Here is a 144179-nt window from a genome sequence, read left to right as displayed (position 1 = left end):
GACACTTACCTATCATTCCTCGCATCCAACACATGTTTAAATGTAAGGGGGTTGCAAAACTCATGACATGGCATGCTACTCATCGCTCAACCGTGATGATATCATGAGGATCGTAGCTAATTCACCGGCATGGAAACATGTGGAGCATGAATGGCCAGAGCTTATAGATGAGCCCTATCACTTACGTCTTGGCTTAGGCATGGATGGTGTTAACCCATTTGGCTTCAAGTCCACATCATGGTCTACTTGGCCTATTGTATTGGTGAATTACAACCTCCCTCCATGGTGACAATCAAGAAAGGTCATATCATGCTTGCTCTCCTTGTACCAAGCAAGTATAAGGTGGCAGACATAGATGTGTACCTCGAGCCTTTGATTGAGGAGCTTGAGACACTATGGTGAGGTATTAAAGTACATGATGCTACAAGTCCACATCATGGTCTACTTGGCCTATTGTATTGGTGAATTACAACCTCCCTCCATGGTGACAATCAAGAAAGGTCATATCATGCTTGCTCTCCTTGTACCAAGCAAGTATAAGGTGGCAGACATAGATGTGTACCTTGAGCCTTTGATTGAGGAGCTTGAGACACTATGGTGAGGTATTAAAGTACATGATGTTTCAAGGCCAATAAATAAGCATGAGGCAAAGCTGAAAGGATTTTTGCTTTGGACGATGCATGACTATCCCAGGTTCTCGAAGTGCTCAGGTACCTACTTGAACCAGATAGCTTTAAACTTTAAGTTTATATCTCTACCTCTGAATCATTGCAATTTTAAAACAAGTTTGGCAACCTCCAGACATCATGCATGTCCAACTTGTGGACCATCACTTGTTTCGGAAAGACTCTCTACACTTAAGAAGGTGATGACAAACATCATCGATTTCTCCATCCTTCACATCCTAAGTATGTGCCACATGAGGTTTCACCACTTGTGATGAGAGGTAGAGATTAGATTGAGGTATGGAGAAGTACCCCCAATCCATCACCCGATGGGATATCTAGACACTCAATCTTATTTCGACTTCCATATTGGTGTGACATAAAGATCAATCATCTCTTAGATCCCATACATATCTTCAAGAATGTGGCAACAAATATTTGGGACCATTTAATTAGTAAAAGAGATACAAAGGTTGCAAGGGATGACTTACAAAAATATTGGATGCCTTCAAAGTGAATGGCCAATTGAAAGTGAGAGTGGCAACATGGTCCTACCAAAGGCACCATGGGTATTAACCAAGAAGGCAGACAATAAGGTGAAAAGTGCAATTGCCTCTTTTTGTACACCAACAAGAGTAATGCATTCATTGAAGGGTGCCTTCACAAAGACCAAAAAAAAAAAGGATAGGTACAATTATATGGCCTCAAGACACATGATTGGCACAAGATATTATGTGTATATAAATAATGTTCTCTTGTTCATTTTCTCTTTATGGTACATAATTTGTAGGCTCATATACTAACTTCCATTCGTTTCTATACATAGTTTACTCTTCCAATTTCTATAGTTGGTTGTGGAGATAAGAAGGTGAGAGAGGCTATTTACAAAATAGGAAGCTTGGTGAGGTAAGAATCTTCTCTTCAATTCACTAGGCTAAGTTATATTACATATTTGGTATTCTCATGTACTCACAAGTTATGTATTGGTAAATAGTACACATAATTGCTATGTATGTAGGTATATATCCTTAAAGAAGATATATCCTACATCCATTGAGATGGCTCATCTCAATGCTATTGAGGTAGTGTGTATGATCGAGGAAAAATTTCCTAGAATAATTTTCACTAGCCAATTACATCTTGTGGTGCATTTGGTTGATGAAGTGGCACTGTGTGGTGTTGTTCATGTTTGATGGATGTTTTTCATTAAAAGGTTCATGAAAACCTTAAAGGGCTTTGTGAGATAAAGACAAGGCCAAAAGCAAGCATGTTAGAGACATGGTTGATGCAAGAGTCTCTTGTGTATATCTCAAAACATCTATCTCACATAGATCCTTCCATACCATGATTGTGGAGAAATGAGGAGAATGATTGATTAATCACTAATGTGCCTTAGGAAAAAGGAAGGCAATGAAGACTGGATGAAGCATTATGCCACAAGGTGAATACACTATGCATTCTAAATAGTCCCATCATGGAGAAGTGGATTGGGAGATACAAGGATGCAATCAGTAGACAAAAGGATGAGCGAAGAGCTTTTAGAAGAGCAAATAGACGCTTGCCATTCCCTCCCACCTTGGAACCTCTACCAAATGTGATCAATCCCTCAAGTAAGTACATTCTTCATCTCTATCTCATGTATATACCTTGTTTAATGCACTATACTAAATGCCACTCTTTTGTGATTGTCTATTCTTTGACTATGAGGACTTCTCTAAAAGCGTGAAAGTGGATTTTTTTTCTACAAGACTGGTGCTAACATTGTAACTGTAAATCTTATCGTTAAGATGATTTTTAAGGTTGTATGCCGATTTACGTTTATTGATGTCTTTATTTGTCTTTATTTGTCTTTACGTTTATTGATGTCTTTATTTGTCTCACTTGGGAAAAACTTTTTTTATATCGTTTCCAACTGTAATGTCGTCTCGATCTTAGTGCCACTAGAGTTTTTACCGCATTCAATCATAGGGGCCTCAAGCTCCATCCATGCAGCATGATGGGTTTTTCAATGCAATGGTGAGGGGAAAGGAATCAAGATTGACAAATTGCAATCCCAGAATGGTCAAGGCTCTTTCCTTTCTAGTGGGAAGCCACCCACCCATGTGATGTCCATGTAAACACTTACACACATTTCTTTGTGGCAAAAGAAAATTGATTCCGAGCACATCACAAAAGACTTACAATTTTTCCACTAAAAAGAGCCAAGTAGTGCTTGTGAAAAAAATGATAGTGTGTATGTGCAAAGGTGTGTGCTAGTATTTGAGTGTGGTGAAAAGCAAAGAAAAATTGTGCAAAGGTGGTACCATATAAATGTTATGGCGGCTTTATACAATGGAAATCCATGAGAGTCAAGAGATCCCCTCTATGCACACTGAGTGTTTTCCCGAGCAATACAAATAAAGGCCGAGGTAAACATGAACTGAGATATTATCCTAAGAGCTCTAGAACTACTGGGATTTACAACTAGATGTCTAAAATAAAGAGATACAAATCTACACTAGAAATTATGTTATGAGCACCAATGTTAAAAAATACGTAGGTATAGTGTAAGTGAACTTTTTAAGTTTGGATTTTTTTTCTCCCTGGAGAGTGGGTCCTTCCCCCAAAATCGTTACAAACACAAATACCACAAGGGATTTTTGGATATAAAGGTAGAAACATTTGATGACTCTTTAAGGAGCTTTGAGTTATAAATGGGGTGATTTAAAGGGTAATATTATCATCGTGATATTACCAAATTACCTTCTTTTTTTTCAAAGTGAAGGTGTCAGACCCTTTGGAAATGAAATATTTTTACCATTCGTTCAATACTACAACATTGCCACCGTTCGACAGGATCACCAAGGGGAAAGGAGGTGAAGAGAGAGGTTGAGGTTATGTCGGAGGTCTTGAGGCCCGATGACATAATCATCCACAAGGTGAGAGCAGTCTTTGATGTAGCATCGCATGCCCTTTGCATTACATTCATTCCATGTGTTTGCTTTCAAAATTTATTACCAACAACATCTGAGTAGCAGCATATCATAGATTGGTGCAGTCGGCTTTTGAGCTTACAGGGTCTTCCATCAAGATGTGTCTGTTGTAAGTGATATCCAATGCTGATGTGTTTTTGCATACCCCATTGGTGGACAGAGACTCTTACAAGCTCTCCCTCCTCACGGTTTTCGAGTTACTCCATAGAAAACAAAAGGTAAACATTTTCTTCATTTGATTTTTTTTGCATTTTTTGGATATCTGAGAGAGAGAGAGAGAGAGAGAGAGAGAGCCTTTGTACTGAAGCGGTAGGTGCTTGGGTGGTTGTTGGGTGTGTGCAGGTGGGCAGGAGAGGTGGTCAATGGGCAACAGGCAAAAGGGAGAGAGAGAGATGCTAATGCACTACTAGATGGACGTAAACGAGAGAGAGAAAGAGCGAGTTAGTTGGTGAATTAAAAAAGTGATGAAACTTCTCAAGTTTATCCAACTGTTGTAGACAAAAAAAATTGGGTATGCTTTTTGAGTGAAGTTAAGTTCATTTTAAATCTTGGTATTTTTCAAAAGCCACAAAAGTGGCTGAAATGTTTTCAGGTTATGCAACTTTAAGGGTTTGAAAAATTTGTCAGCTTTTATCTTACCAATATCATATCTATATGAATGAGTCACATACATATAGAAGATTTTTTCATAAAATTTGTGGCCTGCTAAAAAATCTTTCAAAAACGTTATGGTATAAAAAACTCAAATTGAACAACATTCAAAAACACTCTCAGAAAATAGATTTCGAGCATATCACATAAGACTTGCAATTTTTCCACTAAAAAGAGATGATGGTGTGTATGTGTGCAAAGGAGTGTGCTAGTATTTGAGTGTGGTGAAAAGCAAAGGAAAGTTGTGCAAAGGTGGTGCCATATAAATGTTATGGCGGCTTTATACAATGCAAATCCATGAGAGTCAAGAGATCCCTTCTATGTGCACCCTATGTCTTTTTCCTGAGATGAGCAATTCAAATAAAGGGGCCGAGGTAAACATGAACTGAGATACAGTCCTAAGAGCTCTAGAAGTACCAGGATTTATAACTAGAAGTCTAAAATAAAGAGATACAAATGTACACTAGAAACTGTGTTGTGAGCACCGATGTTTGAAAAATACGTAGGTATAGTATAAGTGCATTTTTTAAGTTTGGACTTTTTTTCTCCCTGAAGAGTGGGTCCTTCCCCCAAAATCGTTACAAACACAAATACCACAAGGGAGTTTTGAATATGAAGGTAGAAAGTTTGATGAATTTAAGGAGATAGAGTTATAAATGGGGTGATTAAGGGTACTAATATTACCATCGTGATATCACCCAATTACCTTCTCTCTTTTTTTTTCCAAAAAGAAGGTGTGAGAGACCCTCTCCCTTTGGAAATAAAACAGTTTTACCATTTGTTCACAATGCCCACATGCACATGCGCGTTAACCGGGTGACAAGGATCGAAGAACTCTCCATCGGATCCTGTGGGGAAAAGTTTGCCTCAGCTTATATAACTTTAAGCCTGCCTGCCTGGCTGGCTGGCTATTCAAAATATTTTCACAGACAAGAAGGGAAGGGGTATTTTCTTCAAATAAATTAATAAAAAAACGTTTTCCCTACACTGCGTTCATCTAGGCGTGGTGTTTCGAAGAAACTGTGAAGATGGTACACGAGAGCTCTGCCTTGTTGACCGTCTAGGCTACTGGGCCAGTGGCTAGCGACGAATGAAGATTGGTCTTGAGCTTCTTGCCCGACATAATACGTGGTGTTAGTGTATACGCGTCCAGTTACCAGTACTCACCCCATTGGAGGCAACGACCTTGACCTAGCTTTGTCAGGAGCAGGAGAGAACATGATGGATACGCCCACAAAGGGTCACCAAAAACGGTCATCAGATGTCTCTCTATCCTTTGATATGGGGAAAAGGTAATCCTCCGCATCAGAGGATAGGGCAAGGGCAGTTGTAGCAGACGTCAGGAGCAATCTCCTTTAGTTCTTTCCAGATAAATGAGAGGTAGTTGTGCAGGGGGTCCGAGTGGCGAAGGATTTACCGACCCCAATGTCAAGGCTATTTCAACAGTTTTCCCGGAATTTGACAAGCGTTTGGCTTTTAATGTGGCTGCGGGCCTCTCTAAAACAGGGCAGGATTACAAAGAAGGTAACTGCTTTCTTTTTATTTTCTCACTCGTTTTTGGATATGGCATTAAGATGCATGCATGCAGGATGTGTGTGCGTGTATGTGTGTGTGTGTGTGTGTGTGTGTGTGTGTGTGTGTGTGAGAGAGAGAGAGAGAGAGAGAGAGAGAGAGATGCGTATGCTTCTCCCTGATCTCAGCTCTCATTGGAGTTTTAGGTGTAGCAACAGAGAAAGAAGAGCATTAATTTTTCTTATTGTGTATGTGTGCTAAAGGTGTGGTCAGGTGGTGTAAGGGGTTCTCAAAGATAGATTCAAGTAGCCTATCAGTTGAAGTCTCACATACATATCAAGCAAAAGGCAGACGTGGCAAAGCAAGCGAAGTTGATAGGACACTTCCTCAGCCGCTTATAGTAGCGAAGCACAGAAGTTATGGGGAGGGGAAAGCATGTGGACTTCTTGTATGCAGTTGAAGAGAATGGAGGATGCCATGCATACACTACAGCCGCTTATTTCCTCCTGTAGGAAATGTTTTTTTGATTACAAAGTGGTAGCTACCAAGAGAAGTGTTGCTAGAACTCTCAAGCCTGATGTTGTGATAAAGTTAAAGGGTAGTCCTGTGGAACACTCATCTGTAGGTGGAATTCTCAGCTTACATACTTTAGGCAAAGAATCACTCTTTGATAATGATTTTTCTGTGGGCCAGCTCATCACATATGGCCAAGAGTTTCTCAACGACATTCCCGAGCGACTTTCAGTTGTTCTGGGTATAACAGATTTGAAGCACATATGTTGGTTTCGTCTCACTCGCTGTGGAATTGACGATGCCGATGTGGCTTTGGGAGGGTTCAAAGTCGGTAGGAGCAACGTTACATCTGCTGTGAAAGAGAGCATTGGTGGCTTTTCAAGGGCTGAACCTGCCTCATTAGGTTTGCAAATGGAATGGAAGACAAATCTGCCAAAAGGTTGGACAATCATAGGGTACCTGGGAAGTGGAAAGACGAGCAATGTCTACAAAGTTGATTGTGGTGATGGCAGAGAGTGTGCATTAAAAGTTTTGAAAAGTGGATATGAAGAGCATAATGATGACATAAGATATTTAAACGAGTTGCAAGATGTTGATGGAGTACCCAGAGGATATAAATGCTTGGAGAAGTCAATGTTAGTAGTAGAACCTGTAGGTGTAGCATTTGAAGCAAGTCGAATTGGACAGCTAGATTTAGCATTGGGTAGTTTAGTTGAGGTACTTCAAAGTGCGCATGCTTTAAATATTGTACACAGGGATATACGCCTAGAAAATTTAATGATTGCACAGAGTTTGCAACAAATGGGAGGGCTTAGGCTTTTCATAATTGATTGGGGGTTTGCTGAGAAGATTGATTGCAAGTGCGGCAGTTTTCGTGGAAGCATTACAACTGCATCAGATAATGTGCTTAGACAGTATTTGGAGGGTACAAAATATCTGGAATATACACTGCAGATGACCTCATATCGCTTGTGCGCTGCATTTTTCTTGCTCTCAATCCTGTGACTGAAGCTAAACTTGACAAGAGAAAAGCATGAGTATGAAAGATAATGTGACCCTCAAGTAAGTACATTCTTCATCTCTGTCTCGTGTATATACCTTATTTAATGCACTAAACTAAATGTCATGCTTTTGTTTAATGTTAGTACAAACTATATAATGCAATATTGTTAGAGGGAAGGCACTTTCGTACGGACCATGTGGATTCTAGAAGAAACACATTTGATTTTGGTGTGATGGCAACTTTCGAGCAAGAAAGTCGAGCTAGTAGACATGATACTAATGTCATAGAGGACAATCTTAAGTATTGTAGAACTATTCAAGATATTCTTGAGGTTGGATTTTTAGAATTTAGTCTATTCATCTTTGATGTCAAGTGGTAACCCAACCAATCCCAAAATAAATCATGATATAGTATAATAAAAGTGTAACCCCTTTGCTTTGTGATATTAGGTTGTGTTTCACGTCGATCGAATTGATCCAATGTGTTGGTATTTTATACAAGTTTCTTCTCATTAAAAAAATAACTTTCAAGATCAAGATCTAGAGGTCAAATCTTTGGATGAGGTGCGATTACTCCCTGAAATCGGCTCATTGGAAGAAGACGATGAAGACAACATTTTGGAGGGGGATGATCAAGAGCATGAGAAACATCAATCCAATGAAGATGATGAGTCACCTATCAATCATGACAATGCTTCATTGGATCATGATAGTGATATTGATTTATGGAACCCCACCTTTTCATTGAGCTTCCATTTGATATAGACATCGATGAAGCAACACATATGGATTTATTACAAGATGGGATAGGTTCATGATATTGACATTGTTTCCCTTCTCAAAAGTTTTCATCGATCTTTTTTTTCTCTCTAAACATGGCTCCAAGGATTCTGATGGATTTTTTTTAAAACTATAATTATTTTCTATGGGTATGTGACATGTATAACTTAAATACAGCATCCAACAACTCTTTGGAATTTTATGCAACAAAAATAACAACGTAATTTTGCTGCTTTTTTCGTTGCGTAGGAGCATAAATTACAATATAGTAGTAAAATTTTGCTACTATAGGTGCTTCTGATGATGAGCAGCAAAATAGTGCTACAACAGCGCTATCTTGCTCTATGGGGTGCAAGAAGTGGAATCCCTGACATCCCGACAAAATAAATGCTGCTGAAATGCTTCTGGGAAATGATGATATGCTTCTGGGAAATGATGATATGCTTCCGATGTGTTGTAGTGTATATAAAAAATGCTTAAAAGCTTCTTGTGAAATAGGCAGTATAAGGGTCAATCACGATAAAGTGCTGCTTAAACCTCTCACAAATTTGGCCCACATTATATGCTTCGTGGCCAAATCACGCCACCAATTAAACACCATACCTCTTAAGTACAATTGGATAGTTTGCATCCGCCGATGATCATTAGCCTCGCCGATAAGGTCAAAGTATATCGGTAGTCCACCCTTGTGCCGGTCATCACACAATTGGGATGACCTTGTGCTTTGCACGACTTGTAAGCAACAGACTAGTCACACTGACATTCTTATATCTCATATGAGATTCCAAGATCTCCTTTTATAGGCCAAGGTTTCTTTTAGAACACCTTTGCTAGTGACTTACTGTAAGTCACATTTTAAGGATTGCTTATAGTTACACATGTAATTCCAAGATCTCCTTTTATAGGCCAAGGTTTCTTTTAGAACACCTTTGCTAGTGACTTACTGTAAGTCACATTTTAAGGATTGCTTATAGTTACACATGTAATTCCCTCATTAATCCCTTACCTAAGGGTTAGTCCCCACAACTAGGGTTTACAGACCTTGTATGTGACCTAGGGTTAGCAGGCATAATCTATGCCATACACTAACCAGCCAGTGATGTGGACGTAACAATCTTCACTAATAGAAGCATGGTTTAGGTAGAAGGCTTTGGTAGTTCTTCAGCGCGGCAGAGGAGAGAGAGCACAGTCCTCGTATTCTAAGGAGCACCTAATAATAGTTGTGCGTACAAAATAGGGCTTGCTTTTCCACTTTCACAAAAATAGCTCAAACACTAGAGCTTGTTTACACACTAAGTGTAAAATAACTGAAACTCTTCTAACATATGTGCTAGTAATATAGCAACGCCACACACAAGCATGCATAAATAGTTTGTACAATCTTTTGGCACGTGGCCAAAAATAACTCATAAAAATAACCTTGTACACACTCGCACATAAAATAACCTTGTGCACATTCACACATTCCATTAATTAAGCTGGTTTCTGTACACAATTAATAAAGCATATTTTTCTATGATTATTGTGCATCAAAATATAATAAAATATATACATGTAACATTAATGGCCACCTAGACTTGGCCTTCTCTCAAGCGTTGTGTTGGTGGTGGTGGCATTACATCCAAGTCTAGTAGCTCTTCATCCTCCTCTTCATTGCTTGTGCTTGCTTTGAGCAAGTCTAACCATGTAACAAAATTTGCTATGATGACCAGCCTAGGCAGGGATTTCATTGAATTGGTGTTTGTAATTCTCACCATGCTAGCAAAGGCGGCCATCATGATTTTTGGGCTCACTTTTACAGTACACTTGATGCCAAGCTTCCGAGTTGTTTTGCGTCATCCAGGGGTTTCTTGATTAAGATCTATTTGATGTTAAAGCACCCTCATCTTGATTATATTTATCATGAAGCTTAGCTGGATGCTGGGAGTTTTAACAATCTCAAGATAAGCATACACATCAGCTCCCAGGTACATAAGATTTTGCTATGTTTGTTTGACTTCTTCCTTCGTCTCTTGAAGCTCTTGGAGTTCTCCCTTGAGAAGCTTGGCTTATTTTTGTGACTCTATTACTTGTCTTATGTCTCCTATAGCATCATATGTAACATTTCCATGCCATTTTTTTCATGGCTAGCTCGTATTTCTTTTTCCATTCCACAACTATAGGTGTGGTGGTTTGCTTTATTGCCTCGAGCTTTGTCATTAGCTTGTCTTTGTAAGCCTCGAGCTTTGTCATTAGCTTGTCTTTGTAAGCCTCGAGCTTTTTAACAGATGCATGTAGTTTTTCTCTTTTGTCGAGCTCATTTAGGAGCATGTTTGTTGCTTCTCTATTGAGTTTTTCTAGACTTTTGTTATTCTCTTTTGCTTTTTGTTTGGACTTGTTGGAGGATTCCAGCTTATCTACTTTCTCTTTTAATTCACTTTCTAATCTCTTTGTTATTTGGAGATGGTCTGCTACTTGGGACTTGAGCAAGTGCAGGTTTGGATGTGGCAGTTTTCAAAGCTAAAATAATAATTGAAGAGTCTCCTATCCTAGAGGAGAATGTTTCAAAGTCATCATTTACCTTGTGAAGCCTCCCCTCCTTCCATATCAATGGGAAAAAGTTTATTTTACTTTCACATATCCAAAAACTTTACAACCTTATAGGGAAGAGTATTGTCTGTCAATTATAGGAGAGGGTTGTGATGTTGCCTCAAGCTTCATAGACATTGAGAATGAACATAACCTAAGGAGTTCATTACTTTGGATACAAAGACCTCCAATGAAAGATTTAGTGATGGATCAAATGCCTTGTCTTTGTGTATTAGAAGGGCATTAGAGGAACCTCCAACTCTTAAAGATGAAGATTTTGAGCAGAGGCTGAAGACCCTTGGAGTTGATGATTTTGGGAGAGAGAAGCAGCAGGTTTCTGAGGCAATAAAAGAGAAGTATGGCTCCATTAATTTATGGAGAGATAAAGTTCTTGAAGAAGATGAAAATTAAAAAGTGAGTCAACGTTTTGTTGGATTAATTAGGCATTCTTATCATTGTGCAGATTGAAATTACATATTGTTTTCCTATGTTTGTTAAATTGACTCTATTTGTTTATTGTACAGATTGAAATTACAGATGAAGACAACTTCTTGGATAGAGGAATGGGTTCAAGGGGAGCTATAGAGAAGGATGCCACCATAAAAGACTCAGCCCTTGCCCACTATTTGCCGTATATATGGACAAGGAGGTTTTTATTGTTTAGATCATAGTGTCTTCTCAGATAATCCAAATGTACCAATGTTAGCCCTTAAAGTTAATTCAAGGTTGATAGGATACTCCCATATCCAATTTAATGCAAACAAAGTAATGATGTTGGAGAAGACAGCTACAATCTGAATTTTTGAATATGGTCCTGGGTTTTGGGCCTCAAGGGCTGGTTATTTTTTGTGCTATTCATCTTATGCTATTGTAGATAACAAGACAGATGTCAACCTTCTTGGTGGACATAGTAGGAAGAAATTTCTAAGGTATAGAGGAGATATGCCTAAACAGAAAAATGTAAAAAAAATCAAGAAGTAATTTCTATTTAGAATTGTTTTTATGCAAGAGCTTGTACATATAACTTATTCTACCAATATATTTATGTTCAAAACTAGCATTGTTTCTCCTATTTAATTCGTGCTATCAGTCTTTGAAGTTATCTTCTAAAAAACCAATTGAATAGCTCTTTCAATGCATTTCTCCTTGTTTGTCCTCCTCCATGCCTTGTACTCCTAAAATGATGTGCGTGGTTGATAATGTGATAATGTGATTTGTTCATGCCTTGAGTACTCCATGTAGCAAGTGGTCTTTGGTTCTTAGCAAAGAATAGCCCATGAAATTGAGTACTCCATGTAGCAAGTGGTCTTTGGTTCTTAGCAAAGAATAGCCCATGAATATAAAGAATATGCTACATGTGCAAGAATATTGTATATTAGCCAAGTTTGTTTCATACAAAGAAAATGGTTGAAAGAAATAGCATGTAAAGGCTTTTTGTCTTACCAAATAATATGTGATATCTTTTTCTCCCCATGCTAACTTGATTGCCTGAATAAGATTTGTGATTTCTTCTTTGAAATCTTGTGCATATGTCACTATTCTTTTTTGTTTTCTTAGAAATTCATCAAGTCGCATCCACACTTACATTCTCTTGTTTGCTACCTATGGATTACTTACTACATTTTTGTTAATTGGCAAAGCTCTTTCCAACATTCCCAAATGGCATTTACCTAATTTTTTATCATGATTTCTCAAAATCTTCTAGCCTTTGATTCTTCCATTGATACATGTGTAAGAACATCACCTGTCTTACCAGAAAGATTAGGGTCTTTCCTCAGATGAACTTGACCACCATGGAAACCCATCTTTGAAAGAAATACCTCACATTTATCTATGCATTCATTTTCAATGTTTGAAGGCTTGATTGAATATGCATATTCTAGGTGAAGACGAAGAAGTTTATCTAGTATTCTTATTTCAACATGCAAAGTACAAATATGAACATTATGGAGTTGAATAGGGAGGATAGGATCCCAAATCATTTTTGTACTTTTTAATTTTGATAAATCTATCATACTCCTTGTGGGTGGCCTTCCAATAGCCCTTGTGTTACACCACTCATTTGTCCCCATACTTGCCATACAATAAAGACAAACATTGACTTTAAGGCCTTTAAGTCTGCACTCATATGCCACTCAATTGTAAAACTTCACACTATCAACATTGAGACATTCACATGCATTTTGAGATTTAGTAATGCTAGGAATTTAAGCATGAGAAAAAAGCCATTTCAATGTTTAATGGTTTTCTACCGTCGGTACCTAGGCACAACCAAACCACCAGAACTCCATTTTTTATTTCACACTATAACTAGGGGTATCTCTTATACCTTGGCTATAGTCTAATGCTCTATTCATAAGAGAAATTCTTACCCTCTCCATTTTTTGGCTCTTTTGAATTTGAGCTTCATCCAACTTTAAGACAAATTTCAAATTCCCATTACATTCATTATTACCACTAATTCCATACAGTTGCACCATAGAAATTTGCACTCGTCTTAGGTCCATCCATATGTTATTAAAAGTAGTATATTTAAGAATAGACTTTCTTTTCTGTTTTTCAAATGGCATAGAGTCCTAGGGCTATATGAAAATAATCTCCAAAGTAGTTAGCTATTTCTAGATTCAATTGATTTTGTGCTTTGACAACATTATGTGGCTTGGAAATCCAAAAGCTTTTATCTTATGATGTAGTAAATTTTTAAACCATAATCTAAATAAAGCCCGATATCCCCTCCAACTTACACCCACTATGTCACAAGTCTCTACAATTTGTGAAGCATCTACAAGAAAATTGATATCCTTAAGCAACTCTTTAAGAACATTTTTTCTTAACTAATGATGAATTTTCTTGTAGCTTAAGAACTTTAATGATGTCTATTTTATTCATTATCTCATTTAGAAGTTATACTCTATCTTCAGAATCATACATCTTTAGACCAAAAATTTGAGTGACATATTGTCTTGCAAATTTCATCCTTCTTTTTCTTACCCCAGAAGTCTCAGACAAATTATTTATATGATACATTGGACTTGTCCTTTCTCTTAACCCAATGGGTGTGTTTTTAAGATTTTATAATTTACCATTTAAATATTAAGTACTCATTTAAATATTCAAGATATTTGAGTTTTCTTTCAATCTTAGTAACATGTGTTTAAGAATTTATCAAAGCGGTGTTTAAGTTCAAAATATGACATGTTTGTTCATAGGCTAGATTGGCATAACCTTGTACATTATCCTAAAAGACCATTTACACCATCTCCTACAAACTAGATAAGATCATGAACAGCATAAAAAGAAGGACACCTTCCAGTTGAGGGATCTTTTGGTTAGAGATTACCATCAACCCATAAGTCGATGTGTTTCCTCCCTCCCATCCGAAGTCAGTTTGCTTCATTTGCATCTTTCAAAGACATCCTGTGCGAGGTTGCATATTCAAGATTGAGCTTAATATTCATATGAAACTTTCTTTGGGAGGGACTATCTGAATTAGACATATCCCAAGCTAAACTTCTAGAAGATGTAAATGAAAGTTGTAAAAGATTAGAATAGGTTGTTAACACAAAACTTGCAGGTTCTTAAAAGATTGGAAAAAATTATGCCATTAGCTGCTATGAAAGATTGTATTAGGGCTAGGTTATGAGCAAGAAAAGCTGGAAAAATTGCTTGGAGGGAAATCCATAGATGTCAATGAGTGATTCAAAATATTCAAATTAGAAGGGAGTTATGGCATAGAAAAGTGACTTTTGAGATATATTCAAAGATATGCTTTAAAGATAAAAAATATCCATGAATCTAGTCTAAACCGTCATATTTGAAGACATTTGATGTCTAAAACCTTTACTAAATTAACATTTTAATCACTTTCTTATAGGGCCAAAAAAAATCATTTTTGGCCCTAATGGGAGATCTAAAGGGGAGGGCTAGCTAGTGGGAGATCTAGCCAGAAGCATCTAGCAATATATTGTTCATAACCATCTTCCTAAGCCTTCACTAATTGAACATGTCTTGAGCATGGTGAAGCTAGCTTTTAATACCAGAGGCAATCATGTCTTGAGCTAGCTTTAATACCAAAGGCAGTCATGAATGACACCTACTAAAGATAAAGAAATTTCCAAAATAAGAAAAAACATAGCAAAACCAGTGGTAGCTTCTTTCATCCACACGAAGTTGACTACGTGAACATGCTTCATATATAATAACACTCCTCTGAGTTCCCTACATTTTTCTCTAAAAGCACTCCTCAAACACATTTTTAGTCTCTATATAATACTTTTGATGAGTAACACTCTCTAAAGATTGGAATCTAATCCCTTATACACATTTTTATTCTCGCAATAATACTTTTACTATAAGTACCACTCTCTAACAATTTTGTCCCATCAATATGTGCTCTATAATGCTTACAACTTGATTCAAAAGTTCCCTTGAAAAATGTTGAACAATCCAAGCATATGTCAAAATAGAGCAATGTAAAAGTGCACATCAATGTGCTCAATGCAATGCACATGCTTATATAAAGTATTTAAGAAAGGATTTTTTTAAAAATCTCATAATTTCAACAGATCAAATTTTGAAAACCTAGCAAAAGCACCAGTTCATGGGTGCAGTGGGTTGCATCCTTGCATAGGAAGTCATCATATAGAGAAAGAAAAGCTATGCATCCTCCTTATTAAAAAATTATCATGGAGAGGATCAAGCTTTCATACTTTGGGAAGTCTATTTCTAAGAAGATATATATGAACATGGGAAAGAAAGCAAAAGGGGGGAATCAAACTATATGTATATGGAGCACATGAAAGCAAATTGTCTAATAAGTTGATATTCAAATAAATTCATGATCATATATGCTCATGATTTCATGGGTACTATTCAAAAATAAATAAACACTCAAAACACAATGAAAATAAACCATAGAACATCAAACCTCAGACTTATTACAAAACCATAGGATATGAAGACCACAATCAAGGCTCATGGAAATCCTTGTTTCTTTTAGTTATGTTATAACATGCCTTGCAAATATGAAGAGCCTTTGAGTTATATGAATAAGATACAAATTGTCTCCCGCAACTCCAAGGCAATGTGGGATCGTGCTCAGGGTCTTCACAAGGTTTATCACCTCGTGGCCATTTTCCAAATTTTGAAGTACCTCTATACCCAAAGCATTTCCTCCCTCCCTTTGGACCTCTCTTTGTGCTAGGATTTCTAATTGTACTTCATCATATCTTCCATCATTCGTGTGCATTATCTAATGCAACCACATAGATGTGGGATGGTCCATCCATGTAGATCACTGACAAAGAGCTCCACATGCCTCCATGATGGCATATCATGCTCTGGATATACTCTCTTATGCTCATCCCAAAAGAAGGGCATGCAAAAAAGACTCTCTATGTAGTAACCATGTAGCCACAAATAGCAATGCTATAACTCTTTATATACACAACATGTGGCCATCTCGGAGGGATAAAAACCATAGAGCCTACCTTTACCACAAAAGAAATATGTGGTTTAGGCATTCATGAGCTCCCACTTGTCAAACATTCTTTCCATTCCCTCATTATTTATTTGTTATGTGGATTCCAAAAGTGCCATATCTTTGTCCTTGTATGTAGAAGAATCCAACCCATTTGACACATAGGGTCGATATGAGAAGCTGAATAAAAATGCATTTACTTGAAAACAAAATACCTAGTCTAGATTGCATTGGTGTTCTTCCAAGCGACTCCATCAATGAACGTAAAATAGTATCTTAAAACTTTAGGTATCCCTCTAGAAACTCAAGGATAGGATTTCCTATAGGTATCATTTGATCCCAAATGCATAAACATTCACCATTCTCTATCAAGTATTTGCTTGTAACTTCTTAAAACCCTTTCCCCACCATTATTCTTCACTGCAGTAACTTGCACTTCACCCAAGTGCTCTATCACAAGTGCATCAAGTGCTCCCTCTTTAAAAAAACATTCTGTGATGCCAAACACAATGGTACATTGAATTGCATTGAAGCCATGACTTCCTACATGTAGTCAATTACCAAAAAGTTCTAGTTTAAAAAAGGGTTCAAGTATACAACCAAGCACTATAACACTTCAACACATGAATTGCAATTCTATAATATACATACAAAAAAACAAATTTATGCATATTTGATAACAAATTGATTGCCACAAAAGTTTTAATTTGTTTTGAACAATAAAGGATTCAAGATAAAGGATCCACAAAGAACTTGTGATAATTGACATTATAAGAGTTAAACATACAACCATTCAAAAGTAATATATTTATGTTCAAAGTATGGCACCAAGCCAAGGAAACAAAGTTCAACGACAAGTAATGCACTAGAATGTTAAAATATACAAGTGAATAGGGTGTGTGTGGGAACAAGCTCTTGAATAGAGGCTGTAAAAGAGGAGATGTAATTGTGAAAGAACCTGTGTGGGAACAAGCTCTTGAATAGAGGCTGTAAAAGAGGATGTAAAAGAGGAGATGTAATTGTGAAAGAACCTATGAAAAGGTGAGAAGAATCTACTGGGAGAGAATAAAGGGTAGCATGAGGGAATTAGAAGTGTGGAGTTATTCTGGGAGATATTCAGGGAAAAGAGAAGAGGTGGAGAGAATCAGGCAAAAGGTGGAGATATTCTGGGAGTGAATCATGGAGAAACCAATGGAATTTGATGCTTGATGTAAACACTATAAATTGAGGCATAGCCCTAATGAGAATTTGCTAGTTTTTGAGTATCCATGCCTACATTAATCTATTTGCTAATTATTCATTAATTACATCTTAATCATTTGCTAATCACTTTGTTAATGATGTTGATTCTAGTGTATGATCCACCATAGCTCATCATTATGCTCAAATTTCAACATGGTATCAGAGCCATGCCTAGAATCAATTAGGTTTATGAGCCCATTAGTTAATTAATTAGGATTAGTAGAAAATTAGCCAAAAATCAAATTTTTAGTGAGTTTTTCACTTCCCCCTTCACCCCCAGCCAGTGGAGGACTCCATTCTCCTTGCACACATAACATTAGGCTAAGCTCTTTTAGGTACTCATAGTAAACTCATAGGGCTACACACACCTCAAATCTTGTGGGCCAATTCAGCACAGAACTGCCGATTTTTGTTGGGTGCCATTTTTCGGAGGAATTTTTGCCATTGCTACTTCATCAAGTCAAATATTTCTAATTCCTCCTAGCCCAAGGTGTAATCAAGCATGCTCTACAAGCTGGTGAAGATAGAATTCAATTTCATCAAGTCTACAGTGAGATCCAAGCTCTTCATCAAATCTGCAGGTGACTTTGGTAAAATAGAGATTAAGCTTTCAATATTTGGTCAAATCTTGTGTTTCTTGGCTTAATCCTCTACTAGACTCATTGCTATTGATGCCTTTGAAAGCATTTGAGCTCATTTGAAGTGGAAGGCACCAGATCTGGACTCCCCGCATACTCTGTTTTTTGCACACAAAACAAAGCATTGATTTGCTAATCAGTGATTAATGAGTGCTAATCACTATATTTTGGTACAATTGAGGTTCAAATTAACCATTAGGTATCTGATACAGATCCCTATAGCTTCAGATTGCAAATCGGAGTTGGTTTGATACTCCAACCATCCCATACAAATTGGTTACCCTTGATTTAATGTAATTTCTGGTAAAATTGTGCTGATAAATTTGTGAAAATCATCATTTTGCATTTAACCCTTGGTTAATGCCTGTAAATCTCACTCAAATTCAAGATTATTCATAGCCAGAGTTGCATTTGGGAATGTGCATAAGAATGAATGCTATACGCATTATGTATTGGGCACATTGCATCAGTGTAAATATGGGAACAGACACTGCCCTTGTCCAGAATAAGGCAAGAGGTAAGACCTCCCACATAAATTTGGGTTTGCATTGCATAATGATAAAAGATGAACATCAAAAGCCCAAAGGAACTGTCAGCAAAACATTGAAACATGTTGCTCACATGGAGCAAAATGACCTGACGGATGACCTCATGGCCCCAACCATGAAAGAAGAAGAATATCTCTTCCTAAGAAGAGGATCCACACCGAGAAGAAGATTTGAAGGAAGACATGGACACGAGAAGAGAAGCTGCCACAAGAAGAGAAGCTGCCCCAAGAAGACTGAAAGAAGAGATGAACACATGGAGAGAAGCTGCCACGACAAGAAGACTGAAGACAAGAGAAGATGTGAGGCTCCAAAGAGTGAGGAGCCATGTGAAAATCTCAGAGAGAGAGAGAGAGAGAGAGAGAGAGAGAGAGAGAGAGAGACTACAACCCAATGTAACCTGCCCCAATAAAGTAAAACCACCTCTGAGCCACCGATGATGTAGGCCACGTGGTAGATATATGTGTGAGCACTTTAGTCAAGGTCACGGGCACTTATAGTAGCCTTGAACACATAGAGAGAGAGTGTGTCAAGGACTATGGAGTTTAGGGACTTGAGGCACTGGTCGCGGACTGTCAAGTAAGAAAGAAACTTGATACAAGGTCCAAGTGTGCTGAGATAACTTGAGGGGAGGAGTAGACACTGGTCGCGGACTACCAAGTAAGTGGAGGCAAACTTGGTATAGGGTCTAGGTGTACTAGGAGTATTCACTTGAGGGGAGGTGTTGAAATATACAAGTGAATAGGGTGTGTGTGGGAACAAGCTCTTGGATAGAGGCTATAAAAGAGGAGATGTAATTGTGAAAGAACCTGTGAAAAGGTAAGAAGAATCTACTGGGAGAGAATAAAGGGTAGCATGAGGGAATTAGAAGTGTGGAGTTATTCTGGGAGATATTCAGGGAAAAGAGAAGAGGTGGAGAGAATCAGGCAAAAGGTGGAGATATTCTGGGAGTGAATCATGGAGAAACCAATGGAATTTGATGCTTGATGTAAACACTATAAATTGAGGCATAGCCCTAATGAGAATTTGCTGGTTTTTGAGTATCCATGCCTACATTAATCTATTTGCTAATTATTCACTAATTACATCTTAATCATTTGCTAATCACTTTGTTAATGATGTTGATTCTAGTGTATGATCCACCATAGCTCATCATTATGCTCAAATTTCAACATAGAACACTTCAACACATGATAATTCATTCTATAAAATGAACAACCAAATAAAAGTATGCATTTATGATGACAAATAATTTCGACAAAATCTTTAACTCATCTTGCATAATAAAGGGTTCAAATGTATAACCATTAAGTACTATAATGCTCAAAAGTTAACACCATGTGATGCACATGACACAAACCTAAAATACAATGCACAGAGGCAGCTTACACATTGGAACACTTCTATACATGAGAATCAATTCTAAAATACATGCGACATAACAAACTTACATATATTTGATAACAAATTAATTTCCATAAAGATGATATAGAAGAACAATGTATAAAGCAACAATGTTATTGTTATTAATCTAAAGAAAATGAAAATAGTTCAAAAGCTAAGTGTAATATCACATTATGTGCTCTTCTCAGCTTTTGAATCCAGATCTTCCTACATGGTTTTTTTGAGGCTTGATTGAGCTTTTTTAATTGTATTGCATTCACTTTGGAGGTGCTTGGAGGAGTTCTTTTCTTCGACACTTGACATTCAATAAAGGGTTGAGCACAAACAAGAGACGTGCCAAATCCATCATCCAAGCTAGCAAAGTGATCTGCATGGTCCAAGATAACATTATCTTCATTCTCAGCATTTATTTCCCTCAAGAAAGCAAGCATGTGTTGCAAATATGAGATCATATGTGGAAGCAATGTTTGATTTTGTGGTACCCAGAGCATGACATTGCTAATACAATTCATCTACAATGCCATCACTATATTGTGTATTTAAGAGTAGAGTGGTGTTTGTAGTCACCTCCCTAATCTCCTCATCATTTCTAATAAAGAATGGAGTGTGAATAGGAGCTTTAGTAGTATCCAAAGGTTCATGAATACACATTGTATCATCTCCGTCTTGACCTTCGTACATATCCATGCATTTGGTAACAATGGTTTGCACTGTGAATTCCTTCATGAGAAATACTTTGATTTGGTGCTTGCACAATTTTTCTTTTTGTGCCCAATCACAATCTACATATGTAAAAGAAGAGTTTGACATGCTTCTAACCTTTTCAATTTCACAACCATTGTCGACTTCAAAATGCACACTCTCATCCAAAATCCTTTGTGCTCTCTCCAAGGAATTTTTGAGTAGTGTCTCAATGATGTGGTTTCTCTTAAAACCACTCTTTTCATCTCATCTTGATACCAATAGTATGTTAAGGCATTGGACATGAGTTGATGTATGAACCAATCCACTCTTCAACCCACCAACCTTTTTCTTCCATATAAGAACTTGGATTTTAATATGGCATGATATGACTCAATAGAACCATTCGTGTCTTGGTTGGCATGTGGCAAATTCCTCAATGCCCTCCAAGGAATTTTTGAGTAGTGTCTCAATGATGTGGTTTCTCTTAAAACCACTCTTTTTCATCTCATCTTGATACCGATAGTATGTTAAGGCATTGAACATGAGTTGATGTATGAACCAATCCACTCTTCAACCCACCAACCTTTTTCTTCCATATAAGAACTTGGATTTTAATATGGCATGATAAGACTCAATAGAAGCATTGGTATCTTGGTTGGCATGTGGCAAATTCCTCAATGCCCGCACCCATGTTTCTTACCATATTTACAAATGACTTACAATATCCTATCAATTAATGAAGAAGACCAAGAACATACCATATTTACAAATGACTTACAATATCCTATCAATTAATGAAGAAGACCAAGAACATACCAATGCGTGCTTCCCAAAAGGTAGAAAAGTAATCCATAAATTTGTCTTCATGTGAAACATTAGACTAAGTCAACGACCATTTGTTGGCATTCTTCCATTGTTTTGGTGTACGATGTACCACCAATGCTTTGCATGTTCATAATAGCACCAAGGCGTCTAAACATGGAAGTTATCATGGGCCACCAATCCTTGACCTTTTTAACAAGATATTTGAGCCAGCTTCGTCTAACATGCCAAATACAAAGGTAAATTGATAGATAAAACACTTCTCCACAAAAGAGTCCAAGGAGTCATGTTTACCACAATTCATATACTATCTAATGGGTAAAAATAAAGTAACATGTTAAATTTGGTTCTAGAATAAATCTGATGGCTTGATGCTCAATTGATGCATCATCAACTAGGAATCCATTAGGCTCCCATGAGCCATTATAATCAAGAATACAATTATAGATTGCTTTCACCCACTGCGTACTTGTTTAGGTATCAGTTGTTGATGTGGTGACCTATGTGATAGGAACTCCATTGCAATGTGTATCAAAGACAATTAATGTAAATAAATGATACTAGAATAACACATCATAGATATCATCTTGCAAGATAAATAGCAATAATGAAAACATATATATAAGATTATGAAATATAAAAATAAGACAGTTTACCTTGTACATATTTATTCCAAAAGTGGAATCCATGGAGATCATACCATTGTTTCCATATCCATCCATCTTTTGAAGCTACCCCAATAGGTTTGAATACCCAATACAAATGGTTGAGTTCTCTCCTTATCATGCTCTTGGTACATGAAAACAGTGCCACTATTCTCAGTGTACCACATGTGTACACTCTGAGCATCATCTTTATGCACTTGATATTGGGTGGTGTCATACTTCCTTGAAATATTCATGATATCTCTCATTGTGAGAAAGTCATCACGAGTAAATGTAAAATTTTCATCTACCATACTTATAGTATGCACATTTCTAATGTGTTACTCTTGTACTTGAAGGGGTGTATACCCCTTCCCCATAACATTGTCCACACCCATGCCTTCTTTGAGAATGAAATCCATGGAGAAAAACAAGAATTCAGCATACTTGAGTTGTTGCTATCTTGTCCATGACACAAAATAACTGGTTGGTTAGTATGCTCCATGTGGGTGTACTTGATACGGGCCACAAAAGGAACTAAGTATAATTGTTCAATGTAGAAATGACATTAAAATCCAACTTGATGTACACCTCGTTACCTTCATGGCTTGCTACCCTTCCTATTCTTTGGTGTGGTAAAGCTTCGAGGAGTAGACTTAGGTTGACTTCACAAGTCTTTTGGTCCATAACATCATTGATAGGTACAAAAAAAGGTGACATTTTTTAAATAAAATATTAGAACACAAAAATACATTAAATTGTTGTTGGACTAAGAGGTTTACTATGTGCTTGACTTGAAGCTATCAATGCTTGGCGCCTTAAGAGGGTTCTTAGAAACTGTTTTATGATGCACTATCTTGAAGGATGTGGGGGTGTTTCAAATATCCATTCCTCTCCTTGTATAAATGCTTGGATACGATGCCATGGGATATAAGCATATCGAATACCACCATAGAGTGATTTCTTACAAAACTCAAGCTTCCAACTCAATTGTTTTGAATTAAAATTAGGACCTTCAAGATCTTGAACATTAAGGTATTTTTTCACTTCTATTTTCAAAGCATTACAAAAAGGATGCATCAATATATAGAGTTTCCGAATAAACTCTCTCTCTCTCTCTCTCTCTCTCTCTCTCTCTCTCTCTCTCTCTATCTATCTATCTATCTATCTATCTATCTATCTCTCTCTCTCTCTCTCTCTCTCTCTCTCTCTCTCTGTATCTCTCTCTCTTTCTTTGTATCTATTTGAATTTAGGTTCTTTAGCACTTACATTTTTTGACCATTATAGACGACTGGTTGTTAAACATTACATAAGAACTCTACCTCTTCTTCATAAGTCATCAATGTATAATCAGCTAAGCATGTTAAGATTTATGCATACTTTAGGATCATTTCACCATCTACATAATATAAAACATCTACACAAAGTGGACATTTGAAATATAATCTTTAATAGTATAAATTCTTGAAAAGCATGCATACTTTCGTGACAAGAATTCAAAAAATTACATACGATAAAACATATACATTACATATAAAATAACCACTTAAAAACATGTACATTTCTAGTAAAAATATATGAGGACTACCTTTACTCGTGCCTGGATGGGTCGAAATTGCATATCGTTTCTCTTAAGAAGACGATGATGATATAGGTCTCCTTGTATCATCTCCCGTGTAGGTCTCCTTGTATCCACTCCGTCTGGTAGGGGTGTGTGAGAGGAATTAATTTTTGCAATGGTATCACTTAATGAGAGGATCATTTGCTTTGTCAAGGGCTCGTCAAGGGTTATCGAAGAGCTTTCCATCTAGGTACATTAGATTAAATCATTTTCAAAGTTCAAAACGTTATCTTATCTCATCCAAAAATCAATTAATCCATTAATTAGTTTCTTGGATCAAAAATCATGTAATAAATTCGTTCATTGATTTTTACCCAAGAAAACAATTAATTGGAATATGATGGAGACCAGATTAACAAGTAATTGAGATCTCTTGAGCCTACAATATTCTATTTTTATATCTTATATCATGATCATACCATGTTTACTATAGGCTGCATTGACCACCGTGGGACACCAGAGCTGTCGGCGAGGGTTGCCATGTTGGAACGTGAGGAGGGGGACATATGTGTAAGCTGAAGCATATGAGTTAGAAAAAATTTAAAGATACTTTAGCAATTATTAAAATGATATTTGGACGTTAATCAAATCAATACTAATTGAGCAATACATTATGATTATGGGCTGTAAGTCTTGGCCAACAAGCACAGAAAGAAATCGCCCGCTATGCAGGTCATTGGGTGCCCTTCGAGAGACAGCGTGTGAACTACTTCTAAGGCGACGCCTTTTAGGTTGCTCTAAGTAGCGTGCAAGAGTTCTTCACTTTAGAACACTCCCTCTTGAAGTCCGATGGCAAGCCATTTGGTATGCCCACCAATCGATGGCAAGCCATTTGGTATGCCCACCAATCGAAGGAGATTGTCGCTCGGAAAGTGACTCCGTTGGAACTCAGCAAAGCCTGAATCATCTGCATCATCTCTTCCTTATTTAGCTTATTCACATAGTAAATAGACCAGCACATGTATATACATTTATGCATCAGCTCTGTCATATTTATCCATGGATCAATTACTTTTTGAAAGACTATACAGTTCTCGGAATTTCATATCTCCCAAAGACAACAGAACTTGATTATGTTGAAGATTAAATCAGCATGGCCATCCTTAGTGGACCATCTCCCTAAAATCCAGTCCCCCCATTGACCTTGTATCCCTGTATTACACTAGACCCATTTCCTAATTTTGGTCCAAATACCTCTGATAGTAGGGCAGTCCCAAAAGGCATGTTTCCCATCTTCAAGGGTAATCTTGCACCTTGGACAGCAACCACTGGTGAAGTTTCTCTAAAGCAGCTTAACCCCAATGGTTAAAGCCAACATGCATACTCTCCAAGGAAATACCTGAGATTTTGTGGGAATATCAATCTCCCATATTGCTTTCCATCTCTTTCTCCAGCTATTTGGGCTCCAGTTTACCCTCCATATTTTTTTGCATTAATTTACATTCTCCTTGTTTTTTCTTAATTCTTTATATAAATCCTTTGTTGCCCCTCTATCCAATTTTATACCATTGTACCAAACCCAATCCTTTCTCCATAGTAGGATTCATCTATAGATGTCCAACCCTTTTGTACCTCCTCCATCACCTATCTAACTAACTTTCCCTCCCTGGGAGACACTCCAAATTCCTCTTTTAGCTATTTAGGTTCTTTCCACCCCACTTAGGTCTCATCCCAGCAATCAGACAACCTCCTTAACCCTTTATTATTCAAGTTCTTAGCTATTATAGGATCCTGAAGAGCTAGAGGAGGGTTGAATTTGTGGGTCCACCAAATCCCCAGGCTTAAGAGAGAATTTCCTGAAGCTCTATAACATCCATCCCAAACCATCAAACCCAAAGCCTCTTTCCATTTGCTGCAAAGCATTCTACAAATGGGAGATCCTATGATCAAGAGGGGCATAAGAAAAGAGTTTATCCTTCCATCCTAGTCCTTGTTGTCTACCCTCAAAGTAAATATGGGAGTCTTCTACAAGCTCCTTCAACATCTTAGTCCATATCTCCTTTTGTTGAAGACACTTAGGAAGAAGTAAATATGGGAGTCTTCTACAAGCTCCTTCAACATCTTAGTCCATATCTCCTTTTGTTGAAGACACTTAGGAAGAAGTAAAGCCATCCTTGCTCTACTACAGACTGAGAAGGGAGCTGTAAAATACCAGTGCCTCCTTCGGTCTTGGGTAAGCTTAGTCTATCCCATGCAAGCCAGGATGAAACCTTCTTGCTAGAGCTTCCATTTCTCCATAGAAAATCCCTTATGGGCCTCACAATCTTTTACCAATGGCAATTTCCAAATTCCAGCACAGGGCATAAAAACATAATGTAAGAATTCAGCACAATATTGCATATAACCACCCTATTATGGAATGGAATTCTAATGCCTTCCCATTTTTTAAGCTTCAAGAAAAATCTCTCTAGGGCCCAATCAATCAGCTGTTTGTTTGTTACTTCTACCCTAAAAGGAACCCCTAAATGTTTGACAATATGTCCCCTCTTAATAACCTCACATCCCCATCTTTCTATATCAAAGTCGTTATCCTCAACAAAGAGACTTATTATTTTGGACTTATGTATATTGCCCTTGGCCCTAGAGGCATCTACAAACTCTTGAATAATGCATAAATCCTGTCTCACATTGTCATTGTCAGCTTTCAAAAAGAGTAAAGAGTCATCTGAAAGCATTGTATATTCAGCTGCTCACCATTGCTCAACTTCAACTCCGTTACCCTCCCTTCAGCATAAGCATCTTCCAGTGCCACTATCAAAGGATGAGAAGCAATAACAAATAAAAGGGGAGCAAGAGGACAGTCATGTCTTACTGACCTATTCACCTCAAACAATCCCACCACCCTCCCATTCAACATCAACTTAGAGTGTCCTCCCAATGTAAGGGTATATATGCATGTAGCAATCCTAACACCAAATCCCAATTTTTCTATTACCCTAGCCACAAATGACCAATGCACCCGGTCATAAGCCTTTTCAAGATCTAGTTTTAATAATATGCACTTCCGATGTATTCTCAAAGCTAGATCTCTCTCCAACATAGCAGCATAAATGTTATCATAGATTAGCCTACCTTTTATGAATCCATTTTGCCTCTTGGAGATGATTTCTTGGAGGACAAGGGTAATCCTTATACCAACAATTTTGGCTAGGATTAAAGAGAAAGTGGGGGAGAGAGAGAGCTTGAGTTCCTTGCAAAAAACACACACACACACACACACACACACACACACACAAGAGAGAGATGGATGGCTGAATTTTCTTCTATAACTATGCCATTACTCTAGTACTCCAAAGTGGTCACACAGCCTGTCATCCACTGGTAGCATATCAACCATACATAAGAGTACATACATAGTGGGGGAGAGAGAGGGCTTGAGTTCCTTGCAAGAAAACACACACACACACACACACACACAAGAGAGTGTAAGACACAAGAGAGAGATGGATGGTTGAATTTTCTTCTATAACTATGCCATAACTCTAGTATTCCAAAGTGGTTGTCACATAGCCTGTTATCCACTGGCAGCATATCAACCATACATAAGAGTACATACATAATGGGAAAGTACTCTCCTACAACAACATACAAAGTGATCGGTCTATAGTGTGAAGCCGACTATATGAGCTAGCGCTATAACTATGCCATAACTCTAGTACTCCAAAGTGGCTATCACACAACCTGTCATCCACTTGCGGCATATAAACCATAATTGCACCAAACGTGCCAATGACATAAGCACAAACTGTGCCAGCAGAGTGACATAAGTGTAAAAGCTATAACCCAGGCAGGTCATCAATGTCCGCCATAGCACTAGTTGAGCTCGATATCTCAACACTCCTCCTCAAGCTCAACTCCACACACTACACTCCAAGTAAGATCCTAAACGTGTGGAGCTTCTCTATGCCCAATGCCTTCGTGAAGATGTTAACCACCTGATCCTCTGTAGTACTGACATATACCATATATGCATCACCTGCTCTAGAACCTTCTCCCTCAAAAGTGATAGTGTACCTCAATGTGCTTCGTTCTAGCATGGTATACTGGGTTACTATTATGGCTCACTCAAACCCCCCTTAAGAATATTACATAGTGAACTGCAACTATCATGAGGATCTTTCCAATGCCCAAGCTCCCCTTTAGGTCTCCAAGCTCTACAACTCCTTGAGAAGCAATTCCATCGTGCCTCTCAAGTGTTGTCACATCGCCACATTACACTATGCGTACTCATCCCTCCTCTCACTTCACTTCACTCACACACACTCACTAGCATGGATTAGATAGAGATTAGCAAGAGCAACACTCTTTTGCACAATGGGAGAGTTTTTCATATCATGAGAGATATTCACTTATATACATGACCATAAGTGTTCACACTCACTTAAACTATGGCCGACTAGGCATTTTAGGCTCATAAGAGGCCTAATTCTGTTACAATGACCACTCTCATAATATATCCATGAAGTACATCACTTGGGACCTCATCCTAACTTACTACCACACACTATTGAAGCGAGAATACATGACCATAAGTGTTCACACTCACTTAAACTATGGTCGGCTAGGCACTTTAGGCTCATAAGAGGCCTAATTCTGTTACAATGACCACTCTCATAATATATCCATGAAGTACATCACTTGGGACCTCATCCTAACTTACTACCACACGCTATTGAAGCGAGAATTGCCATAAGTATTCCATCAACCCATTACGGGCGTATCCAAGTTGTAGGTTTGGACACAATTGCTTCGTATCTTGAATGTATAACCTTTTGGCGTATCTACCTTGACTCCTTGATGTAAGATAATGGTAGTAGCTCTTGTTAACCCTAGGAATAGGTTAACATTTCCGCCTTCCTAATGTTAATCGCATCCTCGTCTCGTGATCGTATTGAAGACCTGTGTATGGGGAGAATTGGCAAGCTTTGTTGATGGCTTTTGATGTTGAGTGATGTTAATGGTCCTTGTTCCTCCATAAGGAATAAGAAAGGCTATTTTATAAATGAAAAGGTTAGAGATTAGCGGGAATTCATAATGGGGTGGGAGTGGTGGGTGTTTTTTGCTAGTGATTGCATTTTTTTATTTTTGTAAGCATATTTTTATGTGGGTTATATTTTTTGCTCACTTTGTTTTTGAAAATCATAAGAAAATTTACATTTGATTTGTGTTTGTTGGGAAACTAAGAGATGTCAATAACGGGGGAGAAGAGAAAGCGAAGAAAGGATCCGGAGGAACGTAGACAAAATCATCAAAATGAGATTGTGATTCCCAGTTCCTCATCTAATTCATTGAAGTGACATTCATTATTTGAAGAAATTGGACTTCAAAGATATCCCTTTTTTGACAGGATTCTTGTCAAATGTTGTTGAGTAGGACCTATTTCTACATGCTTCTTCCCATGTGCTTTTTATGCTTTTATGTATATTTAAGTGCACTATGAAGCAGATAATCATGAAATATATTAAATGAGTCAAATGGATTCTTATTGAGCTGCTGCTGCTTTGTTGAAGTAGCCATTGGTTGGATGAAAGAATTACATCGACTTGCAAGGCTAATATAAACATCTTCACAAAGGATTAGAGACCAATTTATTGTGAAGATTTAAGTTTTCATTTGGAGAGATTTGCAATTTGAAGGAAAATTACAGGCGATGGATTGTACCATTGACCAAGCTGTCGCCCACCATGGCTCCCCTATCCAGTGATGTACCTAGAAAGTTGTCGATTATGAGGCTTTGGTGCAAATGTCGTCTAGTGCATGAGTATGGATATATACTCATGGACGAGTTGCTACTTTAACTTAGCTAAAAGAATAGTAAGCTATAAGCTTAACAAGAATGTATTGGCTATTGAAGATCATTGGGAGTTTCTTGTGATATTCTACCATTTTTAGGTAGATCATATGTGTGACTCCCTTGTGTTTTTATATTTTTTTCTCTTTTTTTTTTTACTACCACCATGTGAACAATAGATTCTTGTGGGGCTACTCTCCTTTCTGAGAGTAGGTTCTTATGTCTACCATGTAGCTTCGACACTCATGCCTCTCATCCAAAGGGGTGAGAAAAGCATTATAAGTTTGTCCTTGATGCACTCATATGTTTCCGTTGTAGACATGGGGATTGATTCTTGAATTTGTGGCTCATTTGTTGTCGAGGCAGTAGGTAGAGCTAATGATTGGTTGCCATTTGTGGTGATTGAACATGCAAGACCTTGTGTTTGTGTTGTATGCACAAGATGGGTTGAGTGGCTTCTTGGTGTTGCTTGGGTCTCCATTCTTGTCGAACGAGGAAAGTTTTTAGAATTGAAGTCAGTGGTGAGGCTTTCTTCCCTCTATTCGATCGTGTGGCAACCATATGATAGGATTACCATCATAATACCCATATTGTTGAAGCACGTTCACACGCACCATCTTTAATTAACATTAGGAGTTGATGGTTAATGCCTTTGAGGCTTTTTCTTTGAGCAGGCTTGGGTGACTTTGTGATGCACTTGGGAATCCAAGCTTTGATATTACCTTGGCCCTTAAGCTTACAGTAACCTTTTTGGTACCCACACTTCTTCAGTTATGCCCGAGTTATTTGAGGAACTCACTTAGTCTTTTGTGGACGATGTTGTGGAGTACTTCTATTCTTCCTTAACCTTTGAGTGTTGTGTTGAGGAAGAGGCTTTGATGATCAAGACGCCCAAATTGAATTGGCACTGTCATAGTAGCCTTGAGCTACAAGTAGCTCTTTTCCACCCACATTTTGATACCGTTAAGATACCTTGATTTTGGCTATTGTGGTGGAGTTTTCTTTTTGGTTGAAGTGAAAGGCTTGGGGCCCTCCTTCACATTGGTTGGCACTAAGTTTGCGGGCTTAATACTCATGGGTGTTATTATCGATGAGGTTTTCTTGTAGATTCTCTTTTGATGATGAGGCTTTTGAGCATGCATCCATCTCCTTTGGTGAGGTTGGTCGATGTGAAGAGGCATTGGCTCTGAGGCTTTTCCCTTGAGTTTCTTTTTAGAGATAGATGGTTGCACTTGGGGAACTTCTTCAGGAATAGCTGTTTGCGAGGTTTTGGCATTGAACTTTGTGGGTGAGGATGGAGTTGAAGGGGTAGATGCTTTATCGGATTCAATCATTGATGTAGATGGTAGGTTATTGTGTAGAGGGGCTTGCGAGAAAGAAGCTTATAGCTTTTTGCATTCAGCATCATAGAAATCCATTAGGGTTGGATCCTCTTCCATGCAATATAGTATTGTCAACTTTGTGTCATTGACCATCATGATGACCCTATCGTTAGCAAAGCACAGTGGTGCTTGGGCAGCAATAGTCCATTTATGCCCCAAGATCAAATCTGCTTCTAACACATACTCAACCACAAAAAACTTACACATAAGGGGGTTAGATTCTATGTACATTATTTGTTCAAAGTACCCCAAACATGGCATGTTCAAGTCTTATGTGAATGAAATTCTATTAGGATGAGCCGTGTGTTGGTTGACCTTAAAAATCCCATAACTCAAGGTCATGAGATTGTGCTCTCGTTTGTGGATAAAGTTGTGCTTGGATTGTGGTGATTTTATTGGAAAGTTCCAATCCAACCATTATTCTTGGAATATTCTGAGTAAGATATGGTGGACGTTCCAGCTCCTCCAAGGTCTCTTCCTCCCATAAATAGCAATTTCACAATGCTTCCAGGAGTGTTCAAGGTGACTGTTTGCATGGATTCATCAATTGAATACCACGAGTCACATACCCAAGTGCCACCAAGGATGACATCATACTCAAGGGAATCTGAGGTAACATGGAATCTAAATTCCACTTTTTCATATTGTCTTTAGGGATGATTTTAGGTTGTCCTAATGACACCCAAGTGTCTATTGTCATGATGTTATGCTCTCTGTGCATAGCCACCAATTATGCTACATAACTTTCCTTATTTACCCATCACATGTGGATTGGGGGTTTCTTAGTAGTTGGCATAGCTACACACGTAGCTATTTTTATGGTAAGGGATTATGACCCGACCACTCAATATAACAATCTGCTAAATCGTATCATTCGGCATCATGATGCTATAATTTCACATCTTAATTACGTCTACATCTTTCTAGGTTTCCATAGTTTCAACCTATACATTTATAACGATACTATGAGTGCTTTGGGATGTCCCCAAGATATATTTTTAGATACTGTTATTCAGTTACAAAACATATTTGCTCAGTGAGTGCAAAATACTCACTAATGCAGGTAGGTACTAGCATAACCTGGGGGTAGCGACTTAGTAGCAGTAGCTGGCAAAGTTGCTTTAGCACCAATCCCATTAGGCACTATTTACATCAATATTATAATGTGACGTCTACAAATATGAAATATGTCTTTCAAATGAATTGGAACAAACAAGCAAGAAAGAATCCAAAATGAAACTACTTGTGGTAATCTAAACAAATGATGAAGGATTCCTCGAGAAGTTAACAATTAGTACTCATATTGAAGGATTATGAATTATTCAAGGAAAAATGGACTTAAAACATACACGAGGAAGGTTCTAGGAGAAATACTCTAGAAGAGCTAGAATTCTAACCTTGTGTCAAGAATTACGGGCCAAGGAACAGTCCCAGGTAGCCAGTTTCTATGGGGTGTAGGCCTCCTAAAGGGTAACGGAGGTGTGCAAAGGTTTCCTCAGGCTGGATGAAAATTAACCTTCGAGTGCAAAGGTAGAAGGGAGCTTGACTGCAAGACCTACCAGCCGAGCAAGGATGAAAGTCAGTCTTAGTGATCCGATGGTGCCAAGTGGGTCATCACTCAACGGATAAAAGTTACTCTAGGGATAAAAGGCTGATCTTCCCAAAAGTTCACATCGATAAGAAGGTTTGGCACCTCGATGTCGGCTCTTCGCCACCTAGGCGATAGTAAGTCCCAAGGTTGGGCTGTTTGCTCATTAAAGCGGTACGTGAGCTGGGTTCATAATGTCGTGAGACAGTTTGATCCATATCTAGTGTGGGCATTAGAGCATTCACGGGACCTTTCCCTAGTTGGATCCCTACCCATATAAGTTCCATCAATTGCTGCTTCTATGGACCTTCAAGGGAAGCAAAAAAGACTCGTATAGTATGATCCCTCCATCACCCTAGAAAAAGAAGGGTGATCCCATAGTTCCTGGTCCATGAATATGCATTATCAGCATGAATATGCATTATCAGCTTGTGCATGAGAGATAGCACTAGTGAGGACTAATCAATGTGCATTTGCACTTAACATCATTGACCATAGGGAAATCTAACCAAATCCTGATAGAATCTTCAAGTGGAACCATGGAAGTTTTAGTTTTTATTTCAACTTCAGATCCTGTTTTGGTTTCATATTTCCATTCACTTTTATCCTCTTCTTGGCTCTCAACTTTTTCAAAAGTGCCCAATGTGTACAATGGCACACTCGGTCCCTTGACCACTTTAACTAAGGTCTATTTGGAAACTTGTGAATCCTTATAGTCTTGTTCTATGTAGCTCTTGATGTCTTGGTACAACTCATGTTTAGCCTTTAAAGGTGCAAGTGCTGATGCTATGGAGCACTCCTCCAAATGAGGATTTGAGATACTATTTTAATTTCATAAGGGATTCATCGAATTCCTCATGTGCTTTTTCAAACACATCATTCGTTCAATCTGCCCCTCTAATGACTCTTCTGTAGAGAGTATGTCTTCTTCTTGTGGAAGTGATACTCCAAGTTTTGTATTTTGGTTTCTTATTTAGGTTTGACATTACAAGGTTCAATCACAACCATTGATCCTGTATGACACTCAACAATGCTTAGCATGCATTCCTAAGCATGCTTTTTGTGTTCCACATATATCATGTGATCATGTTTTTCAAGTTGAGGTGGTTGGGCAAGTTCTAGTTTATTGATTGGATTGTGAGGTGCACTGAGTGACAGATCAAAACTTGTTTCATGCTCACTAAGTGACATACTAGAACTAGTTTCATCTTCTGACTTTCCTTGGATCATTAGGTTTTTATTATGTTTGCCCATGTGCGACGAGAATAAACTTTCTTTCTTGCTTTTTTGTTCTCTGTCTTACCTGTTTGTTTTGTGGTTTGAGTGGTAGCTTTTGAGGTGGATTCTTCTGCATCATGTGTAGCTTTTAGCTCTTTTGGGGTTAGGACCATCACAAGCTCCTTTCCCTTGTCCTTTATTTCAACCTTTGTTTCAAGAGTTTGTTGGCCTTTGTTTTTCTTGGGTTTAGAATGTTTTGCTTCCTCTTTTGGTTTCTGTTTTAAAACATGCTCTTCTACCCATTTTTTAGTGTGTTCTTTTGCATTCTTCTTTACTATTTCTCGTGTCTTGGCTTGCAAGCGTGTAAGCACATTTAAGGGTACCGTGGACAATTGTCCATTTTGCACACTCAAGATGTTAAGAGTTGTATTCTACGAGACAGGTTACATTTAAGCAACTTGCCTTGGGCAATCTTGGAATATGTGATCGATATTACATCATTCACATATGGATTGCAAAGTGTCAATGATTGTGGGCATGGAAGTATTCCAAACTATGCAATCCACCACTTTGTGTACGGTCCATGACAATAGAAACACTAAAGTGTTTACTTAACTGCTTTTCCAAAGCAGTTTCTACTCTTTGGCCTGTGTTTGTTTGGGACACAACAGATTGAGATTTTGAGTTAATTGTAGTTGAATAGGGACATCGGGGTGTGTCGTGACCAAAGGTTTTGCAATATATGCAGTAAAGAACGATAGGCCTATTGTATGCACATTGGGGATTGGGATGGGCATAACGATGGTAATGAACACAATGCATTTTTCCCATCACTTTGAGAGGCATTAAGGATGTTTAGTTTTGAGGAATCGCATCCTTTCTTGGAGATGTCAGTTCAAAGCTTTTAAATAGGGTTGTATAGAATTCAGGGAATGACAATTCCGAGAGATCAATTTTTCTTTAGCCATTGCTTCACTTAGTTTAGATGAGGAGCATCTCGTATCATGATCATCCTCCATCATGTTGTCATATAAACGTATTGCTTCTTTATAACATTGATCGAATGTTTCTGGATTGGAGACAATCATCAAGTTATGTAAGCTGTTTTGCTTTATTTCCATCATGAAACATCTCTTCAATTGAGCATTGTTTAGTTTTTTCCATGGCTCTCACATCGTGAGTCCAAGATTTTTATCCGAAGGATAAAATAATGGTTTCGTTTTGTTTTTGCTCAATCAAATAGAGTTCTCTTGCTCCACTCCACTAATCACCTTGTCTTGAAAAACCATGGATAAAGGCTATTTTCAGGGTCCTAAATCTGCTTTAGTGGCATCAATGGGATGAACCATCAACTAGCCTTTCCCACTAAGCAAAGGTTCAACGCATGTACCTTGGTGGAGCAGTTTGGATTTCCAAAGGCTTCACATCTCTGTTCAAACATTTGCATGAATTGAACAGGATCATTCATTCCATCGTACTTACCCATGATTTTGAAAATTTGTACGACCGTATTGTTTGATAAGTCATTGAGGCTGTGTGTGGGTGTTAATGTGGTTAGGGACTCACTTAGTCCATGGGCAACCCCCCTTCCTAGATTAGTCAATATATCCAAGGTTTTGGCATTTAGGGGTTGCAAAGGATTGGTACTTAGCATGTCTAAAAGTTTAGGATTTATGGCAATGCTAGGTAAGGAACCAAATACCCAAGGAATAGGGGATGTAAAACCCGATGACACACTTGTTGTCGGCATGTCAAATGGTATTGGCAGGTGCATTTAGAGCATGGATCTCAATGGCTTGAAGATTTCAGCCCATTAGGTGTAGTCTGGGTGTGAGCCCACATTACCTCTCTATTGTTGCCATACCTTGACGTTGCCAATTTCTCATGAATGAGCAAGCACACGTGTGGTGTTTTTTTTTTTGTTTTTAGGTTTTCTTACAGCCTGTTTGCAGCCTCAAGAGGCCTGGCACATCCTTCTCTGGGTCAAATCAGTGTCCATTTGCTTGAATTTGCTGAGGCGCTAAGCGCACATAAACAACCTGAGATATCTTTCCAAAAAAAGTGTGTCTATCTGAAAGAGTAGTATTTTTGGAGTACTACAACTTTGTCTCTCTGATTTTTTCATGATTTTGTCGTTTAGACAATCAAAAAGTAGCCTGAACATGGTACGCAATCTTTTTCTAGGCTATTTTAGGCGATTTTTAGTGCTTTAAGACCCGTTTTTACCTCGATTTTTGGGTCAAATTTTAAGACTACTGGTCGGAGCCCAAAATGATGGATTTTGCCCTCGGACGCTCGAGACCAATTTCAAAGAGCTTGATGCTGGCTTTTTGATGAGCACTAGAGCATGTTCATTGGCCTCACAGTTTAGAAGATATGAGCATCTAAACAGGGCTCTCTTTTGGGGGAGACGTGCGGGCGACGTAAACTAAGTGCAGTTCACGACGTGAACTGGGTAGTTTACGGAAAAAAAAATTCTGGGCCAGGGCCTGATTCACGACATGAACTAGGTGGTTCACGAATTTTATTTTATTTTTCGGGCGTGAACTAGCAGGGCCTGGTTCACGACATGAACTAGTAGGTCACAATTCACGACGTAAACAAGGTGGTTCATAAATTTTTTTATTTTTTTTGGGGCCGCGCAGGCCTAGTTCTTAAGGCAAACTAGGTGCGGTTCATGACATGAACTAGGTAGTTCACGGAAATTATTTTTTTTCCCAGGCATAAACTAGCAAGGCCTGGTTCACAACGTGAACTAGGTGATTCACGAATTTTATTTTTTTTAGGTGTGAACTAGCAGGGCTTGGTTCACGACGTGAACAAGCAAGTCGCGGTTCATGACGTGAACTAGGTGGTTCATGAACTTATTTATTTTTTTAGGTCGTGAACTAGCAGGACTTGGTTCACGACGTAAACTAGCAGGTCATGGTTCATGATGCGAACTATGGTTCACAAATTTTATTTTATTTTAATTTATTTTTATCCATGGATGAATTTTATTTATTTATATCCATGGACCCCTTTCATGGACGTGAAACAACAGGGTTGAATTGGATCTCACGCTACAAATTAGTTTTTTTTAATGCAGGCCTGGTGATCTAGGTGCGGTTCACGATGTGAACCAGACTCCATGGAATTAATTAAATTTTTATTTTTTTCATGCATAAACTAGCAGGGCCTAGTTCACGACATGAACTAGCAGCGTTTGGTTCATGACATGAACTAGTAGGTCGTGGTTCACGACGTGAACTAGGTGGTTCACAATTATTTTATGTGTGTGTGTGGGGCTGGTTCACAATGTGAACTAGGTGTGGTTCATGACATGAACTGGGTAGTTCACAAGATTTTTTTTTTAATGCATGGGGCTAGTTCACGATGTAAACTAGGTGCGGTTCACAAGTTGAACTGGGTAGTTCACGAAATTATTTTTTTCACATGGGCATGGTTCACAACATGAACTAGGTAGTTCATGGTGGAAAAATTCGAGTTTCCTTCTCTACGGAGGGAATATTTTTTTAATTTTAAATTAGGGAGATATGAGCATTTTTCCAAAAAGGCAAGTGGGAATCAAAAAAGTCAACACTTTTATGACACCCCCTTACACCCTTCATAAATGACCCCCAAAATGGACAAATTGACAACTCATTGGCATCTTTTCATTTAATGCTCATTAGCCTTAATGATTTATGGAAAAAAGTGCTTAAGAATCAAAGACTAATCCTTCCACTAATCTTTCCTCCCCTTTTGGACTAATCAAGGGCTCTAATAAATCACTAATTCATTCACAGCATTGAGCACATCATTGGATAGAGCATGAAATTGCTAAGCTATGTGCATCATCAACTAATGTGTAAATTAGTCCAAGATTAATTAAACTCTTAATTCTAGTCTCTTTTCTTTATTTAAAATTAAGCAAAGGAGAGGAAAATTCCTCCAATTGATGTAATTAGGTGTTTCAATGCATTTAGATGCTCTCAAAACACTCAAAAACGCTGATTTCGACCTCTTACGTGATCAATTTTGACCCCAAAAAACACATTTTTAAGTTTTTTTACCTCTTGAACTGTATGAATCACCCCTTCATGACAAAAATCGATCACTTAAGGAAGATTAGTTGATTTCAAGGGTTTTTAAGAGTTTTTGTAAAATTTTCAAATGATTAAGCTACTCCTAATACTTGCTAACACTCTAATACATACAAATCAAACAAAAAACACACAAATCAAACAAAAATTAATGATTCTAGCTCTATGTCTAACTCTAAAGATAGCTAAAAATCATAAAATTGCAATGCATTGCATTGTTTGATGCAATGCATGAAAATTGAACCTAGCACACTCTATGAAAACTAGATTAACAACAACAAAAACAACGATTTAAGCTAAAAATTAAGCCAAAAAAAACATTCTTTTCAAAACAAAAAAAAAGAGTTATTTCTCACAAAATTGCACACAAATCACCATCAAAACCACATCCTTTTCGTGGGAAACCACTAATCAAGACAATGAGAAATAGGTAATACGTATATTAGAGAAAAACGATGGAAAAAGCCAAGGGATCATTCCTCAACAGTGGTGCCAAAAATGTTATGGCTCACCTAAACCCCCTTGAAACATATCCAACAAGAAGATTACCTGGTGAAATGCAACTATCATGAGGATCTTTCCAATGGTCAAGCTCGTAAACCCTTGAGGTCTCCAAGCTCGTAAACCCTTGAGGTCTCCAAGCTCTATAGCTCCTTGAGAAGCAATTCCACCATGCCTCCCACGAGCGTTATCACACTGTCGCATTGCACTACATGTACTCGTTTCCCTCCTCTCACCTCACTTCACTCACACACACACACACACTAGCATGGATTAGAGAGAGATTAGAAAGAGCAAGACTCTATTGCATAATGGGAGAGTTTTTCATATTATGAGAGATATTCACTCATATACATGGCCATAAGTTTTCACACTCACTTAAACTATGGCCGACCAGGCACTTTAGGCTCATAAGAGGCCTAATGCTATTACAATGACCACTCTCATAACATATCCATGAAGTACATCACTTGGGACTTCATCCTAGCTTACTACCACATGCTTGTGAAGTCGGAATTGCCATAAGTATTCGATTGGACCATTACGGATGCCCATCCAAGTCGTAGATTCGGACACCATTGCTTCATATCTTGAATGTATGACCTTTTGGTGTATCTACCTTGACTCTTCATGTAAGATAATGATAGTAGCTCTTGTTAACCCTATAAATGGGTTAATAGTTATTGACCAACTGTATGCTACTCATGTTGTTTCACAATAAATGACAACTACCCTATCCATGGGCTTACCCATATCACCAAGTAGCTTTTGAAACGAAGCTACTTCACAAGCTGCCATAGCAGCACCCTTATACTCTACCTCTATACTCGACAAGGCAATTGTTAGTTGCTTCTTACTGCTCCAACTCATATCAATACTCCCAAATGAGAACATAAAATCCCTGGTAGATCTCCTCTCTGCAACACTACCATCCCAATCAACATCCATGTACCCATGTAGTTGTATCTCTATACCAGCCTCATAGAAAAGTCCATAGTCAACTGTGGACTTTATGTACCTGAGAATCCGCCTAGCCACATCCAAGTGTGGCTTCCTAGGGGTCTGCATAAACTGACTCACAAGTCCAATGGCATAGCTCAAGTCTAGCCTAGTAATGGCCATGTAGATCAAGCTACCCACTATGCACCTATATGTAGTGGGGTCCTCCAAAAGCTCACATGTATCTGGTGAAAGCTTTGTGTTCTACTCTAATGGCACTGAAATAGGCTTACAACCTATCATACCATACTTGGATGACATGTCCAAGCCATATTGCATCTGAAATAACAAAATGGCACTGAAATAGGCTTACAACCTATCATACCATACTTGGATGACATGTCCAAGCCATATTGCATCTGAAATAACAAAATTCCATGAGGTGATCTCGCCACCTCTATGCCCACCTCTATTCCATGAGGTGATCTCGCCACCTCTATGCCCAAAAAATATCGTAGCTCACCCAAATCCTTCATATCAAACTTTTACTCCAAAAGCCTCCTAGCATCCTGTATGTCAACATCATTATCACTAGTGATAATCAAGTCATCCACATAGATGACCAATAGCATGATCCCTCTACCTGTCTTTTTCACATAAAGTGAAAAATTCGCATTGGATATCTTAAATCCAATGGTAAAACAAGATACTCCTCGATCTTGTTTAACCATGCTCAAGTGCCTGCTTTAAGCCATACAAGGCTTTGCGTAACCTACACACAAAATCTAGGTGTGCATCACTCTCATAACCTAGTGGCTACATCATGTAAACTTCTTCTTGTAAATCACCATGCAAGAAGGCATTCTTTACATCCATCTGATGTAAAGACCAACCCTTTACTACAGCCATAGCAATAATAGCTCTCGCCGTTGCCATTCTTGCAACCGGGTTGAATGTCTCTTCATAGTCAATGCCACAAGTTTGTGCATAGCCTTTGGCCACCAATATTGACTTATATCTACTCACTGAACCATCAACGTTATGCTTGACTTTATACACCCACTTACATCCAATTGCCTTCTTTTCCTTAGGCAAAGGCACTAAATCCCATGTTGCATTTATATCCAATGCTACCATCTCCTCATTCATGGCATCTTCCCATTTCTTATTTCCAAGTACCTGCTTAAAACAAGTGGACTCTAATTCTTGTATTGCTTTAACCATGTAATCATAAATGATAAGCTATATATCCATCATATCTCAACCTGTCAACAAGGTACCTAACCCTCATAGACATGATACACCTGGATCACTGCTAGGTGTCCTTAAAACAACCCTCGTTGTGTTTACACTAAGAGTAACCACAGATGGAATGCCAAGCTCCTCATCAAGGCTCTACTCAGAGCCACTAGAGTTACCATCCACATATGAGTAACCTGCTAACAGATCACGCACAAAAGGTTGATCTGCCTTTTCCTTCCCTCTGCATGATACATATGTACCTAGATCTATCCTCAAGCTGCTTGACCATGGGCTAACATTGGATCCAATGCTAGAGGACTCTCCAGGTCCACTAAGCACCCGTGATTGCTGCTCTACATCTAGTGTAACATCAACACTTCTTACATCTACATCTTCTACTGCATTCACTCTACTGGTGCATACTAGCTACTCATCTCGTCAAAGACAACATCTCTTCTTACTCACATCTCATTAGTGGTAGGGTTATAACATCTATAACCTTTCTGCTCCATAACATAGCCAATAAAGATGCATTTCTCTACCTTTAGATCCAACTTTGTTCTCACTTCATCAGGAACATGCACATATTCAATACACCCAAATACTTTCAAGTGAGACACATTCGGTCTTATGCCTATAAAATTATGTTCAAGTATCATGCCATGAACAGTTGCAACAATGAGTGTCCTGTTCATAATGTACATAGCAGATGCTACTGCTTCTCCCTAAAAATAATGTGGCATATTCTTTTCAGCCATCAAGGCACGTGCCACTTTTGCAATGTGCTTGTTTTTTCTTCCTACAACACTATTATGTTCAAGTATCATACCATGAACAGTTGCAGTGAGTGTCCTGTTTATAATGTACACAGCAGATGCTACTGCTTCTCTCTAAAAATAATGTGGCATATTCTTTTTAGCCATCAAGGCACATGCCACTTTTGCAATGTGCTTGTTTTTCCTTCCTACAACACTAGTATGTTGTTGTGGGGTGTACCTACATGTAAACTGTCTGTTGATTCCTTGCTTCAGGAAATCCCTGAACTCATTGGAGAAAATTTCACTCCCACCATCTCATCTCAAGCATTTTATTTGCATGGCCTTTTTCCTTCTCGACCAAGGCTTTAAATCTCTGAAAGTGAGCAAACACCTCACTTTTCTCCTTCATGAAGTAGATCCACACTTTCCTAGTGTGGTCATCAATGAATATAACGTGATACCTGCAACCTGCAATTGTTGCACTCTTGGCGGATCCCCATACATCTAAATGTATAACATCTAATGGCCTTGCATTGATATGCTTTTCATGTGGGAAAGCTTGTTTGGCCTACTTACCAAGCTGGCATGCTTCACATACTTTGTGCATACCATAAACCTTAAACTTTGGCAAACTTGCAACAATATTTTGGGCCTTCATAGATTTCAGTCACGCTATACATTCACATGACCAATACACTTGTGCCATATGTCAATATCTACAATGACACATGTTCCATGCGCAAACGTGGCTGCCTTTACTTCAGGCATGTTCACATCCAAAGTAAACATCCTGCCATTTCTGTTACCCTTTGCAACTAAGCAACACTGATTTTTGAAGTCTTCCACAAAATGTCCTTGAGGATTAAACCTCGCTTCCAGACCTTGCTCAACCATTTGTCTCCTAACAGAAACCAAGTTCTTTGTAATATTTGGAAGATGAAGTACATCTGCTAGGTACTTCATTTTGCCATCCTGCATAGACAATGGCACTTTACCAACATGTGCAATGGGATGCACAGTATCATCACTTGTTTCTACATAACCTAGTTTTTCCATTTTTGCATGTCTCTAAACCACTTAGCATGATTATTGATGTGGTTAGAGACGTCGAAATCCACATACCATGTATCTTGAGATCCTAACACATCTCATGTTATGGAGCTGAGCATGTGTTGCATTACAAACAGTTTCTCACTTCTGTCATCGCCTCCCTGTTTACTAGATGATGCATAGTTGTCTTGCTGTAACTTTCCACTTTTAATATCATTCTGCTTTTTATAGAATTCCTTTTTCATGTGCTTTGGTTTGCCAATAATTACACTCTGTGAATTTTCATTCTGAGTTCTTTGCCAATCACCTTGGCCTCTTTGGCTCCCCCTGCCTCTAGACTAGCCTCTTCCACCTATGTATGATTATTGCTGCTGTGTGAATCATTGGACTGTTGTTGTCCAGAATTCTAATTTCCTTATCGGCCACCACCTTGGCCGTGATCACAACCTCGACCTAAAGAAGAGTAAAAGGCCTGTTCCGATGTGTTCTTGCTTTGTGAAGAAGAGTCCTCACCTAATGACTTTTCTTCTATTATCAGCATAGACACCAAGTTTCAAAAGTTGGGAATATTCTCCCTGACTACAATGGAGGTCTTGAATGGCTTGTACTCTTTGCCAATCCCATTCAAACAAACGCTCACCAAATTATCATCTTCTACCGATACATTGATGGATTCAACATTTCCCTTGATCTTTAAAGCATGCTCATTGATAGACATGTTTTTCTTTTCACAGTATGCAGCTCTTGCTTTAGTTGTAGTTTCCTTGCCTTTGTGTTGGTCTGGAACATCTGCACCAAGTTCTGCCACATGTAACTTTTGGAGTGTTGGCATCCTATATGTGTCCTATCTTTGTGTCTGTGACACTAATTGAAAGCCAATACATGAATTTCCTTGCACCCTAGTTCCAATCCTTGAATGCCTTTATGTCTGCTGGAGTGACATTCCCTTCGGACAACTCAAGAGGCTCCTCATTGTCTATTTCGACATAGTCCCAAAATCCTTTATCCACCATAAGGAAATCGATCATTTTGAACTTCCAGGCATGGAAGTTGTTCTTGTCCAGCTTCTCACTAACAATCTGATTAATTCTATCAGACATGTTTTCCTATAACAATCAAAAAATTACAACAAACAATTTCTGTATTATGCAACGTCTAACACAGCAGTATCTTCTATGACTATTGTAGCCATACTTTAGCACAACTTGTAGGTCATTAGATTAGACCAAAGTACATGTACATACACCCAATATCAACAATACATATGCAAACATTGTCTACACTCCCAAAATGCACTGATGAACTGTAATAACCAGATTTTAACCAGAGACAGCTCTCAACCAAAACTTCTCGAAACTGTCGAAATTACCTTGCAGACAGTGACCGAACAGAGACCGAGACATGCCCAAAATGTGATTCTCCCCAAAAATCATTGGTACAAAGTACCACAAACCACATAGGCACCTCCAAGCCTGCAAAGATAGCTCCTCAATCGGAGATGTGTAGTTCTTGGAGCTACTAAGGGGTGTTGTACCTAAACTAAGAAGGGAAAGAGATGATGATGCTCTTACCCATGTACTGCTTCCTTCCTTGCTTATTCTTGCCTCTTGCTTGCCTTCGTAGCTCTCACATGAGCCGAAGCTTTGATACCATAAAGAGAATGTGGGAGAGAGAGAGAGAAAGAGAGATAGCTTGAGTTCCTTGTAAGCAAACACACACACACACACACACACATAAGAGAGTGCAAGACACAAGACATAGATGGATGACTAAATTTTCTTCTATCTTCTTCTCATCTCTACAACCATATAACTAAAAGATAAAAGTACATACATAAAGGGAAAGTACTCTCCTATAATAACATATAAAGTGTGGTCGGTCTATAGTGTGAACCTGACTATATAAGCTAGCACTATAACTATGCCATAACTCTAGTACTCCAAAGTGGCTGTCACACAGCCTATTATCCACTGGCGGCATATTAACCATAATCGCACCAACCGTGCCTGTGACATAAGTGTGGAAGCTATCACCTAGGCAGGTCATCAATGTCTACCGTAGTACTAGTTGAGCCCAATATCTCAATAGGATTCTATGTATAATAGTCAACAAGGTAATGGGTCTCCAATGATTGAAACTATTTCACAGGTTGCTTATTTAGGAATGAGTTTCACCAATCCCTCCTTCAAGTCCTGAAACTCAATCCCTCCAAGTCCTTATCCAAGCTACCTGATATGAAAGCCTCTCTATAAATTTTCCACACTAAGTCCTTTATAATGATGGCCAAAAAGCAATGAAGAATTCTACTATGACAAACCATCCCACCCATGTGATTTCTCTCTCCCCAGCGTTTGAAGGACTACCCAAGCATTCTTCAACTTCAATCTCTCTCAATCTCTCTCTCAAGCCACCTGGCTTTATCTCATGGCCCACTCTATTTTAATGAGTCCTAACAGTTTGCTCTCAGCTTGGAACCTTCTGCATAATTAGTCTTCTTTCAGACTAAGAGTGGAGCCCAAGAATTCCACCCATTTTTTAGCAATCAATCCAATTCCCTCCACTCCTTGCCTATTTTCATACAATGCCCTTCCCATTATTTTCTTGCAATTTTTATCCTCATCCATTTTGAAAAGATACCTAGTAGGTTTTCTCCTATTATTAAAGGTTTTCTATTTATAGTAGCTGCTATCCTCTCTCTTGATACATTTTTCATCCTCACTCTTCAAACCTGTTTAATACTTAAAATACAAGCAACTTCTTTATCTATAAGTTCCCCTATTTGTCTCTTTTTCTGTAGGATCTCTAAAAGTTCACTCCATCTCTTCCTTTCCTGTCTTTTTTCCTTAGCTCTCAATTTCCCAAACCCCCCTTATTATGCCCTGCATCTCATTAGCAAAATGCCTCCAGGAGCCATGGGAAGTTCCTCTCTTTTTAAGTCTCTCAATTGCCTCCTCAGTATGTCTACCAAAGAGCTCATCCTTGAGAAGCAGGTTGTCTCTTAGTTTCCTTACGGGGAACTTATTTAGTTCATCCTCCTCCCAATTAGTTATATGCCAACCCCATTTCAGTGGCATATGATCAGACAAAGAAGTACTAGAGTCAACTGTCATCTTGAGGGTATGAAGAACCCATAAAGCTTGAGGGAGCACTGCCTTGATGGGTCAAGAAAAGATGAGGTGGGAATTGAGAGGGAGAATGGTATTAATGGATGGGTGGGACATGGGTGATCGGGGATTGCAAGCTCCTCTTCACTCTTCTTGTTGGTTTTCTTCGACATCTCTTGTCGCAGGCTTCGTCGTATCCAGGAAACGTATCTTCCATTGTTCTGCATCTTGGTAGTCTAGCTCCATCTGATCAAAATGCATCATCACTTTTAGATGAGCACCAGACTCAGGGTGATCTTTAGCATGCAGAATATGAAGTAAATACTTGGTGAGGTACTTTGGGTGGTGGATGCAGCCTTTGTGTCACTCTAATGAACTTTTGAGCTCCTCATAAAAATAAGTTACCCAATCATAAGCTTTATTGGCCTCTTGCACCATGTTGACATGGGTGAGGTTGGTTTGGGTATGGAGGTTGTGAAATTTGATGTCTGTCAAAATTGTTGCACCCTTGGCAATTCCTCCATTCCAGGATTTAGTTACTAGAAATTTGGCTAAGTTGGAGTTCTAGGGACTTATGGCTTCAACAAAACCGCCTTTTTCTCTACCGGCACAGCTAACTTCTTCTTCAGCTTTGTGGTGTTCATGGGGAGGTTCAGATGGCGTCTATATCAAGGCTATTGGGCCCTTCCGAAATAACAGTGCGCGCTTGCCAGAAAGTACAGCATAGTAGTTAGACATTTCACTTCCAAAATGTAAGTTCCGAGTTCAAATCCTCTTTTGAACTTTCTCAAAAATTTCCTAAGTCCCAAACCAATCCCCCTTCCTCCCTATTTCACCCCTAGTTCACCTGCAAGATGAGTGTGTTTTTTGAGGGAGCTTTTACTAGCAACTCTTCTCTCTTAAAAATGTGAACATTTTCTCTCCAATCCCTCCACCACCACCTCTAGCCCACAACCCACCACTATCTCCTACAACCTCCACCACCGCCTCTCAACCTAGCCCACTTTCTCCCCTCTAGCCCAATTTAGCTCTTCCCTTCTCTCTCTCTCTCTCTCTCTCTCTCTCGTTATCTCCCAATCTCCCACCCTCTTCCCTCTCTATCCCTCTCCCACCCTCTCACTCTTTCTCCCTTATATTCACCCTCCCTCTCACTCTATGTCCTTCCATCTCTCCTTCCCTCTCACTCTCTCCCAACTTCTTGCCTTTCTCTCTTCCTTCCCTCTCACTCTCTCCTAACCTCTTGCCTTTCTCTCTTCCTCTCTCTCTCTCCTTCTCCCACCCTCTCTTGCTCTCTCCTTGTCCCTCCATATGCATCATCTCTCCTTTCCTCTCTCTCTCTCTCTCCTTCTCCCACCCTCTCTTGCTCTCTCCTTGTCCCTCCATATGCATCATCTCTCCTTTCCTCTCTCTCCCCCTCTCCCTCCCTATGTATAATAGGCTCTCCTCTCCTCTTCCCTCTGTCTCTCCCTCTCCCTGAGCATAATCTCTCCTTCCATTTCTCTCTCTCTCTCTCTCTCTCTCTCTCTCTCTCTCTCTCTCTCTCTCTCTCTCTCTCCCCTTTTGTGTCTCTGCCATCTACCTCCGTCTCAATCTCTCTTCTTCCCTCTTTATCTCTCTCTCTCTCCCAACGTCATTCCTTTCTCTCTCCCTCTCACTCTACTCCCTCTCCCACCCTCTTCCCTCTCTCCTCATTCCAACCTCATCCTTTCTTTGTCTCTCTCTCTCCCCTTCTCCCAACCTCGTCCCTCTCTCCTTCCTTGCCCTCTCGCTCACTCTTCCTATGCATAATCTCTCATTTCCTCTCTATCATCCTTCCTATGCATCGTCTCTCCTTCCCTCTCTCCCACTATTTCTCCCTTTTGCGCCCTCCCTTCCTCTCTCCTTCCCTCTCTCTCTCTCTCCCCCTCACCCACCCTCTTTCCTTTCTCTCTCCCCCCCTCACCCACCCTCTTTCCTTTCTCTCTCCCACCATCTTCTCTCGCTCTCTCTCTCTCTCTCTCTCTCCTGCACTCCCACTCACTTTTTGAAACAAAGAGATTCCCTCCCCCCTCCATCAAGAGAGAGAGAAGCAAAGAGAGTTTACATGAATCTCCCTAGGTTTCACCCAACAATGGCCATTATGTGCTTGCTCCATTCCTTGCATTGGACAGGCTGAAGAATCACATACATTCGGTAACTCAAAGCCACATTGTCATTATAGATTTGAGAAATCTCTTCTACCTTCTCAATATGTGTGCTTGCTAATAACATTCTGCAAAGAACACCTATATAAGATTCCTTAGACACACTCTTCTGAAGTGGTGTACCTATGGAAGAATCTTCTACTGTAAGATCAATAATGACTTGCTTTGGTGTGCTTGTTGTAATGTTATTTGACTCTCCTATTATTGAAACAACCAAGTATTATGTTGTTATATCTTTATCAAAGATATAACATGGTTCCTCTCTAATGGGTCTAGCTGACTAGATAGATATAAGATGATCTACACCATCATCTTGTGGTTTGATTTCAAAAACTTTCAATCCAGAATGAGGGTATAACATTCCATCAAAATCATTAGGTTTATTAATATAAAAATGTCCCTACACAACTCTAACAATAGGATCAATCTCCAAACCTTCGACAAAAATGTGAAAAGTTGTATTCTCCATGTCAATGAAGAAAAAAATAGACTAAAAGAAGATATGAGAGGAAAAGATCTCTATTTGCCAAGCACTATATCTCATGAAATCAACTCACAAACACACAACAAACTAATGAAAATGAATACGAATTTCAAACACTAAATCTAAACATATTAAAATAAATTTTAAAAAATATATTCATTTGCTAAAAAATATTATTTCTGTGACAAACATAAAAACATTCTCAATCATTATAAATATTGTCATTAATGTACAAAATCTAAAAATTATTTTCAATAATTATATTTGATACTAAATGTTTACGTAACTAACTCCCATTAATAATTACTTTTTTAACTACCTTACATTTTCATGAATACTAAAATTTATACATGATGATATATTGTTATGATTAAAATCATAATTTTGAACAGCTATTCTATTTGATATATAAAATTTTAAATAATGACATCTCCTTTTCTGAGAAAGAGAGAGAGAGAGAGAGAGAGAGAGAGAGAGAGAGAGAGAGAAAGATGTGGTTTCCCTAAGTGAGGGGAGGGTCCCCTCACTAAGGGAGACATCGCCCTAAGTAGGGGCCTCACTAAGGGCGACATACGTCGCCCTTAGTGAAGGTAGGGTCCCCCCACTAAGGGTAACGTCGTTCTTAGTGAGGTGTCCCCCCACTTAAGGCGATCGCCCCCCTTTAGTGAGGGGAGCCTCCCCTCACTTAAGGCCACTCTCTCTCTCTCTCTCTCTCTCTCTCTCTCTCTCTCTCTTTTAGACGTCTCTCTTTCTTTTTGTTTCTTCCCTCTCTCTAACCCTAAAATTTTTCGAACCCTAAAATTTATTTTTATATATTTTTTCTCTATTCATAGCTTTCTCTCTATTTATAACTTTCTTTCTATTTAAGCTTTCTCTCTATTTATATCTCTTCTTCCTTTGTTTATATCTTCTTGGTTTCTTCCTTTTTGTTCACTTTGTTTGTTTGGTCTCTTTCTTTCCTCTTCTAATCTCCTTCCGAGCTCCTATTTTTTACATGACGCCTCACCAACTCGAACAAGGGGCACATGTGTTCTTAATGTTCAACATACCAAAGTAGCTATTGGGACCGTTTTGCACGTAAACCCCACTGTGAATACCGTCCATGGAATTTCTTTGCCGCTTGATCATGTTGGCATGTCAATTGAGGATGTCAAAGTGGAAGAAGTACCTCTTCCTTTTCCCCTCGAAGATGGTGATATCGGCACGTTAAATCAAACCATAGGCTACATCATTGTATGGCCAGCAAACGATTGCATAAGTGTTGTTATATCTCTCTCACCTTTGTAATTATGTTCCTTTTTATGGTTTTACTGAGAGTAATGTATAGCAAGCGATTGTGTTAGTGTTGTTATATCTCTCTCCCACCTTTGCAATTATGCTCTTTTTTGGTGGTTTTGACGAGAGTAATTTACAGCATGTGATTACATAAGTGATTGAGTAATTTATCTTATATGTGTGTCGATGTGTTTAAATTGATCCAAACACATCAAAAGAAACGCCACATCCAAAGCGTACACAACGTATAAAGAGCACACATGTTGCCATACAAGCGTACACAACGTATAAAGAGCACACATGTTGCCATACAAGCAAGCCAAGAAGTGACAAGTGCAATGAAGAGGAGGAGAATAGTGTAAGAAGATGATGATGATTATACTCCTCCTCGAAGAAATCCACCATGCTCTTCAAAAAAATGTTCTTCTTTCAAAATCCATAAAAGCAATAAAGGAAGTAGGAGAGGTGGAGGAGGGAACTGAAAAACAAGGCGATAATGAAGACCACTTCATAGTGACACATGCAACTCATTTGCGACTAGAACTCCTTCATGACAGCCTAAACAGAGTAAAGGTAATTGTTATCTACTTTTTACCAAATCTTGCATAAGGTATTTTTATGGCTCCCAAGCACAACCTATGTGTGTGCATTGCAAGTAAAGAAATCCACTCCTTTGCCACCTATTTCCTTGTGTCAACTTGTGCCTAACCCCTCTATACGAAGAGTGCAGTTTAGGTACAAGAAGCTAGCAAAGTAATTCTATACAAATGGCTATGTTGCCGATCAATGCAAGATCATTTGCTCTATCTCCTCATCCCATAATCTTGATACAGAAGTAACGCAACATGATGTTAGTGTATGGGATGGTATATGGCGAATGAGAAATGAGGAGTTTGAGAATGTGATCTCAAAGGCACGAAGTGTGCATTTATGAGCAACAAGATGTTTTATGTGTGGGATAGAAATCATAGCATTGTGGCATAGATGGAGGAGATTAGTAAATGTGAATCATCTTAAATTGCTTAGTTTTTCTATGCGGTGTTAAGTTTTTTAAAAATAATAATTTTAAGACTAATTAGATTTGCACTGATTTTAGCATTCAAGAATGTTGTATAAAAACATCCATGTGTTAACGCTATCCTTATTGAATTCAATGAGAATAGCGAGGGGGAGGTCCTCACAGTCCTAGCTTGCTTAAACAAGTAACGAAACATACACATTACGAGAATATATGTCTTAAGTCTCTTTGACACAGGATGGTCCAAGTGCAATATGTTTTATCTTTCATCATAACCCTTTTTTTTTGTCATAGGATGAATGAAGTGGGCTATGTTTCTTCATCTCTTGTGGACAAAGTGTCCCTCATTAGGGCACTTGGATTAGCAAATAAAGAAACAATTATGAGGCACACTAGAGTGATGAATAAGACATGGATAGAGAAGCATGCCTCGACGTAGAAAAAAAAGGGTCACCCATCCTAGTACAACTACAAGCTTTCAAAACTTTCCCAAATAGTATTCTAGGTAAACCTTCAATCTTCTAACACTTTGCAATATATGATTAACATTTACATATTATCAAACTAATGTTGTAACATGTGAATAATAGGATGAGTACCTCGCAGCCACCTGAGATATTGACCCCTAGTAGATATCTTGCCTACAAATCAGTTCGAAGAGAAATGAAGAATTGCATTTTATAAAGATGAAAGAAAGTGGAGGCATGCTACAAGGCGGTTGGCGGTGATTGGAAACCGTGTGCAAGAGGAGAAGGTTTCTTTGAGTAGTAAGAAAACCTACACTCTTCCCTCTTTGAGAAGGTATTGTAATGGTGCATATTCACGTTTTGTTGATGGTGCATATTTCATTAATGCCCACTACCATGGGCATTAATGAAACAGCAGGCAACACATTAAAAACCCATACTAAAATTAAGCAAATCAAGATACACATGAAAATAAAAATGATATTTTATTAATCCACTAGAAGTATTATTTCTGTATAGTGGGATATCCAGTGGATATTTAATGACAAGCAAGGATAAGAAAGGATTCACACAAAGGCCTCGTTAGTGTGAGGTCATGTCGTGGTGGCACTGATATGAAATCATCTCCCTCACTGATAGCTCTGAGGAACTCTGCAGCTTTCTCCTCGGATGAATTTATGTATGACTCTGCAAGATCCACATCAGGTGGACTTTCCTCCACAAGGATGGGATTATTGCAACCACCTGTTGGAACACCATCTTCTTGACTGTCCAAGAAGGAATGTGCATCTCCTTCCTCTGGTGCATGGCATGGCCTCGGAAGGAAGTACCTTGCAGAATCACCTTCAATATAGTTATCTCTGAAGAATACCTTTCTTATATCGGAGATTTCAGCGAGCTTAGGAGTCTTCAAGCACTTCCACACGGCATGAGCCTTGCTAGAGTCCATGCCATTACCACCTCTTTAGGAATAATCCACTGTGCCCTTGGAAAATATTTGCCACTTCTAATCATCTTCAGAAGAGTCACACCTGGTGTGATTGTCCATTTGTTGAGTATGTAATTTTCCATATACACAAAAGCCTTTTCAAATATATGCATAGGTGTCAGACAAACGTGGTTCTTCAAGTCACCCTGGCCAAACTGCACATATAGTGTTCACCCTTTGGAGATCTCCTTAGCAGACATGTTGTGTGCATGGAAACGAAAGTGAGGTTTATGCAGATCTTTGAGACAGTACCCTACCATTCCATCAAACGTATGCATCTTTATCTAGCGTAATGCACGTAGCACAACACATAACAATACCCCCCTCGATGGTTTATTAACATTCCACATCAAGTAGCGCTTGACGGTTTTTCCTCTACTGATATTATGGATGTTGACAGTATGTGGGAAACCATTTGGAAATGGAGATGGTGTAGAGTTCCACCTCTCTCAAGCGAGAAGACAGCTTGAGTGCATTCATGATGCACAAACTCAACAAGAGAATCCTAGAGAGAGATGTTGACATCATCATTTCCAATTTCGATAGTGATAGAGACCTCCAACATTTTCAAATTGTTGCGGCTCGGGAACTGGGGACATGCAGCGGGTGGGTCTGTTGGACCAGCCGGACCCACGGTATCCATGCTCTTCTTCCTCTTGGTCGTAGCACAGGCGGTTTCAAAACTACCTGCAATGATAACAAAGAAATCTTATGCATGTTTAAACAGACAGAAACATATATAAAATTTGAGAAACACACGCCGACAAGTACCTGAGGAGCGAACCTTCTGTTTCACAGCTTTCAGACGGGTGATTGCTAGGAGGAGGTTCCCTAGGAAACCGAGAAGGCGACAATGCCTTGGTTCTTTTGCGACTGCACTTAGGCATGCCGAGAAGTATATGCAACACAAACATCAAAATTTGCATATAATACATTTTTCGAAAGATAGCTGCCATGCAAAGCGCGAGAAGAGGAACACAGGCATGGAAACTAGAACACGTAAAAACTCCAACCATAGTGACGAGGAGGTGAGAAGCTCCACGCAAACACTACAAAAACTACCAGGCCATCGAACATACCGATGTGCCACGAAGAGAAGACTACCTCCACGCAGACACATGTAAGACATGCGGGTGACTCCAGTTTCACCATACAAACACATGTAAGACATGTAAGACATGCGGGTGACTCCAGTTTCACCATACAAACACATGTAAGACATGCGAGTGACTCCAATTTCACCATATAGACACATGTAAGACATGTGGGTGACTCCAATTTCACCATACAGACACATGTAAGACATGCGGGTGACTCCAGTTTCACTATGCAACTTCGCATATCAAAAAATAATATTCCACAATAATTAATACCCCCGCATAAAAAAACATTTGCGGCACATATTTGGTAGGCAACGACATTTTATGGTTTTAATGTTGCGGTTTAATTTTGCTGTGTTACAAACGACTAGTGCAAGTCAATCGGGATGAGAAATCAGATTGTTTAATAGCGGATAGGCTATACAGCTTGGCATCTAGCTCATTGCCAAATGACCAAAATGTGCAGATTTTAAATATTTTGATTTTGATGGCAATTTGCAAAGACTAAAGGGCTCACAAATCCCTAAAAGTAAGTAATGATTACTCTCCTTTTCTTCTTAAAATATACAAAGCATTGTATTTTGTTTGAATAACATTTTCAATGGCAACGCAACAAATGCAAGTTTATTCAGGGATTAGCTTCAAAGAGGTCAAATGGCATGAGATTGGAGCACAAGGTGTGGTCATCCTTGTAGAAATATTAGAAAAGTACAAGATAATTTTCTTAGATGAATTTCACGAGGACCTCACCAATCTTAAGAGACTGTATTTTGGAAAGCTGTTCGAGGCAATGGTGGGATCCCTAAAGAAATAAGGCGTAGTAGCTTCAAACCTTGCTATTGTCAAAGCTACCAAGCGTGCTATGTTCAGGTGCGTAACATTCTACAAAGCTTACTTACTATTTAATTGTGCTCTTATATTCATAAATTAAACCAAAATAATAATGTATAAATGGATTCCTAAGTGCCATGAGAAGAGATATATTGCAGATGTACTTACAATAAATCTCTTAAATGATTGACGCGATCCACAACATGAGAGAACTATGTATACACAACCACAACTTTGAGACCTTAGGGATGCAGGGATATATAAGAGATGCCCTTTGTACATCTACAATATATCTCTTAGATGATTGGCATGATCCACAACTTCGAGACCTTTGGGATGTAGTGATATACAAGAGATGCCCTTGTAGATGGATTTGTAAATGTCATGAGAAGAGATATATTGTAAATGTGCCTGCAATATATCTCTTAAATGAGTGCATGAAATCTTAAATGATTGGCACGATCCACAACATGAGAGCACTATGTATACACAGCAGCAACTTCAAGACCTTTGGGATGTGGGGATATACAAGAGATGCCCATTGTTCCTTGACTTTCCAAGTGGCAAATTTCCCAAGAGTGAGAAGGAGATGTATCCTTGGGCTTATAAATCAAAGCAATCAACCATGGTATGAACTATACAATTAGATATTTCAGTTCTTTTTTTAATATTGTTTCTTATATCTTTTCGAATCGTGATTTCTATTGTGAAGCTTCTATTGTAAAGCCTAGAAGTCTATGTGACCAATCATATGTTCAAGATAAGGAAAAAGATCTTCTGAATGATGAAGGGGATGATGTGAAGGTGAAGAGGATGATGGTGAGATGAAGGGGAGAAAGTGCTAAAGAAGGATGCAACAAAGGAAAAGAAAAAAGGAAAGGCACAAGAGGAAGAGGATAACTTTAATGTCTTTGCATCAGAATATGACAAAAGCAATTGTGAGGATAGCACTTGCAAGATCGAGGCAACCCCAAAAGTTGAAGAAGTGGGGCATGCAACAACACAGGCAGGGCACTCTTTTACTTGTGGTTCATTGGTTTTATTGTTACATAGTTCGGATACTAATGTAGATGAACAAGTTATGGATCCAGATAAGCTTGGCAAGATGTAAAGCGGCAACTGCACCATTGCGAAATAATAATCCACCTAGCCTGGGTGTTTTGACCCCAATTCAAATGAATTTTCTAGGTATGATTTTACTCATTGGTAATGATAATGATAATGTATATGTGTGACGCACGCACTTATAAAATGTATGCTTTGTAGGAGTGTCTCATTGTATGGCCTTGACAGTAGTCTTCCGCATTCCGAACAAACATCAAAGTGCTAGTTCCTCTACTGTTATAGAAGCCTCGACGTTGATAGGTGTAATAATCAATTGTGAACACATGCGAAAGGATTATGAAGGTATGTCTTTTATATCCTGTAATGAGAATTAATGTGTAACCCTTTCTCAACATGGTGTAGCAGGACATGATTCTACAAAGATGAGGGCATTTGTTGGGGATCCTTTGAAGATAGGCAGTGCAATTCAAAATCAAGAGTGTCCACATGAGCTAGTATGTCTTTTTGATATGTTGCAGATGGTCAAAGAGGGAGACTGGATCTTTAATGTTAAAGGTGTCAATACAAGCACAACGTGTGATTGTATTATAGTGAGGTTGGCCCACATGAGGTTCCGTTTATGGCTACCTCGATGACATTGTCCCACCATGGAATCTCTGTACAAGTGAGTGATGAGATGATTTTTCCTTCATTAAGACCTTAAGTATTGTTGTGTATATGTTGCGTGTATGTCATTCTTACTTTTTATGTCTATGCCATGTAGATGGAGAGGAGACTTTATTGCTTCAGATTTGTGAGACCATCTTCGACGACAATGGCTCTGTTATTGTCATCGGTACCATGTATCAAGTGGCAACCATTATAGTGTAGGCAGAGCAATCTTAGACACCTTGGTGAATGTGCGGTGTACAATGCAGATTGGAAAGGCGTTTGGACAAGAGGTAAACAACACTAACCATAGAGGTTGCCATTGAACATCACTTTTTGTTACAATAAATCATCTCATACTCTAGTGCAGACACGTACCCTTATTGTTGCTACCTTCACGAACATAGTTGGAGTAAACCATACATAACCTTTCCTACCTAATTATATCATTGATCCTTGCATTGTGATGCACTGGGGCAGATGCCCAAATGGGACAACATGGCGAGGTATCGTGGATATGACTTTTGGGATAGCCTGTTGAAGCATCATGTAAAAAAAGGGCAAGTGATAGTAGAGGTTTATGTAAGATGTGGAGATTGTGCTATGGTAGTGCATAAATTAGGCATGAACATTGTTTGTATTGATCCCGAAGAGGACGTTGTGGATGGTATCTTGATGAAGATTTCATTGTAGTGCAATAAACATATTTGTTTGTGAATATGGTTTAGCAATTGTTTATGATTATGTAATGCTCTTATTTTTCATATGAAAAAAGAGAGCAAGAGGGTGAGAGCAATGCATGTTGGGGTTTTGCAATAAGACATCATTGACGTTTCAATGATGTTTATGCATAACGCAATAAAGAATTGACATTTTATATATTGTGTGGATGAATAAGGTAGTGTTAAGTTTGTAGACTCTAGGATATGTACGCAAAACATGAGTTAAGTGTACTGTGTTGAGAAATGAGAAGGAAATAGAGAGAGAGAGGGAGGATAGAGAGAGAGAGTAGAGAGAGAAGGATTGAGAGAGTGAGATAGGGAGGATAGAGAGAGTTAGAAAAGAGAGAGAAGGATAGAGAGAGTGAGATAGGGAGGATAGAGAGAGTTAGCAAAGAGAAGGATATGGTGACCAAAGAGAGAGAGAGAGAGAGAGAGAGAGAGAGAGAGAGAGAGGGAGGTTAAAGAGGGTGAGTAAAGAGAAGGATAGAGAGAGTGAGATAGGGAGGACAGAGAAAGTTAGCAAAGAGAGAATTTGAAACAAAGCCGATACTTTGGGGTTAGATTGGGAGGAGTGAGTTTTTCAAGTAAATTCAAATTCAAGATTAATAATCAACATTTTTCTTGTAGAATATGGCAGTCTGAAAAATATAAAACATATGCCAACTTGTTTCGTTAGTCGACTTGTTTGCAAGAGTTTATTAGATGATCATTTACAGACGTCTACACATGCTCTATTAGGACATAAATGAAACCATGTGTTAATATGGATCTGAAAAAACTGTTTTGTTGAAGAGCTCTTAAACCAAGCTCCATATTGTGAGCTCAGCAACAAAATCAAGTAAATTAAGTGGCTCTACACCAAGTCTTGCCAATATTTAACGTACGTGTCACACATGGGACGAAGCTTTCCCATGCGAGCCTTGGACCGTTGGGTGTGTATGGGCACAAATGAGTGTGGACACAATTGCCTCTCCAAGAGAGGCAGCGCCTTTCTTCCAAGTATAGTGTGTAATCAGGAGGACCATGATAAATTTTGCGTTAAGCATTTAGCAGTGTCTTAAGCAGCAGCAATGGGATCGGCAGCGACCATGATGCTCGCGATAGTCTATCTAGCATTTCTCAGGACCAGTGCAGCCATTTATTGTGACGACGCTGACTGCTATGACCTTCTTGGGTATGCCTTTTCCAAATTTCTGTACAGAATTTAGGGCACACTTTTTCATTACCACAGACACACAGAGGGAGAAAGAAAGCTCTATTAACGTCTGCAGAAGGCCAAAATGGCCTATGAGACCCAACACATAAGATAAAATTAAACCAAACCAAAGACAAAAGAAAATTCCTAGAGATCATCCTGTTTACTACGCCACTAGGAGATGGACTAAGATGGCAGATCAGAGAGAGAGAGAGAGAGAGATAGAGGGAGAAGAAAGAAATAAAGTTATATTAATGTCTACGGAAAATCCCAAAGGTCAATGAGACCGTAAGTAATACAATGGTATCATGGATATACTCTGAGAGAGAGGCACATGCTTGGTGACCGGTATATGATGTTATCCTCACATTACTGGGAAATGGTGCCGGTAAGGCCATTCCCAATGAGGAGCCTCAGAAAGGGGCAAGCCATAATGGTCTCCCAGCAGCCATTCCAGGTGTCCACAGTTGTGGGAAGGAGTCCCATTTCAGGGATTGTGTAGATATATATATATATATATATATCTACACAATCCCTGAAATGGGACTCCTATATATATATATATATATATATATATATATATATATATATAGAGAGAGAGAGAGAGAGAGAGAGAGAGAGAGAGAGAGAGAGAGAGAGAGTTCTATTAACATCTACAAAGGTCAGTGAGACCAAAAGTGTCACAATGTGTCCACGACGTGACAAAATCATGGGAAAAAACCAATTATTAAACAACTAGAGCTGAGAGATGAAACAACAGTCCTGGAAAAGTGCCATCGGTACAATGCTACAATGTGAGGGGATCCAAGTGGGTCCTCGACATCTATGACTATATACAGGTTCTCCACATCCACTGCCTGGGGAGGGGCACTCCTGTATCTCTGGAGGATTTCTCGCACTACTAAGAAAGGAGTTGGGAAAGGTGCTGGTAGGCTATTCCCTTCCAAAAAATGATGACCCCCAGGAAAGGGCAATTAGTTGTTTGAGGGAATGGTTCTCCCCCAGCAGCCATTCCAGGCGGCCACAGTATCCCATTTTAGGGATGATATTGACAGGCAGGTACAGCAGATGTTGACACATAAATGAAAGAAGAATGATGTTTAACAGGTTGATACATCGGATTTGTACACATCAATCTCAATGTGATGGTGATGGGAAGAAAAGATCTACTTGATTATGCAGCTTCCTAGGACCCATGACTGTGAGACTGCGAAAGGAAAGGGGGGGGGGGGGGGGGGGGCAGGGGGGGGTAAGGGTATCAAGGAGAACGATCTCTCTATGTACATCAAAAAGCTACATGAAGATCACATCGTTGTCCCTATGAGTCCACTATCTATGCTGTGACTGGATTTGTGGCTAAGTCCTCCTTTGGCCTTTTGTTATCCTCCGGATTTTGTGAATCGTCAGTCTGCAGTAATGCCACAGATCTTTGAGATCTCTGGATACTAGTCCCTTGTGGGGGTTGATCCTGCTTCAACTCCGGCTGGCAGTCTCCAGAGTGGCATTCTCTAGGGGGGTGGTGTGCATCAGTTGGCTGTTGTCTCTTGATGCCTTGGGAGAGCCATGCATCTTTGGTCCTCATACTTGATGGCACTGCATAGAGGTCTGAACCCCTTTTCAAAAAGTCAATGGTAGGGCTCTCGGATCTTATAGTATGTTGATCAATGAAATATAACATGTTTTTCCACCTACGTAATATGCCTACCCGATCTCAATGCTCCCTCATCAGCTCCACCATTTGACTGATCTCCACATGCAGCCTTTTTGATGATATAGAGAGCTGCTCCATACGTTTCAATGGAGGTGATAAGTGAACCCCCAAATATGGTGGGTTATGTTTGCAAGATGAATGGACGAGGTACTTGCAAAGTTGGGTAGTGATCAACTGTGAGGACCAAATTTTATGAATATAGGTGACTACTACTAAAAGATCATGACAAGCTAAAGGAGTGAAGCTATGAACTTTGAGAGAATGATCTTATGTGGCACCGAGGGCTAGCTATTAATGACCTTGGAGAATCTCATGATTTGCAACCTCTCAATCCTAGCCCAATCCTTTTGGTGAAGGTCAGGCCCCAAGAAAAGTGCCCCATACATAGCTACCGTGGGAGCAACCCACACACACACACACACAAAACCCCGATTGGCCTTGGGCCCAAGATCCTCCCGTAGTTATCGTTTTTCACCGCTCGTAGGGGCTTCTTATCCGCATGTAGGCCCGTAGGCGATGCTGCCAAGGAAGCACCTTGTGGGGTTTTGAACCCAGGACTTGGTTATGCCTAGGACAGGTTCACAGTACCATGGGGTCAGGCTGGAGGCCTGACGTGGGGTGCCTAGTGGGAAGATATCCCTAATGTGGGAAGAGGCTTATAAGTGGAGGCATAGTTATAAGTAATTATAGGGTTAAAAGCTTATAAAAGCATTGGGGCTAATTATAAAGTCGAGTGGCCTATATAAGTGAAACCTAGGCTCATAAGTTATTACGATTGTCTGGTCTGACATCGTTGAGCATGGCCCATCGAGAATGTTCACCCCAATGACACCCATAGCGTGTGGCTTGGTGGTATGGGACGGCATGTCTTACTATGGGAGAGCCTCCCCAAGGATGTAGCTATGGTCTCCAGCTCAAGGGAGAGTCCGGAGGACTCTTTGGCTGGCAGGTGAGCCTTAAGCCTCACTCCTATATGGTTTCTTGTCAGATAGTTCAAGGGGGCCTTACATTGGTATCAGAGCCTATATCTGACGCAAAAAGAAACTCTAGGCGTGGTGGTCACTGGCATGGCTAGGAAGCTATGGCCATGTCTTCCAAAAGAGGGGGGAAGTAAACAAAAATGCGGTCGTTATCTTTTGTGCATGAATCGCACATGAGAGAGGGAGTGTTTGGCTCATGGCGGCAACATGTATGGGGCTGCTCTTCTGGTTTAAGTGTTCTAGGCAGCCAATACTCTGCTGCCTTAGGGTAGGCACGTGGGCTGTCCAAAACCAGCCATGTTGGCTGTGCCGCAGGGCGGCCAGTTTCAGGCCTGCCATGTTTGGCTGTGTGGGCCACCCAAGCCAGCCATGGTGGCTGTGCGTTGGGAAGCGTAAAAGGCTGGGCGGCACCCTTGTTTACATAGGGCAGCCAGACCAAGGGTTCACTTTTTGCTCACAGTCGGGTATACAGCAGGGATGTGGCGGCCTGGTTTATGCGCAGGAGTGTCAAGCACCAGTGCAAGGCAGAGCAGGGGGTTGTGCCAACTGGGCAGCATGTGGACAGTGGGATCAAACCGGTTCAGGGCATTGGGCAGAGTGCGGGCAGTTGTGATTGCAAGATACCATCACAACCATGACCAGTTGCTTGCCGCCCTTGAAACGATGTTACAGGCTATGAGTCGGCTCGTTGGCCCTCAAAACCAATTACAGTTTCAAGATGTGCCTTTTTTCAGAGAGAAAACGGAGTGCGAGGAAGCTATAGTCGGAAACTGGTTGGACGACTATACGATGATCGAAGGATTTCCCAAGCCTAGATGTTCTTAAGGTCGACTTACGATGATCGAAGGATTTTTCAAGCCTAGATATTCTTAAAGAATAAGGCTTACAGCTTGTGGTGTGACTCAGCCCAAACTCACAACGTGGCAAGGGTTTGTTGATGCTTTTTGCAAGCAAATTGCCACAATAGACCTGATAGCAGCCTATTGGAAATGCAAGATTTGAGCATGTTGGGGAAATTGTTCGAGCGATATCTAAATGACTTACGTACTTATATGGCGCAGAGTAAAGCGGAACCTTTCCATGCCATGGCGATGTTTACACATGGGTTAGATCCAAATTACCAGTTTGAGATCTCTAGGAATGAAGCCAATGCTTTTGAGGATGCTCTTAAATTTGCCCAAAACTTTGATAACATCCATGGTCACAAGCACACTCCGTAAAAATCCCAGCAGGGATTTGGCAGTAAAAAGCGATCTCATGGTGACACTAAAAGCTCATCCGAACCCTAAGAGTTGCAAGAGTTGATGGCTCCACCTCAGCAAAGTACAAAGAAGGCTCAACAAGAACGCAAGGCAGCCCAGAAGGCGGAAGCGAAGAAGATGGTGGCGTGCTTTGAGTGCAACCAACCGGGACATATGGCCAAATCTTGTCCGAAGAAGAAGAACAAGAGTAAGTCCGTCTCTGTTCATGAACTCTCAAGTAATCCTCATATCTCTACTATTGAAATATATCATAGTTTGTGTGTCGAGGATTCTCTTTGGGTGCTGTGGCCTTCAACCAACATGATTTCCTTGAGGATGGAGGGTTTGGTCAAGGCCCAGAAGGTATCTGTACTTTTTGATAATGGTAGCAATCATAACTTTGTGAGTGCTCTCTTGGTGTCGAAACTATGGTTTGCCAATAGTGGCAAGTGATCATAGGTACCAAGTGAACTTTGCAGGGAGCATGGCGCCGAAGATTTGGGACAAGGTGCTTCTTGATCTAGAGTTGCGCATGCGTGACTATCACAAGAACCTTGACTTCCACCTCATGACCCTAGATTGGGTTGATGTAATTTTGGGAATATTTTGGTTCAAGGATAAGAACCCTACTTTGCAAATAGATTATGAAAGCCATATTGCTACTTTTGTACATAATGATTACCCCATTGTAATTAAAGACTCCCATTTTGTATCTCCTCAGGGAAACGATATTCCTATTGTATTAGCTATTGATATTTAACATCTTCTGAGTATTGTTAGGAAAAGTGTAGTGGTGCAGAGCGTGCACATCATATCATATAAAATATTGTTAGGGTTAGTGCTCACATGCACAAAAATAAGTGCTAGGGACACTTTTAGATGTTACGATTAAATAAATGGTTGTAGACCTTATTCTAGCACATAGCGCCTTTATTAGTATAGGTACACATAAGTGCACACCTAGATGCATGAGAGCATTTACTTGCTAAATCTTTTGTATACATGTGTCATAGTTACTATATGGGCCTAAGGCCATCACTTATAATAAAAGGAGGCATAAACATCAATAGAAATAATGCTTTCCCAGATCTTTAGGACTCTTGTGTTATTTTCCCTTAATCCGCTTCATGCTGGTTGTCATCTTCCCTCTATCTTTGTGTATGTACGGGACCAATTGTGGTATCAGATGCAGAGCCAATTACCACCACTTTAGAGCCGCTAACACCATCTCAGAGGCTTCCGCCGCCAATTCAGAGCTAGCCGTTGCCAATCTTGCCACCTTCTGTCCACTAGACTGGGCGGCACTAGCACAGAGGCTTAGCTTGTTTGTGTAGCACCATTGATTTCTGCTACCTTCGCTAGCTTGGTGGCGCCGCTCGTTTCTGCCTCTTCGGCCATCGCCACGCTGAGCCGACTAGGAGGTAACAACAAAGCAGCTGTGGTTTCTAGAGGGTGAAACCGTCGGCTACTACTACGCACCTGCTTTATTTTGAGTCATCTGCTCGCTGCTTGTCCATTATAGCCACTTGCACTTGCTCACAGCCATCTAGTGGCTTGATTGTGTCCAGCATAGTGGTCTTCTGCCACCTACACAACGACAAGGTGTTCATTGTCTAAAAGCTCCAGTATCCTTATGATTTTGTGGGGAGCAGAAAGAAGAGAGAAGAGGTAGCTTCATACACCAACATGGTGTTTACAAAGGTATCTATGTCAGAATGCACAACGGAAATGCTTGTGCCCATGGTCTTGGAGCAGGAGGAAAGATTCTCGAACCCTCCACAGGGCGGAGGTTTGGAGGCCTTAACTGGCCAACGGTCGAAGGCCGTAACAAGGGCAAAGGGAAGGCTTCACCAGAGAAGTCTTTTGAGAAGAAGTTCGACGCTGACCACGAGAAACTGAAGGCAAAGAGGACCTGTAATGATTGTGGCAAGAAGGGCCACTATTGGAGGCAGTGTCCCAAGCGGAGCACCGAGAAGGGTGAAGAATCTGCTGCAGCAATCGTGAAGACTCCAGCATTTGTGCACCTGGAGTTGATGGACACCGATGTTTCATTTTCTTTGGGCAAGGAGGAGGCTGGAGGACTCGCTGCTAACGGATACTCGGGAGTGGATTCTAGACAGTGGTGCTTCCAGGCATATGACTCCTTCCCGTTCGGCTTCACAGGATCTCTGCAGGTATTTTGGTCACGTTCTTACTATGGATACATCCACTATCCCAGTTCATAGTGATGGCAGGTTGGAGATAGTTCCCGATGGCAGAGGGGGGAAGCATTCCTCCCAGGTGTTGTATGTTCCGTCACTTGGTTTTCATCTGTTGTCAGTGCATCAGGTTTGCAAGACTGGCGTACAGGTGGAGTTTGATGAGCATTTTTTTGCTCTCTGAGACAAGGCAACAGGCTAGGTAGTGTGGGAAGGTGGAGTGGAGACTGGAGTTTACAAGCTTTCAGCACTCTCTCTCCTAGGTCCTTAGTTTTGTGATGAGTGGCAGTCTGGTAATGGCCACTTAAGTGTGGATACTCTGTAGGTGCAGGCTTTCCGGGATCAGATGGAGGATGATGGCAGTAGTTGGCAGGAACTTTCCAGTTCCGACGTTGGTAGTTCTTGTGTTCGTCAGTTAGAGAAAACTTTATAGGTAACCTATGCTCTGATGTCTCATAGTATTCGGGACAAAGAAACTCCTGTAGATGAGGAAGTTCTTTCCATGGGGACCTCTTGGAAAGCCAGGCAGGTGGCAGTTGATTACTTGCAGAAGGAGGTGGATGTTGCACATTCTCCAGGCTTTCTGGTTCCGGATTCAGAGGGGGTGGTTGACAAGTTTCAGAAGGCCTTGCATGGTCTTCAACAGGTTTCCAGGACTTGGCATCCCACCGTAACAGGTGTTGATTCTTGTGAGCAGTATGATGCCTCTTTGACTTGGAAGTAGAATGGTTCATTGATTTGGTTGATGGATACCAGATTGGCCGGGAGCTTCTTGATGAGGCTGTTGAGCTCGTGGTTGTAGATGACACTCTGGGAGGCAGGATTGCGTATCTTGTGGTTTCTGCAGCATGCGAAGGATCATAGACTCTTTTACACAGGAGGGGGATTGATGGATGGAGTCCTACTCCATGGTTGGAGTGACTTAGATTGTGGGAGGAGATCCGGACACGAGGAGATCTACTTCAGGCCCAGGAGCAGTTTTATGGAGCAGTAAGAGGCAGTCATCTTTTGCCTTGTCGTCGACAGAGGCAGAGTACCGGGCTGCTTGTGGTGCTACTTGTGAGGTGGTGAGGTTGCAGAGGTTGCATGGCAGGAATGGGCTTCCACTGGAGGCACCCACGGTCATCTAGAGGCACTTTGTTCGTGAACAGATCGTTGCTGATGACATCTTGCTAGAGTTCTGTTCGACGGAGGACAGTACGGTGGACCTCTTCACGAAGTCGCTATCTCAGGATTTGCTTAGGCGGCACTCCAGCTCCCTGTGGTTGGTTTCACAGCCAGGAGCTGAGAGGGGGTGTTAGAAGTCATCTCCTGGCTTTACCAGACACCAGGGCCTCTGTTGTGAGTGTCTTTGTAGGTGTTTTCTCATTTTTCCTCACTCCCTGTATTTTTCTCCCATTTTTTTCCATTTTTCTGTGGCTTGGGAGGCAGCCCTGTGGTGGTAGGAGGACATTTGTCTTGGCCGACTGCATCTGTGAGTTGATTGGTGCTGGCCGACTGTACTTGCAGAAGTCGTGTGAAACCGATCCCGTCAAGTGGGAAGACTCCGTTGGACACCCACACGCTTCATAGCACAACTTTAAAACCACAAATTTGAAATGGACAACTTAATACAACTTGAAATTGAAATGAAATGAAATGGAAAGATGGACACCAGCACTGGGGCCGGAACGGGCCGACCCCCCCTCAATATATGATATATTTATTGGGAGTATTTAACAAATACAATGCTCCATGGGTTCCAAGAACCAGATGATGTCCATGTACATATGAAAACAGTACCAAACAAATAGGCTCGAAGTCGAAATTCGATGTAGAATGCTCGAAGCAGAACGACCACTAGCGTGGTCCAATCTCTACGGTCCTGTGCTTTCACTGGACTCCGTGGAGAGCGCCTCACTAGTGTTCCGAGACCACGCACAAACAGGCGCTCTCGTACTAACGCCTGGCTCTCCCGATCTCAGCACCTTTGGACCGAGGTTCGCCAATGGACTACCCGGCACCGAACGGGTGTTACCGTGGGGAATGAATCCCTTAGCAGATTTAACACAAAGTACTTTATTTAAATCTGAAAATTCACTTACTTGCGGATGGCAAAGGAAGTCCAATACCCATGTGTGCCGTTACTTGAGGGAAACACCGAGATGAGCCACTTGAAGACGGAAGACGCCGCCTTTGAAAAGGAAGTGCAACCTTTTGCCAAAAAGAAGATGGAGCTGCCGCCTTAGGAGAGGTAAAGTCCTCTTGTGGGAACATAGCTATCAACAGAAGGAATAGTACCCATACATGTAGGGTACAGTCGCCTGAGGGAGAAGAAGTAATGTCTTGCTGACTGGCTGCTGTGCACAGCCACTTGTGTGCAGCCGCCTATTGTGCTGTGGCCAAACAGGCGCAGTCTGCTGAAGAAAGGATGCGATGCTAGCTGGAGGTGACCCACGATGGCCTGCAAGAGGAACAGGCAGCGCAGCCAGCGGGTATTCTGTCGCCTGTAGGAGCAGAGGCAGCACGCTGAAGTTAGAAGCAGCCGCCTCTGTGCTGCTGTAGTGGCCTGGCTGCAGTGTACAGCCGCCTGGCTATGACCGGAAGAGGAGATGGCCTAGCAGCCGGCTGTAGCAGGGCTGAAGCATAGGTGGCAGCCGTCGGCTAGGGGTCGCCTGCAGTCTCTGGAGGTACAGCCGCCTGTAGTAGAACATGTGCAGCCAGCAGTGGCATAAACAGCAGTCAGTAGAAAAGCATGCGCAGCCAGCAGTAGCTTATACAGACGCCAGTGGAAAAGCATGCGCAGCCACTCTAGCCTGTGGAGTCGCCAGCAATGATGGAGAAGGAAGCATGCGCAACCGGCTCAGCCGCCTGGGAGCAGAAGCCTAGGAGATGGTCTCCGATTCTTGATCTTCACGAAGATGGTGGAAGCGGGTGATGTCCACGCTTGGAGGAGAAGGTTTTTTTTATATAAAAATTAGAGTGGAGTTTAACAAATTGTTTGGGCTGGCTCCCCACGCTTGCATGTGGGCGGCCAGTTCTTTGGGGGTGTGGGTAGGTGACCATGCACCAACCCCCACACACACTTAAGTGGGGCTCCCCACCTTGGTCCCTAAGTGGGTGCCCAAAGGGGGTGCCCACTTTTAAATGAATGTGAACATTTAACCTTATAAAACAAAAGGTTAGAATATGAAACATTAAAATAACATGTGTAATATACTTACCACCTGTTCACATGCACCAAAACTCGTTAGAATACAGAGCAGACTTCACGACTCACTGGGAGGCGTCCCCGCTCAGTAAGTAACACGTCAAACAGGCAAACACAAAAATACATGTCATGTGAAAACAGTTTCAAACATGCAAATCATGTGTGCATGTGCAAATAGTAACATGGACATATCTCCCGTTCATGGAACAAGTACAAAATATCTGTCGGCACAAAACAGGCACGACGTAAAACATAAAAGCCTGGTCTTCCTATGGAGTGACAGTCCCATAGGTAAGACACAGTTCCAGGCACGAGTCTCCCTATGGTGTGACAGTCCCATAGGCAAAACACGGCACGAATACTGGCTCTTCCATGGCGTGACAATCCCATGGGTCGAACACAGTCCAGGTCATACACGGGTGGCACCAGTCTGGCTCCCGTCCATGTCAGCAAAATACTGGCCTCTTCACATGAGACACCGGCCTGGCTTCAAGTGAACGAGACGCAAAAATTGGAGATGGACCAAATGGTCGGCCAATTGGTGACATCGTGGACCTTGTCCATGCTGGCTGACCCTGGCCGACTGGGTGATTTTGCTAGTCGTGGTGGACATGGTCTTGTCGGCTGTCCTAGAGCAGGCCGACCCCTGATTAGGGACCATATAAAATGGCCCCACAGCCCTTGCCACTTATAGTCTTGTATTGTGTTGTATTCCGGGATCTTCTTGTGTATATAGAGCAGAGTTACACGCCTCTATCTCTCTCCTTCTCTTGTGCTGTTTTTCTGCACTGTTCTTACTCTAGTGTTTTCAGATTTTGTCATCATCTCCGCTGCGTATCCTGACACCCGCCACCTTTAATAGGACGATGGACAAGGTTTTCCGGCCTCAGAGAGCGTTTGTGAACACATTCTTTGATGACATGATTGTGCATTCATGCTCAGAGGAGGAGCATAGGGAGCATTTGAATTTTGGTCAGAGTGTTTGAAGAACTCCGGAAGCATAGGCTGGTCATAAATGGCAAGAAGAGTGAGTTCTTCTTGGAAGAAATACACTTCTTGGGGCATATCGTGTCTAAAGATGAAGTCTGTATGGATCTTTCGAAAGTAGAAGCAATTCTCAACTGGCCAGATTTGAAGACCATGCATGATGTACGCAGCTTTTTGGGATTGTGTTTCTATTACAGGCGGTACATACGGTATTTTGCTGAGATTGTGTTCCTATTACAGGCGGTACATACGGTATTTTGCTTCGCCCCTTCATGCTTTAGCAAAGAAGGGAACTCCGTTTCGATGGGCTGATCGGGAAATTGCAGCCTTTAAAAAGCTTAAAGAAAAGCTTACTTCGGATCTCGTATTGGTACTACCGGATCTCCGAAAGGCTTTTGTTGTACAGTGTGATGCATGTGGGAATAACATTGGGGCAGTTCTCATGTAAGGACATGTGAGAGCCTATGAGAGTCGTATATTACAGAATGCCGAGAAGCATTTACATGTTTGTGAGAAAGAGATGTTGGCTGTAATTCATGCTCTTTCTACATGGAAACACTATTTGCTTGGGGCTGATCTCACTGTGTAGATAGATCATCAGACCTTGCGTTATTTCCTCACGCAAACTAAACTTTCTGAGAAGCATATGAGATGGGCCAACTTTTTGTCTATGTTTCACTTTCAGATTGTACATGTGGAAGGCAAAAAGAATGTTGTGGTAGATGCTTTGTCACGCAAGCCACAGATCTCAATAGTTTCACTTGCTTATCATCATGAGCTTGATGAGATGAAAGAGCAGTATGCCCAGGATGAGTATTTTGGTAGGGTCTATGATCAGATGTTTGAGGGTCAACGGCATGATCATTATATTCTCAGGGATGGTTTCTCGTTGATGCATGGTAGACTGTGTGTTACCAGGCAGCTACGACTCAAGGTTATGATTGAAAGTCATGCTCCACCGTATGTAGGTCATAGGGGCATCGAGGCCATGGTAAAGGCAGTTGAGGCTTTCTTTTATTGGCCGGCCTTGAGAAGAGATGTTGATGCTTTTGTTAGGCAATGCATCGTATGTTGGAAGGTGAAGTTTGACCATTAGAAGACACCAGGGTTACTTCAGCCTTTATCTATTCCAGATAGACCATGGGAGAGCATTGCCATGGATTTTATATTTGATCTTCCGAGGACACAAACGAGGAATGATGGCATTTGGACTATCATATGCAGGTTTAGTAAGCATGCTCATTTCATTCTCGTACGTAAGAAGATCAAAGTTGATCACATGGTGAAGCTGTTCATGGCGAACATCTTCAAGTATCATGGCATGCCTTCGTCTATCATTAGTGACCGTGATCCACATATGACGAGTTTATTTTGGAGAGGGTTGTTTGACAACATGGGCACAACTCTCAAGTTTTCATCATCGTTTCATCCACAGACAGATGGGCAGTCGGAAGAGGCTAGTTCCAGTGTTAGATCTTCTCAAGTGCTACGTGTTAGAGCACAAGCAGCAATGGGAAAAGTATCTTCCTTTGGTGGAGTTTGCTTATAACAACACCATCCATACCTCGACGGGCAAGGCGCCTTTTGAGATTGTGGAAGGAGGGAAGAAGGTACCACCCATATTGCACACAAAGGATAAGATCTTTCAGGCTGACCAGTATGTGGAGAACATGGATAAAGCTTATAGGAGAGTTAAGTTGGCACTCCAAAAAACTCAACAAAAGCAAAAGAAGGCAGCAGACCGTCATAGGCGTGCATTAGAATTTGCATTGGTGGGTGACTGGGTTCTTTTGGGATTTGACAAAGCTAGGCTCAAAAAGATGAAGGGTAAAGAGCGCTTATTCCCTAAGTTGAGCATGCGCTACTATGGATCTTTTCAGGTATTGGAAAAGATCGGTGAGGTGACCTATCGTTTGAAGCTACCAGATCACTGGAGGATTCACAATGCATTTCATGTGAGTCTACTTAGACCTTTCCATGGGGATGTGCCTGAGGATGTATCAAATGAGGCTCAGCCGGAAGTTGAGGAACTTGATGAGGTTCTTATTTCCGAGCAGATACTGGCACATAAGGAAAGAAAGGTACGAGGTAAAGTTTTCCGTCGCTATCTTGTGAAGTTCAAGAACTATTCACCGATGGATGTGAAGTTGATGGAGGAGGGTGACTTAGCAGATTCACCTGAGGTATTGCAGCTTTATCTTGATGCCTTTGAGTTGGAGCCGACTCTTGCTACGGCTCGTTCAGGTTCAGTAGAGCATAGGTCTGGAGCATTGCCTGATGCTCAAGAGGGGGATAGCACCTCCGCTCCCTTGATAGACAGGCTCAAATGTCATCTAGAGGTCACTTGGTGCAGCTTTTGTCTCACCTGAAGGTACTGACAGCTTACAGTACATCTGCTTATGGGACTTCTATGATATATGTGTACTAGTCACATTGGATGTTATGGTTATGTATGGTTCACAGTGGTATACAACTTGGACTATTACTACACCATTGGTTTGCAGTGAACATTGCTACATATACATGGCTCAGAGAGATTGGGACGTTGATCTTGCCATATTGTACTTTTCACTTTTAGATGGATCACATGGCTGATATCTTACGGTATTGGGCAACCTTCGTTATCCATGTGGTTCCACTTTGGACGTCTTGCTGTATCACCAGAATGCAATCGAGGACGTTTGCCATTTTTCAAGAGGGGGGTATGTCACGACCCTGTGAATTTGTGCAGCGGAGGTGTGAGCATGGTGGACAGTGCGCAAGACATAAGTGTGTAGGACAATGGTTATATGTTCACACTTGGGGACACTTATTTTGAAGTTTCCCTTTTATAACCCCATGTGGGGGACAAAGGTTTTAAAAACCTTAGGAGGGGACAAAGGTTTTAAAACAAAAGAATACTTTTTGGGAGAATCGTGGCTTTGGGCTATTATTGGCAAAAGGGCTTCTTTTGGAGGAATCGGGCAGCAGCCAGGGGGGCGCTTTTGCTCTCACGCTTCTCTCTACTCTAAAAAAGACAGGCGGGCTGGACTGGACTGAAGTTTCGCAGGTGCTTTCACACTCTCTCTCTCTGGCGACAGACTGGCTGCAGGGTTATTTGGCTGGACTGCAGCTACACGCAGGAGGATTAGAGCTTGGGAAAGCTGCCGACTGGCTGGGCTGCACGCTGAGGACACACAGGACAGAAACGATCTCTTCTCTCTCTCTCTCTTTGGCAATGGCTGGACTACACGCGGAGAACTGGCAGGTGTTTACTGCATGTGGGCGGACAGGCTGTAGGAGAACAGCTCTTCCCTTTGTGAGTAAGCCGGCAGCCAGGACTGCAGGACAGTAGGTTGCAGGTGGAGGTTTGGGCGGAAGCCTTTCTTTTCTCTCTCTCTCTCTCTCTCTCTACCGGTCTTGGTGAAGATAGAGATTGAGGCAAGGATGATGGCTGCTCTGGTCACATGCTCGCGAGCCTAAGGAGTACATAGCTTCTCTTTCTTCCAGTCAGAGGGCTGTTCGGGGGTTCTTCTCCAGGTTCCGTGTGAGAGGAGGAATTTGCAGCCCAAGAGGGCAGAAATAGGAGCAACAATTGAAGGTTTCAGGAAGGGTTCGTGGACTGTTTCATGGCTGTGTTTTTGGCTACGTGCATGAGCAACTTGACTGTGTTTACAGGGCCTCATGAATGTACTATCTTGGCTGATTAGAGGTGACTAATAGTGTGGTGTTTTGCGGCACAGGGCTGTGTGAAACCTCTATGCTAAGAGGTCCAGAGGACTGGCAGTTTGGACATACACATGTATGAGCCATGAATGGCCATGATGTATTCAGTTAAACTCTTCTATTGAATTGAATAAAGAAATACTGAAAGGGGCGCCATGCTTTGGGGCCAACAGGTGTCGTTGTTCTTTTTTGTGTAGGAGCACTCTAGCTCCCATTCTATCTGTCTTATTTGTTGGATTACAACTGTGTTTGGGTGATTGCTAGTCTACCGCACTTTGGTTTTTACCAGAGGCTGGTTTTAGGCAGCGGATTCGAATTACTCCACGAGTGTTGGAGGCATTCAAGAACCTCAAGGTGGTCTTGTCAGAAGCGCCTTGTCTAGCGCTTGCCTCGTGGGATGAGCCGTTCCAAGTGATCACCGATGCGAGTAACATCACAATTGGAGGTGTATTACAACAAAATGGCCATCCGGTAGCTTACATGTCTCGTAAGTTACTGCCAGCAGAAAGGAATCACTCGGTCTACGATCGGAAACTCCTCGCAGTTTTTCAGGCCTTGAAACATTGGAAACATTTTCTTTATGGCTGTGACTTTGAGGTTCGCAGTGACCATCAGGCATTACGCAAGATTCAGACAATGCCAAGTGCACAATGGAGTGACCGACAGCACCGCTGGAGCTAGATATTCTAGCAGTTTGGTGGAATGATTGAGTACCTTCTAGGAAAGGCCAATCCAGTTGCCGATGCTTTGAGGAGGAAGGGGCAGTGTCTTTGATTCAGACCACTAGACTCGACCTTGTTGGTATGGGACTAGATGATATGAAGCACACGTACGTGGATTCCGAGGAATTTGGTACATAGTGGGAACAGACATTGGATGCCACAGGACTATGTCACTTTTTGATACGCGATGCTTGGCTTTTTTACAAAGGCCGACTGTGTGTCATGAAGTCGTTCAAGGCAGCTCTCCTCCATGACGCCCATGACGCCATTACTGGTGGTCATAGGCGCATGAATCCGACTTTGGAGAAGTTAGAACGGTAATATTATTGGCCAAAGATGAGGCGAGAGGTGTTTGAATATGTGCAACACTGTGATATTTGTCAAAAGGTGAAAGCTCCTCGTGGGAAGAAGATAGGGTTGTTATAGCCCGTACCAATTCCTGAGGGATGGATTTTATCACGAATCTGCCTCCCAGTCCAGGTAAGCGTAATACTCAGTGCTTGACTATAGTTGATAGATCTAGCAAATTTGTTATGCTTATTCCATGCAGGGCCAATGTGACTGCCGAAGATGTTGCCCATTTGTTCATTCGGCTATGGTACCCGATTGGCGGGATCCCTAGGACCATAGTGTCAAACTGAGATGCCAAATTTACCCGTCATTTTTGGAGAGCATTGTTTGATAACTTTGGTACTAAATTGAATTTTTCCAGTGCATTTCACCCACAGATGGACGGCAAGACAGAAATCTACAACTAGTTGGCCTTTGATGTGCTGAAGTGTTATGTCCACGATCAGCAAGGTAAGTGGCAATCATATTTGCCTTTAGTTCAAGTTGTTTTGAATGATTTCTTTTCTTTAGCTATTGGCAGGACTCCATATGAAGCAGTGTTTGGAAGACCATTCCAGTCGCTATTGACCAAGATCTCGTTTTCAGTACCTGAAGCGAACATATTGACGGAGTCTTACCAGGAGATTTTGGAATCAGTAAAAGACAGGTTGGCTAAAGCGTAGGAGGCCTACACTTGAGAGGCCAACAAAGACCAAAGGGATATGAAGTTTTCGAAAGGTGATAGGGTTTATCTTTGGATCATGAAGCAAAGGTTGAAAGAGGTGGGCAAGTGATGTCCAAAGTTGTCATTCAGGAGCTTCGGACCTTTTTCCATCTAGAGAAAGATCAACGAGGTTTCAATGAAGTTGAACTACCTCCGAGCTGGACTATGTACGATGTATTCCATGTCAATTGGTTAAAACCATATGCAGGTCCGATCCCTTCAGAGGTGAAAGACGAAGCGGAAGCAGATATCATTGATGAAGCTGAAGGATGGTTCCAAAACAGATCCTTTTGCACCGCTTCAAGCATGGCTCAGGCCGAAGACAAAGACCGTTCCTCACAAAGTTTTAGGACTGAGGGACCCATGAAGCGGTATGGCTTGACAAAGAGTTCTTCGACGACTGTCTGTCTTTATTGACATACTATTTGGAGGCTATGCAGCTTCCGTCAAGTTAAGTAGAAGGGGATGTCATGTGCATCCCGCACTTGGATGCCATGTAGACATATCAGAACAAGAAGGTGCAAGACTTGGGGTGGAAAATTGGTCCCATGTGAGCCCAGTTCGTGACGAGTCAGCCAGGGTTCCACTCCATTCGTTCGAGGTCAGGTGTGCATTGTCCTGCACGCGAAGTAGTGCCAGTCCGCGCTGTGAGTCTCCCTTTGGGATGATGTTAGTTGCTTTGTTTGTTTGGTCTGTAACCAAATGTCAGACGACTGTGTAGACATGTAGGTTTGCGTTAAGTATGGGCATGGGGAAGGCTATGAACCTCCCCAATGGGGCCAAGAAGGCCCCAGACCTTGCCCACCAGCCCTAGTGTGGGTTGGGAAGGCTGTCGGCCAGCCCAAGGAGCCTGGCCAGGCAGTCGATAGGGCCTATGGGCCAGCCCAACCAGGTGGCTAGGCCAAAGGGCTGGCTGCCCAGCAGCCAGTCGGCCAGTACCCATGGGCTGCCCAGCAGCCCACAGGGTGGCCAGACTAGATCAGAAGGGCAACAATGTGAAATGCTAGTTTTTTAGCATTAATTGCTATTTTTGCTGGTCGTGGGTCTTTTTTCAGCAAAGCGACCCTAGTATAGCCAGCCGACCAGGTCTAGAAAGGGGTATAAATACCCAAGGCATAAATTCTCTCCAGGCTATCTCATAATTCACAAGGTGCTGCAGCTACTCAAGGTCCAGGACAACCAAGGGAGAAGCTAACGCAAGGGTGAAGGCTTGAAGGTCAAGGGCAGAGATCTCTCAGTCAAGAAGGTTCAGGTTCAGTCTTTTATTTCAGATTTTACAAGAAGGTTTTGTGTGTTATTCTTGTCGTGAAACGTGTGCTGATTTATGAGCATTGAAGTTACCGATCTCTCTTGAAGCTTCCGCATGTTACACATTCAGTAGAAGATATGTAGAAGGGCCAGGGTCAACCCCTTGGGGCTGACCAAAGCCCTAATTCATGTACAAGCAAATCAATTACCTTTTTGTACCACTGAGGATTACCATAGCTCGCTGAAGCTCTCGCCTCCCCCCCCCTGCTCGCGCCTTCGTCCCGCCTGCTCGCGCCGTCGTCCCGCCCCCTGCCGTGCCCGCCCCCCTTTCGCGCCCGTCTGCCCCCCACCCCCTTCCGCACCCGTCTGCCCCCCACCCCCTTTCGCACCCGTTTGCCCCCTCTTTCGCCCCCGTCCGCGTCCCGCCCCCTGCCCGCCTGCCCCCCCTCCCGCGTCCGCTTGCCCCCCACGCCCGCCTGCCCCTTTCGCGCCCGTGCCCTCGCCCTTTCCCCGCCCCCTCCCCCTCTGCGCCCTTCCCGCCCCCTCCCCCTCTGCGCGCTCCCGCTCCCGCTCCCGCTCCCCCTCGCCTCCCCCCCTTCTGTCATCCGCCCCTCCCCCCCTCGCTTTCGGTCTTTCCCTCCCTGCTCCGCGCTTCCCCCCGTCCCGCTTCGCCCTCGACTCAGCTTCAGAGTCTGATGGAGGCCCCTCCCGCCCCACCTCAGAGGGACTCTTTCGTAGCCCCCTTGCCCGCCCCTGATCTCAGACCATGCGCCAGTTATTTTGACTCTTGAGGAGAGGACACGGGAGACTAGCTTGCAGTTGAGGATCCCAGAGAGGATACTTACAGACCCGAGTCTTTTTGAGGACATTTGAGAGGATATGGCAGGATAGCCAGAGCTCTGACCTGGATGCAGCAGGCTAGTGTGCCCAGGGGCTCATCGAGCTCAGCTCTTTTTTGCACGCTACAGCCTTGACACAGCTAGGAGAGACACGAGAGCGGGAGCGTCGCTTGAGACGTAGCCTTGCTTCGCTCCAGCGCCTTCAGGAGCAACAGCCCACATGTGAGTGGGTGGCGTCCCAGCTGAGCTAGGCACGTCAGGAGGTTCGAGAGGCAGAGGAGCACAGACGAGTTTCACTATCATTGCCAAGCCTCTCAGTGGACTCAGCTTGGTGATAGAGTGACTGGGGAGTTTTTTGAGATCACCGGACCCCGCCATGCTCGAGCAGGAGTACGCCAGCTTAGGAGGTAGGACGGATCGTTAGCCACTGAGCCCGAGGAGATTAGAGCCATTGCCACTGAGTTCTACAGAGACCTGCTTTTAGCGGAGCCAGCCACGGAGGCACGTGATGCTTGCAGACAGACTGTGTTGACCCATGTGTAGAGGAGGGTCACGGATCGTATGCGCACAGCTTTGAGTGCGCCCCTTTCAGAGGATGAGCTTGTTGAGGCTTTGAGGGCCTTCCCGCGTCATAGTTGCCCTGAGGAGGACGGTTTGACGCCTGCCTTTTTTATGCACTATTGGGACCTTTTGGGGCCAAGCCTCCGCAGGGGTTTTCAGCATGTTTTGGACACTGGGGTGATGCCATAGAGTTTTTCAGAGGGCTTGATCTTTCTTATCCCCAAGGGGGAGGGAGTGTCAGATGATATTCGGCAGTGGAGGCCTATTACGATCCTCAATACTGTTTACAAGGTAAGGCCTTGAGTTTGAGGATCCAGCTCTTCCTTGGGGATTTGATTCATGCTACCCAAACAGGCTTTGTTAAGGAGCGCAGTATCCTTGACAACATCTTCACCTTCTGGGAGGCGACGGCCCGAGCTAGGTTTCTCGGCGAGGACTTGGTCGTTATGCTTCTCGATTTTGAGAAGGCATACGATAGAGTCGATTGGGGTTTTCTGGAGGGCACTATGCTTCGCCTGGGTTTTGAGCCAGACTGGATTCGAGGAGTGGCGGCTCTATATTCCACAACTCGTAGCCAGGTGTTGATGGCAGGAGGACGGGGGCCGAGTTTTGAGCTGACCAGATCAGTTCGTCAGGGATGCCCTCTCGCTCCGTTCCTTTTTCTTTTCTTTGCAGAGGCTATGAGTATGTATCTGACAACAAAGGAGGTTGGCTTGAGAGGACTCCAGCTTCCAGTCCGGGGTGAGGACTTGCTTGATTCTGAGTTTGCTGATGACACGGGATTGTTTTTGCATGGCAAGGAGGCCAATCTACAGAGGGCAGAGCAGTCTCTACAGGTTTTTGGTGTGGCTTCGGGAGCATTGATCAATTGGCGCAAGACAGTGGCTTTTTGGATCAGTAGCGCTCCCGCTCCGGCATGGAGCCCAGACCCGGGTTTTAGATGGATTCCTCCTGGCACAGCAGTGCGGTATCTGGGATGCCAGATTGGACTTGATTTGTCACTTGAGCAGCAGATCGCCTCGCTTCTTCTGAGCATTCGGAAGAAGCTTCTATATTGGAGTACAGCTCGGCTTTCCTTGGCTGGGAGGGTGGTGGTGACAAATTAGGTGCTTTTAGCGACTATGTGGTATATCACGTCTTGCTGGATTTTCTCGAGGTCTTTCATCAGCCAGGTACAGAGGCTGATCAGGAACTTTCTTTGGTTAGGGCGGGATGGTCAGCCGGCCCGAGCAAAGGTTGCTTGGGCAGTTATTACTCTTCCGCTGGCCCAGGGGGGCTTGGGCATTATAGATTCAGCTGATCAGAGTAGAGCCTTGTTGGGGAAGCTTATTGTTTGGGGGCTGCTTCCAGGCGCAGAGCCTTGGAAGGATCTTCTTTTTCAGCGGCTGCAGGCTAGAGCTCCCCTAGCAGGGGGCACTTGGGCACCAGAGATACGGTGGATCTTCATAGAGATGAGGAGGACAGGCCTTAGTACTAAGTAGAGGATAGGAGGACAGATTTGCCTTGAGCATCCTGCGAGCTTGGGAGTTGCTGAGACGGGGGCTTTCTCAGAGACCTCCCACTTGTGATGAGACAGCCGCTCATCTGGAGCCCCGCGGTTCGCACAGAGCAGGATCATATGCTGGGTTCTCGGCCTTGTCTAGCCTGGGGACCATTGGCGGCAAGCCCAGCACGCAGTTTTGGAGATTGGCAGGCCTTTTGCAGTCTCCCGGAGTAGATCCAGGCGGAGAGGCTGAGTCACTTTAGAGGGGGGCTGATTATGAGGGATGACATTCAGGAGGCACTCACTAAGGAGTGGTTCACGCCTTTCGAGCTAGCGGTCCCACGGTGGATGGGAGCCTTTACACAGTTGGAGATCCTGATTGCTGTCAGAGCTTGCACTGAGGATGGTAGATGCCTCTACTATGAGATACAGGATGAGGGCAGACTTTAGAGAGTGGAGGCAGAGTCGCCTTTGGTTGCAGAGTGCATCTTTCAGAGGATATGGGTAGTGGCCGCCGCTTCTCGGAAGTGGCATATTGATCCAGACCCTGCCGATGTGGACTCTGATTGGCGCATATGGGCATATGCTGCGTGCCCCTTGGCCCGGCTCCAGTGGGACCCTGGCGAGTACGAGTGGCATGATCCTTATGCGTCCCCTGAGGCCACAGAGATCACCTTTTTCCAGTACACTGTTCGGTTGGGGAGGCATATTTTGACTGCGAGGAGGATGGTCTCTCCAGCTACATCGGAGCATTGGCGGCTACAGGGACTCTCACAAGAGTTCCTGAAGGATTTTTGGACCAGGCTCTGGCTCGCAGAGAGGCACACAGGATCTCGGCTTTCCAGTGGGCTGGTTGCCCACAGGGGCTCTGCAGTTGGCACCTGGCTTGTCTACAGTGGCCTTCCGCCGGCCTGCGTCCGATGCGGCCACCCATTGGAGACACAGCGACATTGCCTATGGGACTGTCCATAGGCGCAGCAGATTTGGCTGAGGATTCTGCGCATTTTGGCCCTCCTCTCCAGAGGGAATGTATACGTGGGGAGCCGCTGCTTGGTCGACTTCGTTAGGGCTAGCTATGGGATACGAGACAGAGCAGGCCAACCAGGCCATCAGATTCATTGGGGGCCAGCCTCGCCTTGTTCCTTCACCGGATTTCTCGACAGCCGGCTGGACACAGGAGAGGGATTTACGATGGGAGCTCTCAGCAGCCTCTGTTAGAAGTCATCTCCTGTCTAGATTTATACACCAGGGCCTTTGTTGTGGGTGTGCCCGCCCTGATGAGGTGTTTTATCATTTTTCCTCACTCCCCGCATTTTTTCCCTATTTTTTTCCATTTTTCCGTAGTGTGGATGGATGCCAGATGGTTGGCAGGAGCCCATGGGGCTGGCCGACTGCACCCCATGGCTGGCCGACCTGTTTTACACAGTCGTGTAGGTGCTGGTGGCTGGCCGACTTGGTCCTTCAGTCGTGGAGGCTACTACTGCTGGCCGACTGCTTTATGCAGTCGTGGAGAGCCTCTAGCACAGGCCGACTGCATCTATTGGGCATATAAATATGCCCCATGCTCCCCACTACTTTTGTATCATATCGGGATTTTCTTGTGTATATCAGAGCAGAGTTACACGCCTACATCTATCTCTCTCTTGTGCTGTTTTCTGCCTGCGTTTTTTTGCTTGTGTTCCCAGATCTGGTCATCATCTCCGCTGCGTATTTTGACATGGTATCAGAGCCTTAGGCTCTAGATAGGTCTTGGGATTTGTGTGAGCAAGAGGAGGACTGTTTTTTGGCTGATTGCTGGACTGTTTTGGGCTGATCGGGAAGAGGAGAAGCAAGAGGAAGGCGGGCTGATTTGCTGGACAGCCACTTGCAGGTTTTAGTTCTTCTTTGTTCCCACCCACCCACCCTTTTCAGAGTACATCCCCGCAATGGCAGATCTGTTTGAGATGGCCGAGAGACATGTGAAGATCCCGACACTCCCCACGTTCCCGGTGGACCGTCAGTTGGACGGGAGCAACTACGGCATATGGAAGGTTATGACGGAATCTGTTTTGGAGTCTTACGACCTCGCTGATTTCGTCATTGTTGGAGTTCCACGGCCGGAAGTTGAGGAAGGGGAGTTACCGTCAACCCGAAAGGACCGGGAGGCCCAGACACAGATGTGGGATCGGGTCAATGCTAGGGTCCGTTCATTTATCTTTCTCAATTGCACACCAAAGGTAATCAATCATGTAAAGCATATGACGCTGGCCAGAGGTATATGGCAGCATTTGGCCTCACTTTACAACAGGGTATCGCCCATGAAGAGGATTTCTCTGGAAGTACAGATGTGGGTTATGAGCCCTGCAAAGTCGGATGCGGGAGCATATTAACAAGCTGCTTGCTCTTCAGCAAGAAGTTCTTCAGGCTGGGAAGGAGATATCGTCAGAGGACATGGCCATCACGTTGCTGTCACACTTGCCCTCTTCGTACTCAGCATTTTACTTGTCGTTGATTACCAGTGGTGGCAGGCTCAGCACCATCACGTGGGAGGAGCTTGTGCTCATGGTCCTGGACCAGGAAGAACGATTCACGAACCCTCCTCAGGGTGGAGGTTCGGAGGCCTTAACTGGCCAACGGTCGAAAGGCCGTAACACGGGCAAAGGGAAGGCTTCGTCGGAGAAGTCTTCCGAGAAGACGTCCGTTTCTGACCGCGAGAAACTAAAGGCAGAGAGGACCTGTAATGATTGTGGCGAGAAAGGCCACTACTGGAGGCAGTGTTCCAAGCGGCAGACCGAGAAGGGTGAAGATTCCTCAGCAGCAATCATGAAGACTCCGGCTTTTGTGCACCTGGAGGTGATGGACACCGATGTTTCATTTTCTTCAGGCAGGGAGGAGATTGACTCTCCGCAACGGATACTCGGGAGTGGATTCTTGATAGTGGTGCTTTCAGGCACATGACTCCTTCCCGTTCCGGTTTACAGGATCTCTGCAGGCTTTCTGGTCATATTCTTACTGGTGATATGCCCACTATCCCAGTTCACAGTGAGGGCAGGATGGAGATAGTTCCCGATGGCAGAGGGGGGAAGCATTCCTCCCAGGTGTTGTATGTTCCGGCACTTGGTTTTCATCTGTTGTCAGTGCATCAGGTTTGCAAGACTGGCGTACGGGTGGAGTTTGATGAGCATTTTGTTGCTCTCCGGGACAAAGCAACAGGCCAAGTGGTTTGGGAAGGTGGAGTAGAGAGTGGAGTTTACAGGCTTTCAGCACTCTCTCTCCCAGGTCCTCAGGTTTGTGATGAGTGGCAATCTGGTAATGGCCACTCAAGTGTGGATACGTTGCAGGTGCGGGCTTTCCGGGACCAGATGGTGGATAGCTTGGGAGTAGATGGCAGCAGTTGGCAGGAACTTTCCAGTACTGATGTTGGTAGTTCTTGTGTTCGTGAGTCAGAGGAAACTGAACAGGTCACTTATGCTCTGATGTCTCGTAGTGTTCGGGACATAGAACCTCCAGTAGATGAGGATGTTCTTTCCACGGGGACCTTTCGGAAAGCCAGGCAGGTGGCAGGTGCTTACTTGCAGAAGGAGGTGGTTTCTCCAGGCTTTGTGGTTCCGGATTCAGAGGGGGTGGTTGACAGGTTTCATCAGGTTTCCAGGACTTGTTTGTGCACCGTAACAGGTGTTGATCCTTGTGAGCAGTGTGATGTCTCTGTGACTCAGAAGCTGTATGGTTCATTGATCTAGTTGATGGACACCAGATTGGACGGGAGCTTCCTGATGAGGCAGTTGAGCTCGTGGTTGCGGATGTCTCTTTGGGAGGCAGGATTGCGTTTCCTGTGGTTTATGCGGCATGCGAAGGATCATGGACTCTTGTACACAGGAGGGGGATTGTTGGATGGAGTCCGACTCCACGATTGGAGTGACTCGGTTTGGGGAGGAGATTCGGACACGAGGAGATCTACTTCAGGCGCAGGATCAGTAAGAGACAGTCATCTTTTGCCTTGTCGAGCAGAGAGGCAGAGTCCCGGGTTGTTTGTGATGCTGCTTGTGAGGTGGTGAGGATGCAGAGGTTGCATTGCAGGTTTGGGCTTCCACTGGAGGAACCCATAGTCATCCAGAGGCACTTTGTTCGTGAACAGATCGTTGCTGATGACATCTTGTGTCATGTGCATCACAGATGCCATGGACATTCTCTGGGCTAGATCCAGAAGAGGCAAACAGATAAAGACCATGAACCAGTAGAAGATAGGTAGAACCAGAATGTAGGAGCTTCAGGTGTAGCATCTGAGGTGAGCATGGAGCAGGACAAGTGGGATCATGGAGGGAAGCAGACGACTGAAGCGCATGATCCAGATAAAGGGTGTGTCGGCTGATTCCAGAAGGGCCAGGGGCTGAGGCGCATCATAAAGTCAAGAGCATCTAAAGAGCATGCGTTTTGGTACTTTTTGGCAGGGCTGCTGGCCGACCAGCAGTCGGCCAGTTTCTCATGGATCCCAAGGCCTATATAAAGGCACCCTTGCTCTATGTTGTAGTCATTCAAACCCACTAGGGGTTGGGATCACTAGAGGTCCCATAGGGGACAGGTTTTGGTGTTTTACCACCTTTTCAAGGAGGCAGCCAAGGGCTGCAAGATATGTACCTTTTTGTACCATAGTATATACTGAATTTCCAGCACTTCTCACTCTCTCTCTCTACTCTCTCTCTACCTGCGTTTTTGCATCAGATGGTGCGTTTTGCATCAGAAGGTTTTCAAGAGTGTTTAGGGCTGAAAGAAGACTACCCAGAGCTTCCGCGCGTTACATTGGTATCAGAGCATCAGGCTCAGCAAAGCTAAACACTGATTCAGTCCCAGCTGATGGTGTACAGGTCCAAGGTACAGGAAAGTACACGGATTCGAAGCCCAAGGCGGGAACACAGATCGGGAAGAACTCCCAGGAGGTTTGTTGGTGGTGTTCCACAGTGCCAGATGGGAATGGCAGTTCCGTGAGCCAGATAGGTTCTCAGCTAACGGTCCCAAGGGAGGTTGATCCTCCAAGGGTGATGTGAGAGTGCCAGACTCAGTTCCAGGAATGAAGACCAAGACGGTGTTCAGAGTCAGGGCAGGAACGGATTGTGGACTAGACGAAGACCAGATGCATAGATCTTCATCAGAGACAGAGTGGTTTGGAGAACAGACCGGATTTTCAGAGAAAAAGGTTTGCCAGGGATGGAAGATGACAGAGGGACTTCGGGACAGGATTGGGATGATGACAGTCATCCAAGAGCAGGTTGGATTCCCGTCATCAAGTTTAGCAGAGGGGGATGTCATGTGCATCACAGATGCCATGGACATTCTCTGGGCTAGATCCAGAAGAGGCAAACAGATAAAGACCATGAACCAGTAGAAGATAGGTAGAACCAGAATGTAGGAGCTTCAGGTGTAGCATCCGAGGTGAGCATGGAGCAGGACAAGTGGGATCATGGAGGGAAGCAGACGACTGAAGCGCATGATCCAGATAAAGGGTGTGTCGGCTGATTCCAGAAGGGCCAGGGGCTGAAGCGCATCATAAAGTCAAGAGCATCTAAAGAGCATGCGTTTTGGTACTTTTTGGCAGGGCTGCTGGACCAGCAGTCGGCCAGTTTCTCATGGATCCCAAGGCCTATATAAAGGCACCCTTGCTCTATGTTGTAGTCATTCAAACCCACTAGGGGTTGGGATCACTAGAGGTCCCATAGGGGACAGGTTTTGGTGTTTTACCACCTTTTCAAGGAGGCAGCCAAGGGCTGCAAGATATGTACCTTTTTGTACCATAGTATATACTGAATTTCCAGCACTTCTCACTCTCTATCTCTACTCTCTCTCTACTTGCGTTTTTGCATCAGATGGTGCGTTTTGCATCAGAAGGTTTTCAAGCGTGTTTAGGGCTGAAAGAAGACTACCCAGAGCTTCCGCGCGTTACATCTTGCTAGAGTTCTGCTCGACGGAGGACAGTACGGTGGACCTCTTCACGAATTCGCTCTCTCAGGATTTGCTCAGGCGGCACCCCAGCTCCCTGTGGTTGGTTTCACAGCCAAGAGCTGAGAGGGGGTGTTAGAAGTCATCTCCTGTCTAGATTTATACACCAGGGCCTTTGTCGTGGGTGTGCCCGCCCTGATGAGGTGTTTTATCATTTTTCCTCACTCCCTGCATTTTCCCCCTATTTTTTTCCATTTTTCCGTGGTGTGGATGGATGCCAGATGGTTGGCAGGAGCCCATGGGGCTGGCCGACTGCACCCCATGGCTGGCCGAGCTGTTTTACACAGTCGTGTAGGTGCTAGTGGCTGGCCGACTTGGTCCTTCAGTCGTGGAGGCTACTACTGCTGGCCGACTGCTTTATGCAGTCCTGGAGAGCCTCTAGCACAGGCTGACTGCATCTATTGGGCATATAAATATGCCCCATGCTCCCCACTACTTTTGTATCATATCGGGATTTTCTTGTGTATATCAGAGCAGAGTTACACGCCTACATCTATCTCTCTCTTGTGCTGTTTTCTGCCTGCGTTTTTTTGCTCGTGTTCCCAGATCTGGTCATCATCTCCGCTGCGTATTTTGACAGCCTCACCATATGGTTCACCTGGAGAGCCCGTTGTTTCAGGGCTTTTGAGGGGAGACTGGAGCCACCAGCAGAGACTGTTCGGGCTATCTGGCAAGAGTTGATTCACACCGTGCGAGGACAGTATGACCGCATCCGGGGCGAACTCGGATCGAGCGATCTTGCGATGCCAGGCTTTCCACACCACTTGGCACAGCGGCCCTTTCTATACTCTACACGCGGGTACCCCCCGCTGGCACTACAGGCCATCTGTTTGGATTTCCCCCCCTCCTATTGTATGATATAGCCTCTCAGTTTATTTGTACTTTTTTGCACCTAGGGAGAGTCTCCCTAGCTGCCTTGATTGGTCTCTGCTCTGCCTTCTTATGAGCAGGAGAGGGTTTGTAGTCCATTGGGCTTTTTTATAACTAATGAAAGGATCTTTTCATGGGAAAAAAAAAATTACCTTGTTGTATCATAGTAATACAGGAAACCTGACACCTAATCTCTCTCTTCTTCTCTCTCCTCTGTCTTAATCTCAAGTTAATTAGCATCAATGTTCTTAATCATGCTTAGGACTGTGGATCAGTACAACAAGCCTTTCGCGCATGCAATCCAGGCACTGAGTCTGGGGAGGCAATGCAGATACGAAGGGATGGAATCCTAGCCATCCGAGCAAGAACCGAAGCGGCAGTGGGGGTGGGGGGGAGTGGGATTCCATCCCTCTCGCGATAGCACCACCTATCACCGGTAGGAGAGGAAGGTATTCCTTCCTAAGACCTAGATAACAGGCAGTCAGCGGAAAGCGTGAGACGCTAGCCAAAGGGTCGGACACCGGGTGGAAGCCGTGCTGCCACCTCGCAAAGAAGGCATGGGGTGTACGCATTGCGATGGGGCTTCACTCTGCAAGACTCTATCCAAAGTTGCATGCAAATCGAACTCAACTTGATCGTAGCCATGCCTCGAGTGGCTACCCACAATCTTGCAAAGAAGCGATAGTTGTAGCGAGGATCTGGAGATCCTTTTTTGAAAAGGTGAGGTAAGGAACGGCGGCCTTGGTCAGGGATGACAGGAGTGGCTGCCATAGAGTCCTCCTGGGGTTCAAGACTAGAAGTTACCGAATCTTGCCCAAGAGAAAAATACCCGAAAGCTAATAGCACTTGACCAGGAAAACGAAAAAGGAGGGTAGGGAGGGGGGGAAGGGAGCGTGGAATGGAAAGGGGGGAAAATTTGGGTGGAGGAACAAAGTAGGGGACGAAGGGCAACACAGAGACAAGAGTGAAAGAGTGCACAGAGTGGAAGCAAAGGAGCACTAGAGTGTGCTAAATAGAGAGTGCAAGAGAGAGAGATATGGAGCAAACTATGCTGAATATACTGAAGCAAAATAGTCCCAAGCAAGAGACACTAGAAGTCTCATAAGTGAGGGAGCAAATATGTCCAATACTAAATGAGAAATGAGAGGCCAGCACCTCCTATTTATAGGTGAGGTATGCTGGCCGAGTGGGATGATAATACTGGCCGACTGGAGCATGTATGTTGGCCAATTGGTAACATACCAAAAAGGCTGGGAAAAATCCCAGAAAAATAGGAGAAAAAGGGGTGGCCAGCCCACAATCAAGGGCCATACAAAAGGGACCAAATGGGCACCAAAAGTGAGGGATGAAAGTGCTAACACCCCCTCTCAGCACCAGATGCTGAACAAACTCCGAGAAGCCGAAGATGAGGAGCCAAGGAAGCCTGAGAAACCGGCTTGGTGAACAAATCTGCAGCATTCTCTGTTGAAGGACAATACTCCAAACGCAAATCTCCAGCAAGAACCTGTTCACGAGCATAGTGATACTGAATCTCAATGTGTTTCGTACGAGCATGAAACGCAGGGTTCTTGGCAATGGCGATGCAACTCTGATTGTCACACCAAAGAAGAGTAGATCCGGTAGGAGGACAGCCGAGCTCCTCCAATAATCTCCGCAACCATATCGCCTCACATGCAGCATAACACAGTGCACGTTACTCTGCCTCAGTAGAGGAAAGCGCCACAGTAGGCTGCTTTTTACTGCTCCATGAAATGGCTCCAGACCCGAGTGTAAAAACACAACCAGTGGTCGAACACCGAGTATCTGGATCTCCAGCCCAGTCTGAATCAGACCATCCAACAAGAGTGCATCCTTGGCCATAAAAGATGCCACAGTCCAGAGTGCCATGCAAGTACCGAAGAACTCTGAGAGCACATTGCCAATGTTGCTGACGAGGTTTGGATGAGAAAGAACTCAATAAACTGACTGCGAAACATATGTCCAATCGAGAGTAGGTCAACCACACCAAACATCCGACGAGAACCCGATACTGTCCCTGATCAATCCCTGGAGAAGCATCAAGAAGAGAAAGCTTCTCACCAATATCCATAGGAGAAGATACTGGTCTGCACCCAATCATATGAAATCTGTCGAGAATCTCCCATGTGTACTTCTGCTGAGAGAAGAAAATGCCCTTCGAGGCCTGCCAAATCTCAAAACCGAGAAAATAATGCAAGAGGCCAAGATCCGTCATCTCAAACTCTGTCTCCAAAGCATCCATAACAGAATGAATCCTCACAGAATAAGAACCTGTAAAGATGAGGTCATCAACATAGACCACAATGATAACAATCAACCCGCTCTCAAGGAGGATATAGAGGTTCGAATCTGCATGAGAACGGCGTAGGCCGAGCTTCTGAAAGAACTCATCAATCTGCTGGTACCAAGCTCGCGGAGCTTGCTTCAGACCATATAAAGCCTTCTTCAGCCGGTACACATGATCCTGATTGCCTGAAACAACAAATCCTGGCGGCTGATCAACATAAACCTCTTGTGTAAGATCTCCATTCAGGAAAGCCGACTTGATGTCCATCTAGAAAATGGGCCATCTATGATGACCTGCAAGAGCAAGAACGGTGCAAATGGTAGTCATCCGAGCCGTCGGAGCGAAGGTCTCATCGAAGTCGACTCCAGGGCGCTAGGCATAACCCTTGGCAACCAACCTCGCCTTGTGCTTGTCCAAGCTGCCATCAGCTCGAAACTTCGATTTGATGATCCAACGCACACCAATCACCTTACGTTGCTGTGGCCGAGGCACCAAAATCCAAGTGCCATTCTGTTCGATAGCATCCAGTTCTGCCTGCATAGCACGACGCCAAGGCTCATGTGAAAGAGCCTCGTCCACAGAATTGGGATCATCAAGACCATTAATGATAGAGGACATAAGAGCATAATTAACAAACATGTTGCCGTCATGAATTTGTTTTCCTGTAACTCTGGAAGAACGCCGGAGAGAACTAGGCGGAGGAGCAAAAGGCAGCTGATGTAACCCAGTGATCTGCTACCTTGTACAGGTTCACACTTCCACTACAGGGGGATTTGTAGGCATATGCTCACTTATGGTAGTGCTATGTGTAAACAGGGCTTAACCAAGGGTACTTTTTCCCATGTGGTTTTTCCCCTTGGACATCAAGTGTGAAAGGACACTCGAACATATAATATTTTGTACTTCTATATTATATGGATGTGGCACACATGCAAGGGTTGACTTGCATTTTGTGGATACCACACTTTTGGCTCTCTCTCTCTCTCTCTCTCTCTCTCTCATTTCTCTGTGTGAGCTTCTCTACCCTGCACCTAACCCTAATGTGCAGATTTGTGTGTGAGTGTGTGAGTCTAACACCCAACAAGGAGTAGGAGGAGGAGGTGGCGGAAGAAGAAGCTCACCACTCCCCTTTGAAGATGTAGGAGTCTTGTCGAACACCACATCACGGCTCACAACAACTTTGCCGGCCTGAGGATCATGAAGACAATATGCCTTGGACACAGTGCTGTATCCGAGAAAAGTTATGCACTGAGACTTTGAGTCCAACTTGGAGCGATGCTCCTTAGGCACATGAACATACGCCGCACACCCAAATATTTGGAAATGAACAACGGAGGGCTTCTCACCATGGAAAGCCTCATATGGAGTTTTATCTGGAAGAGCAGTAGTAGGAGACCTGTTCTGAATGTAGACAGCAGTGGAAGCCGCCTTAGCCCAGAAACGTCGAGGTAATGAAGAATGCTCAAGCATAGCATGGGCCATCTCCATAATGGTCCTATTCTTCCTCTCGGCAACTCCATTCTGTGATGGAGTATATGATGTAGTAAGCTGTCTCCGAATGCCATGGGTCTTGCAATATTGCCGAAACTTCTGGGATGTAAACTCACCCCCTCCGTCGGTCCTGAGAGCCTTGACCGAGTGACGGGTCTCTTTTTCCACCTCAGCTCTCCAATCACAAAAGTGCTGAAAAGCTTGATCCTTGGTCTTCAGAAAGAAAACCCAAGAATATCTGGAAAAATCATCCACCATCATGAGCATGTACAACGCCTTACTCAAAGACGCGATACTCATAGGACCACATAAGTCTGCATGAATGAGAGCAAGTGATGTCGAAGATCTGTGTGTCGCCTCCTTCGGAAACGCGGCTTGGTGTTGCTTTCCTTGTAAACAAGAGGAACAAGCAGAAGACGGAGCCTTGATGGTTGGTAATCCCTCAACCAACCCATCCTTTGAAGCTCGCTGCAGAAGCTGATAGCTCAAATGGCCAAACCGAGCATGCCAAATAGCAGAAGAAGCACCAGAAGAAATCAGAGCGGTTAACTTGTAGAGACCACTATCTTGGACTCCCTGAGCCAAGATGCTACCAGTCGCCTTATCACGAATGGTAATCTCATAACGAGAAAAGATCACCTCCGCACCCTGAGCTGAAAGAGCACTCACTGACAAAAGGTTAAAAGCCAAATCTGGAATATACAGAACGTCAGAGAAGTACCTCTTGTCCTCGGAAGAGCGGAAGATGGGGATAGTGCCATGTCCATGCACTGGCACGGAAGAAGAATCACCCAGAGTGATCTCACCTGACCTGGCAGTGAAGTCCTCGAACCAATCTCGATGGGGTGTCATATGAGCAATAGCACCGCTATCCAAAATCCAAGACCGTGACTGAGAAGTCACAAGAGCAAGTATACGTGGAGTACCTGCTAAGAGAAGGATGCCATCATCCTTCTTGGGTTGAGACACTGCCGTAGAGGAAGAGTTCTTTGCTGCTTCATCACGCTTCTTCTTGTGACATTGGGGTGACTTATGACCCTTCTTGCCACAATAATGACATTCAATGTCCTTATTCTTTGAAGATTTGTTGTTGTCTTTATCCTTGTCGGAATCCTTGGAGTTCTTGTTAGAACCCCCTTTCTCTTTCTTTTGTTGATTCTTCCCTTTGTCTCGCGCTGCCAATTCTCCATCAGGGCCACCAGAGGTGCCAGTCCGCTCCTCAAAGCGAGACTCAATCTACATAACGGAGGGGAGAACTTCCTCCCAAGTAACTAGAACAGGACGAGGAGAAGAAACTGTAGGCATATGCTCACTTATGGTAGTGCTATGTGTGAACAGGGCTTAACCAAGGGCACTTTTTCCCATGTGGTTTTTCCCCTTGGACATCAAGTGTGAAAGGACACATATAATATTTTGTAGTTCTATATTATATGGATGTGGCACACATGCAAGGGTTGACTTGCATTTTGTGGATACCACACTTTTGGCTCTCTCTCTCTCTCTCTCTCATTTCTGTGTGTGAGCTTCTCTACCCTGCACCTAACCCTAATGTGCAGGTTTGTGTGTGTGAGTGTGTGAGTCCAACACCCAACATTTGGTATCAGAGCAGGGAGCTGGGAGCTGGCCTTGGAAAACTGCTGCTGGAAAAATTTCTGTGAAATTCCGTCCGCAGGCTGCAAAATTCCGTCGCCTGCGTTTTTCCGTCCGTCGGATTCGGTCGCCGCTGTGTTTCCGTCCGTCGGAGCTCAGCCGTCCGGCCACCAGTTTCGGGCGGCACTAGTGGGGAGCCCACCACCTCCGCCCAGCCTCGCGGGCGGCACCGCCCTGAAGCCGGCGACCCACACCAGCGCCGCCCAGCTCCGTCAGCGCTACAGCCGCCGTCAATAGCCGCCGTAGTCCCGTCAGTCGACGGTCAACACAGGCCCGTCGCCCCTCCGTTCCGTCGACGTCCCGTCTCCGTCAGTCGTCGCCCTGCGCTCCGTCGAAGCAGCCGCCGGCAGACGACTCCGTCGCTCCTGCCCGTCTCCGTTCAGGCCGACTGTGCTCTGTCTTGAACCGCCGCCCACGTCGTCGCCTCTTCGCTCCACGCACCAGTGCTCGCCTTGCTCTGACCGCCCGCCTTCGCCTGCTCGTATGCTGTTCGCGTCGCTGTTCCTGCCCGGCGCCAGCGCCTAGCGCGTAAAGACTCCAGTCGCCTCTGCTGTTCGCACCAGCCTTAACGGCTGGGCCCCGTCACCATCAACGCCGTGCTGATCGCCCGACGCCTAAGCGCCTAAGCGCTGTTCGCACCAGCCTTAACGGCTGGGCCCCGTCACCATCAACGCCCTGCTGCTTCCACCGTTCTGCCCGCACGACACCTGCACAACACCTGCAAACCAGCTCGACTACCCAACATTTGCATTCGACTGCTTGCAAGCGACTCCAGCTCTCCAGCACCCGACTCCAGCGCTCAGCAGTCCTCCGCTTCTGGCTCGCCCGACACCAACGCCCATCAGCTCCGTAAGCTTCAGCCCAGCTCCCCGTTGGCTGCCCAAAGCCATCCGCCGTCCAGCTGCCTCCGTGTGCTCCCAGCCTACACTCTGCAAGCCTGAAGGTATTTCTCTGTCAAAATTTTTTATCAAACCCAAATACAAAATCTGCAGCCATTGCAGTGCAGGTCATATGCCGATTTTGAAGACAATGAAATTGCAGATGAAATTTGGGGGTTTTTGAAATTGAGGTCAAAATCAGCAAATTGAACCTCTCTTATTTGCAAAAATTTGGGGGTTTTTTCAAAATTGAGGTCAAAATTGGCAAATTGAAGCTCTTACATTTGCAGAAATTTGGGGCTTTTGTGGAAATTGGCAAATTAGATGCACATTGAAGCGATTGAAGTGCATACAAATTGGGGATTTTCTGATTGGAGCATGTAATTGGGCATTACAGCTGCGATTTGTCGCGTATGTATACACATTGAGTGTAATTGGACAATTTGGTGCAGGGTTACACTTGCTTTGGTTTGCAGGCATACATTTGCACAGGACATTTGGTTGCCTGGCAGTGCACATTGGTGCTTGGTTTGCTTGCAGATATATTTTGTTGACATGGCACAGAATGCTACGGATGTATTTGGTGTGCTCACCCAGGAGGACAAGCTGGATGGATCTAACTACTCCCTCTGGAGTTTTATGATCCGTAATTTGCTGGTAGCCAAAGGGCTTTGGGGCATTGTGTGTGGTGACGACACACGCCCACATACCATTCAGCCAGCCACGCCTCAAAGGGGAGGTGCTCAAAGAGCTCCTGATGTAGATCCTGCTCCCACACAAGAGCAGAAAAGATGGGACTCTAGAGATGCACAGGCCATGTCATTGATAGCCCTTTCAGTGAAAAGGACTATTATTCCGCACATTCGTTCATGCAAGACATCAAAGCTTGCATGGGACACATTGGAAGCAATGTATCAGGTACGCAACGAGGCAAGAGTTGCCTACCTGAAGAGGCAATTGGATCTTCTTTCTATGGATGAGGGTGACTCCATGGCAGATCATCTCACCAAAGTGAAAGATTTGCAGGAACAATTGCTCAACATTGATGAGGTTATCCCAGACAGACAGATGGTCACCAACACTCTTCATTCTTTACCGCCTTCCTACTTGGGCTTTCACACCTCTCTCAACCTCTCGATGAGAGGAGGTGGTGATCCCGTCACTTTTGAAGAGCTCGTGGGTTTACTCTTGCAGGAAGAACAAACAAGAGCAAACATATCGAGCAACCGTGGTGGAGAAAAGGCATTTACAGCCAAGGATAAGGGTAAAGCAAAGAGCTTTAAGCATGGGGGACAACAGTCTAGCAAGGCTGGTCATGGACAGCCCTCTTCTAGTGGTGAAAAGTCTGACAAAGGGGATGCAAACAAGCCCAAAAAGAAGGGCAAATGTCACTACTGCCATAAGCCTGGACACTACATAAGTGAATGTAGGAAAAGGATTGCAAAAGAGAAAAAGAAAGAAGCAGGCAATGCAGTAGCAGACTCTTCGGATGACAAAGCAAAGCAATCAGCTAATGTAATCCAGGAAGAGTACACTTTTTTGGTCACGTGCACTAGTGACACACCAAGTGCTTCGGACACTGATGTCTTGCATTGCATCTGACAGACAGAATGCATCATGGTATTTTGATAGTGGTGCTTCGAGCCACATCACTTCATGCAAAGATGTATTTCAGCACTTGGTTTATGCTTCAAATGGCCGCACTGTATCATGTGCAGATCATACCACATATCCAGTAAAGGGAATTGGTAATGTCATACTTATTGCAGCCAATGGTGCCAATATATGTATGAAAAATGTATTGTATGTTCCAGGGATAAAGAAAAATCTGCTCTCCGTCTCAGCCATAAACGACCAAGGTTTAAAGGTTGAATTTGAAGATGGGAAGTGTTTGGTAAAAGACCCATCAAAGGGTTATGAAATAGTCACTTCTGGAACACGATACAAAGGCTTGTATAAGCTGGACAGCTATGACAAGCGCACTTATGATGCAAATACAGTGGCTGCCCACACTCCTGCTATGCATGATGCAGAGCTATGGCATGCTCGTTTTGGGCATGTAAATTTTCAAAGTTTGATGCTTTTGCAGAAGCATCATATGGTTGATAATATGCCGCCTCTTGAGTCTCCGCCAAGACATGTATGTGAGGGGTGTATTTTGGGAAAGATGCATCGGAAACCATTCCCCAAAGATGGAGCTGTTAGAGCTGAAAGTAAATTACAGCTCATACATAGTGATGTATGTGGTCCAATGCGGACACCATCCATAGGGGGACATCTTTACTTCGTCACATTCATTGATGACTACTCCAGGTTTGCTTGGGCTTACCCTTTGAAAGCAAAAGAAGATGTGTTTACATGCTTTCGACACTTTGTAGCAATGGCTGAAAATATGTGTGCATGTAAAGTCCAAACACTCCGCTCAGATAGAGGTGGAGAATACATGTCAAATGCATTCAAGGATTATATGCTTCAAAAGGGCATCAAACACCAATGTACTGTGCCTTATACACCGCAGCAGAATGGTGTAGCTGAGAGGAAAAATAGATCTCTCATGGAGATGGCAAGATGCATGGTGAAAGCACAAAAGTTGCCTCACAAATTTTGGATGGAAGCTATAATGTGTGCAACTCATGTGTTGAACAGGTGTCCAACAAAAGCTTTGAAAACCATAACACCATTTGAGGCTTGGTATAGCCGAAAGCCAACAGTGGATTATATGCGTACATTTGGGTGTTTGGCATATGCACATGTGCCAGAACAACTCCGAACAAAGCTTGATGACAAAGCAATTAAATGCATTTTTGTGGGCTACAGCAATGAGAGCAAAGGATACCGTCTTTATAATCCAACTACACGAAGGATTTTTGTCAGTAGAGATGTGGTATTTGCTGAAAATTCAGAACAGCCCATGGTCAGCTTGTATAAAAATAACGATACAGGCATACAGGACATGTTTGATGGACTTTTACCCATTGCAATTAGGGGGGATTCAGATCAGCCAGCCCCTACACAAGAAAATCCACATGTAGAACATGTGGAACAACCAGCCATTCAGCCCCCTTCTGTGGAAGAAGTGGAAGATCTTGTCAGGGAAGAGCAAACAGCCATAGACACAGCCAAGTCAGTGCCAAGATGGTTGCTGAAAACTTTGCAAGAAAGCAAACTTGCAGCTCCACTCACAGGTAGAACAAGGGCTAGTTCCAGCCATGCCTTGAATGTACATCGTGGGGAGTCTGCATTCGCAATGGGTGGTCTCTTTGATTCAGAAGAGCCTTCTTCTTATGAAGAAGCGTATGAAAATGAGCATTGGTTGCAAGCTATGCAAGCTGAAATTTCTTCTATCATGAAGAATAATACATGGGATCTTGTGGAATTGCCTAAAGGCAAGCATGTAATTGGCACAAAGTGGGTGTACAAAGTCAAAAGAAAGTCTGATGGTACTATTGACAGGTACAAAGCAAGACTTGTGGCTAAAGGCTACTCCCAGAAAAAGGGAATAGATTATGAAGAGACTTTTGCTCCTACTTCGAGAATGACCACAATAAGATCTGTGATTGCATTGGCTGCTCATAAAGGATGGAAAGTGCATCAATTGGATATCAAAACTGCATTCTTAAATGGGGATTTACAGGAGGAAGTATATGTAAATCAGCCCATTGGTTTTGTAGTTCCTGGTGAGGAACATAAAGTATGCAGGTTGCACAAAGCATTGTATGGGTTAAAGCAAGCTCCAAGAGCTTGGTATGATAAGATACATGCTCATCTAACCAGCCAAGGTTATGAGAATAGTCCAGCTGAAAGCACATTGTATGTGAAGAAAACCGATGCCGATATTCTCATAGTCATCTTGTATGTAGATGACATGCTCATTACAGGTACAAGCAAAGCACAAATTTCAGATTTCAAAGCTGATTTGAAAGCTGAATTTGATATGTCAGATTTGGGGCCTTTACACTACTATCTCGGCATACAGTTTATGCATACAGATGATGGCATTGTTATGCAGCAAACTAAGTACATAAAAAGTTTGCTAAAAAGGTTTCACATGGATGAATGTAAGCCCATTTCTACTCCGGTAGAATCAGGTGTACGGCTTACTATGCATGATATTGGAGAGCCTTTTGAGGCCGGCCTTTATAGCCAGGCAGTGGGATGCCTCATTTACTTGTGTAACACGAGGCCAGACATATCTTTTGGGGTGTCTTTGTTGAGCAAATTCATGCACAGCCCAGGCACAAAGCATTGGCAAGCAGTCAAACGCATTTTTCGATATCTAAAGGGTACCCTGGATCTTGGTTTGTTCTATCCCAGGGGGGGCAGCTTGCAGCTTTATGCATACAGTGATTCAGATTGGGCTGGTGATTACGATACCAGGCAATCCACCAGTGGGAATTGTTTTTTTCTTGGCAGCTCATGCATATCTTGGTTGAGTAAAAAGCAACCCACTGTTGCTACATCTACTTGTGAGGCTGAGTACAGGGCAGTCTTTACAGCTACAGTAGATTGTGTATGGTTGAGGAGACTATTGGCTGATCTTCGTGAGTGTCAGCAGACACCCACCACCATTCTCACTGATAGCCAGAGTGCTATGGCCGTGGCACGAAATCCAGTATTTCATGCACGTACCAAGCACATAGAGATTCATTATCACTATGTCAGAGAGAGGCTACATGCAGGGGAGATCAGTTTATCTTATTGCCCTACACAGGATAATGTTGCAGATCTATTCACAAAGGCTTTACCTCGAGAAAAGTTTGAAGCTTTCCGCAAAGCTTTGGGCTTACTCTCATACAGAGAGTGATCTGCTTCCTTGTACAGGTTCACACTTCCACTACAGGGGGGATTTGTAGGCATATGCTCACTTATGGTAGTGCTATGTGTGAACAGGGCTTAACCAAGGGCACTTTTTCCCATGTGGTTTTTCCCCTTGGACATCAAGTGTGAAAGGACACATAATATATTTTGTAGTTCTATATTATATGGATGTGGCACACATGCAAGGGTTGACTTGCATTTTGTGGATACCACACTTTTGGCTCTCTCTCTCTCTCTCTCTCTCTCTCTCTCTCTCTCATTTCTGTGTGTGAGCTTCTCTACCCTGCACCTAACCCTAATGTGCAGGTTTGTGTGTGTGAGTGTGTGAGTCCAACACCCAACAGAAACAAGAGACTGAAAGTATGCATCAAACCTCTCGGGAAGCTTGGAGAGAAGCCGAATAGCCATGTCCTTTGTAGAGATGTCCTTGCCACAAACAGCAAGCTCGTCCCAGAGATCTTTCATCTTCGAGATGAAAGCAGATAAAGATGGAAAGGCAGAAACTGATAAGTTCGTAAGTTGCTTTGCCAACGCCAAAATCTGACCCGGAGACTTAATCTCGTAGAGATCTGCAAAAGCCTTCCAAACTTCATGTGCAGCATCTGCTGTACGCGCATGAGAGAGAACAGAATCCTGACAGTTCAACATCAGAAAGGAGTCGCACCACCGGAAGCAAGGGTGGGAGGGGTGGCATTGGCTGGTGTAACAAGCCAATCCCAAAGATCCACGCCACACATGGCCGATTTCACCTTCACCTTCCATAGGGTAAGTTGGAACCATCCAACTTTGCAGACTCAGAGAACATATGAAGAGAAGTCGGTGCAGCCATCACAAAAGCTTGGGCGGCTGAATCTCAAGAAATATGCACAAACTCAGAAGAAGAAGTGTCCTCCACATGTACCAAGAGTGCCACCAAAGCCCGAAACACCACAGACCCCCTCTCCAAAGGGGAAAGACCACTGGAGAGGAAAACGCAGCACAAAGAAGGCTGCTGTCCTGAAAAAACAGGCTGCTTGTGTCCAAACTCCACGTGGAAAAGAAAACGCTGATCAAAGAATACCTGATGGTTGTGTTGGTGAAGCCAATCTGTAGGAGGTGTGACCAGCAGGTGCTGTCCAGAAAACGCAGCAGCAAAGGGGCTGCAAATCTGAGAAAAACGCAGAGAAGAGGGTGCTGAAAACAGGGCTGAATCTGGGGCAGCAAAGAGGTTGCTAAACCGGGAGCGATGATACCATGAAAGAGTGCACAGAGCGGAAGCAAAGGAGCACTAGTGTGTGCTGAATAGAGAGTGCAAGAGAGAGAAAGATATGGAGCAAACTATGCTGAATATAGTGAAGCAAAACAGTCCCAAGCAAGAGACACTAGAAGTCTCATAAGTGAGGGAGCAAATATGTACAATACTGAATGAGAAATGAGAGGCCAGCACCTCCTATTTATAGGTGAGGTATGCTGTCCGATTGGGGATGCTAATACTGGCTGACTGGTAAAATACCAAAAAGGCTGGGAAAAATCCCAGAAAAATAGGAGAAAAAGGGGTGGCCAGCCCACAATCAAGGGCCATACAAAAGGGACCAAATGGGCATCAAAAGTGAGCAGAAACTAAACTGGGGATGAAAGTGCTAACAAAGAGAAGGCAGAGAAGAAGGGCAGGAAGAGGGATTTGAAAGAGGATGCGGGAAGAACGAGAGGCAAGGGCGCACAAGGGCTTTGGCAGCAGGGTGGAAAATGGGCAGGAAGGCAGAAGGCTAGGGGCGCTTAGGAAGAAGGCAGGTGGAAAGAAGGAAAAACGCCTAAGAGGGCAGCATGCAGGAGAAGGGGAGGGAGGGAGAGGGCAAAGTCAAGCGGAAGGGGAGAGGAATTTTTTTAATGAATTGCATCAAGAGTTCCTAGGCAGTAATTTGGGCTAAAAGAAGACTCCTAGAGCTTCCGCATGTTAAAGTACTGGGCAGCGACATGTAATGCTCCTTTGTCTGAGAGAGAGAGAGAGAGAAAGAAAGAAAGAAAGAAAGATATATTAAGCGTCTGCTAAAGACCCAATGGGCCTATGAGACCTAAGTGATACAATAATGTCCATGGCATATCTCATCATGGAATGGAAAATAAAAGAGAGAGAGAGAGAGAGAGAGAGAGAGAGAGAGAGATACATTATGTCTTCAAAAGACCCAATGGGTATGTGAGACCAAAAGTAGTATGAGGGTTCCGTGTAATACTAAGCCATGGAAAAGACTAAAAGAAACCAAAAAACTCATGAAAAAGGATAGACTAGCTGTGTGTGTGTGTGTGTGTGTGTGTGAGAGAGAGAGAGAGAGAGAGAGAAAGAAAGAAAGAAAGAAAGAAAGATTTTATTAACGTTTTCCAAAAGACCAAACTCGGCCTATGAGACAAATCGGTGTACCTGTATGGGGTATCCTATGTCATCCCAACAAAATGAGAGAGAGAGAAAGAGAAAGAGAAAGTTGTATTAACGTCTTCAAAAAGCCAAAGTGACCTATGAGACCAAAAGGTTACATCATATCCATGAGGTGCATCATCTTGGGTACAAAATAGTAATAAAGAAAGATAACAAAAAATCTAGAACTTTAAAATCTGATCTAGGTACATGAGCAGAGAGAGAGAGAGATTGAAGTGGTCTTTGTTTTTGATTACAGGCTAACACAATCCGCGACAACATCAGACATAAAAAAAGCTTACTACAAATTGTCTCTGAAGTAGTATGTTTTCTATACTTTATGGTTCTCACTCATTAATTTAGCAGCAAGATCAACCGATTAAGAATAGGTTTATGCCTCACTAAGGCTAGAGCTTCAACTGATGAACTTTAATGTGCAGTCATCCAGATAAAAACCCAGATCCAGACGCCAAGAAAATATTTGTAAAAATTGCGAACGCATATGAGGTAGCTCTATTCAAGCCAAATATATATTCTTGTTTACGTAATAAATTAAGGAATTGTTTCATTAACTACGTCAAAGGTCTTGTTTTTGTTTTCAGTGGTTGCAAAGCTTAAAGACAAAAAGAAATCTTGAGTTTTAAGTCCTCAGGGTTTGCCTAAAAGAGACAAAGTGCAATAACCTGTAAATGGCCCAACACACTGATGTTACCCAAAGCTTCACATGAATAGGAGGTTTGGCACCTCGGTTTTGCTTTTTCTGCACATCGGGCAGTATGTCCCCAGGTTGTGCTGTACTACCCGGCACAAATACCGTGGCCTGTATGTAGTGTGGGTATTAGATCATTGAGAGGACTTTCACCTAGCACTGGAGGATCATAAAGGACACACCTCTGGGTATAGCTACGTAGTTAGCTACAGGATACAAGGGTACTGCTACACAGCTATTCTGGTAAGCAATGTTAGCTCGTAAACACTGGGTATTGCTACTCTAATGGTAACATTGGTAGTGCTACACTCACATTGGGTTAAAAGTGTTGATTGGATAAACACTGTAAGTAACAAGCAAAAGGTCTCAAAACTCTCTTTTTTCATAGAAGAAAGATTTTGCGAAACTCTCTATTTTTCTTGTCTCAAATTCATGAATCTTATTTTTGGAATTCTTCTTTGAATGCAAGGTTTGCAATTTGATTTGCTTTTAGTGGCACAGGCAGGGTAAGGTTTTGAGTACGCTTGGCATATCGGCGGAAACGCAAGAGTAAAATGTTTCTTTGCATGTGCACAGATTCTGAAAGATGAAACAACACGAGAGCAGTATGATTATGCATTAGCTCACCCTGAACAGGTTAATTCTGGGTTTCAGTCATTTTAACACTGGAAGTTAGAATGTGGAAGAGAAAGTTAAATCTCCAATAAGTAACTTATTTTTAACTTTCTTTTGGGATGTGATTAGGTGTTTTACAACACGGCTAGGTACTACCAAGCATATTATGGACCTCAGACGGTTCGTTCTTTTGCTTTCATTGCCATAGCCTTTCTCTGTACCATTGAATGTGAACATGGCTTCATTCATGTATGTCTCAAATTATGCAGCTTTTCTGCTAATGGGGTATTGCTGGTGATTAATGAACAGGACCTAAGGGCTGTTTTTGCTGGACTTCTTGTCATTCTCTCGGGTTTCCAATACCTGAATCAATGGACCCGTTATAAACAGGTACAGTCCTCTTATCACATGGTTTGGCTATGTTATCTACACTTTCAATTGTTCAAAGGGTAGAAGAGCTTTCTGAATTTTCTTTGCACATGGTTTCTTTTTGCCCCACCATGAGCTTGCATTAATACAGCCTTAGGATGGCCTTGTAGCACTTCCGCAAGATCTTGGACCTTCTCTGCTTGGTCTTGTATGTCAATGCCTTCAAGGTACACAGGGTGCTTTATAGGAGTGCTGCCTTCACAGAAGTGCTACATATGTTTTATGTGGAAAGTGAAGATCATAAACACAAAAACAAAAATAGGCCCAAGTAGTATATGATTCCTAGATGTACAAATGGAAAATGGAATCTCCCTCAGATCTCATAGTAGGCTGGTCATCTGTACATGTAGCGCTCTTCAACCTCTCCTGGAATGCATAATTTGCATACCTTGGTGCTCCTGTTAGATGTGCTCGGTTACCAGTCTCTACTCTAAGGCGGTGAGAGGATAACCTGAACTGACTGATCGCTATCTGCATGGCATGTGACAAGTGTCCGTATGTATCCCGGGCTCTCAATGAAACCAGATCTCCAAAACTCTCAAAAAATGGTCTCTATAGAACTGGAGCTTCCCGCTAAGCTGTGGCAGGGACACCCATTTCCCATGTATGTGAAGCCCTAGCAAGTCCAATCAAATAATACGGTTGATCTCTTGCTGTGAGAGATCCAAGTATGGGGAGTCGATGTGAGGGTAAAAGGACGAAAGGACCAGATGTACGAGAGATTAGAGCAAATCAACACAGCATGGACCCCCTCTGCAGCTCAGAGCATAGTTGAGGGAAACTGGGAAACAAAAACGAAAATGGAAACGGAAACGGATACGGAAACGAAAATTTCGAGGAGAGCCGAAACGGAAACGGAAACGCCACGTCAGCATAGAGGGATAAGAGAGGTCAGGGGTTGAAAGTTGATTGTTTATACGCACATGTGATCCCATTATGACATGAATTTTATAGTTTATAAGAATAAAAGGGGAATAAAATGAATATCAATTGTTGTATTGTGACTTTTTCTTACTGGTTCATGTTGATTTGGGTGGAAAGATCTCCGAAACGTATGGCGTTGTGGGAAACGGCAAGCTGAAACGTTTCCGTTATTAGCTGAAACGTTTTGGGCAACCGTTTCGGGGTTACTGAAACGTTTCAGTGACCGAAACGTGTTGCAGTCCCTTACCTGCCCCGAAACGCGTTTCGGCCCTCAAAAACAGCTGTTTCGGGCGTTTCCCATAACTATGGCTCAGAGTGTGCAAGAGTCTGAAGAAGCTGATGGGAGCTAGCAAGCTGCCCCCCCCCTCCCCCCCCCCCCCCCCCCTTAGCTCTGCCGCCTGCGCCCGCCCCTTCTCTAGCCCTGTATATACACTTACTAGGGACTGTCCCCCGAGATTGGCGCTTGAGTCATCCTTCCAGTTACACCAGACGAGGGAGGGAGACAAGGAGGCATGCTAGACTACCCTCCTCATCATCATCATCAGTATCACCATCATTACCAGCACCAGCATGATACTCCCAGGTGGTTGAGTGGTTTGAGACACATGGCTCCACATGGACTGCCTCCCTCCTTTTCAGTATAGCCTCGACTGTGTGAAAATGGCATTTTATCCAGCCCTAAAAAGGGAATTTTCTGGATTTATTAGGCTTTATTTCATGACTTTTGGGTCTTTCAGTTCATGGGACAGCAGCCCTCTCTGCTACACAGTACAGCACCTCAGCGTTTTTATCATCAGTACATATCTTGGGATAGCAGCCCACTCTCTGGTAGAGTTCTTCATCGTTTTTCTTCTACAGTTTACCTTGGGACAGCAGCCCACTCTCTGCTCACCATCTCATAGTAGTCATGTTACATTGGTATCAGAGCATGTCTAGGTTGTTCCTAGGAAAAGTTTTTCATCAATGCTAGGGTTTGCATACAAATCAGCAAATTAGGGTTTGTGTTTTAGGGTTTGCATGTTGCGTTTTTGTATCAAATCAGCCTTTTTGCATCAGCTTTTTGCTCATTGTCATGATGTATGTAAGTGATGGTTTGAAAGAGTGCATCTATGACGAGAGGGGATGCTCCAAAATCAGTCAAGATGATCTCATGTGGCATTGAGGCTTACTCCAGATCATACGAGGGAGCATCACCTGCAGTCTCTCTATACTCTGCCACTCATCCACTTCGAGATTTGTTCCCAAAAAAGGGGCACCATACATCGTTGAGGGGCTTACGAGAGTGTAGAACAACCAACACTTAGTGCAAGGCTCTTGGCAATGGGCCTGTAAATAAGAATGATGTGGAGAGAGAGAGAGAGAGAGAGAGAGAGAGAAAGAAAGAAAGTTGTATTAACGTCTTCAAAAGGCCAAAATGACCTATGAGACCAAAAGGTTACATCATCCTGGGTACAAAATAGTAATAAAGAAAGATAACAAAAATCTAGAACTATAAAACCTAATCTAGGTACATGAGCAAAGAGCTATCATATCACCCTATTACATCCCTCATGGGCGCTGTGACATGGTGCTCAAAGTGGTAAAACTAAGTTGGCGCAAGGTCCTGTGATGATGGAAGATGATGGCCTAGATCCTTCTGTGGTGGCATGGCCGTGGGCAAGGGCCATGGGGTCTAGGGCGTCGAGCTTTGCATAACTCAGTGGCTCTGTCGAGTGTCACGCCTCTTGGCCGAGCTCCTACACTAGCCTGTGGTCCGAGTATAATAGGTGGATCGGCCCTCGGAGTGCTCGTATGGAAGAAGTCGGTGAGAGCTCTCTATGCTAGTCCGCGAGCAAGTATAGCTGATCTGGATCTCAATAAGGACTCTGCTATGTCTACGGAGCTCTAGAAGAAAAAGTCTTAGGTATCTCTGATCCAGGAAGTCCATGATCCTGGAAAGTGGTCCGAACCCAGCTCGTCGGAAGAGGCAATGGAACCTCCCCCAAATCTCATAGTATACACGGCATCGGCATATTAGAGAGAGAGAGAGAGAGAGAGAGAGAGAGAAAGAAAGAAAGAAAGAAAGATTTTATTAATGTCTTCCAAAAGACCGAACTTGGCCTATGAGACAAATCAGTGTACCTGTGTGGGGTATCCTCTGTTATTCCAACAAAATGAAAAAGTACTGAACTAAAAAGCTGAATCTGGGTGTGCAATAAGTACAATGAGTGGAGGAGGGGATGGAGCTCTACTACTAGGAGAATGCAAAGCTATATGCATGGAGTATACAATCATGATATGCAACCTAGCTAGCTCCATCCTGTACCATACTAGGGGTATAAAATGGTATACATCAATGAAGGGGGTGTCCACAGCTCCCTGAAGAACATGCCTGGGTCTCCTCTGAAGCAAGCCAGTTACTCCGCACCCTCTCTGTGAAACTGAGCTCTGATCTCTGTCATCTCTCTCTGGTAGAGGCGTGGTGTCCGAAAGCCAGGTGTCCTTTGTCTCCTGCTGGCTCTGAGTGTCTGCTCTCTGGAGAGTAATTCCCTGCTGTGTAGGGGCTGGGAGTGGGGTGGATCTATGAAAAAATGTAGTAATCAGTGTCTATCGTCCCCCCTTTGGAGCTGTCTGAGCCTGTAATGATGTCTCTCTGTGACGCTGTATGTCTAGAATGAATCTCCCTAGTATGCACTGGTCTGCTGCCTCAAAGAGTTGGCGTAGGGAATGTGGCTCTCTGAATAAAATGAGATATCTCTCTCTAATGGCTGTATATGCTCTGCATATGCGTACATAAAACTCCTCACTCTCCACCTCCTCACTGCACAATCTGCATACCCTCTCCTCTCGGGGGATCCGTGCTGCCCTGCCATTCTCGATCTCCAATCGATGTGATGAGACTCTAAGCTGACCAATAGCTACTCGGGAGCCGTGTGGTAAAAAGCCCTCCATGTATCTAGGCCTCTCTATAAATCCATCATTAGTGATACTCATGAAGTGATCTCTGTAGTACAGCATCTTCGGTGGAAGAGGCTCTGTAGGCGATATCCATGTCTCTCGTGTATAAAGCTGCCATAGGTCCTGTCTCAATACTCTGTTCCTCTCACTATGAGAGAGACGGATATGTGGTACATCCGTGTCATACTGGAATGGTGGTAGATGATCCATGTCTAGGCCATGCTGGGAGAACCAATGTGTGACATGTGCATACCATGATCCTCTGTCTCCTGCCTCAGCCAGCTGTCTAGATGCCTCAAAAGCTCTGTATGATGTCTAGAGTTGAGAAAAAAAACAACAGCCTTATGAATGCCAATGATACAATATGAGGTTATCAAAGTGGGTCCTTGACATCTATGATTGTATAGAGGCTGTGTAGAACACTTGTGCCTATATCCTAAGGTTTTTAGAGAGAGAAACAAGAGTGCAATAGAATCATACACAGGACACACAAGAGTGCTAAACTACCGTCTATATTATGTACAAGAAAGAAGTAATACAATTGAATCTCTAGTACAATGGATATGGTTGAATGAAAACGTCAAGTGCAGCCTTGTAACCTATTGTATAGAGAAATGCTCTATGAATTCCAACGTTGAGGAAAGCAAATGGGAATGACAAATATGGTACGGATGTACACATGCATATCCATATGCGGTGGGCTTGTTATCTATAATGGGATGTCCTGATGGCCTTCCTCCTATGCCCTCACTTCCTTCCCTTACCCAGCATCATGGACTACTTGATGGGATCTCTGACTTTGGCACAGCTCCCCGACTTCTCCATCTTGCCACCCCCCTTTGAAGCCGACCATGCCGACCTCTCTTTCACTCTTACCTGTACACCTCCCATCCCCCCGGCCATCACCTCCCATCCCACATTACACCTAGGTCTATTTTGATCACGAGCTTGACCGTGTTTACTCCGACCACATCTACCGTCACCTCCAAGATGTGGATCCTTCTATCCCCCTACCCACCCCCACAGTATAGCTCACCAGCATTATCCACACATCTGCCACCACTTCTTTCATCTGCACATGGCAGCCTACGGCCAAGCCACCGTGTGGTTCTATGCCCTAGAATTGTTAGTATGATGACGAATGCTGAGCCACATGCTCCCATCTTAAGCATGAGATACACATTGGGCAAATCACGAAGCACCAAGCGCAATAGATTTCTTAGCGCCTCACCCAATGCAAGAAATGGGAGTTCTACGCTCGGAATTATACTAACTCTTCTTAGGGCCGAACTGCAAAGAGGCTTGGAGGAAACTCGGAGAATTACACCCCCCCCCCCTCCTCCAATACCTATCACCTACGTGGACACATTGCAATCCTACGCATGCTCCCTCTATCATATCCCTCATCAGCCACCTCTTGATCCCCGCCCCACTACCTCCACCTTCTTCACAAAGAGTATGTTCCTCAAGGCCATCTAAGACTACGTAATGGGTGCACCTAGGATCACGAGGGACTCATTGCCGAGGATGCCCTGGCGCCCCTACTAGCCTACATGCTCAAAAGAGCCCTTTGTGAAGGATTTCCATCCTTGGTCCACTAACATCGTCACCCCCATCCTCAAAGCCAAAGATCCACTTGATCCTACTGAATGCAAGACGATAATGATTGGCCATACATTGGCCAAACTCTATGGATCGGTGCTAGAGAAGGAGCTCGGTTGATTTGTAGAGAGACAGAGATGCAGAGCCTCAAGATTGGCAGGCTTTCAAAGAAGTTATTCTACCCTTGAGCACATCTTAACCCTCCCTGCCGTCATCGAGGAGGGTAGAGCATGACATCAGAGGATTTATAGGTGCTTTGTGCATTTCTGCAAAGCTTTTGATATTGCACCCCAAGCCTGCCTCCTACACTATCTATAGGAGATAGGAGTCCCATCGGACATGGTTTGGAGCATCATTGCCCTCTATGAGATGAGTGAGAGCCCCAAGAGAGACAGGAGATTTCTAGCACTATTGGGGTGAAACAGGGCTGCCCTTTATCACCCACTCTTTTTGACCTCTACATTGATGAGATCTCGAGCTTCATTGAGAGATAAGGTGAGGCTTGTTCCACATTGTTAGACATACTAATCCCGCTGCTCTTCTATGTAGATGACATCCTCCTCCTCTCAGATTCAGCCGAGGGGCTTCAGAGACATTTGGATGCCCTATAGGATTTTTGCACTAAGTGGGATCTCACTATTAACCTTGGCAAGGTAGTGTGCTTCAATACCTCCCGCCCCTTCACATCCAGATTGAGCTTCACATAGAGAGGGGATCCTGTAGAGATTGTGTCCTCCTATGTCTACCTTGGTGTCACTTTCAATGGCCCATGCTTCACCATGGTTCCTGCAACACATGCCAGAGTGACGGGGATATGTAGCCTTGAGCTTACCTGAGCGACAGGGCTTCCAGGCACATTTCTAGGAACTTAGGACAAAGGGTTGGGTTTTTGACACCCTCATCGCACCAACTTTGATGTATGATGCAGCTTTCTGGGGTAAGATTTATCTGATGAGGATTGGCAACTAGTTGAGCTCGCGTTGAGCTCGCAGGTCAGGGGCTCATGTGAAGGTTCAACAAGACATGGTAGAGGGGGTGTTGGAGAAAGCTTACTTCGAGGGGCAGATAGTCAAATTGCAGGCTCAGTTCCATGTTGATATTCAATTTTTGTGGGAACCCTTAAGAGGGCAGTGGTTGGTTCAATCATTATTGCACAGACGATTTTAGAGTCTCTGAGGGGTCTCCTTAGCGGAGCAATCCTTACAGGGTGGAGAGAGCAGGTACACAAACCCACTATGTGGGTGGATGCAGTTTCGCGATGAGTTCAATGCGGTGTTTGAGTTGTTGACTTAGATATGGAGAGCATGTCTTTGACACCTATTACAAGGTTTTTAGAGAGAGGCTAGATTTGAGCATGCGAGGCAAGATGTGTGGTATCTTCTGATACACATCCGTACCCTGTGTAGTACGAGAGGGGGGGGGACATATTTTATGGTGTAGATCCTTGTGATTGTAGGCTACCTGGTGGATACCAGGGGATGATGAAAGGGATGCTTGATAGCATGGCACACCTTGATACAATGGTTGGGCAGAACTTGAAGTTTCCACGTACTTTAGGCAGTCAAGATTGACTGGGTTGAGGCCAGGAGACCATATGATTTGGTCAAATTTGCATACAATGATGCTAGGCAAAGGACTCCTAGCGACAACTAGGTTATATTTAGTGCAAGTTTTGATAGCTCGGTTTCCTTGAGACTTAAGAACTTGAAGGTATAACTCTAGGAGCAGTTAACCCTGGAAAAAGGGTGGATGGTTTGTAGTCATTGCATGGATTTTGACTTGCACTAGAGGGTTTTTATTGGCGGTGTTGCAGTTTGAACACGGTCTCAATGTCTTGTATCAGTGGTGTTCTGGATTGAACACAGTCCTATTAGGAGCATCCTCTAAGGTTATTCATGATGAGAGTGCAGAGATACCTGATAGTTATATGATTCTTGGAACATGCCCAAATTCATCTTTTAGGAACGTGCATGTTATATACTCATGGTAGTCAACCCGCAAGACTATATAACTATCAACTCCATTATGCTTAGTATGGACTAAATACTACGACATCCCCACTAACGTCATCAATGCCCAATAGTGGGTGTAGAACTCTGTATCAAGATATGCTCACACACACACACTCCACACACACACACACATACACACACACATAAGAGCATATATTCACACAAAGGCCTTGGTACTGAGTTCCTATCAAACCTCCGGAGATGCGGGGCACACTCAGCCATAATGAAGCCTAGCACCAAGGGAAGTAGCAAATAGAAAGAATTAGTACAGCAAATAAGTAGTTGATAGGGCAAATGCACCGCTAAAGATAGAAAGAATTAGCACAATATCAACTTGGGCATGTTCCTGGATTCATCTAGGTATATGATTCTTGGATAGGGAAGCATTCGTTGATCATCCTCTATCTATTGGGCAAACAAGAGGGTGCATCAGGTTTTGGAGGATATGCTTTATGCATACGTTTCCAAGTGACCATGTGCTTGGGAGAGGTACATCCCTATGGTTGGCTTTGTCTATTCCTATGGTTGGCTTTGTCTATGTTGTATGAGCATTCGAATACTGATTATAGTCTACGTATGCTGATGTACGGTTTTCAACCTGCATCTGGATTGATGTGGCTTGAGATTTCCAAGAGGATAGCTAGTCAATGCACATTCGTCATCATACTAGCAATTCTGAGGCATGGTGCCTTTGGGTGGTTTGGTGGTGGATCATACAGTATGTGGAAAGCAACTATGGCGGATGTGTGTATGATGATGGTAAGTTGAGAGGTGAGGGTGGCTAGGGGTGCTGAGGGGTCCATATCTACTAGGTGGCAGTAGATGTGGCTGGAGTAGATGTCATCACAGTCATGATGGAAGTGGATCTATGTGCAGCTAAGGGTGAAAGAAAGATCGGTGTGGTCGGCTTTGAGTGGGCAGGGTGGGATGGTGAAATTGGGTATCAGTGAGGCTAAAGCCAAGAGCCCATCAAGTGAGAGAGAGAGAGAGAGAGAGAGAGAGAGAGAGAGAGAGATCTATTAACATCTACAAAAGACCCGAAGGGCCTATGAGACCATGAATAGTTCAATGACACCATGGGTATACAATGCCATGGAAAAATTTTAAAAAGGGACGTGAAAACTGAAACATGACTCTATAAGCTTCTTGATGGTAGATGTGGCTATGGTGAGGTCATGTCATGTCGTCGGAGAATCTCATAGATGTGTCGGCGGAGATCCTCGGTGCTTTGGCTTGGGGGTGCCTGGCATGTAGGATGGAGTAGGCCTGCCCACTTAGGACTCCTCTGGGACGCGAATATAGCCCTGTGTATGGCTGGTATGAGCTGATGTCGATGCGGCGGTGTCAGCATGGGTGGCTGATGTGGATGCTAGCGCCGGTGAAGAAATCAGTGATGGATCTTTGATGGGGTTGGTCCAATGGTCATTCATTCATTTGAAGTGATAGTGATTAATCTTAGGAAATAACACATTTTTTTTAGTAAAACCACTGTCTCATTAGGGAAAACAAATATACATTCGTAGTTGTCTCAAAGTGGGGCAACTACTACTCAGTTTAGAAATAGTGGGAAAACACTTCTAGTTGCTGGAAGGAAGGGCCTCCTATTTCATGAGAATCTCAGAGAGGGATTGTAAAAGGGCTCCCTGAAAGTAAGCAAAGAGCCGAACAGAATCTTCAGAGAAGAGCAATTGATTCCGAGCATGGTAGAAAGTCCACAATGCCCATAATCTAGTCCAGTCAAGGAAGTCTGTATAATCTCGTAGCGAAGGAGAAAGGCAACCAAAAAGCCAGAACATTCGTCCGAAACGCCTCCCAGGAAAATGAGCCCGGAGATGTCCAGACAAAGCATCAGGAAAATCCCGGGAGTGAGCAATACCAAAGAAGGTGTGGCACTGTCTCAGTAGGATGGGAGCACCGCCTACAAGATGCAGTGACAATATGCCTTCATGCCAAAAGAGATCCCATTGGGAATTCCCCAACTAGGCATCTCCATAAAAAGATTCGTTGCTTGGGGGGCAATCCACTCTTCTAAATTCTTTTCAATGCAGCTTTCCACCAAGCAATAGATTTTGACATATGCCAGAGGTGATTTGCATGATCCTCAATCTGTGGAGGTGGTAAGAGTAACCCAAAAGCCTCAGCCGTAGACAACCGGGCAAAAGGCACAGGAGTATATCCTGGAAGCTGCCTATCAAAACACCAATCTTGAAGTCTCTTTGTCTAGGAAAGAACATGCACACACAAAAATTTGCATGGTATCAGGTTTTGAACTCATGTGGGAACATGACGTTCTAGCCACTTAGACAGGGGTCTGTTTGACATGTGGAAGAAATCTTTGGTAGAAGGGCTTTGAAAGCACGTGCATGCGCATGTCTGTGCGTGCGTGCACAGTAGGTTTTAGTGTACAGTACGGTACTGTATCGTACTGTATGGATCTGTACGTGGCAAGCCCCCCCTCCCCCCCTCGATTGACCTTTGGCCCACGATCCTCCTGTAGTTATCGATTTTTCACCGCCCATATGTGCCCACCTGTAGCCGCTTATTTATCCACCTGTAGGCAATGCCACCGAGGAAGCACCAAGGGGTTTTGAACCCAAGACCTCTTGGTCCTAGGCAAACACCTTCACCACTTGAGCTATCACCTCATTGGCAAGTACGTGGCAGTTTTTAAAAACATTTTGGGCCAAAAAAGACCCTAAGCCGGCCACCGTTGCCAATTTTAGCCGACTTATGCAAAGTGCGAACATAGCCATTCCTCTCATTGATACAGGCATTGCAGCGAGAGATGATGATGATGCGGTGCCAGCCGCGGTTACCGCCATTGCAGGGCCAGAGATGAGAGTATGATAGCAAAGGAAACATGTTGACAGATGGAGCTCTCATTTTGTTGTTTTTTCATTCATTTATATATATATATATATGTATACTATATAGTATAGTTTTAATGTTTTTACGGACCTTACGTATTTAACGTACCTCAAAATCTCAACCAGTACCTTACCATAATTTTCCACCTTCGTGCACAAACACACAAACTATATATATGGTGTCGGGTTTCAAAGTCACACCCCCTGTTGGTCAGCATGGCACACTAGCCACTCAGGAAGGGCCTGTTGACATGTTAAAAAATTCTTTAGTTAGAAGGGTTTTGTAAAGTTGTGGATTGCTGTTGTTGTGCAGATGATGGACATGGTGAAGCAGACACCAGCTTACAAGAACAAGCTGAAAGCGCTTGAACTTGAGCGAAATTCCGTTGCTAAAGGCAAGAAAAAAGGTTCAAAAACAAAATACAGGTGTTCATTTAGTTTTAAGGTGCATCATGCTGTTTGAAAACAGGCCTGCTTATCTTCTTTTTTGTGGCTGCTCAAGATTGGGTAAGCAAAATAGGGGTCCAAGGCTCTTGATGTGTAGCATTAACTCAGCAAAGTGTGCATGCTATCATGCTCTCAGTATTCAGCTTTGAGCTCACTTCTCATTTGAAGTCTGCATTAAGCGAGCTGGAGGAAACCCTTTTTAGTTGATATGTGTGAGTGCCCTCAACATCCTCTGTACATCTGGCCCTCCAATTTACCAATTTATCAAGGTCCCAATAATCATTTAAGTGTGCCCAACAATGTGCTGTATGGGTGAATTACAAAGCTTGTGTTATGAATCGTTCCATGAAGCATGGAACCTGTAATAGACCCTTCTTGCTTACCAAATCAGACCAGATCAGCTTCGTTTCTAGGCTTCCACTATGTAGGCAGGCATGGTTGTTGGAGGACTAATGTGAGGTGGTGAATATATTCATTCTAGAAGTGGGATAATGGAAAATGGCTCCAATCTAGAGGGTAGTGAAGGATCTTTGGCTAACATTGAGTAGTTTCTGGCTTTGGTTGATGGAGGATAATGAAAATGATGTGGTAGTCCCAATCAATGTGTGGATCGTATGTGTGTATCAACCTAACTCCGAAAAGGATATCTTCTGCAACCAAGAGTGAGGCTCTAAATGTCGTGTGTGTGTGTGTGTGTGTGTGTGATAAGAAGGAAAGTTTTATTAATATCTTCAAAAGACCAAAGGGTCTATGAGACCAAAACTGCAACAATGAATCCATGGAAAGAAAGGGAAATGTGGTGATCTTTTGCATGGAGGAATGACGTGGCTTGCATGAAGGAAGTGCTTTGGTTTTAGGCTAGTAATAGGAAGAAGGGCGCAGCCATCTTGGTCTTTTTCTATGCATAGAAGGGAAGCTGGTCACTACGAAAGGTCGTCTTGGGATACTCCGAACAATTATATGCCTGTGAATCCGATGTTCATTCTGTCTCATATTGTACTAGAATGGTATCCCTTATCAATCTATGCCATTCTGTGAAGTATCCCCAACAAATTAGGAGGAGTGGCTGCTACAGGACCAGTCTTTGTGTCATCACTAGCCCCACTTTTCCTTAACACTTCTGCAGTACGGAGTTCAAGTTCTTGACTAATTTACTAAAGAATGACGGACTTTCATCTTGGACTTCTGAGATGTCTACAGAAGCGTGCTGGTCCAATGAGGGCTTGGTACTTTGCCCATCACCTACCATTTTTCTGTACTCGTCGGCTACTTGGTTCAAAAAGGCACTGAACTCTTTCTCTTTCTGAAAGGGGAGGGGTGGACTGATACATGCTCAGCAGTCCCATTTTCTTCAGCCAAAAAAGGGGGGCGGGGCTTAAGCCCACCACAAGGGTCACCCAGCTAGCCCCCGGGAGCACAACCAGGCTCACAGGCAGGACGGCCAGCCCATTAAGGAGTCACTGATGTAGGTGGGCACAGCTCAAAGCAGAGAACGAGAGCACTTAGAAGACCACCCACGCAAGCAGAGGCACCCATGAAAGCATGCACAGCAGCATGGGTGGAAGGAAAGAGTCTTTCGCTTGTCTCGCAGAGGAATACTAGCACATATGGGATTAACCCCTCCTCTCACAATGCCATGTGGAGCACTGCTTTTGTGTCCTTTCTTGTGGAGTTTCAGGCTAGATGGTTATGTGGGTTTTTCTTATACGTGCATGAGAGTTGAAAGGCCATTTTGGGGACCTTGTATGAGGACTCCTTGGGGATGACACTTTGCAAGTGGGTGGATAGGAGACCCATGGACCCACTTGCAAAGTTCCACCCCCATCGGACACACCGTTTTGGGTGTGATGATCTATATGATAATGTAAATTGGACATGTATCCAATTGTGGATAGGTCTGTATTGACGTTGGGGTCCTCATTACATGCAAACATACTATTCCCTTGTAATTGATGTGGGTGGATAAATAAATAGTGGAATCTTGGAGTGTTTGGAATTATATTAAACATGGTTGTTGTCTTTGGATGATATTATGAGTTTGGGTATTGTGCATGAGTAACATAGGAATACAATTACGAACACAAAGGATGGTTTTGATGCATGTGCTGACGATCGTGGATGGTGCATAAAGACTTGAGTGAAAGTGAGATAGTTGTGGATGTGGATTGGGAGGATTGTGATTGGTTGTTATAAAGGGGATAAGAGAGTTTTTTTTTTTTTTTTGGGGGGGGGGGGGGGACTGGGGCTGGCTCCCACTAGGTACTCCGATCCATATGCTAGGTTAGGGCACAGTTCCATTCAAAACAAGGCCCTCAGGTTCATGGAAGTGTGTCTGAAAGCAGTGTCTTTCGAGGAGGGCTAAGGCTGCATATCCCTTCATCAATATAGCCTGGGCTGCCGGATGCATGATGAAGATCGGGCCAGTGAAGGTGACTTCCAAATATAAATAAGATGTGACAGTGTCCAGTGGATCTCTCATGTAAGTGAATTGATGCCTGGATGCTACTGAGCGAGATGTATTAAAGATCATGACCTTGGTTTTCCCAAGGTTGACTGTGAGGTCCTGGTGCTCACAAAAGGTATGTAATGCCTTCAAACGCCTGTGTGATCCCTCAGCTGAATCTGAAATGAGCACTATAGTCTATATTATTTGCATATAGTAGGGGAGGGATCAAGGTGCTTGGTGATCAATGAAGTCAGAGATCTCGTCAATGTAAAAGCCCAAATAGAGTTAGAGAGAGGGTGGGGGGGGGGGGGGGGTCCCTGTTTCACCCCAATTGTGCTAGAGATCTCCTGTGACATACTGCCTATGACTCTAACCCTGCCAGTAACTGATTCATAAAGAATATAATACCCGATGTCATCTTTGTGGGCACAGCCAAATCTAAGTTATGTATAGTTCATAGTTACCAGGTGTTTCAGAAAACGCGTGGTTCAGAAATGTTTTGTACAAATGCCAGAAGTTTCAAAGCATGGAAGCTATGAAACAAACATCTTTTAGACAAAAAACAATGAATAGATAAGTTACAGGTAGCTTGCAGGCTACTGCGTGCATATCGCTGCCTGCTGCCTGCCAATAAACACTGAACAACTGAACAAGAAACCAGAATTCTGAGGGAGACTGAGACTCACAATCCTGCAAATAAGACGTTTTTGTACTTGAAGTATGTGCAGGCATGGGAGGTCATGCAGATAAGGCCCAAAAACACAAAAAAAGCCACGTTTCAAACGTATGAAATGTTTCGTTTCATACAGATTATGTGAAACACGTTTCATTGCTAGTATGGTATAGTTTGAAATGTAGAATGTACTCATCTATATTCTTCGGATATCACCACCCAGTTTCATCATGGACTCCCCAGACCCACATTGACCCATGGTGGGAGCTTATTAGCAGCATGCAGCGTGGCATATTTGGCGGGTGTGGTGTAGTGAGGCCATCGAGGGCACAACCATTTCGCCAACAGAGACCACACACTTTATCTGGACTGAGCTCATCAACACCCTTCAGCATGCAGGAGCGCTGAGCAACCTTCTTTCGCACTTGTAGCCTGGGTCCCTTCCTTATCCCCCCCTCCCTCCCCCACCACCACCACACGCGCACACACACACAGCTCCTCCCCACCCCCACATTTTGCCCACTTTGTACATTTTACGGGTCGTAGTGCACTTGTGAGCTCAGTATACGTTCTATTTTCTACTAATAGAAATGAATCTTTTCTTGGGAAAAAAAACAATGAGGTTGAAAACCAAGTTTTGTGTGAGCAACCTTGTCATTTCATCCCTTGATTTGAATGTTCCCCTGCTTTTTTTAAAAATTGTAGAGACAATATCGACAATGATCTCAGCAAAGAGCTAGAGCTACAGATTCAAGGAGCAGACAAGCCAGCTATTTGGAACTTGATTGGTGTTCAGTTGATTCTCCTTCCTTACACAATGGGAAAGGTTCACTCTCTCTCTCTCTCTCTCTCTCTCTCTCTCTCTCTCGGGGTCTTTTGTAGATGTTGCCAGTTTGTGATTTTCTAGTCAAATTATCGTTAAGTGTAAGTCTTTATTTTAGATGCAGTTTTTAGATTAAATTCAGTATTGAATGAACAACAACAAATTATAGTTTGTATTTACTTCTCATTCTTCTAGTATGGTGCACCTACTCTTGGGAGCTGATGAGGTGAGAGGGGATGTCATAGCACGTAGTATATGCTGTGCATGATGGAGCTGATGATTTGAAGCCTTGTGAGTAGATTCTCATGGAGTCAAGATCACACTTTGGTTTTTGTAAAGTTTGGGAAATAATCTAAACCTTCCATTAGTATATGTTTCTGTGGAATTTGTGGTACCTAGTAGAGAGCTTAAGGCTCCCTCCTTTCATGGCCTTTTACGGGGTCTTGCTTTCTCAAATTTCAGCAACACCCAGCCATTTTCTTTTGATGGCCACCTCTCTTCTATGCTTGTGGGCAGCCCACTTATGCTTATCCTAATGAGTGAGCAATGGCTGTCCGCACTTGTGCAAAGGCAATTTCAAGATCTCTGACATACTCATCTGTTGCAAAGATCTCATCCTTAGTGCGTAGGATGGGTGGCAATATCATTTTACTATATACAATCTCAAAGGGGGCCTTTCCTGTGGAGGTATACACTATGTTGTTGTATGCAAACTCTACCAGTGGTAGATACTTCTCCCAAGCTGTTTTCTAATCAGTAGCATAGCGTTTGAGTAGATCCAACACAACTGAATTTGCTGCCTCACTTTGCCCATCTGTCTAGGGGTGATAAGTCCACAAAAAGTCCAGCTTAGTGTCCATATTGTCAAATAGAGCTCTCTAAAAGAGGCGCGTAGTCATGGAATCTCTATCTTTCACAATGAACTTAGGCATGTTGGTCATGACCACTCCTGGCTAGTTCAGGTGTGAACACAGCTTACTCACGGGCACTTTTTCCCTGTGACTGGACACAGGTTTTTTCGCCGTGAACACACTTACGTGTGTTGGGAACTTTGCCCTAGGCCTTTTAGTACTCACTTGTACTCTCATTTTCATATAGTACATCTTTTCCAGCACTCTTGAGCTTCACTCGTTTTCTCTCTCTTGCAGCTGTGTGTGTGTGTTTGTGTGTAGGCTTCTCCCCCATACCCAGCATTGGTATCAGAGCCTGTCAGTTAGGATTTCCCCTACTGCCCTCTGCTCCTTGCCTAGAGCTCGCATGAAGCCACTGCCCGTACAGGTCACCGCCATATTGCGCCGCCTTGTGTACTTGCCCGTACTGCGCCCGCCTTGTGTACCTTCCTGCATTGCGCCGTCGACTGTTGCTGCTCCGTACACTCTGTCGCCGACTGTACTACTGTACCTGCTGTCCTACGCAGTTGCCGTGTGGCACCTACACAGTCGCGTGTTGACCTATGCGCCCAATCGACTGAAGCGACTATACATGCAGTACAAATCGTGTGCACTATTGTGCCTACTTGATTGAAGTTGCTCCACAACATTGGTATTTTTGTAATTTTTTTCAAATACTCGGAAATTGCTAAAAACCAGCAAATACACTGCATTAATTTTGGGGCTTTTCACCATTGAGCTCAAAATTGCAACATTGGCACTGATTTTGCCCGATTCAGTGCGTAATTGCACTAGAAATTTGGAGATTTTGCAGAAATTGAGTCGATTATGCAAAAATTGGCACTATTTGCAGGCAATTTTGGGTATTGCAGGCACATTTGGTTGGCATTGGAGCATTTCCCCCAAATTTTTTGGGAGTTACAGCATTATTGCAGCATTACTACTTGTTTGAACACACTTGTGACCACCATGTCTGGGAATACTGGTGATTTATTTGGTATGCTTTCCGTTGAGGATAAGTTGGATGGCACCAGCTATCCTATGTGGGCATACATGATGAAACATGTACTTGTTGCAAAGAATTTGTGGGTTTATGTATCAGGGGCTGACGTCAGGCCCATTGCTCCTGCACGAGCTGCAAGTACTTCAGGAACCATGGATGCAGGTGATGATGTATCTTCAGGTGGTGCTACATCTTTTGCACCTTTGCCACCCACTCCAGAACAGCTCAGATGGGATGCCAAGGATGCTCAGGCACATGCTTTGATTGCCCTCTCATGCAGAAGGCAGGTTATACCGCACATTCGTTCATGCACCTCTTCTAAGGGTGCATGGGATGTACTTGCTTCTTTGTATCAGGTTCGCAATGAGGCCTGTGTTGCCTATCTTCGCAAGAAGATTGAGTCTGAGCATATGGATGAGGGTGACTCAATGGATAAGTTCCTTACCCGCATCAAGGATTTGCGAGAGCAGCTCATCAATATTGATGAGGTCATTCCAGATGGTTCATTTGTATCTACAGTGCTTCAGGGTTTGCCAGAATCCTATCAGGGTTTTGCTACTACTCTTCGTCTACTCATGAAGGGTAATCCAAACTTGTATACCTTTGATGAGTTGGTGACTCTCTTATTGCAGGAGGAGCAGGCTCGTTCTAATAGGACCACTATGCTTTCTGTTGATCAAGCATTTGGTGCCTTTGATCGAAACAAAGGTAAATCTGGGGCTTCATCTAGTGGTAAACCTAAGGGCAAACCACATGCCCATTCAGATTCTACCTCGTCTAAAGAGGGTGACAACAAGAAAAAGAAGAGATGCAACTATTGTAGAAAACCTGGCCATCTTATTGAGGAATGTAGGAAGCGCATTGAGATTGAAAAGAAAAAGAAGCAGCAAGGTTTGGCTGCTACTATGGACACTAAAGAAGAGGCAAACTTTGCTCATGAGGGATATGCATTAGTGGGTACATGCAGTTTGCCTGCTTCTTGTATGTCTATCTTAGCTGGAGATTGGTACTTTGACAGTGGTGCTTCTAAGCACATCACTTCTTGCAAAGATCTCTTTGCCAATTTGCAGGATTCACCTCCAGGTGGCGTAGTTATGTGTGCCAATGATGCCTCTTACTCCATTAAAGGCATTGGCAATGTGGAGCTAACAGCATGTGATGGGGATAGCTTTACACTTTGTGACACTTTATATGTACCAGGCATTAAGAAGAATCTCATTTCTGTTTCAGCCCTTGCATTATCTGGGTTTAAGATTCAGTTTTCTGATCATTGTTGCTCAGTGTATGACAGCAGAGATTCAGCTTCTCTTATGCTTTCTGGGTCATTATGCAGTGGCTTGTATAAGCTTGATATGTATGACAGGAGTACTTATTCTGATGATGCTATGATTGCCTCCACATCCCGTGTGATGAGTGACACTGACTTATGGCATGCTCGGTTTGGTCACTTGAACTTCCCATCTCTTGTACGCTTGCAGAAGCAAGGTATGGTGCATGAGCTTCCTTCTATGGAGGTTCCCTTCAAGCATGTATGTGAGGGATGCATCCTTGGAAAGATGCACAGGAATTCCTTTCCTTAAGATGGGGCTATGAGGGCTGTCCGACCATTACAGCTTGTTCATAGTGATCTTTGTGGCCCCATGAGGGCTCCATCTTTTGGAGGACACTTGTACTTCATCACGTTCATTGATGACTGCACTCGGTTTTGTTGGGTGTATGGTTTAAAAATGAAGTCAGGTGCCTTTGCAGCTTTCAGAGACTTCCGTCCCATGGCTGAAAATGCTTGTGGACACAAGCTAATCATAGCGTATAGATCGAGGGGGGGGGGAATATTTGTCAAATGAGTTCACAGCTTACATGCAGTTACAGGGTATTTCTCATCAGTGTACTACCCCCTATACTCCTCAGCAAAATGGAGTTGCTAAGAGACGTAATCGTACACTCATGGAGATGGCACGTTGCATGCTCAAAAGCAAGGATCTGCCCAGTAAGTTTTGGCTTGAGGCGGTTATGTGTGCCAATTATGTGCTTAACCATTGCCCCATTAAAGCCTTGAAATCTAAGATTGCCTATGAAGCATGGAATGGCAGGATTCCAGTGGTGACTCATATGAGAGTCTTTGGGTGTTTGGCATATATGCATGTGCCCACACAACAAAGACACAAGCTTGATGCAAAGGCAATCAAATGCATTTTCATTGGCTATAGTACTGAGAGTAAAGGATACAGACTCTATGTGCCTAATACATGCAAGATCATTGTGTCAAGAGATGTTGTCTTTGACAAATATGCATCTCAACCACTTGTCTCATGTACCAAACAGCCGTCTATTGGGCCGGAAGATGTCTTTGATACTTTGTTGCCTTTATTCAATTCAAATGTGGACAATGTAGAGCCAGTTTCAGCTCATTTACAGCCACCTATGCTTGCTGAAAACCAGCAAATTCAGCAGCTGAACTTGCCCCAAATTGATCCTGAAATGCCTCAGATTGATCAGGATACCTTGGGTGATGCATTGGCAGAGGAAGATGCAGATACTAGGAAGTCAAAAATTGTTCCTAGATGGCTGGTTGACACTTTGCGTGATAGCAAACAGTCTACATTTATGCCAGGTCGTACACGTGCTGCTTCTCACCATGCATCTTCACATTATGTGGATACAGCTCTTGTTGCCACCGCTTGTAATGAGGAACCCATTTCTCATGTTGATGCATTGGAGGATGACCATTGGGTGGCAGCCATGCATTCGGAGTTAGACTCCATTGACAAAAACAGTACTTGGGAGTTATGTGACTTGCCCCCGGGCAAGCGTGCTATTGGCACAAAATGGGTTTTCAAACTTAAGCGTAAACCGGATGGTTCAGTTGATCGCCATAAGGCACGCTTGGTTGCCAAAGGGTATGCCCAACGTGAGGGCATTGACTATGAGGAGACCTTTGCTCCCACTTCACGTATGACTACCATACGTACTGTTATTGCATTGGCTGCCCACATTTGGGCATTGACTATGAGGAGACCTTTGCTCCCACTTCACGTATGACTACCATACGTACTGTTATTGCATTGGCTGCCCACAAGCAGTGGCATGTACATCGGTTGGATGTTAAAACTACTTTTTTGAATGGCGATTTACAGGAGGAAGTTTGTGTGTCTCAGCCTCCTGGCTTTGTTCAAAAAGGTGCAGAAAATAAAGTATGCCGTTTACATAAAGCACTGTATGGTCTTAAACAGGCCCCTCGTGCTTGGTACCATAAAATTCATACATACTTGACTGCCAAAGGGTTTCAGAATAGTTCAGTTGAGAGTACACTTTATGTATGCCACATTGGGAACAATGTTCTTATCCTTACTCTTTATGTGGATGACATGCTCGTCACTGGCCCTGAAGAGGGTGATATTTCAGCTTTTAAAGCTGATTTGCAGCATGCATTTGATGTCACAGACATGGGGCATTTACATTACTATTTGGGCATACAGTTTATACTTTTTGAGGGTGGTATCATGTTATCTCAGTGCAGATATGTTGAGCAGCTCCTTGAGCGTTTTCACATGATAGATTGTAAACCTGTTTCTACTCCTATGGAATCAGGTCTAAAACTGTCACTTGAGCATGCTGGTGAGCCTTTTGATGTTGCCACCTATCAGCAAGCTGTGGGATGCCTTATCTACTTATGCTTTACTCGTTTGGACATACAGTATGCTGTTTCCCAGTTGAGCAGATTCATGCATTGTCCGAGAACTATGCATTGGCAAGCGTGTAAGCGTGTCTTTCGCTATCTCAAAGGCACTGCAAACTTTGCCTTGTTTTAAGGCAGTTCTTCTACACTATGCTTGCTTGCATTTACAGACAGTGATTGGGCAGGTTGCTATGACACATGAGTGTCAACCAGTGGTAACTGTTTTCTTCTTGGTGACTCATGCATCTCATGGCTCAGTAAGAAGCAGCCAACAGTGACCACTTCTAGTTGTGAAGCTGAATACAGGCAGCCTTTACAGCTACTGTGGAATGTGTTTGGCTACGACGCCTTCTAGCCGATCTTGGTGTTGGACAGCAGTCCCCTACCACCATTTACACTGACAGTCAGAGTGCTTTGGCAGCTGCACCAAACCCAGTATTTCATGCCCGCACAAAGCATATTGAGGTTCACTATCACTATGTCAGGGAAAGGCTCCATGCAGGAGAGATTGACTTGGCTTATGTGTCTACACATGCCAATATAGCAGATGGGTTTACAAAGCCTCTTTCGAGGGAAAAGTTTGAAGCTTTCCGCGAAGCTTTAAGCTTACAGCCTCTTCCAGGGTAGTCTGCTACACCCTGTCCCCGTTCACACCATTCACTTGAGGGGGGTTGTTGGTCATGACCAATCTCGGCTAGTTCAGGTGTGAACACAGCTTACTCACGGGCACTTTTTCCCTGTGACTGGACACAGGTTTTTTCCCCGTGTGAACACACTTATGTGTGTTGAGCACTTTGTCCTAGGCCTTTTAGTACTCACTTGTACTCTCATTTTCATATCATTATTGAGTACATCTTTTCCAGCACTCTTGAGCTTCACTCGTTTTCTCTCTCTTGCAGCTGTGTGTGTGTGTCTGTGTGTAGGCTTCTCCCCCCATACCCAACAAGGCATACCATGACCATATGCTCAGGCTTAATGGTCTTTTTGACTAGCAAGAAATGTGCATGCTTGCTAAACCTGTCAACAATGGTCTGAATAGCATCATTGCCTTACTGTGAGTACGAGGCAAATCCATCATAAAGTTTGTTGCAATCCTTTACCATGGTTACGAGGGAATAGGCAACGGCTGAACCAAACTTGGAGCCTTTTACCTGTCAAACTTGACCTTTTGGGATTTGATACATGCACGTACATATGTCTCAATATCCTTGCGCATTCTTCGCCCCAAAAGAAATAGGCCTCAATCATGCATGTAGTAGGTGTGATACCTCTATGTCTTGCATATGGAGGAGCATGGCACTCATCAATGACCTTTTGCCTCATGTTCGACACACTACATTGGCAGTTATCTTTCATGAGATAGTCATCTTTGATCACGTATGAGGCATGTATACATCAAATCAGTTCATAAATGCCCAAAATCATTATTTGTATGGTAAAATTCACGCATGGCAGATAAGTCCCCTAGAGTGTGCATGATCTGAAAATGAAACATAGACAAGAAGTTTGCCATCCTAATATGCTTCGCTGAAAGCTTTGTTTGCATCAGGAAGTACTTTAGGCTTTGATGATCTGTCTTAACCATAAAATCAGCTCCAAGAAGGTAGTGTTTCCATGTGGTCAAGGTGTGAATTACAACCAACAACTCCTCCTCATAGATGCCCAAAGAAAACCCGACATCATGCAAACAACGGCTTTCTTAAGCTAGAGCATGTCCCTCTTGATTTTTAGGACAGCTCCAATGCAATTTCCTAATGCATCACGCTCAACACAGAAAGGTTTATGTAAGTGTGGAATGACTAACATAGGCCCACTCATAATGGCATCCTTGAGGCCAAAGAAATCCTCTTTTTCATCAACTATCCATTTGAAGTTTTCTGCCTTCTTTGTGAGCTCATGCAATGGTGAAGCAATTCGTGCAAAGTGTCTAATAAGTCGCCTGTAGTATGAACATAAACCCCAAAAGCTTCGTACGTATTGTACGGAAGATAGCTCAGGCCAATTCCGAATGGCATCTTTCTTTGCAACATCCATCTCGACACCATCCTTCGACACAATGTGCCCCAAATAGCAAATCCCTCAAAGAAAAATTTCACTCTTCTTTGCATTGATGAAGAGCTTATGCTTACGAAGCTCTACAAACACTATAGCCAAGTATTTGCGGTGTTCTTCCTCATTCTTGGAGGACACCGAGATGTCATCGAAAAACACACCTATGAATTTTCGATGCTCACGAAAAATGCAATCCATCATTACGTGGTTGGGACATTCGTGAGTCCAAACGGCATAACCGAAAACTCATACAAACCAAATGTTGTCCTAAATACCGTTTTGTACACATCATGTGGTGCCACACGTACCTAGTGATATTACTCTTAAGATCAGTGGTACTAAAACATGCAGACCCATAAGTTTATGGAGGATATCATCTATGCGTGGAATTGGAAACCAATTCTTAATTGTAAGTCTGTATAAATCCCGGTAATCCACACACATGCAGAAGGAACCATCCTTCTTCCGCATTAGCAAAACAGGTGAACAGTATGGCGAAGAAGCTGAACCAAACCTCAGTCCAACAATTCGGTCACGTGTTTCGTGATCTCTTCTTGTTGTGCTCCGCTTACTCTATATGTAGGTCTATTTGGCAGGGAACTACCCGGCGCCAAATCAATGTGGTGATCCTTAGGTCTTTCAGGTGGTAATTCTCTTGGCAAAGCGTTGTAAAACAATCCTTGAATGCGTCCAAGAATATAATCACATGGGATTAGGGTTAATGACAACATAATGACAATGTGAGAGAGATAATGAGAGTGTTGTACTCTTCCATTAGAGTTGAGTGCCCTTAAATAGATTGGAGTACAATGGATTAGGGCATGGTTAACCCTTAAGCAAAACCCTAATAAACTCTTGAAGTGAGCACCCATTGCCTAGCTTATGATGGCTATAAGAACTTTGAACCATATGCCCATATCTCCAATGTCACATGTATGATATTTTGGTGTATTATTTCAACAATATGCGCATATAGGCTTGGAGTATCATCGATTAGTTCTCTTGTATTTCATTGCCATCTTGTACACCTTGTGTACATGGCCAATAATAATACTTGCCATCGATAAATCCACTGAGCAATATCCAAGAATGGACTTTGCCAAGATCTCCATATGGGCCGTCACATGCACACCTGTGCCATGGCTAATCTTCTGAATGAACATCATTAATCCTTGATTAATCATTAGTTAAAGTGAGCATTTAGGTCATCTTCATGAGTATTAGCAATAGCATGAGTAATAGCAGCGTTAGCATTAGCATCAGCATCAGCATGAACATCATCAACATGAAGAAGGGGCTGAGAACCCTGTCTCGGCAGCCTACAGTATCCAGTCGGCAGCCAACAGCAGCAGGCTTAGGCAACAAGCAGCTAGGTACCAGGGCAGCAGGCGTGGGCAAGGCAGTAAGCAAAGCGCAACATTCAAAGAAAAATATCATGAATATTTGTCCCACCAACAGACCGACAGCAATATGTAACTGGCCGACCAGCTTCCCAACACATATATAAGCATGGAGTCATTCAATCATTCATCAATCAAGTTCATTCAGCAGTTAAGGAGTTCATTCATCGGTAGAGCATATGTAGGGCTAGAGGTCAACCCCTTTGGGGCTGACCAAGGGCCTCAGCCATGTACATACATTCAGTCACCTTTTGTACAATATTAAATACAAGAAGAACCGTGACACCAATCTCTCTCTTCTTCTCTCCTCTATCTTAATCATGTTAATCAGCATCTTGTTCTTAATCAGGCTTAGGGCTGTGGATCAGTACAGCAAGGCTTTCGTGCATGCAACATTGGTATCCGAGCATTCACGCTCAGCCCAATAAGCATAGTCCCAAGGAAGGTGCTCAGTTCCAGCAAAAGAATGCAGCAAGGTAGCAGATAGAGTGGTTTGCAAAACAGGCGAAGCTAGAGGATACATTCTTTGAGGGTATGTACGCAGAACCAGTACATCATTAAGCTCTTAGATCAGTTCCGGCAGGTGACCCACCATTGTGTTAAGTAAGGAAAAAGAAGGCATGGGGACAGCAGTGGAACAGATGCTCAATTCTTTAGCAAGACTTGGAAGCGGAGTTCAGGAGTGAAGGTGTTCAAACAAAAAGATCAGTCAAAGTCAAAGTTAGTTTAGTAGAAGGTCAAAGTCAGTAGCAGTCCAAGGAGGAAGGATGACAGAGTGTCCACGCCGTCATCAAGTTTAGCAGAAGGGAATGTCATGTGCACGCCCGTGCCATGGCTAATCTTCTACATGAACATCATTAATCCTTGATTAATCATCAATCAAAGTCAACATTTAGGTCATCTTCATTGGTATCAGCAATAGCATGACTATAGTAGCATCAGCATCAGCATCAGCATCAGCATCAGTATCAGCATCCACAACATTAGCATCATCAGCATGAAGAAGGGGCTGAGTATCCTGTCGGCAGCCTGCAGTATGCAATCGACAACCAGCAGGAGGCTCAGGCAGCAAGCGGCTAGGTACCAAATTGCAGGGCAACAGGCATGGGCAAGGTAGTTAGCAAAGCGCAGCATTTAAATTTGTCCCACCAATAGGCCAACTATTGGCATATATGCTATGAGTAGTGCCACATGTGAACATGGAGTAACCAAGGGCACTTTTCTCCCTTTGGGTTTTTCTCCTTGGATATCTAGTGTGAAAGGACACCACCACTTTTATTGTATTTTGATATTATGGAGTTGACTCTCCAACTCCACTCATTCCATTGCAATCTTCTTTTCCATCATTCAGTTTGTGTGTGTGGTGTAGTGCCAAACCCTAGTTCAACAGCCACAACTCCCCAGCTTGGGCCAATAGTGGTATCAGAGCTTCTTCCCCTCGGCAACAGCCTGCCTCTGGCCGCTCGGAGGTTCCTTCCAGTGCGGCTAGCTTTGTCAACTGCACTTTCCGTCCGGGGATTTGCTGCCTTGTTTCCGGCGACTCCGCACGCCTCCCCCCCGCTGCCCACCCTACCACCTTCTGTCCGTTCTTGCCTCCATAACCGGGCGGGCCTAGTGCGCAGAGCCCCATCTTCGCCCCGCCAATCGGCGGCAGCACAATGGACAGAGGGCCGCCCACTTTGTGCCTTACGTGGCACTTGACGGAATTTCCAAATTTTTGGGGACACTTTCATCCGGCAAAGCCCATTCCGGCAGACCTCCATCCAGACGCCTTCCGACAAAGTTCACCTGCAAAAGGATGCAGGCAAGCCCAAGAAAAAGGGCAAATGTTATTACTGCAAAAAGCCAGGTCACTATTTAAATGAGTGCAAAATGCAGCTCGCAAAGGAGAAGAAAAAGGAAAGCAGCATGGTTGTAGATTCTTCATCGCTTGCAGCGAAAGATGATGCATCAGTCAATCTTGTGCAGAATGAGTGGACTTTTCTTACTTGTAGTTATGATGCATCATTAGAGCATATGTCTCTGAATGTCAATGAAAGACACGACACATGGTACTTTGACAGTGGTGCTTCTAAACACATTACCTCACAGAGGAATTTGTTTAAGAAGCTTATGGCTGCCCCAAAAGGCAAACGGGTAACATGTGCAAACAATTCTTCTTATCCAGTTCAGGGTGTTGGTGAGGTGATCCTCACAATAGCAGATGGTGCAAACTTATGTCTTCTAGATGTATTGTATGTGCCTAGGATTAAGAACTTGTTGTCCGTCTTCTCTTTTGCTAAAAGAGGATATGCAATGAACTTTGAGGACGACAAGTGCACAGTCAAAGACCATGAAGGTGCACAGTCAAAGACCGTGAAGTCGGCACATTGTACCATGAGTTATACTAGCTTGACAGGTTTGACAAGAGAGAGCATGGTGTTCATGTGGTTACCACTCTTACACCTGACATGCTAGAGCTAGAATTGTGGCATGCCAGGTTTGGGCATGTAAATTATGGCAGTTTGATGCTATTGCAAAGGTATCAAATGGTGCATGACATGCCTCATGTAGAACGGCCACCAAAACATGTATGTGAAGGGTGCATATTGGGTAAGCTGTACAGAAATGCATTCCCAAAAGATGGATCAACAAGGGCTGTCCGTAAATTACAGCTTGTGCACAATGATGTGTGTGGTCCTATGCGGATACCATCTATTGGAGAGCATCTATACTTTGTAACCTTTATCGATGACGACTCCAGATTTGCTTGGGTGTATCCCTTGAAAGAAAAATCTGATGTATTTGCATGTTTTCAGCACTTTGTGGCACAGGCTGAAAATCAAACAGGTTGCAAAGTGCAAACCCTCCATACAGATCGAGGGGGGGTACATGTCCATTGCTTTCCAAGCTTTTATGGCAAAAAAGGGCATAAAGCATCAATGCACGATGCCATATTCTCCTCAGCAAAATGGTGTTGCTGAAAGAAAGAAGAGGTCATTGATGAAAATGGCTAGATGCATGGTTAAAGGCAAAGGCTTGTCTCACAAATTCTGGAATGGAGGCACTCATGTGTGCTACACGTGTTGAATAGATGTCCTACCAAAGCATTGAAAACCATAACGCCATATGAGGCATGGCACGAAAGGAAACCTAAAGTAGATCACTTTAGAGTTTTTGGATGTGTAGCTTATGCACATGTAGCTCAGCAATTGTGAGGTAAGCTTGATGACAAAGCAGTTGACTGCAGATTTGTTGTGGGTTACAGTAGTGGCAGTAAAGGCTACCGTCTCTTTAATTCTTCATACAAAGGATTTTGGACAGCAAAGACGTGTTTGCTGAAAATTCAGACCAGCCATTGGCTGAATTTTTTTGACAGCCACCTTTAGGTCCACTTAACATGTTTGAAGGACTTCTGAGCCTTTTGGTATGAGTGTTTACAACCAAGCAGTGGGTTGCCTCATATACTTATGCAACACACGCCCGGATATTTAAGTTTGGGGTTTCCCAGTGTAAACACCCACCACCATACTCATTGACAATTAGAGTGCTATAGCCGTGGCACGAAACCCAGTGTTTCATGCACGCACTAAGCACATAGAGATTCATTATCATTATGTCAGGGAGAGGATATGTGCAAGGGAGATCTCATTATCTAACTGTTCTACACAGGACAATATTGCAGATCTGTTCACAATGGCATTGCCTCCAGAGAAGTTTGAAGTTTTCTGCAAAGCTTTAGGCTTACTCTCCTGCAGAGAGTGATCTGCTGCCAACCTTGTACAAGTTCACATTGCCACTACAAGGGGGGTTTATTGGCATGAGTAGTGCCACATGTGAACATGGACTAAGCAAGGACACTTTTCTCCCTTTGGGTTTTTTCCCTTTGATATCTGGTGTGAAAGGACACCACCACTTTTATTGTATTTCGATATTATGGTGTTGACTCTCCAACTCCACTCATTCCAATGCAATATTCTTTTGCATCACTCATTCTCTTCACTCTGTGTGCTTCACTGTGTGTGTGGTGCTGTGCCAAATCCTAGTTCAGCAGCTACAGCTCCCTAGCTTGTGCCAACACCAACAATAGTATGTAACTGGCTGAATAGCTTCCCAACATATATATAAGCATGAAGTCATTCAATCATTCATCAATCAAGTTCATTCAACAGATAAGTAGTTCATTCATCAGTAGAGCATATGTAAGGCCAAAGGTCAACGTCTTTGGGGTTGACCAAGGGCCTCAGCCATGTACATACATTCAGTCATCTTTTGTACAATATTAAATACTAGAAAAACCTTGACACCAATCTCTCTCTTCTTCTCTCTCCTCTGTCTTAATCATATTTAATCAGCATCTTGTTCTTAATCAAGCTTAGGGCTATGGATCAGTACAGCAAGGCTTCCGCGCATGCAACATGGGCCTTGTTGGAGATTTAAATATCTCTGTGGGCTTTGTTTTATCATGCCCTACATGTCCTAAGAGATTGGGGTTTTGTGACATTCCCCTAGCTTCTAATCAATTGTACTCAACTGAAAAGCCTTTGGTTGTATGGTGGCTGCCCTATCAGACATTTGCCTTGGGACCCTGGTGAGTGGGAGTGAAAAGATGCTTGTAATCCTTTGAAAAGCATGCCTTTTTTCAGTTATACGGTGCGGAATGCCAGACATCTTATCTTGGGACACATTCAAAGTGTTCCTACTCTTAGACCCCATTGGGAGTCTTACGGCATTTCGATTGACATTCAGAGGGCATTTTGGCGGAGATTGTGGCACTCTTATAGGAAGCCACAGATTTCCTCCTTTATCTAGGTTTCCCTTCATGGTGGTCTGGCCACCAATCAGTGGAGGTCTGTTACTGGTGCTTGCCCAGCATGCTCTAGATGTGCAGGAGTTTCGGAGTCAGTTTACCATTGTTTATGGGAATGCAGGGAAGCACAGAGAGTTTGGTCTGCGATTGCACACCTTTGGTAGGATTAAGAGGGATGCTATCATTTCTTTTGGTTCTATCATTTGGTTGACACGATCTGGGCCTCAGCTAAGGTTCGAGGTGACTAACAGGAGCTTGGCCATTTTGGTTAGGCAAGGAGTTGCTCGGCAGTGTTGTCTTCAGGATTTGCCACTTTCACACTTTGTCCCTCCGGCACAGAGATTAGACAGTTCTTGGGAGATTATTGTTAGTATCTCAGCCTAGAATATCTGGAAGGCTAGATGCACTGAGGCCATTGAGGGTACTCCCGTTCTTGTTTCTCAGTGTCTTTGCAGGATTTGGAGTGATATTATTCACACCATTATGGCTACCTGGGCAAGAATCCAGGGATCTTGGAGGGCTGCGGAGTGGAAGCGCACCCAGTTTATGAGAGAGTGGGACATTGGTATCTTTTTCACATCCTCTCATTCGGGACCCTATTGGCAGCACAGGGTTCCTGATTGGTTGAGATCTCCACCTTGCTTGGTGTGAAATCTCCATTTTGTAAATTTTTTCATAATTAATAGAAGTCTCCTTTCTGGAAAAAAAAAAAGCTTCTAGATAGGCCTTCAAGTTTTCGGAGTACTTCTAGAAATAGGCCTCACCCATCCATTTCATTTCCAATGCTGGATAGTTCTTGAACTTCACAAGGTACCTGCAAACAAGCTTGCCACCTGCAACTTTCAGTTCCTTATGAAAGACAATGTGCTCGATCTATGTGATCTTCTCGAGCTCATCCACATCTGGTGGATCTTCCAAAACCGGCTCCAATGGCACATATTTCCTCAACAAGCTCACATGAAAAGCATTATGTATCTTCCAATGATATGGAAGTAGTCTCATTGATCTCCTACAAGATTGGAGATGCCCATAGTTTTTGTTGGAAAGCTTGGGATACTTTCCCTCTTTATCTGGCCTCTTCCTAGAGCGTGCTTTCATATTTCAGCAATACTGAATCACCTTCTTTGAATTTCACTTGCCTTAGCTGCATTTTTATGCTTTGTTGTGATCTCCGTATGGCTGTCCGCACCTCTGCAAATGTAGTATCTAAGTCCTGTGACATACTCATCTGCTATGAATATCTCATCCTTTGTTCTAAGGATGGGTGGCAATACCACCTTGCCCTAAATAATCTCAAAGGGCGCCTTGCCCATAGAAGTATGCACCATCCACAAACTCAGTAAGTGGCAAATACTTCTCCCGATCGGATGTCTGCTCGAATACATAACATTGCAACAAGTACGGCTGAATTTGCGATTTCATTTTGTCAAAAAATTCGTTTGTGGATGATAAGCCAATTAAAAATTCAGCTTGGTACCCATAATGCTTGCCAAAATAAATTTGTGATTCGAGGATCTCTACCCCCCCACAATCATTTTAGGCATACCATGATGTTTGAATATTTGCGCCAAGAATAGCTTAGCTATATGCTCTGGCTTGATATTCTTACGCACTAGAATGAAGTGTGTTTTCTTACCAAACATGTCAACCACAGTCCATATAGCATCATTCCCTTGCAGAGTCCTGGTTAAATCCATGATGAAATCAAAAGGTTCATTGGGTAAGGATTGAAGTAGTCCGAGTGCGTTATGTCTGCATTCGTGCACAAAAGCTTCAATGTCCTTGTGCATCTTTGGCCAAAAGGAATATATAACCAATGTGTGAGTAGTAGCCAAAATCCCTCAATGCCCTACCTATGGAGGAGCATGACACTCATCCATAACCTTGTGGCAAAGATCTTCCACCACATACATGAGATTCTGCATCATGAGATACCCATTTCTCACTAAATAAGAGGGGACAACCGTACCCTCTTGCAAATATATGTCAAAGTCCTCATCCATATGATAGGTATCACACATGGTTGACAAGTCCTCTCATGATAGGAAACTATAATAGCATGAACCTATGGCCTCCTGGATAAATCATGTGCCAGTACATTCTTCTTTCTTAGGGTGTGCAAAATCTGAAAATGAAACATAGAGAGGAAATTCGCCCACCTTATATGCTTCTTTGACAACTTAGTTTGAGTCAAGAAACATCTAAAATTTTAGTGATGAGTTTTAACCATAAATTCAATCCTCAAAAGGTAGTTTTTCCAAATGGTTAGAGCATGAATTATTCGGACTTCCGCATGTTGCAATCACTTTCTCTCATAGGCGATGGGCATGTCTCTTTTGGCTCAAAACAGCCCCTATGCAGTCCCCACGTGCATCACACTCCACAACCAAAGGTTTGTGCAAATCCGGGATGATGAGAGTAGATTGGCACTCACCCTATAGGGAGTCCTATTCAGCAGGGAGCTAAGCAACCACAAAACAATCCTTGTAATTATGCAAAAAGTAAAAACTTAAGTATATCTTGGCCTAAAACATCCACATATGCGATCAACAATACCCTAGGACAATAATTCACATAGGATAGAGCAAAAGCATCCACCCACAAAATCCATCCATAAACAGGAGGATCCTAAAGAGGAACCTTACACTGTTGATACATACAACAATCCTCACAGTGAATCAAACCCTGAACAAAAGCCCATTTTATTGGAAGAGGGAATTCCTCAACCAATACCAGGTCCATATCAACACCACGACATGGTAGGCATACCTTTCACAAGATAAAGCAATCTGGGAAAACAAACGTGCCTGATACCCAGAAATTTTTGTGGATAACCAACACGGAAAGTTTAACATACTAATTGACTAACTCACAAAAGGCGTTGGGCGAATATCAGAGATAACAGAGACTCAGACAGACTGTATTGTATTATCTTTCATCATCTCTGCATGCAATTAGCGCAGATTCCATCTTATAGAGAACTGAAGGTTAGTAACTGCCATGCGGTGCTACAAGATACATCTGTTGGCATCTCCCTCGAACATGGAGTTAGTATTACTAATGAACTATATCCTAAGCTACCTAAGCTAAGTTATTAAGGTGCAATGGTAAATGCAAAACTATCTCTAGTATTGAAATAACCTGAGAAGAGGTGGCTAAGCACATTGAGGAGATCTAGTAGGATATCCTCTTGATGCCAGGGACAGAAGCACTGTTGCCATATATATATAGGCAGTGATGTGTGTGAACACACTTAGGACCGCCGGGACACTTTTTTCCTCTTTAGGAGGTTTTTTCCCCGGCTTGTATATACGCCCATCACTCTAGGGCTAACTTATCTTTGTACATTGACACAATCTAATACACTTTGTGTTGTGTGCATTCTTGCTTCTTCTTCTCCAAGCTTTGTGTGCTTTCCTGCAATCCTAATTCCAACAATTGGTATCAGAGCAGGCATCGACTCCCAGAGCTACGCCGCCAGCACCCTCCGACTCACGTTCTCCGATTGAGGTGAGTTTTCACGAGCGCTTGCAGGTCCCTTTACTCTGCAAATAAGCCCATAGGGTTTTGCGTTCTCAGAATTTGCATCTGAGGTCGTTTCGGGCTCCGTTTTTGCATTTCAAGTTCTGCACAGGTGTTTTCGTCATTTTCTGCAGAAATTTCGACAGTGCAGTTTTCTGCAAAACAGGCATACGTACTGTATTGTGGACCGTGCTACATAGCACGAGTTGTTTTCTGTTCAGTCTTTGCTTCATTACAGGTAGCTTTTGCATCAGTTTCAGTCAGTGGCCATGGCTGATAACAGCAATGATGTATTTCGCATGTTGTCTGCTGAAGATAAACTGGATGGAGACAGCAACTATCCACTTTGGGCATACATGATGCAGCATGTTTTGGTTGCAAAAGGAGTGTGGAACATTGTGCAGGGTACGGATGTACGTCCAGGTTCTGTGGATGTAGGATCTGTTGAGGATGTTGCAGGTTCTAGCAGCTCTACTGTTGCTGCTGTTTTACCCACTGCTGAACAAGCTCGTTGGGATGATAAAGATGCGCAGGCTCATGCCTTGATTGCACTTTCTGTCAAACGTAACATCACCCCACATATTCGTTCAGCTAAAACAGCAAAACAGGCTTGGGATATTCTAGCTGGTTTGTATGCAGGTCGTAACGAGGCAAAAATCGCTTACCTGCGTAAAGAGCTGGAATTGAAGATTATGCAGGAAGATGATGACATGAATGTTTTTCTTGCTGAGATTAAAGATCTCAAAGAACAGTTGATTTCTGCAGGTGAGATTATTCCTGATCATTCTCTTGCGCAGACTGTTCTTAATGCTTTACCTGAGACATATCAGACTTTTGCTTCCACATGGAGACTTCTTAATGAGGACAGACGTGATGCTGTCAAGTATGATACTTTAGTCAACAAGCTCTTGCAAGAAGCGCAGTCCAGGCAAAACAGGGCCAGGCAGCGTGCAGTTGATCAAGCATTTATGGCTGTCCAGCAGCAGAGAAGAAGTGGTAAGGCAGCCCCTTCCACTGTTTCTTCTCCTATTAGTAGGTCTGCAACTTCTTCTCCTTCCACAGGTAGCAACAATAAGTCTGAGAAGGCTCTTGATAAAGGCAAGAAAAAGACTAGGTGCAACCATTGTAAGACAAATGATAAGCTAAAGGCTAAAGAGTCAAAGAAGAAAGAGTCAAATGCAGCCACAATAGCGGATGCTTCTACAAATGCAGATTCTGCAAATGTTGTGCAGGATACAGAATGGACGTTTAGCGTGTATTGTCAGTATGACCCATCTGTACATGATGCATGTTTGGCAGTTCCTGTTGACTCTAATGTATGGTATTTTGACAGTGGTGCTACAAAGCACATTATCTCGCATCGTGATATGTTCACTTGTCTTGAGCCTGTCTCTACTGGGAATACTGTCACGTGTGCCAATAATGCTTCTTACCCAGTGAAGGGCGTTGGTAAAATTATGCTTACTGCTGCAAATGGCAGCGCTTTCACACTTTCAGATGCTTTGTATGTGCCAGGGATAAAGAAGAATCTATTGTCTGTCTCTGCACTTGCTAGACTTGGATTTGTAGTCAAATTTGTGGATGACAGATGTACTGTTCATGATTTGACTTCTGGTGATACGATTATTGCATCTGGCACCTTGTTTCGTGGGCTGTATAGGCTCAATTCTTATGACAAGTGTGTGGAAGATTCAGCAAATGCAGTTTCTGATGAAAAGGCAGTTTCAGAGATGCAAAACTATGGCATGCTCGTTTTGGTCATCTGAACTTTGCTAGTTTGCTGCGTTTGCAGAAATTTGATATGGTTGCTTCATTGCCCCCTCTTGAGGCACCATTAAAACATGTTTGTGAAGGCTGTATTTTGGGCAAAATGCAGCGTTCTGCGTTTTCAAAGGATGGTTTTGTGCGGGCCACTCGCAAATTGCAGCTTGTACATAGTGATGTATGTGGTCCTATGCAAACTCCGTCATTTGGTAAACACTTATACTTCGTGACTTTCATTGATGATTACTCAAGGCATGCATGGGTATATCCACTGAAGGCAAAGTCCGAAGTGTTTTTGTGCTTCAAACAGTTTTTTCTTATGGTTGAAAATGTATCCAATTGTACTGTGGGCACCCTCCGTTCTGATCGAGGGGGGGAGTACATGTCTAAAGAGTTTGATGCATTTCTGGCTAGTCGTGAAATAAAACACCAATGTACAGTGCCGTATACCTCTCAGCAAAATGGTGTTGCTGAGAGGAAAAACAGGTCACTTATGGAGATGGCACGATGTATGGTCAAGAGCCAAGCTTTGCCACATGCGTTTTGGCTTGAGGCTGTCATGTGTGCTGCATATGTACTCAACAGGTGTCCCACTAAGGCCTTGCAGTCTATTACTCCATACGAAGCTTGGCATGGCAGGAAGCCTTCTATTGGTCACTTGCGTGTCTTTGGTTGCTTGGCCTATGCTTTAGTGCCTGTGCAACAACGCAGAAAATTGGATGATAAGGCTGTCAAATGCATTTTTGTTGGTTATAGTGCTGAGAGCAAGGGATCCGCAGTCAAAGCGTATCTTGATTAGTCGAGATGTTGTTTTTGTGGAAGATGTTGTGCAGCCTTTGTTATCATGTACCAAAGAGACAGGTGTGAGCTCACGGGATGTATTTGATACATTGTTGCCTCTGTTTACAGGTGGGAATTCAAATGTAAGTCCTAATGAGGCAAATATTCAGCCTATGCAGATTTCAAACGACATCATAGATCAGCCTATTTCTGATGCAGATTTACAGGATGTAATTCATGAGGATAGAGCTGAAAATGAGCAGGCTAGAGGTATGCCTAAATGGTTGGTGCAAACCTTGCGTGATAGTAAGATTGATGCACCTATGACTAGTCGTACTCGTTCAGGTTTTCAGCATGCCTCTTATACATCAGATTGTTATGCTTTGGCTGTGTCTAGTATGTGTGAAGAAGAAGAACCTCTTTCATTTGATGAGGCACAAAATTCAGAAAATTGGTTGGCTTCAATGCAAAGTGAATATGATGCTATAATGAAGAATGGTACATGGTCTTTGTGTGATTTGCCTATTGGTAAAAAGGCCATTGGATGTAAGTGGGTTTTTAAGTTGAAACGAAAGCCAGATGGCAGTGTTGATCGCTATAAGGCTAGACTTGTTGCAAAGGGTTATGCTCAAGAAAAGGGCATTGATTTTGATGAGACCTTTGCTCCCACTTATCGTATGACTACCATTCGTAGCATTTGTGCATTGGCAGCTCATAATGGTTGGAATGTACATCAGCTGGACATAAAGACTGCGTTCTTGAATGGAGATTTGCATGAGGAGGTGTATGTATCGCAGCCTCGTGGTTTTGTTCAAAGAGGGCAGGAAAACAAAGTGTGCAGGTTGAAAAAGGCTTTATATGGTTTAAAGCAAGCTCCACGAGCTTGGTATGAAAAGATACATGTATATTTGATTGCACATGGATTTCAGAATAGTCTAACAGAAAGCACTTTGTATGTTAAACGTGTGGATGGTGTACATCTAATCATTGCTCTATGTCGATGACATACTGCTCACAGGACCAAATGAGAGTCATATTGCTGATTTTAAGGCTGATTTGAATGCCTCTTTTGAGATGTCAGATTTGGGGCATTTGCATCATTATTTGGGGATACAATTTAAGCAGTGTGATGGAGGTATTGCTTTGTGTCAGATAAAGTATATTGAGACATTGTTGCGGAGATTTGGCCTTGAAGACTGCAAGCCTATTGCTACTCCAATGGAGACAGGTTTGAAGTTGAGTCTTCATGATGCTGGAGATCACTTTGATGTCACACTCTATCAGACAGCTGTTGGTTGCCTCATTTATGTATGCATTACGAGGCCGGACATTCAGTTTGCAGTCTCACAGGTGAGCAGGTTTATGCATAGCCCAGGGTCTCAGCATTGGAAGGCAGTTAAACGCATCTTTCGCTACTTGAGTGGCACCATACATCTTGGGTTGTTTTATCCCAAGGGGGGATCGTTGCCGCCAAATTTACATGCTTTTTCGGACTCAGATTGGGCTGGTTGCTATGACACAAGAGTGTCCACAAGTGGTTTTTGTTTCATGCTCGGTAGCTCATGCATATCTTGGTTGAACAAGAAGCAACCTACTGTGGCCACTTCTAGTTGTGAAGCTGAGTACAGGGTAGCTTTCACAGCTACGGTTGAGTGTGTGTGGCTCAGACGGCTTATGGCTGACTTGGGTGTTGGACAGGAGTCTGCCACCTCTATCTTCACTGACAGTCAGAGCGCATTGGCAGTTGCGAGAAACCCAGTTTTTCATGCTCGCACAAAGCACATTGAGGTGCATTATCACTATGTCAGGGAGAGACTCTCAGCAGGAGAGATCAGCTTGGCCTATGTGCCAACACAGGACAACCTTGCCGATCTTTTCACAAAGGCGCTTCCTCGTGAGAAGTGAGAAGCTTTCCGCAAAGCTTTGGGCTTGCTCCCCTTTGTGGACTGATCTACTTCGGGCATGGCACTCCCCTATACATGAGTGCCAGCTCTCGTTCACACCATCACTCCCAGGGGGGATTTGTTGCCATATATATATAGGCAGTGATGTGTGTGAACACACTTAGGACCGCCGGGGCACTTTTTCCCTCTTTAGGAGGTTTTTTCCCCCGGCTTGTATATACGCCCATCACTCTAGGGCTAACTTATCTTTGTACATTGACACAATCTAATACACTGTGTTGTGTGCATTCTTGCTTCTTCTTCTCCAAGCTTTGTGTGTTTTCCTGCAACCCTAATTCCAACAAGCACAAGGACTGGACTGTGCCCTAGCTGAGGTCAGCCTCTTTTTGCAGATAGCGGCTGCAGAGAGGCTGCACATACTTAGACAGCAGGAGCGCAGTCTGTGCAAGTGTGTGATCTGATCTCAGATAGAGACATACCACGCCTCTCTGAAGGATACGGAGTCCGTGAAGTAAGAGTACAGGTTTGCTGGGAATTTCCTCGCCTCTTTAGGCCCCTGGGACAAACACAGCAGTTGTGGGTTTTAGAGGACCCGATGGATTGTGGAGTTAGATCCCTCCAAGCCCGAGAGGTTGCCATGTACCCTTCTTTTGGCAGACTCAGACTAAGAGGCATGATTCTCCCCCACGACAGGTTTCTGCATACGATGCATGATGCATGATGCGACAGTCCCATGTTGAGGCTGCTCAGCATTGTTTCTCTCTAGATTGCACATGCAGTGCTGATGCCAGTGAGGTACATCCACTGTCCTTTTGTCTCAGCCATACGCTCTTTCAACTCATCAGACATCTAGTTTAAGATCCTTAAGGCCACATATTTCGTAACAAGGGGTGGCTCTCCAACTGCATCTCTTACCTTGTGGTAGTTATCCCTGTGTGAGTGGCATGCTGTGGCTTTGTATGGCTGTCTGACTGGCCTTGTGTATGCATATAGCAATGCTGGCCTCGTCTCTGTGCATGGTGATGTGACTGCTCTGTTATTTACATGGGCACCATTTGGTTGTATGTCCACCTTGTCTGAAAGCAAACCTTGATCCGTTGTCAAAAGACCAGTGTATTTTCCATGCACAGCAACTTAAGCTTGGGAACTGCCATGGGCCTCCTTACATATTCTCTGCACAAGTGGGGGTTTACTTTGTGAAGAATCAAACCTTGGTTTTGGGTAAGAAGTCAAACATCGAAAACTCATGTTTTTACTGTTCATGACAGCTGATGTATTGGCAAGGTTGCTGGATTTGGAGATATTGGATAAAGTGTCTACCATATGCTTGGGAGGATGCTGCCTTTCTAACACGACAGTGCCTCAGGATACCTTACGCCACATGGATGAATATGAGTAAGCTTTTTCCTTATTCAAAAAAAAAAAAAAAGCGGGGTGGGGGGGGGGGCCGGGGGCTTGGTTTCATCTAATGAAGAATTGAGGGTTTGTCTCTTTAGCTTCAATGTGTGCTTGACCTAGTTTTTATTTGACAGGTGAAATGGGAAAGCATGAACTTATTTGCAAGCGTTTATGGATTGGTAAGAACATGGATGGCTATCAGCTTGACCTTAAGAAAGAAGCAAAGAGGAGGCGATAGCAGTCCATTGTGCATTAGGATACTTTTCAACTCGAGTTTTTTAGTTGATTTTGAGGCTCTCTCTCTCACTCACTCACTCTCACACTCACACACATATTTTTGCTATATGAACCATCATAAGGAGCATTTGTGGTCTGGGCATGACATTAAAAACAGTCTTTTAGAGGTAGACGTAGTATCAAAGTATTCTTAATTGGTGTGGACCAAGCATTCTTAGTTGGACTAGTGCTAGGAAATCTTCAAGGTATCGAGCATCTTTGGTTGGTGTTGATTTGTTAAGAAGCATGGAGCCATCAAATCTTAAAGGTATATGTAAACACACCACGAGCTTTCCAGCAACATGGATTTGGATGGGTTACAAATATATATATATATATACTCTCAATCAGGTACAAACCCTTTCTTCGGCTTAAAAATGGCCAACAAAATCATATGTTCTCACACAACATGAAGTTGCAATGGCAAGAACAAATATATTTTTGGCGATATTCTATTTTATGACAACAAAGCATCTGCAGATGAATTTGTTTGTTGAATTTAGAAAAGCATTTCATGGAGATCAAACACGAGTGTATAGCAAAAATTTGAACCACTTAAATATATAGTTCGCTTTTATTTTTTAGTAGTGTGTTTATTGAAAATCATATCTTAGTAAAGGTGTCAATCTAATAATGGAATCAATTAAATCTAGGAAATCTCCTTAATAACTGTCCCAAAAATATAATCTTCATCCCTAGTTATAAAGAGAAGGAAAATAGCTTCCTTGATCACATTAATATTCTTAGACACAATGTACAAAAGTCATTACTACAATGTGATTAATCTCTTCCTCTCTCCAAGTGGTGTGTTTGAAGAAAGAAAAATAGCTCCATGTGATCATAATTAACATTCTTTTCATTATGCTGTGAAGAAAGAAAAATAGCTCCATGTGATCATAATTAACATTCTTTTTGTTATGGTGTGAAGAATTTCTTTATTTTTTTGATCATATGAATATATCTCATCTTCCAATTTATAGTCCAACTTCTCTTTGACAATACATTAGGGATGATAAATCATGTTTTTGTTGGTTCTTTGCATATAAGCAAGCTCGATTTTTAAATTTTAAAATAAAATCACTGCTTAGAAGACACGTGGTCTTGGGCACTACTTTATGTGCATGTCTTTGCCTTTCCCAACCATAGTCTTGAAGCTCTAAAGTGTGTACACACTTAGCTTTTCTCTTTTATGAAGTAAATCCACAGCTTCCTAGTGTGGGTATCGTCAATGAACAATACATAATAGTGGCATCCTTTGATTGATGCCTTTTTTTTAATCCCAAATATTAGAATGCACAACATTCAATGGCCTTTCACTTACATTCTTATTATGTGGAAATACTTGCTCCAATTGGTATTCTTCACATACCTTGTACACTTCATCCACTTTGAACTTCAGAAAACTTGTAATAATGCTTTGGATTTGTATATTTTTGAGACGTTGAGTATTTATATGATCAATATGCTTATGCTAAATATTAATGTCTACAATTACATATACTATGTACAAATTGAAGCTTTTACATAACAGTCATGAGGGTTAAACCTCACTTGTAAACATTACTTAACCATTTGTTCAAGAGAACCCAAGTTTTTCGTAATATTGAAAACATAAAGAGCATCAATCAGGTACTTCATTTTATCATCATGTATAGATAGAATGTATAAATATAATGGTATCCTATCAACATGCATAAGATAATGTGCAGTATTATCACTTATTTCTATATATCTTAGTTTTTCTATTTTTTGCATATCCTTAAATCACTCTCCACCATGACTAGTAATGTGGTTAGGGACACCTGAATTAACATACATAGATTTTCAAGGTTCCTTGCATTTGCAATCATAGAATTAAGCATATTCTACATCATAAATAGTTGTTCACTTCTATCTTTGGCTTGCTTTCTTGAAGATGTACAAGTTCCTTATTGTAGCTTCTCACTTTTGATGTCATTTTTCTTTTTATAGCACTCCTTTTCTATATGACTTGGTTTTCTACAATAATAGCACTCTATGTTATTTTCACTCTGGTTTCTTTGTCATCCATCTCAGCCTTTTTAGCTCCCTTGTCTTTGGAGTAGCCTCTTCCATCTCTTTGTATATTAGATTCTTGTTGTTGTTGTCGGCAATGATTTCAATTTTCAAACAAGCTTGCACCTCAATCTCTAGATGATGATTTGTGTCTACCTTTACTTGTGTCGGTATGAAAGACTTACTCTTATATATTTTCAGAAGATAATTTACTCTTGACATATTTGGTGTGCAGGTGCAAAAGTTTTTTACAAGCATTATTTATTAAGTTGTAGATAGCAATGTTTGAGAGCTTATCACAGATTGTGAGCGAGAAGCTAGACAAGAATAACTTTCAACAAGCATAGAAGCTCAAGATGAGAAACTTCCTCATGGGAAAAGGATAGTGGGAGTTTATTTCAAGTGATAAAAAGGAGCCGGAGCTTCAAGTTTATTTCAAGTGATAAGAAGGAGCCGGAGCTTCTAAAAGAAAATGTTACTCCTTAACGGGTGCAGGCTATTAAGTCATGGCATGAGAGAGCCATCAAAGTAGTGTATTGGTTGTCTGTTAGTGTGTCAGATAAAGGCAAAACGGCTTACATATGCTCTTGGGTCTATTGGAGCTCTTGTGGTTGACAACGAGTTGATGTCGATCACATTGAATGAAAGAGTATAACTAGTTTCAGATATCTATCAGAACTTGTGAAAACTTCTCAAACTTCTAGGATCTTATAGTCCTTATCATTGTAAGAAATTGAGAGGCTAAATTGGAAAAATGAGTTGGAAGAAAAATAACTAACAGTTCAAGGAACTAGCATACAAAATAATGAGTCTGCCTTGCAAAAGGGAGGTGTGGTGCACAAAGTGCAATAGATCACGACATTCAATAGAAGATTGCATTAGGTGTAACTATTGTGACAAGCCAAGCCACCTAGCAAAAGTCTATCAGAGCTGAATCTAGGATGAAGATAGAAAGGTAGTAGATTTAAAAGTTGTCTCACAAGAGAAGGACATTTTACTAGAGGAGCAGGAAGAGGTGGAAAAAGAGTCATAAGAGCTCGAATGAATTGTTATGCCTATATACCAAGGAAGAACATTTCGCTAGTGATTGCCCGTCTACAATCTCTAACACAATGGTACCGTAAACCTATTAGATTGCAACTGAATATGAACGAGTCACATAAACATATATCCACCAATAACTGCAAATCTCAAAATCTCTATAGACTATCCTGTAACCAATTTTATGCTACAACTTTTCATCGAACTAAAAGTTAGGCTACAAGGAACTTACAAAGCCAAATAAGGATTGAAATACACTCGAATCGCATTAAAATGTGTCAAATTAAAGTTAACAAGGTTAACTATACACATTAGGGTCTTTTTCCTTTTATCGAGGAGGATGCCTCAATCTAAGACAGTGACTTTCCTGTCTACTTAGACAGTGACTTTCCTGTCTACTTAGACCTCAATCTGAGACAGTGACTTTCCTGTCTACTTATAGACCTCATAGCTACCCAAAGGTGTTGCTCCCAAATCAAAGAGGAAAAGAGACGGAGTTACCCTTACATGTGTACTACTTCTCTTGCTTGCTTTTTAAGCTCTTCACACAAATTGGCGCTTTGATACTATGAGAAGAATGTGGGGGAGGATAAGCTTGAGCTCCTTGTAAATAAGCAAACATAAACACACGAGTAGACAAGCACACAAATTGGCGCTTTGATACTATGAGAAGAATGTGGGGGAGGATAAGCTTGAGCTCCTTGTTAATAAGCAAACATAAACACACGAGTAGACAAGCACACAAGAGAGAGAGATGACTAAATTTTCTTATATTCTCTTCTCTTCTCTAAAACCATTAGCATAAAGAGATAAGAGTACACACTATAAGGGAAAGTGCTCTTCTACTTTAACAAATACAAAGGTCGGTCCATAGTGTAAACCGGACTAAATGAGCTGGCACTATAACCATGTCATACTCTAGTAATCCAAATGTGGCCGTCACACAGTCTAGCATCCATTGGCGGTACATCAACCATAATCTCACCAACCATGCTAGTGGCATAAGTGTGGAGATGATATCCTAGCATGTGACCAATATCTGAACTAGTTGAGCTTGATATCTCAATATGGTGCTCCTTCAAGAAGGAGCTCATGTTTCCATGAAGTTATCATATCAAAGTCGATAGCAGCACTTCTCAAAGAACTCATATCCTTGAACATACAAAGCGTTGTGCAATGAAATGACTTGGAGACCTTCCAAGGATCTATGTATCAACATCTCTTTGAAGCACTTATTAACGAGAGTGTATGTATCACACTCGATTAATATAATCGTGGATTGATAAAGTTATTTTACCTGATAAATTTAATCCAAAGGGTTTAAGCTTGTTGTTGAAGTATTCGACTGTGAAAGCACTCTTCAAGGCATTAAAGTCTCCCTTGTCCTCAAGTTTTAGTGATTAAAACCACTATGGCACTTTACCCTCTATCGTGAGGCCAAAGACACTCACTTTCACTTGGTCTTCAACTCAACCGCATGTTTCACACATCATGTCAAACATCAAGATCTCCAATCCTATTAAGTTTTGACATCATGTGCAATTGTCTACATGAAACATGTGTGGTTGGATCATGTAAATGTGTGTTCTTAGGCCTAAAATTGTGTGTATATCGTTGCCTACAATTGCGTGTTCTTAGGCCTACAGTTGTGTGGATATCCTTGCCAATTATCTTTGAACATACTTTTGTAGGACTGACAATTGCATGTTGGCACATAGGGTGTCGAAAACAGCCAGTTAGTGGAAAGTTATGGCATTTATTGAGGGGATATTCTTAGTTAAGGTCCTTAATGTCTGGATATGACAACATTCTCTATTGCAGGTATAGGAACATACATTCCTAGGGTGCAAACGTGTATTCATAGACACCACACTAGTCGAGTCCATTTTGTAAAGTAACCAGAGAGCAATTTTGTCTAAAAAGCTAAATTTTACCCTCCTAATTACTCCTAAATGGTGAACTTTTTTAGTTATTTGATTTAATATGGCTATTCATCTATTCCTAATCTATCTAATGGTATCAACAATAATGCAATCTAATAATGTTTGTGTAATTATTAATAGCGGATTTTATGTTTTTTGATGCTTAAAGCTTAAAAAACAATAAGAAGAGGAGATTGAGCTTGAAATAAATGGAAGGAGGAGGAACCACTTACTTGACTAAATGATTCTTCGACTTAAGGGTGTGCACCATAGATTTAATGCTCGATAGATTTAAACACATTTTAAAAACAATAGAACAACCATAGATTTAATGCTCGATAGATTTAAACACATTTTAAAAACAATAGAACAACCAAAGTTAGCTTGTTACACCATTGATGGATTTGCATTCTAACTAGGCAATGTTCAAACTCCATTCACAATAGTGCACCAAAGATGTTCACCAAATAGTGAACACTTGAGCCTTACACAAGCAGAAGAAAGGAAGGAATGCAAGGGTCTTTGCCAATTTTAGCACCTTAGTCCCATCTAAGAGTACACAACCCTCTCGTATTGATAATTCTACCTTACCTTCGATGGCATCACCGCAATGGAGCTATGCAAATGGGTGTGGAGGGAAAATATCTATTAAAATCGCAATATCAACCTCTATGCCTTTGTGTATGCAAGGAGGTGGGAAGAGAAGAAGATGGAGAAGAAGAGAGAGGAAGAAGAAAAGAAATCATCACTCCAAGAAAACACCATCATCCATAAGCATGCAACAACAAGAATCAAAGAGAAAATAAGCAAGCATGCAAGCTATCACCATTATGTGTTTTCTCATTACTCAAAATGACTAATATATATACAAAGTCTTATATGTACAATGCTCCGAGGTGGCGGCCACTCAATGTCTAGGGGCCCAAAAGATAGTAAAACTAAATTCTTAGGCTATGCATAGATTATCAACATTACACAAGTCATAAGCTCGATAAATACTAATCACACCAACATTACATTACACAAGTCATAAGCTTGTTGGTATCCCAAAATCTTTACATGAAGCACATTGCACAATTACAAAGAGATGTGGCACAACCGCATGTTAGAGCAATGTTAACCAATGTGTTTATAACAGTAACCTATCCTTGGACACTAGGTATAAAAATATGGCCTTTTTTACATACTTGGCAAACTTATTTTTGCTAGGGTGAAGGTCTTGTTTTCTTATCCCTACCCATCCTAACATTATGAGTGATCTCTTTTTATAAATTTGAATGATTGTGAATGAGTATGCTTGGACACTAGGTATAAAAATATGGCCTTTTTTACATACTTGGAAAACTTATTTTTGCTAGGGTGAAGGTCTTGTTTTCTTATCCCTGCCCACTTCATATCAATAGCCTTTTTACCAAAAGGATGTCATTTTTTAGGATTGAGTTGTACTCATTCTACATGGCCTATATCCAATGATCATTTTCTTGTGCTTCCTTAAAGAAAACATGTTCCTCTTCATTACATATAATGGCAATGAGAGCATGATCCACAAAAGAATAAGATACTAAACCTACACGTGT

The 144179-nt window shown here is 42.8% G+C and overlaps 1 protein-coding gene across 1 annotated transcript; it reads left to right on the top strand.

Moving 5' to 3' along the window:
* The first annotated feature begins 57133 nt into the window (after positions 1 to 57133).
* Positions 57134 to 137963, top strand: LOC147640843 (Chaperone DnaJ-domain superfamily protein). Its single transcript, XM_086815978.1, has 10 exons — positions 57134 to 57356; positions 97927 to 97989; positions 98108 to 98174; positions 98953 to 99012; positions 99121 to 99171; positions 99301 to 99381; positions 110076 to 110188; positions 114034 to 114154; positions 137200 to 137326; positions 137464 to 137963. The coding sequence occupies exons 1-10, from the start codon at positions 57253 to 57255 to the stop codon at positions 137565 to 137567; spliced, it is 891 nt and encodes a 296-aa protein (XP_086672104.1). The 5' UTR covers positions 57134 to 57252; the 3' UTR covers positions 137568 to 137963.
* The last annotated feature ends 6216 nt before the right edge of the window (positions 137964 to 144179 follow it).

The sequence above is a fragment of the Cibotium barometz genome, chromosome 2 (genome assembly GCF_041138505.1).
Source record: "Cibotium barometz isolate CiBa-2024 chromosome 2, ASM4113850v1, whole genome shotgun sequence".
NCBI lineage: Eukaryota > Viridiplantae > Streptophyta > Polypodiopsida > Cyatheales > Cibotiaceae > Cibotium > Cibotium barometz.
The sequence above is the reverse complement of the archived record's forward strand: the minus strand, read 5'-3'. Positions and strand labels throughout refer to the sequence as shown.

Coding starts and splice junctions, on each gene's coding strand:
- LOC147640843 (XM_086815978.1), top strand. CDS start 57,253: ATGGGATCGGCAGCGACCATGATGCTCGCGATAGTCTATCTAGCATTT. Junction 99,013..99,120: donor CATTAGCTCACCCTGAACAG/GTTAATTCTGGG, acceptor GGATGTGATTAG/GTGTTTTACAACACGGCTAG. Junction 99,172..99,300: donor CATATTATGGACCTCAGACG/GTTCGTTCTTTT, acceptor ATTAATGAACAG/GACCTAAGGGCTGTTTTTGC.